The 144,179-nt window shown below is 43.7% G+C and overlaps 3 protein-coding genes across 9 annotated transcripts; 1 reads left to right on the top strand and 2 right to left on the bottom strand.

Annotated features, from left to right (window-relative positions):
• Positions 1-16,345: 16,345 nt before the first annotated feature.
• Positions 16,346-27,370, bottom strand: RNF185 (ring finger protein 185). Of its 3 annotated transcripts, XM_088477926.1 has the most exons (9): positions 27,193-27,370; positions 24,501-24,593; positions 23,670-23,714; positions 23,368-23,586; positions 22,257-22,275; positions 21,742-21,854; positions 21,568-21,622; positions 17,356-17,473; positions 16,346-17,207 (listed from the first exon to the last, which is right to left on the bottom strand). In XM_088477926.1, the coding sequence occupies exons 4-9, from the start codon at positions 23,535-23,537 to the stop codon at positions 17,110-17,112; spliced, it is 573 nt and encodes a 190-aa protein (XP_088334052.1). In that variant the 5' UTR covers positions 23,538-23,586; positions 23,670-23,714; positions 24,501-24,593; positions 27,193-27,370; the 3' UTR covers positions 16,346-17,109. The 3 variants fall into 3 exon arrangements, with proteins under 3 accessions (XP_088334052.1, XP_088334053.1, XP_088334051.1); XM_088477927.1 differs by lacking the exon at positions 24,501-24,593; XM_088477925.1 differs by lacking the exons at positions 23,670-23,714; positions 24,501-24,593 and having other exon boundaries at positions 27,193-27,369.
• On the top strand, positions 27,000-50,569 carry CUNH12orf43 (chromosome unknown C12orf43 homolog). Its single transcript, XM_088477924.1, has 6 exons — positions 27,000-27,438; positions 31,707-31,770; positions 31,849-31,947; positions 32,021-32,094; positions 34,320-34,410; positions 45,681-50,569. Exons 1-6 carry the CDS (start codon positions 27,333-27,335, stop codon positions 45,970-45,972), a joined length of 726 nt encoding a protein of 241 aa, XP_088334050.1. The 5' UTR covers positions 27,000-27,332; the 3' UTR covers positions 45,973-50,569.
• On the bottom strand, positions 46,316-69,591 carry HNF1A (HNF1 homeobox A). 5 transcript variants are annotated; one of them, XM_088477922.1, is made up of 10 exons: positions 69,251-69,591; positions 62,709-62,908; positions 62,401-62,587; positions 54,805-55,025; positions 54,426-54,737; positions 53,994-54,182; positions 53,800-53,921; positions 53,422-53,448; positions 52,866-52,980; positions 46,316-46,443 (listed from the first exon to the last, which is right to left on the bottom strand). In XM_088477922.1, the coding sequence occupies exons 1-10, from the start codon at positions 69,568-69,570 to the stop codon at positions 46,316-46,318; spliced, it is 1,821 nt and encodes a 606-aa protein (XP_088334048.1). In that variant the 5' UTR covers positions 69,571-69,591. The 5 variants fall into 5 exon arrangements, with proteins under 5 accessions (XP_088334048.1, XP_088334046.1, XP_088334047.1 ...); XM_088477920.1 differs by having other exon boundaries at positions 53,422-53,439; positions 53,767-53,921; XM_088477921.1 differs by lacking the exon at positions 53,422-53,448 and having other exon boundaries at positions 54,820-55,025.
• Positions 69,592-144,179: the final 74,588 nt, after the last annotated feature.

Raw genomic sequence — 144,179 nt, forward strand, 5'->3', positions numbered from 1 at the left:
CATCGTAGTTTAAGTAGCGGCTGCCCAGTGCCAGCACAAAGAGAAAGAATAAGGTGGGCGGCCGGTGTTCCGCCCTCAGGGCTGTTTCACTCTGTGCCATGGCACCGGCCGCACCACCCTAGCTACGGCCCTGAAAGGATGTTAAGCTGCATACACACGTAAGGATTTTCTGTCCAACCAGCCAACTAGTTGATTGGTTGGAAGAAAATCTGGTAATGTATGTGTAACCCCCCTTCAGTGTGCGGTGTGGTACATAGGTGCATTTGGAGTGATACACCTCCTATTGCCTCAGGCTAGCTCTCCAGGGTGTGGGCAATACCTGAGAAGGGGGTCCCTGCCCATGCAGGCTTTATAACAGTCACACATATAGATACAGGTATAGATAGACACATGCAGCAACAGTTCTATTGAATAACTTGGGCGCCAGACCTTCTCTTATAAAAATAAACCAATTTATTTCTCTCCTCCTGCACATGACTTTACAGGACAAGAATATGGTTACAGCAGCTTCTCCTCTCCCTCCAGTTCATATACTTGGCATGTCAGATGGTATATGACAATCTTATGGATATGGTTACATTACATCACCCTCTTCTTCACCAGCACAGTCTTTAAGCATAGTCACAATGAATGCTTTGCATTTTACCCACACAGGTCCACCTGGCCCTTTGCTGGCTGGTGCCTGTAGTTCTCCACTTCATATGTGCAGGTCCACCTAGCCCTTTGCTGGCTGGTGCCTGTAGTTCTCCACTTCATACGTGCAGGTCCACCTAGCCCTTTGCTGGCTGGTGCCTGTAGTTCTCCACTTCATACATGCAGGTCCACCTGGCCCTATGCTGGCTGGTGCCTGTAGTTCCACAGCTTCACACACATCTCACATAACTTCTTTTGCACTCTGCCTCTCCTTTGTCTCTTCTAAGACAATATACAGAGTGTCTCATACACAGTCTGCCTCTCTCTGCTCCCCTTCTCTATCACATGGGACAGCAATATACAGACTTTGCTATTGCAGCTATCAGACTCTCAGCTGCCGTCCATCCCTATCCTACAGGAATGGCTCCTATAGCCACACTGCTACCACAGTGACCCCCCCTTTAATGGCTGCTGGGTGGCTTTTATGCATAAGGGACTCCTCTGGTACCTTAACAGTAAAAGCTCCTGGGAAATTCCTCTTCCCCATCTCTTCAACAGATATACTTGCGTCTCTTACCCCTCTCATGGGTGCTGAACACTTCACTGGGCTGCTCACACTGCAACCTTCCAGCTCTTTCTCTGTGGTCTCTCACAGACTTTATCTCAGTGGTCTCACTCTAGACCTATTTCTCCTTTGGCGTTAGATGGGCATCGTGGCAGTCACCACGGCCCCGCCAATCTCCCCCTGCCAGGGGAGCACAAGGGCTACATTTCTGCTTCCAGCTCTGAAGCTTCCCAAAGATGTCTGCTCTCTCCCAAATTCTTCTTCTCAACTCCCTTTGTTCTCTCCCCCTCCTCCCTCTGCTCTGCCAGCTACACACCCAGTCTTCCCACCCCTGCGTGTCTATCTCTCCAGCCCCTCCTTTACCTGAAAACTGATCCGGGTCTCAGGCATGTAGTATCTACAACAGGAAGCAAGCTCTAACACTGAGAGGGGTGTATTTACAAATACCAACCCTTAGAGGGTGTTACATTTGGGAGTAACTGATGATCAGCAATTTGCTCCTAAATGCCTGAAAACAGATGAAAATGGTCGTCAGACAAGTTTGTTAAAAGTTTGATCTAAACAATTTGTTCACACAGTTTTTAGTCCATTTTCCGGCGCTTGGGAGCAAATTGCTGATTGTCATTTGCTTTAACCCCTTACCAGATTTTCATTCTAACCAATCAACTAGTTGGATGGTTGGATGTAAATTGGTGTAGTGTGTGGCCAGCTTTAGACTGTTTCCTTTTGCTTCATTAACAGTAACAATTATGATTGTAAGATCTTGTTACAGTGTTTTTTATTGTATCCAATCAAATATACTGTATCCTCCGAGTAGCTTAAAGGACACTTCAATGATCAGTAATCAGGCTATTACTCATAAATCCTAATAGGGAAGCAAATATCCTTAGCCAAGCAATAGGTTAGTCAAGCATAACCACTGTTAGCTGAAAATAAAACTTTAGAACTTTAATAAGCGAGCTGAGAGGTTAGTTGGTAGGCAAATAGCAGGGAGAGTTCAATTTAGACAGTTTATAGTAACATGCATGCATATATGGTATTTTAGGGAAAGGGGGCCAGGACTGCACACCCTAACTCTTTATAATGGGATGTGCTACCTAGCTGAGTCTTAATACTACAACATAGAAAAAAAGAGAGAGACCAGATGCACCATACAACCATTAATAAGTACACATAATATGCAAGGTTTTTGGTATAAAATTGTCCAAAATTATGAGCTTACCCACCAGCGTTAAGGTAACTTTATTGGGTAAGACCCTAACACTATGAGGGTTCATGTCTGGGGCATGGGGCACCCCCAAACCATCCCTGCCAAACCACTCCATGGCACCACACAAAATTAAATAAAAAACGTCAGTGAAATGTTAGGTAAGTGAAAGTGGCTGCTTAGTATTGAAAGTTTTAGAAAAATGAAAAATAAATGTGAAAATGTAACAAACAGAATGATATAAAGTGTTAAAAAAAATGAGCGTTATGGTAAGAACTTACCTTTATTAACTCTCTTTCTTTGAAGTCCATAGGGTCCACAGGGATACCTTGGGGGTGTAGATGAGGGAACTGAATTCCGGCACCACGCAGTTAAAATCTTTCAGCTCCCAGGATGCACTGGTCCACTCTCCCTACTATATGGCATTATTAACAGCACTGACTTGTGCTATTGTGTCACTGTGGTGGTGTCCATACACACGCTGTACCTGTCCTAGCACTCTAGCTAAAACTAAGTAACTGCTTTTTGTACTATAATGCAATTAATAGACATTATTTAGACTTGTGCTGACCAACTGTGCAGATCGTTCCCCGTGTGACCGGGGCGGGGGTTTCCTATGGTGCTCAGGTTTCCTCCCACAGACAACAGTCCAAAAAGATTGTGGTTGCTTGAATTTGATAAAAGTGAACCTCAGTATATGTTACCGAATGTACACAATGGGACAGTCATCCATTGTCACACACACAGAAGTCAGACATCGTCTCACACATTAGTTACCCTTTCTCTTTCACACACATACAGCTGTCACCCATTGTCCACACACACATACAGCTGTCACCCATTGTCCACACACACACACAGCAGTCACCCATTCTCACAGTAGTCACCCATTATCACTCACAGCAGTCACCCATTCTCTCTCTCACACACAGCAGTCACCCATTCTCTCACACACAGCAGTCACCCATTCTCACAGCAGTCACTCATTCTCTCTCACACACAGCAGTCACCCATTCTCTCTCTCACACACAGCAGTCACCCATTCTCTCTCTCACACACAGCAGTCACCCATTCTCACTCACAGCAGTCACTCATTCTCTCTCACACACAGCAGTCACTCATTCTCTCTCACACACAGCAGTCACCCATTCTCTCTCACACACAGCAGTCACCCATTCTCTCTCACACACAGCAGTCACCCATTCTCACTCACACACAGCAGTCACCCATTCTCACTCACACACAGCAGTCACCCATTCTCTCTCTCACACACAGCAGTCACCCATTCTCTCTCACACACACAGCAGTCACCCATTCTCTCTCACACACAGCAGTCACCCATTCTCACTCACAGCAGTCGCTCATTCTCTCTCACACACAGCAGTCACCCATTCTCTCTCACACACAGCAGTCACCCATTCTCACTCACACACAGCAGTCACCCAACAGAGAGGCTCACCTTAAATACCCCCATTGCAGATACACGCTCGGATCTCCCTGGCTCCGTCAGCGACACCAGCAGGACTTCCGGAAGTCATCCGGAAACACGTGTCCCCGGTGCCGCCTCAGTTGCCCTGGCAACCCAAAAGCGTCCTGCACCGACAGAATATCACATAAACAACAGTGCCCAACTTCATAAGTACATTAGGAATCTCAAACCAAAAAAGACATATAAATAGAAGCATAAATATACAGACAATAATCATCCAAATACACAGTAAGTAGGAAATATGCATTAAATAGTAATCAATCTGATAAATATCAAAAATATTTTTTTTAATGTAGCAATAATCCATAAGATTAGGTATCAAATTTATCAAAATAGCACATAACAATTATATACCTATCTGTAAGAAAATACTCAAGATACTAGCAAAAAACATTAAACTGTAAAGCTGCATACACACAACGATTTTTTTTAATGATTATCGTTAAACGATATCGTTTAACGATAATTGATGGCAAAAATCGTTCACTTTCTGAGTCAAATGAAGAACGATTATCGTTCATGCGCGTTCACGTTTGTAGTTTGTCGTTTGTAGTTTGTCGTTCAGTCAGACTTGTCAACTCAACGATTTTCATTAAGGGAATATGCAAAAATCGTTTGTAGTTCATAAAAATCGTTAGTAAATGAACAACTTTAGTAAACGATTTTAGTAAATTTTTTCAAGGTAAAAAATCGTTTACTCAAATCGTTCATTAAAAAAATCGTTGTGTGTGTATGCAGCTTATGTGATCATTAAGGCCTCTTGGTTTAACGGTGTCTAGATAGAATATCCATTTCGCTTCAGCCTGCAATAGCTTTCTATGTCTATCTCCACCACGAGGACTCTCTGGTATATGGTCTATGATCATATGCTTAAAGTTAGATAAATTATGTCTCTGCTCAACAAAGTGTCTTGCAATAGGTTGTTCAGAAGGTTTACCACCCAAAGCTGCCCTAATTGCGGACCTATGTAGTGCCATGCGCTCTCTAAAGGTGCGCATGGTCTTACCTACATAGCATAGCCCGCATGGGCATTTCTGTGTCCGACGAGTGCCGCTGTACGTGGATGGATGTTTGTATTTATTGGTCTGGCAGGCACCACGGTCTTAACAAGATTGAAGGGAGTGCCAATCGCACCAGATATCTATATTATATATATATATATATATATATATATATATACAGGGATACCCCTGTACTCCAGGGATCAGGCGGCACTCAGCGGACTTCCAAAAAAATAGCAAACAGATTTTATTCCATAAATAGACGTTTCAAGACCCACACGGTCTTTTCATCAGGATATACATTAAAAACACACACACACAACATGTAGCGACAGCTTGGCACTCCTCCTCTCATCTGGTAGTGGGTGCCCTCCGCAGATAATGACAAAGGTAGGCAACAGTGGCAGCAGCACTCCCCAATAAGGTACAGAAGACGGGTTACAAAGAACCTTCTTTACTTCAACGTTTCAATGAAATGATTTTCATCAGGATTTTCATCAGGAAGACAATACAATACACAAAACACTTACACAACAATATCACCGGTTTTGATTGTACCCCTATAACTCACTTGACAAAAAAGCCGGGCAATCATAAATGTTTAGGCTGTACTACATGTGGATTTTTGGAAACAGGAGATAGCTTTGTCCATCCACAAACAGGACATAGATTTAGGACTAACGCCGTACTGACAAGTAGCAGTCAGTTTGTGATTTATCTTATACGTTGCCCCTGTGGATTATTATACATAGGCAAGACTACGCGACAATTTCGCGAAAGAATGGCCCTACATAGGTCTGCCATTCGCTTGGCCCTCTCTGGTAAAGAGAATGAGCAAACGGTGGCCCGACATTTTCGGATGTATAGACCTAATCTATCCACCTTACGATATAAAATTATAGATCAGGTCCCTGATAGTCATAGAGGTGGTGATAGGGCTCGCAGGCTTTTACAGAGGGAGGCATTCTGGATTCACCGGCTTAACACTCTACAGCCGCATGGTTTGAACAAAACTTTGGGCCTGATTCAGACCCACTCGCAAGCGGCTGTCCGCTCGCAAGTGGGTCGATGTTGTGCACTGCGCATGCGCACGACGGCGGGAGCTCCGTCGTGCGCATGCGCCAGACGCGACGAGCGAAGGAAAGTCCTTCGCTCGTTGTGTCTGATCAAAGGGGGCGTGCTGTTGATGTTGATTGACAGCACGCCCCCTTTGGTGGGCGTGCCGGGGGCGTGCCTCCCTGACGGGGGCGTTCCCAAGGGAACGCCTACCGTCAGAAGCCGGCCCACTGACATCACTAGTGATGTCAGTGGGAGTGATTTTGGCTCTGATAGAGCCAAAATCACTCCGGGCCTTGCGGTTGAAAACCTCAACCGCAGGCTCCGGCTCGCAGTTGCGATGGTCGCGACCATCGCGGCCATCAAACTGCACGCTCGTATAGGCTGTGGGTGGTGACCCACAGCTATACGAGCGTCCAGGAGGACGCTCCAGAATTATGGAGGGCGGCCCTCATTCAGAGCGTGCGCTCTGCTCAGAGCGTACGGCTCTGAATGAGGGCCTTTGTCTCTATCTTGCTTTAATTAAGTTCAGATATTGCCCTGGATATTTAATATGATTATCCTTTTCATAATAATTGAGCACCATATAAGCAGTCATTGTTTCCTTTTTTTTTTTTTTTTAATTTTCTTGAATTTTAGTTACATGAAATCAGCCCGCTCAGTGACACTTGATTAGCATCTGTACTCTCTTTGATGCTTATTCTATACACTGCCGCTAGATCCGCTATATTATTGTTTTTACTGGTGATGGTGTGATCACGTCATTTGTATCCTTTGGTTACCATAGTGATTGGGACTCTGGACGTCGCGCCAGCTGCGTGGTGCTACGCGATGACATTAGACGCCCCCTCCCACGGATGAAATCAGTCGCACTCGTGGTGTTACTTACATGTTATTTAGGTAAGTGTTTTGTGTATTGTATTGTCTTCCTGATGAAAATCATTTCATTGATTGAAACGTAGAAGTAAAGAAGGTTCTTTGTAACCCGTCTTCTGTACCTTAATGGGGAGTGCCGCTGCCACTGTTGCCTACCTATATATACACACAAATAATGATAGATAGATGCTGTAGATAGATACTGTAGATAAATAGATATATAAACGGTTAGTGTACCCCATGTTATTTTTATACTATTCAACTATACAGTATAATGAAATCAAAATATTCAATATATAAAAAACAACACACACATAAAATAGATATTCTAAAATTGCCTTTTTCATTGTAGCCTTAGGTGACAGTTTATCTTGATGTTAACCAGCCCCCAGGCATAGAAGCTCCCTGGAGTAATCCATGATGAGCAGGCAGACACTGCCCACCGAGCCATGCTCCAGCCTTGACGCCCCTCTTCCTGGTGTGATCTGCCGCAGGGGGAGGGGCTGGGCGTCGGACGGCCACTCGCAACCTTCTGTAGCAGCTAAAAGAAATCCTGGCTGCAGCAGCACAGCACAGATGCTATGGGCCTAGTTTGACAGGGGGCCTGGAGTTGTAGCTCCATCCGCCCCATTGTTAATCCAGCCCTGGATATATCATCCTGTAGTGGATCAGAACGATGTATTGTACAAATCTTGCGGTGTGTACACCCGAACAATTGTTCATTGCATTGTCCCATCTACTGTTCTAGATAGCAGATGGGACGATGCAATATTGCACCACTGTATACATCGATCGTGTAGTGTGTACATCTTGCACAATGTATTGGTATATTGCGTAATTCTGTCACTTGCTACACACATCGTTTAATGTGTACCCAGGTTAACTCACCTGTGCATGATCACAGAAATCCACAAAACATGACCTGTTGGGGGTATTTGAGGACTGGAGTTTAGAATAATCATTCATCCCTGTGCATTGAAATTTTCGAATCCCCCCCCTCCATATTCGTGACTGGTTCCATAGAATTGACCAGCATATGGAAATGGAAGATATCTCACCATGATAGACAAGAGCTTGAAATTTGTGGTCATTTGATTTTACTGGTTAGTTACATAACCTCCACTTACCTTCTTTTTACCTTTTGTCTTGCCCTTTTTTTGTTTCTTCGTGTAGCCCTAATCACAGTGGCTTAAGAGAGGAGATGGCCCATGTGGAGTCTCCATGCCTGCGCCCTCCTTTATTGTAGGCGGCACGTGAGTAGCCTCTGGCACTCACATGCGCAGGTCTCTAGGAACATGGTGGTGTCTGCACCATGTTGCCTGTGATTTTTGTACTGCACGGGTGCAGATCTCCAGGAAAAATATCCCGGTGATTAGTACTGAGCCACCACGGGACTCCGGAGAGGAGACTATAATACATGGGTGCATGGTGTGTGGTGTGACTGCTAATGGACCTAGGTTCACCACACACCCGGCACCCATTAGATAATGCCACTGCCCAATAGGTTGCTTACATTATGGGCCTTATTCAGAGTCAGTTTGAAAAGCTATTTTAAGTTGTCATTTATCACATTGCACATATGCACAGTTTTGCAATCTGCATTTTTTTTCAGTCCTATATCCAACTAAGAGGCTGAGACCAAGGATGCAATGGGTGTGGAGTAGTGGACGTGCAGTTGCAGTGAAAGTATAATAAGTATGTAATGTGGATGTGCAACTAAAATGAGCTGCAAAAAAGCACAAATAGAGATCTCTGGATGGGTCAGTGTTAATAGCAATGACTGCGTACGATTGGTCGCAAATGGTGAAAACACACCTATATATTGCAAAACCTCTAAAACTAATGCAACAGTGTTTTACATTGCAATAAACCCTCATTATATACACAGAAAAATCCTTCACACTCAATAGTAGGACGCCTGCACATATCTTCTAAACTGTTGGCAAAAAATAAAAATCCTATTTGCATATGTTACAGTATCCATTGCACTTGGACATGTAATATTTGCTATATACGGCCATTAATTGTAATGTAATTGCATTGTGTACTTTGGAGATGCACACAGGAACACCACCACCAGTTACACTGCAGTCTCATCTCAGCCAGGTACTAACAAGGGGAGGGAGCCACAAACAAGGGGAAGGAGTTGCAGCTCAATATTTATGTATATGACTGCCTCTGAATCAGCCACAAAATTGCATATGGATTTGCGATCGCATATTACGAGTCTGTTTCAGACAGACTGAATAAATCTCTATATTACCAGTTTAATTGAGAACTAAATATGTTCTTTTCATTTCGCTATGTTAAACAGTGTCTGTGGCTTTGTAATCTGTATTACTTACAATACTGTATTGCACTGCTGCTACTTAATAAAAACAGATTATACAAAAAAATCAAGCAGTGTATCTGTCATGTTAATGCAAAGTTAAACAAAAAAAGAAACACAACATTTGAATGTGTAATTTGCACACATAACAATTTCCATATTCCCCATTTACAAAGTGTTATTTCATCACAATAAATGAAAGTCGGATGTGAGATTGCTTTCAGTTCAAAGCTTTATTTTGTCTGTATCTAAGGTTTTACACCAGAATATTTTGCTATACGATATCTATATTGAGGATTCACCATTTTTTTAATTATCATTCTTTCCAAGGTTTTGTAATCGTTATGGTTGCCTGCCATGAATTAAAAGTAAAATTATGTTTATTGGTAGTTTATTTTCCTTATATTAGTGTCTCATTTCCGCTTATCTATTTTATGTGTAAATGTGATGAACAGGAATAACCTTTCTGCACATTGTTGGAATACAAAATTGTTGTATACATAGATTAGGACTTTTAGAAATACCTTTCAGCCATGATTCTTGGCAGAGGCGGGCTGGGCCGGCGGGCAGGGTGCCATGTGGGCCGCGGGCAGTCTGTGTCTCTATGACACAGCTGCCTGCACCGCGCGTGTAGCGCTGACCGAATGGAGTTCGGTCAGCGCTACACAGTGACTGACAAACACACAGCCGCCGGCGCCTGCAGCAGTGTGTTTGTTTTAAGTATCAGCCAATGAGAGTCTGTGAGACTCACTGACTGCTGCTGCGCCCACTGCCGAAGCCGCTCCATCTTCCAGCTCCTGCAGTGGGTAATGGGAGAGACATCATGACGTCTCTCCCATAATGCAGAACGGGCCGCCCTGGGAGGACAGACTGAGGAGTGGCTGGCGCCGGCAGGAGCTGGGATTCAGGTGTTTTTTTTTTTTTTTTTTAATACACGTCTACTGGGGGGGGGGCACTACAAGGGGGGAGAACACTACTGGGGGCCCTACAAGAGGGGAGACTACTACTGGGGTCACTACAAGGAAGGGGGGGACTATTACTACTGGGGGCACTGCAAGGGGGAGACCACTACTGGGGAGTACAACTGGGGGCACTTTAAGGGGGGGGGGGACTACTACTACTGGGGGGAACTACAAGGGGGGGACTACTACTGGGGGCACTACAAGGGGGGGGGGGACTACTACTAGGGGCACTTCATAGGGGGGAGGGGACTACTACTAGGGGCACTTCATAGGGGGAGGGGACTTCCACTGGGGGCACTGCATAGGGGGACCACTGCTGGGGGCTCTATATAAAGGGCAATACTGGGGATACTGCATAGGGGGGAGACTACAACTGGGGCCACTATTTAAGGGGCACTGCATAAGGGTTACCACTAATGGGGGCACTGCATGGGGGGTGGACTGCTATTGGGGGCACTATATAAGGGGCTTACTACTGGGGGCACAAGGGGTACTGCACAGGGGGAACACTACTGGGGGCACAAGCGGCACTGCACAGGGGGGACCACTACTGGGGGCACTGTATAAGAGGCACTGCATAGGGGGGGGGATACTACTGGGGGCACTACTGGAGGCCTGCATAAGGGGGTCCTGTCCTGGGGCACAGCATATGGGCACCACTACAGGGGGCTGCCCCTAATCTTTATTTTTACTTTAAATTAATCCCATATGGACCTGCCTCCTCCCTGGAACCCTTGAGGGGGGGGGGGGCTCCGGGCACCCTGGCTACACGCTACTCCTCTGCCAGGGCCGCCTGCGTGCATTTGCCTCCCAGGCTAAAAGTTGCCAGCCAGCCCCTGATTCTTGGTGACCACTATAAGCATTTAGGTAAGTTTCTTTGAAGTTGCTATCAATTGCCCAGAATACTTTTTACACCAGTCATTCCATGCCAAGTGATCTAAATCAAGTATCCTTACCATTTACTTTTATACTCTATACACATTTCATACTGTAAGGGGTAAATTTACTAAAGTGAGAGTAACCAATCAGATTCTAGCTGTTATCTTCTAGAAGGTGTAGTTAAATGTTAAGTAAAATCTGATTGGTTGCTATGGGCAACATCTCCACTTCTAAAGACTGTCACTTTAGTAAATTCACCCCTAAGAGTCTCATTTTTTCTCGTGTTGTTTAGGTTTGAAAATGTCAAAAAGCCCCTCATTTGGCCCTTACATACAAATACCTAATTTTCTCAGGCCAGGACTGAAATATATAAATAAATAAAAATAAAAAAGATCAGAACACAACAGGAATTTGTGAGAACAATGTATAATTGGCTAGGGTTGACTGAATCTGACACAAAAAGACCTGGAAGGAACTCTCCCTCTGTAGATGAGACCCCTTAACTAGGGTAGTGCGACCAGTGCCATGGCACAGGGCACCGCAGGGCAGGGGGCGCTGTTTGGACCTGTCAATTTTCCTAATTGTTGTCATTCTCACTTGTAGCTTCCTCTTCTTTTATCCCCAGCATCTCCTGGCCTCCCCAATCTCTTACCTGGCCCTTCCCCATGGTACTCTGGACCTCATTCAGAGGCGGTCGCTCGGGAGCGATCGGTCGCTCCCAAAGTGATCGAGAATATGCAAAATGAGCGCTCAATCGCAACGCACATCGTAAGCGCGGAAACACCCACAACAATGAAAGCACACCTATCTCTGCGGCCTAATTCAGAGTCGGTCGCAGGCAGTAACCTACGTCAGCATGATTAACACCTGTTAGTGTTAATTGCGTACAGACATCGGTTGAGGCAGAAACCATCGCCTGCACTCTCAATGCTTAAGGTAGACCCTACGTAGTGCTAAGAGCTACTGCTCGTAGCACTACGAGCAGTAGCATCGTTATTGCAAAGAGATGATGTGTGTGATGACTTGCTCAGTAATATATGCACGCCCTTAAAACGCCCTTTTTAAAAGGTCAAAAACGCCTGCGTCCGCACCACCACACCCCCGTTCACAAGCACCTTCCCCTGTAACCACCCACAAACGGCACGAAATGTGAATCACAGCTACGACCTCGTAGTGACTAACGAGCAAGAGGATTGTGGTCGGAAAGACAGGCTTGCGCACGCGCACTGCCAGGTACACGCATGCGCAGTTGAAAGAAACATCGCTCACTATGACCAATCGCTCCGTGCGACCGCCTCTGAATGAGGTCCTCTATCTTTATGTCCCTATTTAAAAGATAGGGGGGGAGGAAGGGTCACCAATGCTTTCTCTGGCACAGTGCACCAAAAAGTCTAGTTACGGCTCTGCCATAGAGGTACTCTAGTCACGTCTTCCTCCCTGTAGATTATGAACAGTCCATATGCTTCATAACCCATTCATTGATGCAGTCAGTCACCAGGTACCCTCTCCAGCAATGTTTACAGTGGTATCCAGTACTTATAAATGACAGTGGATCCTTTCTCTCTGCTTTGGATACCTCCTCTCTCTATTTTTATTTACTTCAGATGATATTGATGCAGTTTACACACTGTTTTTACTGTTGGGCAGCACAGACGGTGTAATGGTTAGCATTACTGCCTCACAGCACGGAGGTCATGGGTTAGATTCCCACCACATCCCTACCTGTGCGGAGTTTGTATATTCTCCCTGTGCTTGCGTGGGTTTCCTCCGGGTACTCCGGTTTCCTCCCATACTCCAAAAATATACTGGTAGGTTAATTGGCTCCCAACACATTAACCCGTCTGTATGTGTGTGCGCATGTGATAGGGAATATAGAGTATAAGCTCCACTGGGGCAGGGACTGATGTGAATGGCCAAATATTCTCTGTAAAAGCACTGCGGAATATGAGTGCGCTATATAAATAACTGGTAATAAATAATAAAATAATAATCACTTGCATGACCTGGTCGCATCTGCAGGCTGGACTTTCCCTGTCATGGCCGCCTCTGATTCAACTGTATCAGATCCACCTGTCAGCAGCTGCCCCAGCAGCCGGCCTCTCAGTTGCAGCAGCAACCTCTCCTCAGCCCCCATCAGCTGGTCAGGCTTCAGAAGGGAGGCAATCCAAATAATTTACCAAAACTGTTTAACCCTTATTTGATATAATTGTATTAACACTTGTTAATACAATTATACTGAATTGGGTTTAAATAGCTTTTATTCACATAATATACTTTTTTTTTTTTTCATTTTTACAATATTATGAATTGGGTTTAAATAACTATTTACGTAATTTGATCATTTCTTTTTACAATTTTTGGGGACATGTTTGTAAAAAAATATTAGCCAATTAAGGGGCGAATTCAATTATTCTCGATGTTACCGCATGAGGAAAAGGGATGTAGCCTTGAGCTATTCAATTAGAAGTAATTTTCCTCACACGGTAAGCATGCTGCTAACACGTGTTAATCCATATATTCTGGTATAAGTACACGGAGCTTCAGGTTAACATGTTCGCGGCGGCCGTGATAAGGGCAGAAAGCCAGGATTTTTGTTCGAATCCGAGGAGGAGGTGAACAGAAATCTGCATTAAGTGCCATCTGTGGGCTGTAATTGAATAGCCCAGAGCATTGCATCGCAGCGAATCCTAACTTAGAAGATAATTGAATTTGGCCTTAAGTGGTTAACTTTCTATTACTGTAGGTGTGGAACTATACTGTTTCTTTATGCTACCTACCTAATATTTGCTCCTTACTTGCCCATTCCATTGTAACTTTATTATCTCAATAAAAAGAGACTGCATATAACAAAAAAACACAATTCCCCTTCTCTTGGTCCGGTAATAAATATAAACTCTTGTTGGCTGAATCTTGCCTTCCTCTGGGTCAGTGGAATTGGGTTCTGAAAAGAGTGCTAGGAACAGCTCAGGAAAATAAACATTGTAGATGGTTACTTCATTGCTGACCATGTCAGTCGCCTAATGCTGACTACACACTTAACCATGTGTACCTGGCTGATGTATCGTGCGGTGGGTTCTGGGGGGGTGCCAGCATTGGCAAGTGCATACACACTTGCAGATGCCAGGAGAGATGGCGCAACAGCGGGGGCCATGCTGCATTCGGCAGCATGACCCCCGCTGACGATATCGTCCATTGGACCTGTGATATTGCTGATGAAGTGTGGGTACACATTGCCCAATGTGGACGATATATCATCTGAATGACCAATCGGACAACATATCGTCTAGTGTGTACCCGGCTTTACAGTGGTGACAGACGTCTTTAATTCCTCATTTAAAGCATAACATCCTATTGCTGCAATATGAAATTGATTTCAATGAATAAAAACCACAGGAGCACTTTAACCACTCAAGACGGTTTTAACTGTTGACAATAGCATTTCAGACAAATGTGAAGGAGTAATAAAAAAACACCTCTCCCATCGCAATTATATTTGTGTTATTGTGTGACAAGGCCAATATAAGCAGTGAGATATAAAAGTGCTCTGTTTTCCAGCTTCTTTTGAAATTGCTACATTACGAATACTGTAGTTCTGAAATAGAGATGGACAGAGAGAGTATGAGCTTCATCTAAATGCTACACTGTGCATGTACCTGCAATAATACCTTTATAGTGGCAAATACTACAGATATGGTAGCTATGGTATTGATGGTCAGGGCTGTGAAGTATAGACACCTGAGGCTTCAGACTATACTTGGATTTAAAAAAAAACAAAAAAAAAAACACTGCCATATTACTATGCCATTTACAGAAATTCATTTGGATCCTCCTCATGAGGATTGTATGCCACTCTTGTCCCATGTGCCTTTAAAAATAGGCTTTGCTATACATGCTTGTGTGCCACGCACATAGATGTGCGCAGATGCCGGCACAGGGGGTGCCATATAGGCACTTCCCCCTCTGCCGGGTCATGGATGACTCTGACCCCCCTCCATCCCTCTGGGACATACACTACTTACCTGGGAGGCCAAGTAAGTAGTGCATGTCCCGATGGAGAGGGGGACGGGGTAGTCCATATTGAGTCAGGAGTCTACAGCCGGAGAATCAGTAATAACATCCAGCGAGGATTTTACCACACACTAACTGGTATGATTGAATGTGGGAAATTATGAAGCAAGCGGACTGAAGTGAGTCCCTGGTAGAAATAGAATGGTGGTTGTTCAGTTTATTGCAGCGGTCATGTGGTGTTTTTGCTTATATCACATGACCGGAGAGATCGGGAAATCAGTACTCCAGAGGGTAATAATAATTACTTCTATATTATATTACATTATATTATATATTAGATCTATTATATGGGTTCTAATTTCACCAAGGGAAAGAACCAAATGATCTACCTCCTTTGTTCAAATTTTCTAAGTGTTCAATCATGAGAGAAAAGTGAGAATCAACTTTCCCTCATGTGTGCTAATCAGCAGCCATACAGTATTGGCCACAGTATAAATATCTAGCTTTGGAACACCACAAATCACCTTTGATAAAGCTGTGGGGAACACAGCGAAACGCGTTAGTGGACTGCACCCCTGAATCCTACCATTTGACTGGGATATTGAAGGAACCGCTTAATACCTGAACCAGACCTCCAGATTGTTTTTCAACACGATTTATAAGTGCACTTACTCTCTGCCCACAAGATTGAAGGTGTCCACAACCAAAGGTTTGCTGACTTCAAAGGATCCTCTATTCACAGCTACATGCGCAATGCTATCCGCTAATATACAGGACCCTATGCTGGACGGACGGTAATTATAACCATCTCATGTTGGACATCCTTTCTAGAGGCTATATTTCCAATTGGAGATTACTATAGGAACAGGACATACTTCAACAGTCAATTATCCATTACACAGTGGACTGATCAGGGGTGATGATATTCATAACTTAACATATTTTAAACAGAGTTTGCTAGAAACATCTAGTATTTTATACTATACTTATGTATACTCTGTAATAAATAGATTTCATTTATTTTTACCAATTGTTATATATTAGCATCATCCTTTCCTCAAAATGGCTGTTATTTTGCATTATACAACTGATAGCATCAGGTTAAACCCAACATTTGTAACACAATTATGCAATGTTGTCCTACCACCCTCTCCTCCATGTTTTCTTGTCTTCAGTAGCATTAGCACCTTTATCTCAATGTGTTCCCCTATCCCTCTAAGCAAAAAGATTGTGCTTCCATTATATTGCTCACAATAGCAAGATCTAAGCACAATTTCTTCAAGAACAGCACATAAGATAAACAGAACAAACGAGAAAAATAAATGCAGGAAAGCAAAATATATCTTAAAATTAACTTTTAATCCCAGTGAATTATTAAAATCTCATAAAATTGAGGAATCAACCACCTTCAACTCCACCCCAAGTCCAAAAAACAAAGAATATATATACAGATTGCCTGGCATCCTCCGCCTGGTGCCCAGGAACAGGCCTTTGTGCATGTTGGAAAAAAATGAATTATCGCTGAATCTGGAGCTCTTCACACATGTTCTACTTACGTCTTTTCAGTCTCGTAGTGCCTCACAAACCCTGGACATTATGATTTCATTTCCTTTTTTTCCCCTACATACCACATTTTGCTACCACATGATGAACTGTACTTTTTTCACCTATTACAGCACCTATATGCCATTTGTTTTCGGTCCCTTAGGACTATTTTTTGGGGCAGGGTTTTCTTCTCCCAATTAATTGTTTTTGACAGATCTTATTCTGTTTTGCCTTACTCATGTATCCAGTACTTCCTTACACAGCTCCCCACCAAATGAAAGGATATGACATTTCTCTTCTGCAGTACATTCCTGTCTGTCTGTCCTATCTTGCACTGAAACTGCTCCTCCATAGCCATTAATACTATTGTGCTTCTCTTTCTCTTCTACAGTCATAAACCCTTGTTCTTCTAATCTAAAAGGGCAATGACTGGAAAGTAGCACTTGAGAGGCCAGGGACGGATAAGGGGTAAAGTCCAGAATAATATATTGCAGGGATTGGAGTATAATCCGCAAAGGTCGCCCAATCCTTAATGCCATCAGAGGGCACTTGAAGATTTTCAGGCAATCAGCAGCCAAAACATTATAACCAAGGCAACAAAGAGGAAAAGACGAGACAGGAATTGTTCATCCACATACTGAGGGGTTCCAGGGACAGCTGCAAAGCAAAAGTGGTGAGATTAGGAAAGACTGCATACAACAGTTATAGCCTTATGACGTGGAGGGGAAACTACTTCATCTATCAACATGAAATCAGGTAGATTACAGTCTACAGGGTGAAATAGAGAACATGTATTTTTAGATACCTGGTGGAGGGCGACCATCATTGATGTTAAATGCTGTGGCAAACATCCCAAAGGGAAATGCTCCAATTCCAAAAGACATCTGGAAGCCGCCATCTCCAAACCCAAACCCTTGGAAACCCTGCATAAAGTCATATACCCGTAAAAGACCAGAAGACATTAGATGATTTAAAAAGTATATAATCTCTCCTTAAATACAATTACTTAATGATCTGCCTAGTAACTTTAGTGTTAAGGGCACAGATTATTACTACCAACATGTAAGAAATAAATAAAGGCCAACAACATACATGCAGGTAAATTGGCTTTTGGGTGCACACAAAAATGAATGTGACTGATCACAAGTAATATGAGATTGATAAGCACCAATAAGACCATATGAGTTCGCTATAAGAGACTTTTTGAAGTATACTGCAGTGTATTTTATCATTTGTAAGTATTGTTATACATTTCTTGATTGATTTTCTGATAATAAAATGTAATAGAATTGTTTGACTAAATTGTAGCCTCCAGATTTAAAACAGTAATTTTTTTAAAGGCAAAACCAAGTTAGTTTGGTCTCTGAAATAAAGAACTAACTAAAACATATGCTTTAAATGTCGAGGCATTATTGCCGAAACCTCACTACTGCCCACAACTCGCAGGCTATTTGGCATCTGTCTTGCAGTGCGCACTCACATACATATACACCAGTGCCAAAAGTCATGGGATAGATGCCTAGTATCGTGTAAGACTCCCTATAGCCCGGCGAAGTGGAGCTACTCGATGTGGTATCGATTCCACAAGTGGATGGAAGACCTCTGGAGAGATGTTGACTCATGCCATCTGGAAAGCTTCCCACAGCTTCCTGATATTTGTAGGTGCAGGATCTTGGGTGTGAATGGACCTCTCCACCACGGCCCATAAATGTTTGATTAGGTTCATGTCAGGGGAACGTGGTGGCCAAACTATTTGTCGGAGCTCTCCAGAATGCTCCCTGAACCAAGTCTGGACAATGTGGGGCTGATGACACAGAGCATTATCCTGCTGGAATATTCCATTGTGTAGGGGGTACATGAAGTCCAAGAAGGGCTGCAAATGGTCATCAAGCAATGCAACGTAGCAGTTACCATTCAATGACGTGTTCAGGCGATGCAGCGGACCCAACCCATGCCACTTGAACACACCCCACACCATCATAGAGCCACCACCAGCCTACACGGTGCCTTGTTGACAACTGAGGTCCATGGCATCATGAGGTCTGTCCCACACCCAAACCCTACCATCAGCCAGAAACAACTGAAACTGTGTTGGATTTCACCACGCCACATGTTGCCAGTCCTCTATGGTCCAATTAGCGACGTCAAAACCCCAGGTGAGGCGCGGTGTCTAGTGTTGTAGTGTTAAGTAGGGCACTTGTGGGTCTTCTGCTCCCATATCCCATGGAATCTATAGGACGCAGCACTGACCTGCTGTATATGGTTCTGGTACCGCCTGCATTAAATGTGGATGTGATTTGAGCCAGTATCGCTTCTTTGAAACCATGAACAATTCTGGCCAGAAGCCATTGATCACGATCATTAAGCACCTGTAGTCGGCCACAGTTGGTGGCAATGCCTTCCATGAGGTATTCCTGGTACACCCGTGACACCATAGATTGAGGAATGCTGAATGTCCGCACAACTTCGCAATGGTAATTGATTGTCTACTGATATATGTCCTCAAGTGAACGCGGTCAATATTCCGACCACGGGGATTGCGGCAGTCAAAATAAAGGTGCCAGAATCCCGGCCCAAGCATCCCGAAGGTAAGTAGCGGGGTTAGGAGGGTTTGGGATAGTGGTTAGGCACTAAGGGTTGAGGTTTAGGGTGCGGGGAGGGGGAGCGTGGGGGGCCTGCTCTGAGGCAGAGGAGCGTGGGAGCCTGCTCTGAGGCAGAGGAGCGTGGGGGCCTGCTCTGAGGCAGAGGAGCGTGGGGGCCTGCTCTGAGGCAGAGGAGTGTGTGTGCGCTATGTGCACCTGTCTTGTGGCATAGGAGCGTGTGCGCTGTGTTTCTGTTCTGTGGCAGAGGAGCGTGTGCACTGTGTCTCTGTTCTGTGGCAGAGGAGCCAGTCTGGGTAACAGATGAGAAATATGTGTGTTTTACAGAGGTGCTCCACCTATGATCTGGTTGCCAGGCTGTGATGATTATTGGTTTGTCTGTGCCTAAACGAAAGTAGATAAATGTATGTCACATCAGTACTTAGCTGAGGGAACGGAGTGTGAGTTGCTCCTGTGCCTAAATAGATGCTGATGAGTGTGGATTTTGTCTGTGTTCACTATTTTGTTTTAGCTACTGTTCTCTGGGAGAGGAGCGTGGGGTGCTGCGCGCCTGCTCTGCAGCAGAGGAGCGCGTGCGCTGTGTGCACCTGTCTTGCGGCAGAGGAGCGCGTGCGCTGTGTGCACCTGTCTTGCGGCAGAGGAGCGCGGGGGCCTGCTCTGCGGCAGAGGAGCGCGGGGGCCTGCTCTGCGGCAGAGGAGCGCGGGGGCCTGCTCTGCGGCAGAGGAGCGCGGGGGCCTGCTCTGCGGCAGAGGAGCGCGGGGGCCTGCTCTGCGGCAGAGGAGCGCGGGGGCCTGCTCTGCGGCAGAGGAGCGCGGGGGCCTGCTCTGCGGCAGAGGAGCGCGGGGGCCTGCTCTGCGGCAGAGGAGCGCGGGGGCCTGCTCTGCGGCAGAGGAGCGCGGGGGCCTGCTCTGCGGCAGAGGAGTGTGTGCGCGCTATGTGCACCTGTCTTGTGGCATAGGAGCGTGTGCGCTGTGTTTCTGTTCTGTGGCAGAGGAGCGTGTGCGCTTGTCCTGTGGCAGAGGAGCGTGTGTGCTGTGTGCCTGTCCTGTTATAGAGGAGCGTGTGCGCTGTGTGCCTGTCCTGTGGCATAGGAGCGTGTGCGCGGTGTTCCTGTCCTGTTATAGAGGAGTATGTGCGCTGTGTGCCTGTCCTGTGGCAGAGGAGCGTGTGCGCTGTGTGCCTGTCCTGTGGCATAGGAGCGTATGCGCGGTGTGCCTGTCCTGTGGCAGAGGAGTGTTTGCGCGGTGTTCCTGTCCTGTTATAGAGGAGTGTGTGCGCTGTGTGCCTGTCCTGTGGCAGAGGAGTGTGTGCGCTGTGTGCCTGTGCTGTGGCAGAGGAGCGTGTGCGCGGTGTGCCTGTGCTGTGGCAGAGGAGCGCGTGCGCTGTGTGCCTGTCCTGTGGCAGAGGAGCATGTGTGCTGTGTGCCTGTCCTGTGGCAGAGGAGCGTGTGCACTGTGTGCCTGTCCTGTGGCAGAGGAGCATGTGTGCTGTGTGCCTGTCCTGTGGCAGAGGAGCGTGTGCGCTGTGTGCCTGTCCTGTGGCAGAGGAGCATGTGTGCTGTGTGCCTGTCCTGTGGCAGAGGAGCGTGTGCGCTGTGTGCCTGTCCTGTGGCAGAGGAGTGTGTGCGCTGTGTGCCTGTGCTGTGGCAGGGGAGCTGTTCACACACACATAAAAACATGTAGGATTGAAAGCCGTAAAACATGAATTTAAGTGGCATGTTCAGTGTTCTGATGCTATGTGGGGAGGCATAGGGGGATCTCAAAAGCATAAATTGTGATGAAACCCAGAAACAGTAAAGAAGGACCACAATTTTTTTTTAAATTGAGTGGTCCCTGGAAACCACATTTTTTCGCTTAGCATGATTACTGCTCAAGGTATGAGAGGATGCAGAGAAGTAATTTGTCACCATTCCCAAATGTCTTTCTATGCATGTATTCAAATAAATGACATAACACCCAAAGAAGGCCAAACTATGAAAATAATGGGAGCTATTTCTGCTTGGTTAAAATGAATTAAGGCAGAGCAAGTTGAAATAATGGGAGGTAGTTCCTGATCGTGGACTCGTGGTTTCACTAGGAATGAACTAGCAAACTAAATATGTGTATACATATTCTAACTATTGTCACTAGAAGACAGTAGAAAATCAAAGTACTGTAACTGTGACATACATAAATTAAAAGTATTAGAAACTGTAAGAGCAGGAAATGGCCAATTACAGATTTAAAAATATAAAATGTCAGGAAGCACCGTATGGCCCATTTCATCTTGTTATTGGTTCATTTGTTTTTCTCCTGGGAAGCTCGTTATGTTACAACCTAGAATCCCCAAGAGCCTATACAGAATTACAGATCAGAAGCAATCATTTCATCATGTGACACATATTGTACAACTCTTTACACAGTTCCCCTTCACTCACCCCTCTGTTCTCTGGTTCTGGTCTCTGTCCTTGAGGCCGTGGAGGAGTTTTCTCACTAAATGGAAAATGGTTGAATTAGATCAGAGAAATTGCAGCATGCGTTTATAATACCAGGACACTGTTTAAATAAAAAAAATAAAAAATCAGACAGAGACAAGCATATTTTACCCTTACCGAGGGTCTTCTTGCCCCGTACTCCCTCTTCCATACAAAGGTATTACTTTATCACGGCTGATTCCTGCTTTGCACACTGGACACACCTGACGATTAGGCCGTGTTTCTAACCACTGAAGAGGAAAAATATATAAAACCAATGAATACAGCTCCATCAATACTTAGATACCAGCTAGTAGAGAATATAGAAAACTTCAGTACAAATAGTACATTTAGCTCAATTCATACGTACACACACACACACATATATATATATTATATATATATATATACACATACACATACACACACCCACATATACATACACACACCCACACACAGATATTTATCTATATCTATCGATCTCTCTCTATATATTGTATACACACCCCCAACATAATTTCCAAGTATCCCATAAAAAAATTGAAAAAGGATAAACTAGGTTGCATCCATAACATTGGGGGAAACAAGAGAACAAATAACACCCAGATAAACAAAACAACTGCTGTGTATGTAAACACACTGATTGAGCTTACCTGATGCAAACATGGCCAGCTGGAGAGAGAAAATGAGAGATGTTATGTAAATGCTGAATTAAATGGGCAAAAATACAACATTTTTCACAGTACAGGTTGAGTCTCCCATAGCCAAAATGCTTGGGACCAGGGGTATTTTGGATAACGGAATATTCTGTATTTTGGAATAATTGCATATCATAATGAAATATCTTGGGATTGGGACCGCAATATACACAAAGAATGCATTTATGTGTTATATACACCTTATACACACACACAGACTGAAGGTAAATTTATACAATATTTTTAACAATTTGTGCCTAAGGTTTCATTATCTCAGTCATGCCAAAATTATTTGGTATTTCGGAATATGTGGATATGGAAGACTCAGCCTGTATTTCTTTTTTTCAGCTACACAGTGGACTGAAATACTGACAAACATTAATAAAATAAAAAAGGATTTGCACAAGGTATTTGTATTTTTAACCAAAAACACATGTTTATTTATCAATAACAGTTATGAGCTAGATGTAAGAATCCTAATATACAGTACATAAGACTACAGGTTTCTACACACGGTACGATTAAAATGGACGATAAGAACGATAACGATATCGATCATATCGTGCATGTTTCGGTGGCCAACGACCTGCGATGCGCGGGCACGTATGGACGATAACTATATCGACCGTGCATGCAGGCCAACCTGGTCGACATCGACCAGGTAACTATAAGGACCCGCAATTGTTGATCGTGGTTCGTTGGGGGTTCGTGGTGTGCTGGATGTTCGATATCGATCATCCAGCACACCTGGGAGATCGTACAACGATATCGTTGACGATCGTCCCGTGTGTATGCACAACAAAAGATGACCTATGAGATGGATGTTTACGTTGAAGTACAACTAAGTGAAGTAATCTATGAAGTGCAGTGGAACACTAGAAAATAAATGTTTACAGTTTACGTTACATGCATTCAGATGGAGTTATATTACCAATTTATTTAAAAAAAAAAAAAAAAGTCATTTATTTTGAAGAGGAAGAGATGGTTTTGATCTTCAATTTAGCACATTGGTCAAATATTACAGCTGGTATGTTAGGTTTACAAAATTCAGTTGTAATGTCCTTACCAAAAAAGGTGACCACACAAGCTAATCACTGCATCCTTGGCTGTATCCAAGCAAATGTTGCACTCAAATGTACTGTCCTGGCTGCTCCCCTCTCCATTACTACTTCCACTTGCTCCTCCAGGGCCTGAATTCTCTGCAGATGCAGAGGTAGTTGGACTTGCACTTGCCATCCTAGCCAGGACCCCACAGAAGGTAGACCAATAAGTCGAAACAATGAGCCTAACAGACAAAAGAGGAGGTAATGAAGCAAACCATGTAAGTAAACTAAAAAAGGCTAACTAAAAAAAGCTATGTAAACTTACCAAATTATAATCAATCTTTGATATGTTCCACTGTCAGGGAACTTGCTGCAAGGAGAGTCACAGTCACTTAGTGTCAGAGAAAGCGGAGGCTAAGCTGCAAGTGTGTGTTTTGCATTTTCACTCTGTTACATCATGTCCCCAAAGAATAAACTGATGACAGGAGAAAAAGCAGCATGGACTAGCGTACACAGAAGCACATTCAGAGGTGGACACTAAATAGATTCAGTCGCAACTTTGACCAATGTTTTTAGATCTACGTATAAGCAGGATACCGCACTGCGCAGACATGGTCCTGCATCGTTGGACACAGTGCGACTATAGACATTGGTTCATTGACAGTCTGTAGCCATTTGGGGGCAGTGAGGGGAAAGCCTTAAAAAAAGGAGATGTATCACCCCCATTTTTGAGGCGTTCCAAACCCAGCGACTGCGTCTTCTGGCGCAGATTTACTGGCCTCAGCAGCTTAGTAGTGGTGGACATTCTGAGTAACCCTAGGGCTACTCAGAGGTCTGATAGTCCACGCGATGTTGTCGATGGTGATCCAATGCTGAATCTTTGGACGCATGAGCAGGGGGTGAGCTTTTCATTACTAAAGACGGCACCTCTAGCATTTGCATGCCTTCTCAGATCTGCTGCTTCCAAAGACACAGCAGCGACACCACTTGTGTCCACCTCTGAATCAGGCCCACAGTGAAAGGAGCCCAAATGGGTCTGAAGAAGCAGGAAAAGAGAAATGGGAGGAGTGACGTAGAGCATAATTACACAACACAAGACTAGTCAGAGAAGTCAGAACAGACTGGCTGTCCCTGCTGTGCAGATAATCCCTCTCACCTGTCTGGTCTGCCCCTCTGTGTACACAGGTTACATTACTAATCCCCAATCCATAGGGAACACACTCACACCTGTCATGCAGTTTCAGAGATCCTATTAACACATAAATTAACAATATCAGTTAAACAAGTGAATTGCTGCATATACACCTCACTGCTCTGTAGATTACAAAATTAAACCAAGGAGCCTATATATCAAGCTAGTGTTTCATAAAATTATGCAGAAACTACAGTTTCAGGTTTTAAGGATATCGATGCTTGAGCACAGATTGTTAAAACAAACTAACTGAGGTAATAATTAAATCACCTGTACTCGAGCATGGCTATCCTTAAAACCTGGACTGTTAGTGTGCCTTGAGGACCGAGGTTGGGAAACCCTGATCTAAACAGTTTGATGAAGACCCACTCCAATTGAAATCTGTTATACTAGACCAGACCCAGTCACAGATGGATCCCTCTCTGGTAAATAGTGTGATCTGTAGACCATAGGCTACAATGGCTATTCTAGAGATTGCTAAATCTCACAAATAGCACCCCCCATAGAAACCAATGTGGGCTGTTTGTGCGATCAAAATCAGGGGACCGCAAGAGATTTCTGATATCTGCTGCAGTTCCCTCCTAAATACATCCAGAGTATAACTGAAATTTACAGATATCACCTGAAAACTGATATACCGCAAGTTTCCTTTGATAAATAGGCCCCTAAAACACAATAAAAAGACATGATCTCTTCTGGAGGAGGAAAACTATTTATATATAATAGCTTTTGCAATATGATCTGGGTGCGATATTAGTGCCCATGATTGCATTGCAAGAAGAGATAACAGCGCTGCGATGTACTAAGAGTAAATAGACAGCGTCAGCGATTTCTTTACTACTGTGCATGCACGGTCTACAGACGGCCAATGCTGGGGAGGAGGGGGTTTGTGGCTGCTGTCGGAAATAGAGTAATGGGTACGGGATGCCAGCGCTCGGGATCCCGGCCGGAGGTCAGAACCCCGACAGGGTTAGAATACGGACACTTGTCGGTCAGTATTCTAACCGAACTCTCTCCACAATGCCTTACCCTAACCTCCCCCCAGTGCCTAAACCTAACCTCCCCGCACCCTAACCAACCCCCCTTAGTGCCTAACACTCCCCCCAACCCCACTATTTACTTTCAGAATTAAGGCGGTCAGGGTGCCAGCCCCGGGGTTCTGACAAGTGTCGGGATTCTGGCGCCAGCATTCTGAGCGCCGAAATCCCCGCGGTCGGGATAATGACCTCATTCCCACAGCAGTTATTGGAAATATCTTCTGCGATCCCTCCATAGTACATCTGGGGGATACTAAATATTTGTGGGTATCCCCCAAAAATGGGTGTTTTCAGGGAATATGCCACAAACATTTAACGATAAATAGTTTTCATAAAAACTAATTGATCTGTACAGAAACACACATAAGATTAAAGTTTTTTCTTCTTCTTAAAGACAATTTATTTAAAAGTAAATAGCTCATCTTTGTGAAGGTGTTCAATGCCTTTAAGACACTAATGCCCACAAGCCAACATTGCTGCATGACTAGATAATACAGGCCACATAAGGCCCCCATTTACCTACGCGATGTCTAGATGGTCACACGATTTTCGACTCGACGTAACGTTCAGTCTTGTTGAAATCGTGCATTTTTTCATCCGATGCGCGCTCCCGTGGGTCCTTCAATCGTATCTTATGATCATATGTGCAGCACATATGTTCCATTGTATCGTGTTCAGAACGTGGCATTTTTTTTTTTTTTAAATGCGATCCATCGTGTGGCAATACAGTCATTTCAATGACTGTTTGTCCCTATTCCTTAATGAGTGCGTGAGGCACAGGATCGATCATACGACTGATCCTGTGCAAAGAAAAAAAACAAAAAAACGTGCTGACGGACTGCAGGGTAATCGGATGTAAAACGGATCGGAAGCTGATCATATAGGTGTATGGGCCCTATAAGAACCTTTTACCTTTACAATCTGGCTGAACCAATTTGCAATAAATGCCACTCAAAATTAAACCAACTTCAGTCCTAAGTAACCTGCCAGTCAGAGAAAGCAACTTCAGTCTCACATGCATATAGATCCGATTAAGCTGTTCTTTTGTTTAAATCTATGTACATATGTATAAAAGGGGCAGGTAGCTTTATCCTTATATGAGCACAATGTCTGTAGCTATTGAGAGTATGATGCCAGTCACTTTTATGCACCCTGTGGTTCTCCAGCTGGCAGCTGCTATGGCTCTACCAATCATCTCACAGACATGGCATAATGAGACTTGTAGTTCCACAAAAGATGAATTAGCCAAGGGCTGCTCCAGAATAAGGAGGAACACAGCTTCAGGGGTCCGTCATTAACTGCAGCAGCAAACACATAACATATCCTACTAAGGAGATTATTACTGAGCGCACTGATAATTATCATCCACCAGCAATGGACGCAACCAGCTGGGGAAACAAACCGCACAGGAACTCCAGTCCCAGGGTCACTGCTAGTGCAGTCACCTGTGTACAGCGGAGTCAGTCGCTCATACAGGTAACAGCTGTCACCAAAGCCCTGGCATAGGGGCGCCCTAAGACGCGGGCACAGCGGCAGCACCGGGCTGCAGGGATAGCAGGTTCATTCAGCTCGGTGAGACACAGAGACCACTGATACCGCAATGTAACAACTCCACTCACCTTCACTAAGACGGAATCCACCACCATCACACTGCTAGTCCTCCGCTCACTGTTGATGCCAGCCAGCCCTCACACGTCACTGCCGGCCCAGGAACTACAACACCACACCAGGAAAAGCAGGAGGCAACACGTCATGCAAGATGGCGGCGCCCAGGAGCACTCAACAAGTTAGCAGGGACTCTGAGGAGAGTAGCAGCGGGGAAGAGGAACTGGGACGTTTCCGGGAGGCAACCTGGAATCCGCCTGGTGAGTGCACAGATAGATTTAGCATTATGCTGATAAAATGCTGCTTTGCACAACAATCATGCCTCTGATGTATGGGGTTCTGGATTTGATCAATGTGTCTCATACCCGGTCCTCAGGACCTCTAACAGTCCATGTTTTCCAGGTCATCTGTGTGGATATGTAGAATGTGCCAGGAAATAATGCAGCAACATTTCAAATTGTAGGCATAGTGTCGCACTCGTGTCATTGTGACCTATCCCCCTGAATAGCGGAGGACAAAATTCTGCTCCCAGTTCTAAAACATTTAATACAAATATAATTTTATCATTCATGCCATGAAAAGTAAATATGCTGGATATGGATCTATTACCGATAATAACTGCTATATGTGCATCATTGTGCCCACCACATATTGCCCTCACCATCACAACCTTATGCCCACTATATAAAACCTTGTGTTGAGTCTAACATCATCACCTAATGCGGTCCTTTTGCTCTTCATATTCAGTATTTGGGCTCACTGCCACAACACACAGAACCATGGACCACATTGCCCATATTATTCCCTCTAGTAATATAGTGTTCTCCTGAGGGACTGTTTGATAGGCGCTCTGCCCGGCACTCAGGGCTGCAATCTTGCTTGGCTTCACAGTGGTATGTTCATCATGATGCTTTTATATAGCACTTAACCTAGTATATTCAGGAGATATTATTTGTGTTTGAATAGTTCTTTTTGCTTTTCCTGAGAAAAACTAGTATGCCTAATGCACGGCACACACTTTAACAACAGAGTGGTCTGCTGTCTGAGCGGACGATTTGTAAACTATACACACTTACCTATTGGCTGCTCAGTATGTCTGGCCTGACATCACAACTGAGCAGGCATCTAGATTTGCCCGCCCAGTTGTGATGTCAGTATCAGTGGTCCCTGCAGTCACTGGGCCTGATTCAGACCTGCTCGCGAGTGCACAGCGCTCGCAAGCAGGTCGATGGTCCCCCACTGTGCATGTGCACGCCGGCGCCGGCACCCACAGCTTAGCGAGCGGCCAGGAGGCCGGTTAAAAAACAAAATAATGCCGCCCTGATTCAGCGAGCGCTCTGAAAGAGCGTCCGGCTCTGAATCAGGCCCACTGTACGGGCGGTCGGCGGGTCTGGATTTGTACTACAGTACTAATCCAGACTAACAAGTTTTTTTAAGTTCAGCGGATCTGTCTGTATACATAGCCTTATAGTAGTATCATAGCACTAATGTGGGATATACATACTGTATATATTTTTATTTTCTATGGGCTCAATCCAATTAGCTGCGAAGAGTGCGAGTTGCCGTTGCCACGGCGTTAAAATGCTGGAAACAGCACCGCACCCTTCTCCGAACCTGAATTTGCACAGCTTTGCTCGGAGCCCTATAGGGCTGCGTGCACTTTTGTGCAAGTTCAGGCTGCCATAAAGAGGCTGAACTCGCAGAACTCCTTGGAAAAAAATTCTAACATCTTGTAATGAGGCAATCTTCCTCTGGAACCAGGCTGACAGTGCAGAAACCTGCACTCTCAGGGCCTAATTCAGACCCGCGAGCGCTCAGCTCGCAAGCGGGTCGATGGTATCCTAATGCGCATGCGCACGACGGAGGGAGCTCCATCGTGCGCCTGCGCGAGACCCGCATAGCGACAGCCAAGCTGTCGCTATGGGTCACGCACCAAGGGGGGCGTGCTGTCGATGGTGAGTGACAGCACGCCCCCTTTGGTGGGCGTGCCGGGGGCGTTGCTGCCCAGACGGGGGCGTTCCCATGGGAACGCCTACCGTCTGGGTCCGGCCCCACTGACATCACTAGTGATGTCAGTGGGAGTGCTTTTGGCTCTGATAGAGCCAAAAGCACTCCTGGGCTTGCGGCAGCGAGACCCTACCGCAGGGTCTCGTCGCAAGCACGACGGTCGCGATGGTCATGACCATCTTTATGGCCGCTCGCATAAGCTGTGCCCACAGCTATGCGAGCGGCCAGGAGGCCGCTCCATTTTTAGGTAGGAGGGCCCTGATTCAGTGCGAGCGCTCTGGTCAGATCGTCCGGCTCTGATTTAGGCCCACAATGTGGCCAGGCAGAGACCGCTGTCTAACCCCGCCTGAAGAAAAGCCAGTACCCTGGAAATCCTGAACACCATAGGATCGTACTTCTTATGGGAACACCATTGACCAAAAGAATGCCAAACTCTGTAATAGATGCGGACAGAGACATGCTTCCGTGCCCTAAGCATCATTTGAATTACAGTACTGGAAAAAACTTCTGCTCTTAGGATGGAAGATTCAAGAGCCACGCCGTCAAAGCCAGACGAGGCATGTCCGGATGCCGGCAGAGACCCTGCGTTAGCAGATCCTGCCATAGAGGAAGCGTATACGGACTGTCTACGGACAGATTCTGCATATCGGTGAACTAATGACGTCTGGGTCAAGCTGAAGCCACCAGTTCCGCCTTCCTGCTTGAATTTCCTGAGAACTCTTGGAAAAAGAGAAATCGGAGGAAAGAAATATGCCAGCTTGAAGTCCCATCCTACTGCCAGTGCATCCACGAAGGCTGCTGATGGGTCTCTGGACCTGGACCAGTACTTGGGGACCTTGTGGTTTTGATGTGACGCCATGAGCTCTATCTCTGGTAGACCCCATTTGTTTACCAGGAGCTGAAACACTCCCAGATGGAGAGACCACTCTTCGGCGTGTATGTCCTGGCGTCTTAGGAAGTCTTCTTCCCAATTGAGTACTCCCGATATGAATATTGCAGATATGGCCGGAAGATGACGTTCTGTCCAAATCAGAACCTTTGTCACCTCTTTTATGGGCGCGTAACTTCTTGTGCCTCCCCGATGATTGAGGTAGGCGACTGTAGTCGCATTGTCGGATTGAATCTGGACCGGCCTGCCCTGGAGCAGGTCCTGTGCCATCATAAGAGCCTTTTACACTGCTCGCAGTTCCAGAATGTTTATTGGCAGATGACTTTCCTGATTTGTCCATCTTCCCTGAAAGGTGTGATAATCTGTCACTGCCCCCCATCCGCGAAGACTGGCGTCTGTGGTGAGAAGCACCCAATTTGGAATCCAGAATGGTCGCCCTTTGTTCAGATGATCCTTTCTCAGCCACCACAGGAGAGAGTGACCAACCTCTGGAATGAGAATGATCCTCCTGTTTTCCTTTATGTTTAGACATGTTCATAAAGGTAATAAATGCAATGCTATGTGACAGCCTTCACAAAATCTCAAATGAATGTGAAGTACTCCAGAAAAACCTCCATCCCAAGAGGATGGAGAGAAAAAATAGTGATAATTATAATTGACATACAGATATAAAAGACTGTGTCAATGCTTGGAAACAGTCACATAAAATGCATATGTAATATAATTACAATGGACTCTAAATCAACTACACAAACACCAGGAATGGTAGGATATAGATAACCATGGGAGAGGTATACAAAACCTTTCATAGGGACTGCGTCTGGGTTGGGGGAGGAGCTGCCTGGGTAGCGCATACCTGCCCACAGTTGCGTTAACCAACCGGGTACGCTGGCCTCGTGGCAGCAGAAGCGCCTGCTGCCGATCCCTGGCGTCAGACGATAAGACCCCGGTGGTGTAGTGAGGTCGCGGACAATCCTGGGCCCTGACTGCAGCGGCTTCTGGTGCGTCTCTGACACAGAAGCATGGACTGCCGCACGTGATTCCCCGTAAGCGAGGAACCACCTTACCTGACATCTCCATGCGTCCGGTTGCAGTCCAGGTCGCAGCATTGCTGCTAGCAAGCTCAGTCACAATCCGCCGAAATCACCAGCCCAGTTACTAGTGTTTCAGCCTGGCGGAGGTAGATGGAGTCGCAGTATATGCGTCTTAATTCGGACGCTTAGTACTGCCATCCCAAAAACATTAAATAAAACATTTAAAATAAAAGCTTAGGACTGCCTGAGCAGTCCCCTGTTATAAAGGTGCGTCTTGATCCTGTCGCACCAAACAATCAACTGAAGGCCTATAGCTAGGGGCGGGGTTTATATGGAGGAGGACCCGAGGCATCCTGGGAGTTGAAGCTTTCACTGTTTGGTACATGGATCTCTCCAACCGTAATATCCCCATGGTATCCCTGTGGATCCCTATGGACCCTGAAGAAGAAAGTACTAATAATAATAATATTTCTATGTTTTAGCACATTTTATGTTCCTTTTTGTCTTAGCTGATGTTGAAATTTATGTCTGTTTTTATCACAAATAGCACTTTTTGACAGTCTGTCTCATGATTTAGGTAGTTTTGTATACATTGCAGGTATAGACAAATCTGTACAACGATGTCAGCAGAATCCTATCACTCCTGTTATGCCAAGTTTACGGTATGTATTGGTATTTAATCATAAGCAAGTAATGAATATTGCTGTGTTTGTTATCCTAAACATTTGATATGACTGCAGCGTTCGACCTGACTGCCATGAGCATGATGGAAATGAGCTGGAAACTACCCCTGAATTCCGCACACATGTGGCCAGGAAGCTTTCTGCGATACTGGATAGGTAAATAGAATGGACCTTGGAGTGTGTGCATATTTCCCCTTCTGTTTAATCTAATTTGCCTGTCTGTATTTAGATGTATTAAAGAAATCCCTGGAAGCGGTAAATTGAAGCAAGAGTTTAAGGCAACTTCCAACTCTGAGGATGAAGGTGACTATAGGCAGCAATGAGAATTACGTATTGGTTTTATCTGCATTAAAATGGATAAGCACATTTTATTGCACCACTCACTGAAAGGCATATTCTCATGTAGGCTGGGGTCAGCATGATCACTTTTACTGCTTGAGTGTCGGTTAAAATAAAAAGATTGAACAGAAGGAACAAAGCTGCACCAATGGGCAAAACAGCTGTTCCCACTTTGAAAACAATTATAAGGCAAAGGCCCTCATTCAGAGCCGGACGCTCTGAGCAGAGCGCACGCTCTGAATGAGGGCCGTCCTCCATAATTATGGAGCGTCCTCCTGGACGCTCGTATAGCTGTGGGTCACCACCCACAGCCTATACGAGCGTGCAGGTTGATGGCGCGATGGTCTTGACCATCGCGACCATCGCCACTGCGAGCCGGAGCCTGCAGTTGAGTTTCTCAACCGTAAGGCCCGGAGTGATTTTGGCTCTATCAGAGCCAAAATCACTCCCACTGACATCGCTAGTGATGTCAGTGGGCCGGCTTCTGACGGTAGGCATTCCCTTGGGAACGCCCCCGTCTGGGAGGCACGCCCCCGGCACACCCACCAAAGGGGGCGTGCTGTCAATCAACATCGACAGCACGCCCCCTTTGATCAGACACAACGAGCGAAGGAAAGTCCTACGCTCGTCGCGTCTGGCGCATGTGCACGACGGAGCTCCCTCCGTCGTGCGCATGCGCAGTGCACACCATCGACCCACTTGCGAGCGGACAGCCGCTTGCGAGTGGGTCTGAATCAGGCCCAAAGACAGGACCTTTTTTTACCATATGTGCTGCTGTGATCATGAACAATTAACAATACAAAAAAATATCTAAAATATTTACAAATCAAACAACACATGTAATGCATCAATAAATATATAAAAAGTGCAATAGCCATAGTCTAAATCACAAACCGAAGGGTGTGTACACATTTTATCGACAAGCAATCGGGACGATAGTCGGGACAAATTCCCTTTGTCCAGGACCATCCGTGATTGGGGGCGTGCTGTCAGTCAACATCGACGGCACGTCCCCTTTGGTGCGAGACCCGGAGCGATGGAAAGTCCTTCGCTCGCCAGGTCTCGCGCATGCGCACGACGGAGCTCCCTCCGTCGTGCTCATGCGCAGTGGGGAACATCGACCCACTTGCGAGCGTACTGCCGCTCGTGAGTGGGTCTGAATGACCCCCATAGTGCCTACTACTGTTTAAAATGATTGTTAACTATGAACCCATTTATCCTCCCACTTTAACATTAGTATAGACTATTTCCAGATTTTTTTTTTACTTTTTGTCGACGCACTTTTTGAGATAATCACAATCAAAAATTTCAGTTTGAATTTGGAAAAAGTTTTTCCCCACAAAGCCTATTGTGTTGTATATCATAGGAAATGGCATACAAAACACAGTAAAATGACACCACTCCCACCTCTAGCTTAATTAGGAGAGCTGCTGTGGCGATTTGAAAATCTGCTGGTTGTGCGTTTTGACCGATTTTTTTTTTTTAAACTTTACATTGTCATATTATGGAAACGGCATGATATATTCAATTAATATTTAGTGTATATATATATATATATATATATATATATATAATATTCCAGTATGCTGCACTCACATTTCAGAGTGTGTTGATCCGGTGTGCTCCAATATAGACTGCAAACTCCGAAATGCAAATAGTCAAAAAATGGGCACTCACCAATCAGTAGAACATCTCCAGTTTATTACTCACAAGTCACATAACATGAGTCATGTTATGTGACTTGTAAGTAATAAACTGGAGATTTTCTGCTGATTGGTGAGTGCCCATTTTTTGACTCTATATATATGTAAATATATTTTATAATATAAAATTTTAACAGCTGAGGACACATAGTAAAGATAATTATGGATTGTTTATAACACATCTATAGGGAGAGATAGTGTTAATGAAAGATTTGGTCTTTAGTAAGATGTTGCCCCTGGGAAAAGTGTATTTGCACTGTTAAAAATCCTGCGATCTAACAGCCAAATCCAGTAGCTCCTTTCCCTTGGACGTGATGATTTTTAGGAAGTGTGTTCTCATTAAGGCACTCTTGTAGGTTATGGTGCATATATGTTCCTTCTGCTCATGAGCAGATTCTGTGATCACCTCATGCTTGACCTTTGGAGTGCATCAGTCACACATTGTTTCTTTATTTTATTATCCTTTTTAATTACTTTTATTAAAAGGCTTTCGGTTGTTCCGGACATCTGTTCCTGGAGATTCTGCTACCAAGATATCGCCCTCCATTTCTAAGCGCAGGATGGCATCTTCTACAAGGTGTGGTGGTAAAGGTCTTTTTCAATTAACAGAATTATATAAATGATGAAAAATAAAGATTATAATCATATTGGGGTAAAGTTCGTGATAGTCTCTGATTCAGACAACTGACAGTCCCTTACTGTGAGGTTTATAATCATGTTGAAATTGAAATTTTTATATTAATTTTTTTTATTTTCAGTTTAGTGGTTCTTGCCGTTAAAGAAGGAAGTTGTTTTGGTATTACAATTGAATGAAACATTGCTTCATTAGAAGAATCAGGTTTATCAGCTTTATTACATAACACCAGTTTTATATGTAGTTATTTTGAACACCTTATTATCTTGCACTATAATGAAATCATGAGCTAATTATTATGAAATTATAATTAAAGGCTGCATAGTCTATTATATTTACAGTGTTTGAAGTGACTGACAATAAGTCATCATGCCCACTAATTATACAGTGATTTTATTGCAATCCCACTAAAAAAAATAGGATAGGCTAGAATATACCTTCGGCAGGTAAGAAGACCTGGTATATTTTTAACAATTTCATGTCCAGAACAATTTTTTTCATAAAAGCATTAATGAGAGCAGCCATTCTATTAATTGATCTGACTTGTGCATAGAAAAAATAAAAGGCTGTCTACAAACTGCAACAGTACAGTCTCTGTTTCCCCTTTCAGACATACCGAGATTCCTGGGAATTTGGCCTGCCTCGGCCAAATTCCCGGGATGTCGCGTATGTCTGAATGGTACCTACCCGGGAACACGTTCCCTGGTAGCCGACCCTCCAATCGACCAGGGAATTTTCCAGGACTTAAGTCCTGGGAAATTAACCTGCTTGTGTCTGAATGGGTCTACCCGGGAATTTACTCCCGGGCTTCACCAAACAGCTTGTGATTGGCTGGACACGGCTGCCTGTTGATGACATCATCAGCGGCAGCCGGAGAGCGGAGGACAGACGCCATACACGGTGGGTAGAAATCAGTTCTACAAGGCTGATTTTGGTGCTGGCAGGGGACAGCAGGATCTCACACTGTACTATTAAGAACAGTGTGAGCAGCTTCAGCCATGCCACAGTTGCTGTATAGCACATCAAATCCACCAGGCAAAGCAAGCTCTCCATGCTACACAGATGCTTGTAAATACAGCAATGCCTTATGGTTGCCCCTCCCAGTCCCTTTATACCAAGCCCCCACCTTTGCATGACCTCATTAATGTGTGCCAGCAAAGCGTCCACTTAAAATGATAAAACTGTGATTTTCTGTGTAAAACTCTGAAAAACCTGCTCATGTCTGAATGGTGCTACCCGGGAATTTCACGGGTAGAAGCTGTAGTGTGAAAGGGGGGGTCTCAGCCACATACCCGGGATTTTGCACAGGAGAAATCCCAGTTCTGAGCAGGAAATTTCCCGGGTCGTATGCAGGGCCGGCAACAGAAATCTTGGGGCCCGGTACACTTGCATCTCTGGGGCCCCCAACCCTCCCCCCTCCCATTGCCCCCTCCTTGATCCGTCCTCCAAACAAACATGCCGGGTCCACACACACGCACAATTACTGTATTACAGATCGAGAAATGCGCACACACACACATGCATACATACATATACACATATATACATACATATATGGTACCCCCACTTAAAAAAATAAAATAAAATAAAAAATATAGTACTGGCCTCCACAGGCGTGGGTATAATGTAATACACAGCCCTGTAATAGCAGGGCTGATGGACTTTAGGTGACCCCTCTCTCTCCCTGTGGCTTCTTAGCCTGCACATCACAGGAAGATTTCATAGCTGGCTTAAAATTGACCCTTTCGATTGGTTGCCCTGAGTTGTGGGGCAGAGAGCCCATACTAGGTTGATACTAGGGCCCCTGACTAATTATATAGGATAATATAAGAGGGCCCCGCTGACGGACTGCGGGGTGGTGTGCGTGTGCCTACGGAAGGAATTATTGTACCGCTGGAGCCTGGAAGGAGCAGGCCGTGCTGCTGGGCCCTGCATTGAGGAGAGCATTGGCGGGTGAAAATCCCTGCAGTGCCCATCGCAGCCTACACAGGGAGTCACTCACCTGGTCCCGGTACGGAGGCTACTGCTGCAGCTAGATCAAGTGTTTCTCACTTGTGAGTGCTGCTGACGGGACGCGGTGAGAGAAGAGGACCCGCCTACTGAAATGCAGCTGGGAACCACTGGGAGAGCCTGAGGACCCCGCAGAGGACCGTTGCGGTGCCTGCCAGAGGGAGGAGAAGAGTCCCGGGACCTGTGGATGCCGTCAACAGGTCTCCTGAAGAGGACGTCCCTTGCTATTCCCTGTGAAGAGGAGCCACGTCAGCCTGTGAGGAAGACCCCGCTACTGCCGCTGCTTGCTGCACTGCTGGACTTTAAGACCCGATGGAGGAGATGAAGCCGGCACCCGAGGACCCCGGAGGAAGAAGTCTGCGCCTAGGATTGACTGACTGAAATGTTTCAGTAGGTGCTCAAGCCCCGGTTTTTTTTTGTCCCAAATCCTCGGGGTCCCTCTGATCCATTGGGCCGATATGTGTGTCCCCTTTGTCCCCCCTCGCCGCCGGGCCTGGTCGTATGTCTGAAAGGGGTATAAGTCTCTGTTCTTGGTGAGTGCATAGGTCGATGGCTTCCACATATAGTTCCAGCTAAGGTGTGCAGCAGCATTTTTTTCCATATGCATGCAAGGGATGCGCATGCTGACCCATATTATACTGTAAGTCGGTTAAATATGATGTGTTTCTTCGCATTAAGTGTCACCGGGTCACAGTAAGAAGATGGTCTTTGCCACACACCTTTGGGTGTGCAAGCAGGGACAATGGATGGCTCCCATGGAAACGTTACTTGATATTTTTCTATATAGCAAGTACCTGGGCCAGAGACTGCTCTACTTTTCAAACCTGGAAAGTGTGCTGGAAGGCGCTATTGTGCGTTTGAGGTCATTTTGGGTCACGCCACAATGCTGACCGTCGGAAAGCTGAACCTTTGCTTTCTGTAGATGTTAATTGCCAAAATGAATTCTACAGCCGTAGAGGCTGAGGGCCTGATTCAGAGCCGGACGCTCTGACCAGAGCGCTCGCTCTGAATCGGGGCCCTCCTACATGAAAATGGAGCGGCCTTATGGACGCTCGCATAGCTGTGGGTTACCACCCACAGCTTATGCGAGCGTCCATGATGATGGTCGCGATGGTCAAGACCATCGCGACCATCGGGCTTGCGACGGAGACCCTGCGGTAGGGTCTCGCTGCCGCAAGCCCTGGAGTGATTTTGGCTCTATCAGAGCCAAAATCACTCCCACTGACATCACTAGTGATGTCAGTGGGGCCGGCTTCAGACAGTAGGCGTTCCCATGGGAACGCCTCCGTCTGGCAGCCACGCCCACCAAAGGGGGCGTGCTGTCAATCAACATTGACAGCACGCCCCCTTTGGTGCGAGACCCGGAGCGACGGAGAGCCCGTCGCTAGCCGGGTCTCGCGCATGCGCGCGACAGAGCTCCCTCCGTCGTGCGCATGCGCAGTGGGGCATCATCGACCCGCTTGCGAGCGTCCTGCGCTCGAGAGCGGGTCTGAATGACCCCCTGAGATCACTGAAGAGCAGCGTCCCTAGGATAATTTATCATTAGGGGTACATTGTTGGAAATAGTGAGTTACTGTACTTCTCTGAAAAACTAATAACTGTCTAAATCCTTACCTGGTGATTATGATTGGCCACTATGTGTATTCTGTGTCACTAAGGCCAAAGAAATCCCGACAGCCCCCTGGACGAATTAAATAATCCTGGCTATTAGCTTCAGTGCTGGATAAATTTATTGCTAAAGAGGACTCAAGGCCGGATTCAGATTTGGGAATAGAGTAAGATAGAGCAAGTTTTGTCCACCTGGAAAAATCATGTTGCAATGCAAGGGGTGCAAATATATAATTTTTTTTCATATGGGGTAAATACTGGCTGCTTTTGCATGTAACCCACAAATGCCAGACAGCCTTATATTTACACTGCAAGTTAGATGTCAGTTTGGACACACCCCTCCCAAATCTAATCTCTCTGCACATTTTACATCTGCAGCTTAACATGGTTTTACCAAGATGCACCGTTACTTGCTCTATTTTAAGGTGCGTACACACTAGACGACTCGCAAAATATGCAATATCAACAACGATTTCCCTTGAACTCCCCCGGCAACTCCCCTGCACTCCCAGACAATCGATATCTTGCAAAAACTGTCCAATCTGACAAATGATCTGACCAACTACCTTAATCTTGTTAACGAGATTGGCAGATCTTGCCTGCTGTAGGCAAGTTCTTAAGATGCGGTGTACGACCCACGGTGGACGCGCATCGTTATCGTGAGTAGACAATTTGGACATATTTTACATGATTTGTCGTTGCGATGTGTAGAAATCGTGCAAATCCTGTAAAATATCGTCTAGTATGTACGCACCTATAGTCTATTCCCACATCTGTATCAGGCTCTTTGTTATTATACAGGAGCAGAAGAGACTCAAATCTATAAGTGCATAGATGGAGCATACACGGCCTGGTTCCTCATCTGCCAGCAAGTCCCACATTCATAAAGCCATGGAGATAGAAGATAACTCGGTTTCAGCGTTTCTCCAGGATCCCCTTTATAAGGCTCGGCAGAGAAAAAAAGTGTAAAAAGAGTGTATATAGTGCACCAAGTTGTTACAGATCTCTTTTATAAAGAATGGGATCATGTATAAATGTCAATTTAGTCTTAAAAGATTTAACCGTATACAGTGCAACCGGAAAGTATTCACAGCGCTTCACTTTTTCCACATTTTGTTATGTTACAGCCTTATTCCAAAATGGAATACATTCATTTTTGTCCTCAAAATTCTACACACAATACCCCATAATGACGACGTGTAAAAAGTTTTTTTTTAGATTTTTGCAAATTTAATAATAATATAAAAAAACCCCCTAAGAAATCACATGTACATAAGTATTCACAACCTTTGCTCAATACTTTGTTGATGCACCTTTGGCAGCAATTACAGCCTCAAGTCTTTTTGAATATGATGCCACAAGCTTGGCACACCTATCTTTGGGCAGTTTTGCCCATTCCTCTTTGCAGCACCTCTCAAGCTCCATCAGGTTGGATGGGAAGCGTAAGTGCACAGCCATTTTCAGATCTCTCCAGAGATGTTCAATCAGATTCAAGTCTGGGCTCTGGCTGGGCCACTCAAGGACATTCAGAGTTGTCCTAAAGCCACTCCTTTGATATCTTGGCTGTGTGCTTAGGGTCGTTGTCCTGCTGAAAGATGAACCGTCGCCCCAGTCTGAGGTCAAGAGCACTCTGGAGCAGGTTTTCACCCCATTGCACCCTGTTTCCGAATTTTCTGTTTTCGGCGTTGTGATTTCCCAAAAGGTTTGTGCAAACACTTTTGAAAGTCAACTCCAACATTCCATTTCTTAACAATTCTCTGATCTAAGGGCCTGATTCAGAGTTGTACGCAATGCAGAACTTTTTGCCGTTGAGCAATTATCGGCCATCTGCGCATGCGTTTGAGTCATAGTGCGCATGCATCAAAGTCCATTACTGTTGTCACAAGCAGCAACTTTTTAATTGCAGAGTGATAGTTAAGGGCCTTTTGGGAAATGTAACGGGGTATGCCGCCATAAACGCAGGCATGTCATGACCGTTTTCGCTGCCTGTGTCTGCAATCCAAAACCCACAAAACATGGCTCCTGTGTCTCAGTTCAGGCAGCCATTCTGTGTGACCATAGAGTCACTCAGGAGGCCGATTGTCGAAGGATCTGCGCATGCGGCTGCGTATTATTACGGAGTTGCTTGGATTTGCAATGGCATTGTGAGCGTCTCAAAACAGATCCCGACGTCTCTTGCCTTAGCATATTTTTGCATATACTCTACAGTTTCGGCACTAGCACAAAACTCTTAATCGGGCCCGGAAGGCCTACAAAAATTCCTTCTTTAATTTTGACATCACTGATTGGGGGAAACTTATTTCTTCAGTATGTGAATCCAGTTCACCTTTTATCCAACGCTTTAACAAAGTTTTTCATGGATGTGCAATGGAGGAAGCAACACTTTTAACAGGGTCAGTCCTGTTAACATGGTGGTCTTGCTTGTCCATACTGTGCCACTCAGATAAAAAACAACAGTGCAATTATATTTAGACCTACACAGATATTCCACTAATATTTCTGATTCTGAACCTTTTCTAAAAGCAACTTTGTGTTATCCTACGACTCCATTTTTCAGCTTGTACAGTAGGTACACAAGAAAATGAATTTGCGTTATATATAGAAGGACCACTTTAAGCTGACTTTTGAGGAGTCAATGAACACCTCACTCGTCCACGTTGTGTTCATGACCAAGAGCTCCCATGACTGATTCAATTATCCTGCCAGCATTAACAATTCTGCCAATGTTTGTTTAACATAAAAAAAATACAATATTATACATTTTTTAAATTCAACATAAAAATTTAGTTAGAACACCAAACAAAACCCTTGGGACAAAATTGTTGTTGAATATTGTTATATGTCTGACATTTCTAACCTAAGTTCATTTAAAAATGCTTTAGTATTACAAACTAGGATTTTTGCCACCCGGGGCAAGGCAGTAATTTGGCACCCCCACTTCCATAACTATAGACTCTGGGCCTGATTCAGACCCGGTCGCAAGTGCTGAGCGCTCGCAACCGAGTCGATGGTGGCCCAGAGCGCATGCGCACGACGGAGCCGGCTCCGTCGTGCGCATATGCGAGACCCGGATAGCGACGGGCAATCCGTCGCTCCGGGTCTCGCACCAAAGGGGGCGTGCTGTCAATGTTGAGTGACAGCACGCCCCCTTTGGTGGGCGGGCCGGGGGTTGGCTGCCCAGATGGAGGCGTTCCATGAGAATGCCTACCGTCTGGGGGCAGCCCCACTGACATCACAAGTGATGTCAGTGGGAGAGCTTTCGGCTTTGTTAGAGCCGAAAGCGCTCTGGGGCTTGCGGCCACGAGACCTTACCACAAGGGTCTCGTTGCAAGCCCGATGGTCGCATTGCTGTGTCAACCCACAGCAATGCAAGCGGCCAGGAGGCCGCTCCATTAAAAAAAAAAAAAGACGCCCTGATTCAGAGCGAGCGCTCTGTCAGAGCGTCCGGCTCTGAATCAGGGCCTCTGTCCTTTCAGCAGTCTGTCTCTACAGCAGTCTGTGCTCCCTTTGCGTATCACTGCAGCAGCCTGTGTCTCCCTATACCTCTGCAGCAGCAGCCTGTGTTTGTCTTACCCCTCCTCCCACCACCACTTACCTAGCTCTTCTCCTTGCTCCTGCTTAAGGCCGCGGTGGTGGCAGGCTTATCACACACTGTTCTCCAGCACACGTGACGTCATGACGTATTGATTGTATTGCTTGTGTCTTGCACATGTTTGGCCTGATTCTGAGCTGCGCACAGTTACCCGATATTTTATATCTTTGCACGCTTCTGCATTGCGCATGTGTCCCGCTAGTTAGCGCTCAGAGGCATGGAACAGAATCGAAAGCACGGTCTGTGGAATTCAGTGGGCGTTCCTAGGAAGCGGCTAAGCAGATGCGGGCGTGTTGCTGTAAGCACAGCTGCTCACATTGGATGCCAGGGTCAGATGGAGAAACTGCATCTGCCATAGGGCTGGTGCAAGTTTCAATGGTGCGTCCAATGGTGCACTGATGATGCGTCTAAAGACGCGCTGAGCGTTAGCATAAAGACGCGGGTGCGTGTGACTTAGAACCAGCCCCATTGGGCATAAATTCTTTGAACCAGACGTCCATGCATATAAAGAATTCAAACAAATCACATGCAAAACATACTTATTTTACTGCCACACATATTCACTTTTGTAATTTAGTACAATTCATACATAAAATAGTTTGCGTTTAGTAACTTTAACAAGGGCTGTAAAGGCCATTTGTGAACCAAAAAAAATACAGGTCGCATTGCAATTGTCTGTTTGTCATTATTTGTCTAGGTTTACATTAACAAGGAAAGTGTATCGATTTGTGGTTTAAGGTGTCTGTGGGGTGCAGACGTGATTTATGGGTGAGAAAAGGGCACATTTACAGGGGCATTACCTGCCATTTTTTCCCCATAAAAGTAATAATCTTGGAAGGAATAGTTAGTCCAGATGTTCCCTCAATCTTAGGATTCATTTAAGACAAGAGACTCGACTCAGCAGAACTTGTTGAGAAATGTTACAAGTGAAGAAGGGGGTGCTCCTAATGCACTACTAATCAGCACTTTGAAGCAATGTTTTTATTATTTCCACAAAATAGATATAGTTGTTTTCAGAATAAACAAACACACTTATGTATAGAGGTACACCTGAGTGTATTTATACATGCACATATATGTACTAGTACACATTCATACACAAACATATATATGCTCCACTTGCAGTCTTTAAGGACTTAATGCCAGAGAGTCCAGGGTAAAACTAAAATGAACCAAGTAACCTACCGGTATTTATTTTAAACCACATCTTGCACAAATTTGTTGTGGTACTGCTCTTTTCATCACGATCCAAATACCCTGTGAAAAGAAAAAAGCTGCTACTCAGGGCATACCTGAGTTGTTCCCATCACAAACAAACAAGCCCGCAAGTATGAGAGCCTAACACCATTGTGCTGCAGTTAAGCCGATTTTCCATAGAGCGAGAACAGCGTGCAAGTTCCGGACTGCCGCTAGTTCTTCCACAGGCGCCGGCTCTCTCTTAAATCTTGTTGACAAATAACCACTAAAGGTGTGCACCTTGTCCAGGTTTGAAGACTGCTGTTATTCACCATCTACCGCCGCTTTAACGGCACACAGGAACAGTGCAGTGGCTGGTGAGCATTGGGTACAAGAACTCTTTCTGTATTAACGAACAGTTAATGATTTCCGTACTGGGTACATTGTAACAAACTTTCAAACAACCATATGTGGATATATTTGAGTCCGTTACTCGAATAAAAAACACTTTTTATTTTCTGAAAACATTTTTACTGATACCCGATTATTTATGAATTAATGCATACTATTACAGGAGTCCCCAATGTTCTTTTACCCTATATATAATTAGTCAAAAGGCTATCTTTTTACTAAGTATGTGGTTTTTTTTATACTGTACAAGTAATTATCAATATATATTTTTATCTGGTTCCTTACATATGTTATTTATGCTGCTACTTATTATTGTGAGTGTTTCTTTTGAATGTTTATATGTCTAGTAATACATTTTATGTTGAATATAGCCATTCCTCTATTTTGAGTTTTGTTATCTGATTCTCCTTTTTTTTATATGTTTCACTGATAGCAAGGAATGCCTAGAAAGTCTATGCAGAAGTACAGCCTTATTATTGGGATTGTACCTCTACATTACCTGATATCATGTAGCTCCAACAAGAAATATTGTAAACTTTGTGTCGCCTGCTCCTTTTGTGTTTACTCTTTCCACCATATACAATCCCAAAACAACTGTACACGTGTATTTAATGTTTTGTGTTCATAAAGTAATCCCGGTATCATTTGGGTTAAGTTGTGAACTGGTAAGCCATAGAATTGGTTAAGGATTCTTCAACAGTACAGATCGGTGATATGAGGATCTTATTAAAATGATGTAAGAAATTGTGGTGTAAAATAAATCTATATTTAAAAATAAGTTGAATACAGATGTGTCCTCATACCTTTATCCTTTATGCGCCTTTTTGGTGCAAGATGCCTGGTGAGACCAACTGATAGCGATTCCCAAGCTGCATACTTATTGCTCAATTTTGCTACTTTTGTGTTTTAGTATGTATATAGTGTACTGATACTTAGGGGTATATTTACGAAAGTGAGAGTTTTTAGAAGTGGAGATGTGGCCCATAGCAACTAATCAGATTCTACTTAACATTGAACTGGGACCTTATAGAAGATAATAGCTAGAATCAGATTGGTTGCTATGGGTAACATCTCCACTTCTAAAAACTCTCACTTTAGAAAACATTTAAAATCATTTATTTGTCACAAAGGAATTGATACAAAGTTGCAGAATAAGCGTAGCATGGAGGGGTCACTTGTATCGGACCTGTCTTTTTACCCTAGATTGTGTACTTTTTCCTTAGTTTTGCAATTTTTCCTCAATTTTGCATTTTCGCTCACTTACAGTGTACTAGGTACTTGGGATTAGTCTTTTGGCGCAGTTAAGTCACAAAGTCCGTAGTGCACTAAACCGCTATTTGGCGTGCTTTGGGGATAGGTGTACATGGATACATCTGTTTATGACCTTTTTTTATCAAGATTGTACTTCTAACGAATGTGTTCGTGTCTGAGTAGTATAGATGCCTTGCACAACTTGCTTTATCAATCAAATTATTATTTTGAGAATAACATAATACACATGTAATTTGGATTAGCCTATTGGAACCACAGTTTACATTCTATAAACATATAAGGGCTATAGAACAAGATGTATTATTCTGTTTATTGTTCGTTTTGTTATACTGTATAAAATGCAGGTGTGGATTAACAGATAGACACTGAAAAGGTAGACAATGTCTAGATAGGCACCAGATGTTAGACAGTCAAAAGGTCAACTGGGACAAAAGGTTGAAGCACTCAAGATCGATATGTAAGAAGGTCGACATGAAAATAGTCGACACATGATTTTTTATTTTATTTTTTATTTTTTTAGCCCTAATCTTCACCCTAACCCTCCCTCCTGGTGCCTAACCGTCGGGGTAGATGCCTGACCCTAACTGTCCCTTCTAGTGCCTAACCCTACCCTGCGGTATGTGGCTAACCATGACCCACCCTCCTGGTGCCTAACCGTCTGAGTAAGTGCCTAACCGTCCGGGTAAGTGCCTTCATGTTGACTATTTTCACGTCGACCTTTTGACCCTGTTGACCATTTGTACCTGTCGGCCTTCTTACATGTCTACCTTTAGTCTCTGTTGCCATTTTGTCCCAGTCGACCTATTGACTGTCTAACATCTGGTGTCTATCTAGACATTGTCGACCTTTTTGCTGTCTAGCTATAGTCCCGCAACCTTAAAGTGCAGCATACGATGTGTAACACTATATAAATAGTATCTTATATATACATTTTGTTTTTTTCTGAATTGAAATGACTTATGTCTGACACATATGCCAAGACCTGCAGTTTTATTTTTGAAAAGTATTCTCTAAAACTCTGGGAGATGAATGTCACCCAAGTTCATGTCTGATGGAATTGTGTTTAATCCACTCAATCTTCAATGGAAATACTTGGGGACAATGAATAAAGGGCTGATAACATTTCGTGTTTTATGTCTGGCAGTGAGGACAGTGAAGAGGAGAAGCAGCGGAGGTTCTGCGAAGCTGCTGTGTCAGGTTTAGATATTCTTAAACAGAGCACACTGCAACCAATCCCAGGGAAGAATATGGACACAGTCTGCAATAACCAACTTAAAAAGAAATGCAAAAAGAAGAAGAAAAAGAAGGGCAAAGGATTTGGTGATGAGATTAAATCAGATGAGCAGAACTCGACAACGGAGTCTGGGAAAAATGGGACTAAAAAGAAAAAAAGGAAGGTGATTTTGGAAAATCGTGATGAACTGGGTGACAGATAAGGGTGTCAAGGACAGCACCTCTCCCATCACTTGACCCATGCAGACAAAGGGTGCCTAATAAACCCAGAAAATAGAATTTTATATTGAGACATAATGATTAAAAGGGAAAAAGTCATTAATGGTATCAGCTGTTGCTGAAGTCTACTGCTTAGGTACGATGTGTCCATTTCACAAAGCAAGGTTCTTTCAGGCCAATATAAATATCTCCAGCTGAAGGTGATGGTATTCACATCCTCTACTCCTGCCACCTTTACCTAAACATGGCAACTGTTTGGTGCACATCCTTTAATCAATGTGAGTCCAAGGTATGCAAATGGCAGATACAGCCAATGCCGTAGTCCTTTCATTGTGAGGAAGATGTCATCTGCGTGGACATGTAAGTGTCTATGGTGTTGTGTGATGGGGACAGGAGATGACTGTGGCTCTCGGTGGTGCTGGGATTCTGGTAGTGGACCAAGCTGACCGAAGACACTGTACCAGAGAGAACATCACAAGATCAGAATGTTAATTAACCACTAGTCCAATTTATTGTTGATAACTGATATTCTCCAATTTCTAAATCGGTTGTGAGTGCTAAATAAAATCTGACAAAAAAGTTCCTTTTAAAAAAAATTAAATCCTGTATTTTATACTTTAATACTTTGATGTTCTAGCAGCATAATCACATCTTATGATACTGAGGGTTTACTAATGCTTTTAATGAAGCTACCTGTATCGCATGGTAAAACTAAACGTTTTTTTTCTGTTTATATTACAAGCTATGTTTTTGTTTAGGATCTCATTTCTCCATTAATATAGCTCCTTACACATCTGAGTTGTAATTGCATCATGTCACGTGGGCTAATCCAACTATGTGTTTCACCACCTGATACTGAGGCAGCATAGAAAAGTGTTGGCCAGCTCAGAGTAGCAAGGAGCTACTGGTGGTATATTATAAGGCATAGTTATTGCAGATTGAGAACAAGGGGGCCAAGGCAGAGTTGAACACAAGTCGCCCTCAGTTGACCTGCATTGTGTGCATGAAACTAAATTTGTATGCTCATCGGTATGCCAAATCATACACATCTCTGTGTCTGGCCTATCCACACGCTTGGGTCTTCATTCTCAGTAAACACTTCCACCAGCTCTATCCTCTGCAAACAATGTGTCTGAAAACTGTATTTATGCGCATGTACAAGTCTGCATAGACCATAATTCTCTCATCATGGCCTCACTGAACTTGGCTTATGTGAGAACACCTATCAAGGCCCAGTTCTGCCTACTCAGTCATAAGTGTTGGTTCCAATGCATGCGCAGTGTGAAAACCGCACAATTCACTCGGCAAGCGGATTTGTGTTGCACTCTGCATCAGCCCTATGGTATTCAGTATCTTATTAAAGTGATTTATTTCCAGTTACCTCATTGTCTAATGAAGCAAGAAGTAGATGGCACCATCCAATGATTGCACTACTAAGCACACCACCTCATGAGGCTGTCTATTACTCCATTAGAGACTTCAGTGAAGTCATAATAGTGACACAAAAACAAACACTGTGGAGGTGATTCAGAGGTGGACGCAGCTGCAGTAGTTGCTGCATCTTTATTTTAATGCTGTCACCGATTTGCGTTCAAAGGCGTTCCATCAGACATTGCACCTGTCTATGGTAGACACAGAATGTCCGACTGACCATGGCCACCAGTGTCTGTGCAACAGCATCTTTAGCTCACCGACACGCCCACGACTGCAATTTAGATCTGCGTCTCTATGCGGTAGCCATTGTGGCACATGTGCAGCGCGGCCCAGGTACATGCACTAAGGGAAACCATCGGACACTTGTGCCCAATGGTTTCCCTGCATCCACCTCTGGTTCAGCCACCTGTGTCTTCCAACTGTATGATAAAAAAATGGTTATTTAGTGGCAATATGCATGTCCTGATTGATCTACAGCAATTTTGTCAGGCCAGATATTACTAGAAAAGGTGTCCAATCACTATACTCGGTGCTTGTACATAATACTGATGCATTACCATGAAACTGTAATACTGGGGTTATTAAAAAAAATATATATATCAGTCTTCCTTAAAAATATTTCTAAATGTTAGCAGTTTTACACAAGCTTTCAGTTAGTGCTGGTAGACTTTTTGTAGTCTAGAGCTCTATCAGAGGTATTACATCCTCAGAAACGTTGTGATAGTTTAGACTGATATATCGGTACAGCAGTGTACCTCCACAGGGAGTGCTAACAGTGCATCTTTTTCAAGCCACCTCCTGGATCATGAGTGAAATAGTTACATCAGTGGATCTTTTAAAATGTCATTAATTAATACATCTGTGCTCCAGCAAGGAGATATGAGAAACTCTGTCACCCAGATGCTTAGATAGTACTCTGATATGATTATGTGGAACACAAATTGTAGAGTCAGGAAAAGTGTATCAACACTTGGTGGTAAACCATGTAATTTTCCCCAAGGAATCAGGGAGGGATCACATCCCCAAGCTGTGCAGTGTAAAGAAGGGACAGGTATGTCTGCATCCCTGCAAACTTAGGGTTCTTCTCATTTACTGCAGTAATGCAGGGGAGGCTGAAAGTTGGCCTGACCTCCCATCCAGAAAACAATTATACGATAAGCTGCCCAGTGGTTGTACTCACTTGGGGCCTAATTCAGAGTTGGACGCTATTGCGCCTCGGCTGTATGCCGCCGCCAATGGGCTTCCTACTGAGACACCCGCTGGCTGAAGCACATATTAAGATGCACCATCGGAGATTGCACCAGCCCTTTAACAGTTGCCATTTCTCCTTCTGAACATGGCCACCGGGATCAGTGCAACTGCATCTTTGAATGCAATTTCTGACCACAACACGCCTGCGTCTGGTTAGCCGCCCCCATGCTGCCCCTCAGAAATGCCCACCACAATTTCTGTCTGCATCTTAGTGTGGCAACCATCAAGACGCATGTGCAGACTGAAAACATTGGCCGCTTGCATCCGACAAAGACACTGCGTGCACCACAGAGTCAGGTCCTTAGTGGGAGAAAATAAGACAGACAACATGCACAATGCATAAGCCAAAGATTGAGAGTAAAATAGGCAAGAGGGTGCCTTGCACATGTTATGTGTGAAAAACAGGACCAATGTGTCCATAAGCTCTTCATCCTACAGCGGCCGATCACAAATTCCTGTCACTGTGACAGAGCGACTTTTGCACTCCGTTGGCATATCCAACTCAGGAAAGAATAAAATTTTTTCCTCTGCTATTCCCCTCACAAAACAACAGACCGTTATGTGATGTTCTTTGACAAGTTGACCTAGAATCTTTTTGGCAATGCTTTGTCTCACTCTGTGTTCAGCCTAAAAGTTGCAGAACTAGTTTGATGGTACAGAATAGCGGTTCTAGGCCTTTTCATTTGGCTTGGCATGGTGCTCCTCAAGTCTATGCTAAAGTTATGGCCTCCATCACAGTAGGCTTAGAACTTAAGATCATGATCATGCTGTATTTAGGCTACATACAGATAAATCTGGTTCAAGGATGTGCCAAGTCATTATTTCAAACTGACCATCTGGAGGCCCATGGTTGCATATCAAGAGTCCCAAGTTGTCTCAGCCATAACTCTCCATGGTGTTCCTAGATCTCCTCTTCCATGTGGTGGGACAGCAGGTGTTCCTTTTCCAGGACAGGATTCACTTGCCACCTTTCTTACCAAGTCACACTTGACTATTAGGTGCCACAAGAAGGTTGTGGGGATGATTATTGGCCTGGAGGCAGTTACATACACACTACACACAGTTCCACATACACCCCTTTCAGATCACCCTTTTGATACGGAACACTCAGTCAGCTCGCAAGTCTCATACATCTATTTTACAAAGTAGTTGCCTCGTTTGAGTGGTGGATTGATCAGTCCCATATATTGGTAATTAAATCCTTCTCATCTGATGTACTTTAGCCTTTAGGACAATTCTCATTCACTGTCACACACAAGGACTGTGGTCCACTCTTATAATAAATATCCTGCTGCTCCGGGCAATTTACCTAGAACCGGCCATCTCTAAATTATTTTTTCAGTGTCAGAATATGAGTACACAAAGATAGATGGCTTTTTGATCAGTCAAAACTTAGAACCAAGAGAGTAGTTACTTCACCCCCCAAGGTTTGTGGGATCTTTAACCAATGGGGAATTGCCAAGGAAAGACCTGCTGGTGTTGTACTGAATAACAGTCTCTCTCTAAAGAGATTCAAACACCAATTAGCGATTGTCCCAGGTGTTTATTTTATTTTTGTTTGTCACAGAATCTCTTTGAATAGATAGATTCCCTGTTTCAGGGCCCTTTCATTTGCTAAGAGTTGCAGAATATAGCATTAATGGTGTGGCCCATTTGTGTGGTGTTTGTATGTTCTCCCATTTTTGCGTGGGTTTCTTCAGTGTTCTCCAGTTTCCTCCCACACTCCAAAAACATACTGGTAGTTCAATTGGCTACTGTGTATTTGAGTCAATATTATATGCAATATAGATTGTAAGCTCCACTGGAGCAGGAACAAATGTGCATGACTGAAATAATCTCTGTAAAGTGCTGTGGAATAAGTGTTCGCCATAAGTAAATAAACTTCCTGTGTCTATCGCATGGTTTGATAGTCCTATCATTGGTGATGTAAGGAAAGGGGTTCCTGGTATGGCTATTTTGTGCACACCATCTGCTCATGTTAAGGCCCCCATACATCAGCAATCAGAAAACCACAATTGAACAATTTGAAGATTTATTGCCCGATTTTAGGAACTCCCAATCTAGCAATCTGCGCCCATAATGTGGACTACAGATATTTTTCAGTGATTTGCAGATCGATTGCAGCAAATACAGATCTGCCAATCTTGAAAGGCCCATCATTTTACTGGTAACGGTCTGCAATCATGTCCATACACTAGCAATCTACAGCCCCAATCCATCTGTGACATCCAACATGTTGGACAATCTGATTTAGCAATTCCAATCACTTTTTGGTTAAAATCTGCGATCTGTGAAGCCCATACATTGCAGATTTTTATACACAATCGATTGCAAATTGCAGAATTGCCACAATTGTTTGCTGCTGTATGGGGGCCTTAAGTCTGGTTAAGGTACAGCTGTCTGCTGTGTTCTTTCAACACTGGTTAAAGCTTCTTAGGGCTTGATTCTGAGGTGAGAATAAAGTAAGAAACTGTGCACCTTGGTAAAACCATGCTGCACTGCAGGTGGGGCAGATGTAAAATGTGCAGAGAGATTTAGATTTGGGAGGTGCGTGTCCAAACTGACATCTATATTGCAGTGTAAAAATAAAGCTGTCCAGCATCTGTGGCCTACATGCAAAAGCAGCCAGTATTTATCCTGCATGCAAACAAAATTCTGTATTGCATCCCTTGCATTGCTACATGGTTTGTCTCGTATTGCTCTTTCTTACTTTATTCCCAACTCAGAATCAGACCCTTAGAGATTAAGATGTCTTTTGCCAGAGTCACGGCTACGATAATATGCAAATGTTAGTTTCAACCTACCCCTGGTGTAGTAGCCTGAGTCAGAATGTGCAACAACTGTAATGTCTGCTTTCTTGACATGCCAACATCATGTGCACCATCGACACACCAGCCCTGTGGCAATGCGGTGTGCGTTCTCTGACACGTCCAAAACACTCCCATACCAGGCCCATGGGACTGACTCTTTTTGCATTTACTTTAGGCTACCTCCCAGTCAGCCACCAATAATGCCCATCACCATGCCCCCTTATATCTGATCGTGTCTATCCTGAACACAACAGCATCTGTGTGAGTGCGCCCTGTGTGATGCATGCTTCGTAGGGATTTTCTGAACACACTGTGCATGAGCAGTAGCAAATAATCGCTCACATGTGCGTTCCAGTTGCGTGCACCTGTGAATCAGGCCCTAACAGTGTTTTTATAGATGTTGAGGGCAAAAATGTGGACATTGTTTCATGCTCCTGTTTTTCTTTTGGACTTTAGTCTTGTTGTAAAGGTCCTGCAGAGGGCTTCCTATGCTCACCTATATTCTGTTCCCTTGTTTTTCTCATGGCTGTTGCTTCTCCTTGGTGCTTCTCTGAGCTTGCAGCTCTGTCTCAACAGCTCCATTATTTTATGTTTCATGATGTTAAAATGGTCCTTTGTACAGTCCCAGCTCTTCTGAAAAATGTGCTATCTGGTTCTCTTATGAACCAGGAGTTGGTGGTACTGTCCTTATGCTCATACTTTCAGCATCCCAAGGGTGTGGGACTCTGGATGTAGTGTGTCTGTTTGTCGCAGGAGCTGCACAACTTAAACTCCCTGTTTGTTCTCATTGTCAGCCAAAAGAAGGGAGATGGTGTCTCCTCTTAGTCCATCTTCTCCTTGATTTGAACAGCAATTTGGTGGGTTTATGTTCCTGTGCTCTCCTGATCATTCTGAGGCCAAGCTCTTCTCCTGTTGACTGTGGCTTGAGACATCCCACCATCTGTATTCCCCTACTGCAGAATGAGAAAAGGGTATTTTTGTACTTGCCATTAAATCCGTTTCTCCGAGTCTGTAGGTAGACATAGACCAAACCCACTCATGAAAACTCATTATTAGTTCTACTGTGCCCCTCTTAATGTTCTTGTCTCCTTGCTGAGCTAGGGCAAAACTAATGAGTAGCATTGGGTTATAGGAGAGAGGACACCATTTTCTTACAGCACCATGCTCCCTAGGGGTGGACTATAACCCACTGTCTCCGCCCCTACTGCTACCAAATAAATAAATGTAAATTAATAGAACCCCTTCCTTTTGTATTATTATTCTTTACATATCCTAATGCAAATGACTAGAACCACAAATGATCTGTTATCATGTGTTTTGAAGTGTGGCGTTACAGTAAGTGTACCGAAAGCTCTTTTTTTTTTTCCTGACATTACTCTTACCTGATGGACTAGAGGAAAGGCGGTGACTAGGTGCAAGATGCAAGATGTTGGAGTCCTGGCTCTGGAGTTGGGAACCCTGGGAATCACTCTGTGCACTAGAGTGTAGAGAATGGATCTGTTGGTAAAAAAAAAATACATTATCCTTGTTTTAGCCAATTAAATAGGATTGTACTGTTATGATGTTGCAGTGATTAGAAAATAAACAAGTATGAGTGAGTAGTGTGTAAATCCTGGTTATTATTGTTGAAGTAAAATATACTTTTTCCCAGTCTGTTCATGGCAAAGTAAATATATTTATTTAAAGAGACATCTCCACTTTTCCGCGCAGAGTTACGTGGATTAATTACACATGACAAATCAAGGAGAATTCTGATACCAGAAAACACTGGATTTTATACACATAATTACATAAAACAACAAACTCATTAACAGTGGGGTGATTACATGTACATGGCAATAATGGTTTTTCATTCAAGGATGTACAGAAAATGGGTTGTGACTATATACAATAATGCATGTAACGGGGTCGGCTTATTAGTAAATAAGTAAGCAAAACTGATGATGCATCTGTGTTCTCTGACATCTGATGCCCCGGTCAGAATGACTATTAGTAGATGAAATCTTCTCTTTAAGCAAATACAATTTTGATTTTGTCTCTTTTAAAGCAAATATGAATACAGGCTCGTGTGTCATTTAAGGTTGCAATTTACACTTTGTAGACAACAGTTTGACTCTCTATGGGGAAGATGTAACAAGCTTGGAGATTGATAATGTGGAGAAAGTGCCCAAACAAATAATAAGCTTCTAACTGTCATTTGTCTAGCATAGTCTATGAAATGACAGAAGCTGATTGGTTGCCATGGGCAATTTCTCTACTTTATCACTCTCCAAGACTTGATACATATCCCCCTGTATCTGGCTTATCTAATATTACCTGTTTGCTGGGAGTCAGACTAGTTAGCGTTCCAAGGTTAGATGTGTCTGTGATGACCATGGTCTGTGGGAAGAAACTAGCAGATGCATATTGGGCAACATCGGCTTTGTGGCTGTAGAGAGCTGCAGAAAAAGGATGTGTTGAGAGATCCTGGGTCAAAAACCAATCTACATGCACTTGACTAGTCCTCTTACCATGTGGAGACTGAAGCTGAGCCATTGTGGCCATGAAGGGGTTCTGTGTCATATGACCTTGGACTTGTTGTACTAATGGCTGCTGGTGTGAAGGGTGGATTTGCTGGGAGAACTGGACAGGCTGCAAGGTGGTGAGACTGCTGCCTACGCTGTTTATCACAGGAACATTCTGAGATTGTGATGTAAGACCTGAGACAGAAGGTGAGCACAGAGTTAATGTATTTTACTGCTTGCCGACAAAAAAACGAAACAGGTGTAACGGGAAAGAAAACCGCCAGTGATATAATTTACTATTTTAACAAGTGCTCAGGCCATGTTCACATACCTGGCCATATGTAACAAAGGATGCACCTTATCCAGATAATGGTGTACAGGCCGAAAATTTTGCTCATTCTTTAATTTTGAAGCTAAGATATGTTGAGTTTTTCTTACCTATGACTAATGTTGAGGGGCCAGAATTGCCGAATGCTGGTCCAAGTGTTGCATCTGTGCCAATTGTCATGACGCTGGGGAGTGAAGCCATGATGAGATTTTGTGTCTGGCTGAAAGTGTGCTGTCCATGGTCCAGGCTGTGCAAGGCAGTTAGTGTGCTGACCGGAGGGAGAGAGCCACCTGTTGTTTGAACTAACTTGCTATCGCTGCTCATAAGATTGTGGCTGTGCTCTAGGCCAGAAGGAGATAGACCACTCTGGCTGGTCACCATAGAGGACCCGCGCTCATTGATTGAGTCTTGTGCATATCGACCTGTTGAGAGATAAAAATAACTATATTTGACATAAATGCAAGATGATGCAAGGCTCATGTTAGAGGCACATACTCCACTTACTGGTTGTTTTGGATGTAGGAAGATCATGAGCTGGCAGGGCAGAAGTAGAACCTTGACCATTGTATGTGTCCATTGCGAGCTTGTGCCGAAATGCTTCCTCTTTGCGCCTGTTTGCAAACCAGTTATAGACTCGCACTTCTGTCACCAAATTAGAGCCCAGCCCCTGTGCTTGTGATGGAGACACCCCTCTTTGCAGACACTCTGCCCTTGAGGGTACAGAGAAGAGAGCTGATTAAATGGCATAACACCACCTCAGGAGATCACGCCTGTTTCATTGTCAGGATTTTTTATTTTTTTTTATTAAATATCTTTTTATTAATGATTATAAGCATGACATCACAGAGAAAAAGCAAAGCAGTAATAACGTTTTACAGTAAACTCAGAGGAACTGAGAGAAGCAATTCCCAATAAACAGATAACAGTAGCTGGTAAGGTATGTTTTTCGGATTGACTAAGCAATAAACTTTGAGTGTGCTTTGATGGGAGAGGGCAAAAAGTGGAAGGAAAGAAAAAGGAGAGAGGAAAATCAAGATGATTTATAGTCTCAGGATTGAGCAAGTGTTAGCTGGTGTGTAGGGGTGGCTGGCCTGAAAAGTATTCGGTTCATGGTGACCAAATTTTAGCCTTAATAATGTTTTTGTTATATTTACAACATCACACCGTGATTTTCAGATTTTTATCTGTCGGGCTTCCAGGTTCGGGATTTGAACCGGCGGCTTTTAAACCGCCGGTATTTCATACCCAACCCATTGTAAAGATATAAGTAAGTTGGGCAGCTGTGATACATGGTATGCAGTCGGGAAGCTGGCAGACCTAATCCCGACAGCCAGCTTCCCAACTGTCATATCCCGGCGAGGGTCTAAAGGCAGGCGTCGATATATCCCGACGCCTGTCATTAGACATACGCCGGGAGCCCGACGCCAGGCAACCCGGTCGAAGGGAGGCCGAGCGTGGATAACCGTGGGGGGGAGGGTTAGGTTTAAGGTTCGAGGGGGGAACTTAGGGTTAGGTACCCCCCGGGAGGTTAGGATTAGGCTAGGGAAAGGGGGGGTTAGCGTTAGGCACCCCCGGGGGGGACTTAGATTTAGGTGACGGGGAAAGGGGGCTTAGGTTTAGGCACTTAGAGGGGGGATTAGGGTTAGGCACTGGGGGGGAAGGTTAGGGTTAGGCACCCCTAAGGGAGGGTTAGGGGGTAGAAATAGGTTAGTATATACTTACCTTTGACGATCGGGATTTCCTCCTCTGCCGGGATGCCGCTGTCGGGATTCCAACCGCCACGCATGGGTCCGGCGGTAAATCATACCGATTCTGTGATACACACAGTGTTACCTAATATTGCAGAGAATGAATGCTCCAAGGATGCTGCCGATACACAAAGGAGGTATCTTTGCTCAAAAAGTAGATGGGTGATATCGCAACTAGTAGATTGGTGTTGTGTGCATTTTAGTGGGTGGACGGTGTAAACTGACTAGATATACTGGATATGAACCTATCACAAGGCAGATAAGTAATAACCATATAAATTTATTGCATGATGAATTAAAAAACACTACTATATCTAGTATAACAATAATTAATGTAAAATATATACTGTCAATAATGTACATAAATAATCAGTGGTAAATAAGCATTTACATTTGGTAAATATACAAGATAAAAAAAGATAAAAAATCGATATAAAAATAGAAAAGGAAAAAATAATAAAAAAATTTATACTATCGGGAGAAATCACCTGTCTAAGCACTTCTAAGTATCCTCTGGACACGGACCACTATACTACACCAACCTGCAGGTTAGGTTTTTGGAACACTGGGCCTGATTCAGACCCGCTCGCAAGCGCTTGAGCGCTCGCGAGCGGGTCGATGGTGTGCTCTGCGCACACGCAGCGGCCGCACTGCGCGTGCGCAAGACCCGGAGCAAGAGAGAAATTCTCTCGCTCCGTGGCTCACTACAAAAGGGGCGGCTGTCGCCCCGTTAGACTTCTTCCCATCAGGGATCCATTTTTTCCTTTTCCATTTTTATATCGATTTTTTTTTTTATATATATATATATATATATATAATCTTGTATATTTACCAAATGTGAATGCTTATTTGCCACTGATTATTTATGTACTTTATTGACAGTATATATTTTACATTCATTATTGTTGCACTAGATATAGTACTGTTTTTTAATTCATCGTGCAATAAATTTGTATGGTTATTACCTATCTGCCTTGTAATAGGTTCATATCCAGTATATCTAGTCAGTTTACACTACTAGATGCGCTATCACCCCTTCTCCTTTTTTGATTTATTTGTACCAGGTGACCACTGTTGTTCTGCTAGCAGCATCTAATCCACTTATTTCACACCTTATTTCCCACAAACAACCCATAGGTTCTCTGATTTACATCACACTATAGGTGGCCCTTATAGCGCAGTCTGTTTGTTTTTTTTTGTAGGTTACTTTGCTATAAATGTAGATCAAGTGTTTTATATCAGAATTACAAATACAGGCTATGGTTTTTAACGTATCTTAGCTACAATAGTATTGGCAAAATGGGCAGATATTACCAGGAGTGCAGAGGCCAGGGTCTGAGTCGTAGGGTGCAGATTTCTTGGCTTCGAAAACAGCTAGGAGCCGGTTAGGCTGAGTAAACTTCGGCCTGGCCAAAGCAGCAACCATCGCAATCGGTCGTGATGGTGGTCCAAAGCAGCATCTATGGACACTGCATTTGATGGAGGTATCTATTACCTACAGCCACCTCTTGCTGCATATGCATTTTAGTTGGACGGTATTGTACAGCCGCATTGCAATACCGTCCACATGTGAATCGGGCTCAGTGTACCAAGCACACAGGGTTACCACATTTCTTTTTTCAGATTCCCGGACAGGGGGTGTGGTCAGTGGGTGTGACCAAAACTATAGAAGGGTTACAATTAGTCTATATGTCAGAGAACCTCATGTACCTTATATTCTATCATACACCATATACATGCCACTTTATATGCCACCAGACCCACTCATATATTGGTTACATACCTTATGATACAAAGGGAGAAATGTCACAATACATAATGATGTCACTTGAGTGCTAGCTATAATAACGAGTGGCCAAATCATCATAGGTGATTCACTTTCCATATCATTTAATTTGATCATACCTCAATCACCAACATGTTTCAATTTGTATCTGCCCTACCTCAGATCCTACCCCAGGGAAGAGAGCAACCTGTTCAGATTGACACACAATTATTTGCCTGTCCTTCATAAACTGTCTATAACATTCTCATTCTGTGACGTGCATCCAAGCACACAGTGAATGTGCATAGCTATATACAATTACTCTAATTAAAACATCCAATCCTATACTCATTATAATAATCATTTCCATTGTCATTTCATTTCATCTACCTGCAAATGCTCAGAAATTGGACAAGTTTTACTGGATCTCTTAGGAGGCGGCACGGAGAATAGGAGGAGGGGTGAAGGAGGTGGCACTGTGAAAAAGCAGCAGAGAGTGCCAGATAAATGACAGCAGAGAGGGACCGCCAATTTTGTGAATTGCAGGCATTGCCCATCTGGGGTTGCTAAGCCTCCAGATTTTGTACAAACACCCAAATACAGTCAGGTGCATAAATATTGGAGGAAACAGCTTGTCTCATACGGCTGAGAAACGCGTTAAGACACATCCCTATTGTTCTGTATGCACCAGTGACGCGCTGTAAGAAAGATTTGCTTGCACCCACCAGCCTGCTATCTCATTCCCAAGGACCTGGGGATTCCCCGTTCAGAGTGACGTGCAGTCACGTGGTGCACCACGTGTCCGGACATCAGCGGTGCTGCCGGTCGCTCACTCCACTGGGAAGTGTGGCGTCTTGCTCCCGATCTAGGCTATACTAAGCCAGGAAGAGACTGAGAGACGGGTAAAGTGGAGAAGTGCCAGGGGCAGTCTGGAGACACGGTCAGCAAAGCTGTCCTCATTGCTATATCTACAGCGTGGTATGTGAGTACTCACACTACATTTACAGTTAATACCGTACACGGCCTGAGAACTCTGCTTTATTGAAGAACTTAGAAGGTTATTGAGCCTGGGATCATTGTATATTCATTTAGGAAATTGCCAGCTTTGTCCAAACAACGTGGCTATTCAGCAAATTGTTTCTAATGAACCTGTATTTATGACATCATCTGGGATTGCTGACTATAATTTATTCATTTATCTTTCTTTAAAATCTGAATGGATCTATGATGTATGACGCAATCATTGTTCTTGTTTTTCAGCCTAATGATGGCTTGCTTCACTGATAGTGACAGCTCTTTGGATCTCATATTGAGAGTCGACAGCAACTGATTCCAAATGCAAATGTCACGCCTAGAATCAACTCCAGACCTTTTACCTGCTTAATTGATAATGAAATAACGAAGGAATAGCCCACACCTGTCCATGAAATAGCTTTTGAGTTGATAGTCCCATTACTTTTGGCCCCTTAAAAAGTGGTAGAGAAAATATAGAAACCGTTGTAATTCCTACACCGTTCACCTGATTTGGATGTAATTACCCTCAAATTAAATCTGAAAGTCTGCAGTTAAAGCACATCTTGTTTGTTTCATTTCAAAGCCATTGTGGTGGTGAATAGAGGCCAAAATATGAAAATTCTGTCAATGTCCCAATACTTATGCACCTGACTGTATATAATAAGCTTTCATACCATAAAGAAACATGCTCACTACAGAATGCACACTAGGATCATTAGTTATTATGCAACATAATGCACAGTAGCAAAACATCCTGTTTTCATTTACTTTCAACTCACTAGTCACCCACTTTACCATCGTTGGCCTGCATCTGCTTATCCATCAGCAGATTGCAGCATGTCTCATTTGGGACTATAGCATGTCTCATAGTTTCATGACCCCAGAAGCTACGGACAGCAAGTACGTGAAGTGTAGATGCCAAGAGTAATGTAAGTGATATTGGACCAGGTATAATCGGGTATATCTGTGCAATGCATACCTGGAAAAAATTGAGGGTAAGAGAATGATAAAGTGGAGTAGTTGCCTAGAGCAACCAATCCGCTTTTTATTGTCTTTGCCAAGATAACTGACAGATGCTGATTGGTTGCTTTCAGCAACTTCTCTACTTAATCTCTCTCCAATGCTTGATACATCTCCCCCAGGGGTATATTTACTAAAGTGCGAGTTTATAGAAGTGGAGTTGTTGTCCCTAGTAACCAATCAGATTATACTTATCATTTATCTAGCACCTTCTAGAAGATAATAGCTAGAATATTTGTGCGCTATATAAATAACTGGTAATAAATAAAGAAATAGAAACTGGTTGCTATGGGCAACTACTCCACTTCTAAAAACCTGTACTTTAGTAAATATACCCCCCAGAATGAGAACCGGCCCACATTATCATTTCCTCCAACACTACACTTGTCATTTGGTATGAGGTTCTTTCAGTGATAGCTGGGATTCATTTTCACAAAACATAACATCATAAAATAAAACAAAACCACTCCACTCTGGTCTCATCTGAGGCCATTGAGACAGAAGTGTTGTGTTTCATTCGGATGCAGCTTAGCAAACCTACCATCCTGAAATGTTTTTCTTTCAGTGAGAGCAAGGGCTTTCTCCTGGCTAGTAGCACTTTGAGAAGTAGTTGATGGTTGATTATGCCTTTATATGCAAGCAAAAGATATGGATACACATGGCATCATGTGCAATATTACAGAAAATTGGGAGATTCCCTGTGTGTTCTATGACTACGTTGGGGTTCTCTGTGAAAAGTATAACTGGCAGTACTGGGGACATGCAGTCTGCACAGAATAGTTCCAGCACAATCCCGCGTTAGGGCCAGGTATTATCACTCCACAAATTAAGTCATTTTTTACTTCTATTATATGGCATGTTTTTTGTAATGCAACATCAATGTAAGCTAAGGGCTTGTATTTTATTTGTAAGCTAGGGCCTGATTCACTACCATACACAACTGCGTATACAATTGCGATTACGCACGCAGTTCAACTGCGATAGTATGCTAATTCATTGCGATCGCTATTCCCTTGCAGCAATACACAAGGACGCCCACTTTACTTACCACACACCTGTAATGGTTAGCAAGACTGCAAAACCATTGATACAATGGAGTACCATCGCAGCCTCACGCACACTTGCACAAGCCCTGACCTTACTCAGAAATTGCTAACAACCACGCACGGTATCAGGCCTTAGGCTGCGCAGACCATTCTAGTGGAAAATTTATGCACGCCCCTGCAATGATGTTCAAACGGACTGGCATGCCTGTGTTCGGCTGATCACCCCCCCCATCACCACCCACAAATGACACTTCCTGTCAATCACTCTGTGATGGGTCTACGTAGTCGCAATAGCTAGTTTGCGCACTGCGATGCATACACATGCGCAGAATGCAACAATCGGACGATTGCGTCAATAATCACAGTTGCGTACGGTAGTGAATCAGACCCCTAGTAATATAATTAGCTTCTGTTTATAGCTATAGACATAAACTAAAAATATGATGATTTATCCTCTAATAATAATGATCATCATCATGGCCATTATTATACCCAGCAAATAAGTTTTTGCTGGGTATAATAATGATCCCGATGATGATGGCCGTCTGCTGGTTAGGACAGTATCTGTCATTGTTTGGTATGTTGTGCTATGTTATGTGTACTTTGTAAATATATTTTATAGAAAAATAACAGAAACCAAACAAAGTGGAGGTTATAGCACACACAATAGATGAAAGTCTTATCTGAAAAGACAACAAGCACAATTGTGCTGCTTCAGCTGGACTGTTAGGCTAGGTACACATCAGAACAATGTATATCCAACGCCTAATGGAAGGATATATTGGGTGGCCATACACACTGCACGATCCGGTGTACGACCACGCGATATAACCTTCCATCCTGCATTCACCTGCATGCCGTCAGCATGGTTGGCTCATCTGTAGTGTAGCACATCAGATGGGACAGTGGGTGACATTGGAGGGGCAGATTGTCCCCCAACTCCCACTGCACATGAATGCATCATACGGGGCAGACCTTAGCAAATTATGATATAGTCGTTGCATAACACATTGTAGTGCATTTTGAAACATGCCTATACAGAGTATAGTAAAACCGCATGCACACTAGATGATTTTTCTGGACGATATAGTTCAGTGTGTATGCAGTGAACGACCAACGAAGTGCGCTCCCGCGGGTTGTTAATGATGTATTATGTTGTTCGTACATGCAGGCCAATCTGACGATAACGTCAAGAATTGCCTGTTCAGAGATGTGGCAGGATGACTTCACTGAAAGATATCTTTAAATATTTCTTTAAAGATATTTTTCAGTGTTCACACCCAAATCGTTTGTCCTGCACTACAGAAAGTTCAAGAGAAATCTTTCACCAATATCGTTCATACAGCACATCGTCTACTGTGTATGAGCCTTGAATCCAAACAGGAGTCCTATTGCTTACACTGCTGCAAATTTAGCATGCAAAATATTTGCCTTACGTCTCTTTTCATGTTCACCTAGTTCTATTATGCACTCATTTCTTGTTCCTCTTTACCTGTTGCATTCCTCAACAAGTGCCTCACGTTCCTCTTTGCTGGGATTCTTCTGTCGTTCATATGCCTGAAAGAGGATATGCTGTGAGGCCGGGCCCCACTTAAATCGATTCCTTCGCATTTTCTTATTTGGCACATCATCACAGGAGATGTCATCTGTTATCATGGTTTGTCCTGCATGGGTGAACTCTGAGAAAATAGACAAATACGAGATGCCATGCGTCTTAATGCCAGCTCTACTAGATGATATGTGCATATTGTTCCTCTTAGGAGAGCCCAAATTCTAGTTACTGTACTTGATTATACTTACGCTTGGCGATTTCTCGCTGTTTGCCCACATACCAAGTGTACAGGGCTGCCCGCTTCTGGGTTTTCATAGGTGTACCCTTGTTGAGGTGTTGGGATAGATGAGACTGGTTGAGCCCTGTAGTGTCCACCACTTCCCGCTGTGGGATATTGTGCTGCTGTAAGTAAGATTTCACCAGCTTGGCCACATGCCATGGGTCCTCCCTACAAGGTGAAAGCCATGCACATTAACAGACACACAGAAAGAGGTGTGCAACAATTGACTAGTGTTTTGACTATTTTGTTATTGTCTACAAAAAAGCTACTAGTAAATATATTTTATAAAAATGATTAAGTTCTACTTTTTCTGGTTTATGGTTATAGAATTCCGCACAGTCCAATATGTTAGAGATTTTGTGGCTCATCAGAGTACAGAACACCTTTTAATACTGGGAGGGAAAACACAGTGGGGCCAAAGGAAAGTCAAGTCAGCTGTAATTACACACGCATTGTGAGGCCGTTTCTGGACTGCACCTTGGTAAAACAATGCTGCACTGGAGCTCAAAACAGACAGCAAGTATATTAAAGTACACATATCTACAAAGATGATAAATGCAAACAGGTGGAATTGGCACAACCAAATACCCTGGCACGGAGTTTAAAGCCACACTGGAAAGATGTTGTTCTGTTTTTACCAAATCGGTATGATATATCGTCCAATGTGTATGCATGATATGTGTGCTCCCGTGGTCTCATGCAATGTGGTCAGGTTTGATGTGCTACATATCAAATCTGATGATCTTGCATGCGGTGCCATGCATGTTAATGAAGGACAGAATGAGTGATCTTTCTGTCGTTCATTACCTCTTTCAGATTTGTACCACGAATCTGATATGTCATCCCGTCAGCCAGGCACAAATCATCCTAGTGTGTTCTCAGCATAAGTCCACAACAGGCCTTCACCAAGAATCCCGGTAAGAGGATATGGACTTTACTCAGTGAGGGCCCAGGTTGCGGCTAAGTGTAGTTGTTTTCCAGAATGAAAGCAACAGAGAACTTCTCTGGTATGAGGACTCTGTCTGGTTTGAAATGCAGGAAAGTTATGTGCTGCTGTTGAGAAAACCGAACACCATAGTTGAAACAACACTGGAAGAAAACTATACTGGAGAGTCATCTGTTCTGGAGGTTACTGGTAACACCTGAGAGAGGTGTTATGTCATCTCTAGCCTGAGGCTGAGCCTATTAAGGATTCCAATTGGGAAGGTCATCAATTAGTGTCCTGCTGAGTGTTGGAGGCAGGCCAGTGGTATCCATGACTGCTGGTACTGACATTTGTCTTCTCTGCATGTAAAGAGAGCATTAAAAGTGGGGTCCTGGACTATATGTGTGATTCCATAATGTTTAAATCCTTCCTGGTATTTTCTGGAGCTTGTCTCCCCAGTACAAATATGACCTAATCTAAACTGACCGGATAAGGGGATTTGGTGTGTGCGTTTTCACAGAGTGAAATTTTTCCAATTTGTAAAGGGCTATAGGGTGACGCCTTCTATGTAAATAATAAACTTTGTTTTTCAGCAACAGCTGGAGGATCCCATTTATGGATGAAAGTACAGATAGGGTCAAATGTAATAGGGTGAGAGTTTAGAAAATGTGAGAGTTTAGCAGTAAACTCTCACCTATTTTAAACTCGGCCAATGTAATAGAGTCCGACATCATGCAAACTCGCATGGTTTTTAGACTCAAAAAATTCTCACGATTTAAACTCTCATCCAGATGTTTTCCCATTTTGAAAATAAAACTCAACCAATGTGAGAGGTTACTGCTAAACTCTCACATTTTCTAATCTCTCACCCTATTCTATTTGGCCCATAGTTTTCATATTTTATTTTCTTATATAATGAAATAAAAATTAATTTATTCTAGAATACATCAGTCTAATCAACAAACAATACTCTAACTTACAAATAAACATAATAGATTATATCAGTATTCACCCTATGGAGGAGATCTACTAAGCCTTGGACTGAGATAAAGTACCAACCATTGGTGGCTCCAGAGGTGGGGTTACGGCGCAGTCCAAAATTCAAATAAGGGAACCACACCAACTGTCACCCCAAGTGCTGCCAAACATCCCCAGGCTGGGACTCAGTGGCAGTTGGTGTGGCTCCCCTGTTTGAATTTTGGACTGCGCTGCAGCCCCACTTCTGAAGCCGCCACTGGTGCCAACCAATCAGCTCCTAACTGTCATGTTACAGGCTGTGTTTGAAAAATGGTAGTTAGGAGCTGACTGGTTGGTACTTTATCTCTCTCCACTTTATCACTCTGCAAGGCTTAGTATGTCTCCCCTTATGTGTAATACTTGGTAGAGCACCATTAGCTGTTACAGCTGTGAGTTTATTTAGGTAAATATCTGGACACTGCAATTTGCACTCATTCTTCTTTACAGCATTTAATGAGCCCCATCATTGGAGATGCAGCCCACTGGTGAACAGATTAAACAGATTCTCAATGGGATTGAGTTCTGGGCACTGACTGGGATTCTTGTATTTACATCACTCCTATGTGACTTTTGCTGTATTATTTGTGATTGTCCTTATGTAATATCAATCTCCCTTCTCATTCAGTTTTCCTCCAAGATGTCTATATCTTGCTGTATCAGTTTGACTCTCTGTTTTGGGGAGCAGGGACTGGAAAACTCGTCAACATCCCCATTATTCACAGTAACAATAGAGTTCTTAGGAAAATGCACAGTATTGAGCCTTGTGGCCTCAACACTAGACACTGTGGGACTGCTGCACAATAGTGTATCTTCTCATATACTGTATGCACAGCTGCACGTATCTCGGAATGCACATGCACCGGCTTTATTTCAAGTCATCATCACCATCTGCTGTATACTACAGTAGGTGCCAAAGATCTGCCTGTATACACTACATGCTGGTATGCCTGAGTGGGCCCTTACTGAACATGGCCTACGTTAGAACATATTTGTATGCGCTCATTTTCTGAGCATGCAGAGTGCATAATTCACACAGGTTACTCTATGGAAATGGCCACACGTTCAACTTGCATCAGTCCCTATGTTTGGTGCAAATAATACTAAGATGCCAGTTAGCTTTTGATATTCTTCCTGATAAGCATCTTTATCCCAACAGATACTGTTTTACAGAAATGAAATGCATTTTAAACAAATTCACAGACAAGCATATTCTCTTGGTTTATATATGATGGACATGGTAGAGCTCAGGCGGATTCTCTTTAATCTTCCATTTGAAATCCTTGTTTGGAATTGCACTAACCAACTGTGGCACAGTACACAGAATAAGAAGGAAAGTCTATTTTTGTTGTAATTCATTTAGGATTGGCATTACATATTATTTAGCATTGAACAGTATCCCCAAATAAATCCATTTTGTTTCCAAGTTGTTATAAATACGTTTATATCATACGTTTTATTATGTATATCATCCAGTACCTTATAATTTATGGTTTTACCAAGGTGTTCTATTTTAAATGCTCCCATATATGCCAGCTTTCAATTTATTTTCCCTCCAAATAAAATCTTTTACTCACAATCCTATATTTTTTTTTTTTATCATTCAAACCTACATTGCACCCAAATTAACATGATAAGTGTAAATAGGTTCCTAGTTGTCTTTAATCTCAATTTGGAAATAAAGTATGGAGTGGATTATAACCTAAGTACACTAAAGGGGACATGGGTGTTTCAGTGTTCATATCATATACTGTATTCTAAGAGAGGGGTTCCTCCTGGATAGAACAAATGTCCTCTACACCAGACCTCAATGATAAGAAAGGCTACTGCCCCTGTGTCACATAACTGAATTGACACTCTGGTGTAATTCATAGTAATCATTTACTAATTTACCCAGAAATCAATAGAACACTGGTCAATAGAACTGACTTTGAGATCTCATGGCTGTGGGGATATGCTGGTTAAATCCCAGGATTGTGGAGACAAAGGGGATGTTTAGAAGTACTTTACTTTTCTTTCTCTGTAAAATGGAAATGTTTAGTTCACAAGCTGACTGATTAGTAACTCAAGGAAATATTCTACCTTATTGCTTAAATTTGACCAAAGATGGGACAAGAATAACAATCACTTTTCACTGAAGAATAAACATTGATGCAAAACATTATTTTCTTGGCTTTATTTAGGTGTACAGATATCCAATTAAATAACATTAACAACCAAGCACAGACCCACTATCAATAACATGCCATAGTTTCAACCCTTAATGATAAATGTATATATGAAGACACATCTATTCATTGTGCAGAATAAATTGCAGCCAAAATAAATAATAGGTAACATTATACACTTGCATTGTATTAACGCAAATGGTATCATATCAACACTTATTGTGTTTGGCTTGTATTTGTGGTGGTGATACTGGGCAGGAGACACAGGTGAATGCCAGTACCATCAGAAAAGCTGTACAATTCTAATGCTCACATCTGTAACTGCTAGTGGGTACCTGGTCATTGGAAACAATGGCTTCATTACCATAGCCTTTACCATACTTTTACTAGCTTTAAAAAAAACCCTCACATCTCAGAACAGTAGCATAAAAAATCCAATTCTTAAACTCCTTTGTGTCATTTTCTACACATTCAGTGAGGTTTGTTTTTAAAGAAGTACAGAATAAGACACAAAGCAATATAAAAAGACAAGTTTAAACTATTACATGATACGTATTATTGCAGTCTTCTGTATTTTGTCCTGCAAGTGTATCTACAATCCATATTATGCACAAATACACACCTGTATACACACTGCCAACCCTCCCCCAACACCAAATGGTGATTCACTCAGCTACTGATACCAGCTTATCTGAGCACAAAGTCCAAGGTGTATGCAAACAATAACTGCTATGTATTGGGGATAGGTATATACACATCGACCAAGGGGCCACCTGTGCTCATGGGGGTCCATTGCAAACCTTGTAAGCAGTTTGTCCAATATTAAGATTAATGGTACACTTAGCCTACGTGTATACTATCAATCAATACTGCATGTGTGACTGTACACACCATCACTGAAATAAGTAAGCGCCTGCTGATAGAACCGATGGTCATGTTCTGGCGTGCTCTTGGGTGGGTGACACGTACCACCTACACTGCCCTTTACATCTACTTGTCTGTTCATTCACATTTCCCTCTGGGCACTGGTGATGCCACTCAGCCCCTTTTCCCATCCTTAGAGGTCATTTCTAAGGGCGTTTTCACCTCCCTTTTGTTCCATAAACAATAAGTAACCCAGTTAGTTAGTTATCAACTCAGAGGAAACAAGAGGCTGGTTGATAATTTATAGCACCTTAACCAATTTAAATGGAAAGTTCATATGAAGAGATTTGTATCTCAGTAGACCCAAAACGTACAGCCACGGTCTCTCACTGTTCATTCTGTGGCTGTTGGCAGAATGGGACTGGAGTACTTTGCTGCTAAGCTAACTAGAGAACAAAGGAAATACTGCAAATGGACCAGGAGTACAAGGATGACATGTATAGAGGTAAGCGTGGGCACCGCAGGATATACTGACTTGATATCCCTATTAGACATGGGAATTTCTTAAAGCAAAAGTCTCTCTATAACCTCTGACGTTTGCAAAACCTCAAGCTGCCAGCTACCAAATTAGGAGAGGGATTTAGTCAGACGTATCTGCCCAGCTGAATGTTTTGCCCTATACAGGCAGTCAAGCAGAACATTATTGTTTTGCAGTCTGCTGCAGCAGTATCGCTGTAATCTCAGTCCAAAGTAGCAGTAGAGTGGTTAATCATCAAAGTTAATCATCACAAAAGGTAGAGGCCATTTGGTTTATAAATGCACTGATTATGGAGGGCCTGGATAATTAGTAACCAGCTCAGGCCCCCTGAGCCCCATTAATTAAGAGAACCCACAGTACCCTGAGGAGATTCAGCGCAGGATCCACAGGACAATAAGGAGAGTAGGAGCCCAACTAGAGGGCGAGGAAGATCAGCGTCATTCAAAAGGAGAAAGAACATTCTACTGTGGAGCAAACCCACAGCGAAGAACACAACTTCGAACCTTGAAGAATGCACACAGATGGAACCACGGGACCCTAAAAAGATGAGTTGTGGTCTAACTTTTAGGAGCTACTACTTTTTTGCGCTACAGAGAAACTTGGATTATTTGCACCTTATGGAATGAGCAGGACCCACAGTCCTGCACCTTAGAGACTTGCAAAACTAAATGAGGAGAAAGGCAGTAATACCTGCTTCGCATTATGATGTGTTTTCCTGTGAACTTTATTGAGGATACAAATAAACGTCATTAAATATGTCTGCGACTGTACCCAGCACTAAAATTCTAACACTTTTCATCTGGACGAAGCGTAAGAAAGAATTTACATAACAGGTCCTGCATGAGTGGTGTTATCAGAAACCCTGATGATGAACGGTTAATAAGAAAAAGACAAAAGAGTAGAAAGTACATCGGTGGGCGAAACAGGGAAAAAGAAATGGTGACCAAAGTATGGAAAATAATACAAAGTGTAGGACAGAGTACAGTGTACATTGTTCTTACTGCAGCAGTCGTTCCACCACGGCCTTCTGATGAGCAGCCTCCTCCGGGCTCAGTCTCTCTAAATCCTTAATAATTGGTGGTGTGAAATCCCCCCCATCTTCAGAACTGTCATCTTCTGATAAGTGAGTTTCCCCAAGCCCATTGGGCAGGTGTACACAGTGATCCCCGTCTTCCAGGCTGCTCATGTCATCCAGGTGATCCCTGGGATATTGGTAATTGTCGCCATCGCTCAGTGCCTTAGTAAGAGTCTCCTTAGTGACACCTGACTCCAGCAAAGCCTTTAGTAGTTCCTGCTGCAAGTAACTAAGCTGAGACGCCATCCTCAGTGTTACCTGCTACCACCTCACCATCCTGCGGTTGTAATAGGGATCAGCAGGCGTGAGCCCATGCTCTACCCACCTTCTGTCTCCTCCTCCCCCCAAAATACTTGCTCTGCGGCCACAACCTGCAAGTGGTCACCCCCCGGACAGTCTTCACTGAGACATAGCAGATAAGGGACCCTTGTCTCTTTCTGTTTACATCAGAGCAGAGTAAATCCTCCAAGGTTCATATTTATCCCTGCGCTTCACAAGTTACTGAACTTTGGACCCCAACTCTGCACAAAGTGCAGGTGAGAGAGGGGGGAGAGCAAGGGAAGAGCAAGTAAGAGGAAATAAAGAAAGGAAAGAGGAGAGAGTAAAACAGGAGAGAATCAACAATGGGAAGAAAGAGATAGGAGAGTAAATATTACGGAGGTTACATGATAGTTAATACAAGGCAGAGGTGGGAGTGGCCGAGAATCATGAAATTATTTACTTGTGAAATTAGCAGACCACCCAAGCACCTGATGATAGCACCCAGCCCAACTGCACAGAAACAATTGGTTCAATGTAAAAGCTGTTAATAAAAGTGCCTTTTTTTTTAGAAATTTGATGTATGCTACAGAGTAATGTTATTAGACTACAGTGACAATATTGTACATTCTCACTCCCCACCTGCCTTCTTGTTCATTAACCACTCCATCTACTCTCATGCCTGTGTCATGTGTTACACTTGTTCTGTTGTCCCACTGACAGGTGCAGCAGAATTATGTGCTTCCTTACAGACAAACACTACTAATATAACAACAACAATATGTTGTTACAGGGTAGGGACATGAATAGTGGGATGGACCTATTAAAGTGTCAACAACAGTTAAAACAATATTTAATTCAAAATGGAGGTTATTTATTAACCATATATGACAATGTGCAGCAAAATAAACAAAATAAAAGAAAGCATCCAACTTTAACACAGGATAATAAATTGCAAAAATGGTCTGGTTGCTATTGATTACAGCATTTGTGCACTTTAGTAAATCAATCCCATTTTGTTTTTTTTAGGAGCAAAATAAGGGCACTTGTGATCTCTATCTAATATCTCTCCAGAGCGTGATCACTCTATATAGTAACAAAACTACTTTAATTTAAAAAATATTACAGCTGGTTCTGTCTGAGATTTGCATAAAGTACACTTTAAGGACAGACCATTATTTATGAAGGGATTCTAGTAGGTATTGTTACAAACTGCAAACGGCAGATTTCCCCAGCAGCACAGGGGTTAACACAATGCAGGAGTCTGAGGCCTCAGCATTTCACTGTTAGGCAGTTCCTGTTAGCAGTTTCACAGTCATTAAAATGCACCAGCAAGGTCAATAGTACTATAAACATGAGCTGCACATACCAAGTAAATAACTGCAGCTATATGTTAGAGCCTCTGTGCAATGTGCAAGCTTTGCTAGCCCTATGACATGAATGTATTATGATTGTTAACAAATGCCCCGGATTCCATAAAGGTCTGAAACCTAGAAAGAGAAGAATGAATAATTGCCTCTGCTCAGTGACTGTCATACACAGACATGGTCACTGCACTCCACACTCAAAGTGAGGAGTGCCAGTACATAGCGTTAAGGGGTAGGTGCCAAGGGCGGTGTGAGTAAAGAACGGGTTCAAAAAGTGATATAAACTAAATATAAATTATCAATCAGGCTTTTTATAATGAAGTAAATAGCAAAGTTGGTTACAGTTAATGTTCATTGAATGAGGGTTTTCTGCTAGACCCATATAGTACAACACCTCATGCCACTGACCCAATATTCATCTGTTAAGCTGGGCATTCACTATACAATTATATGTCAGATATCTGTCCAATCTGGCTGGTTGAAATTAAAATCTGGTAATGTATGGGAGCAAATAACAATCGTCCATTTGCTCACAAACACTGGAAAACAGAAAAAAATGGTAATTCCGACAAATTGGTTAAAACACACGAATTTAACCAATTTGAACAATTGTTTTTTGTCTGTTTTCCAGTGTTTAAAACCATATGATCAACTGTCATTTGCTCCCATACATTACCAGGTTTTCTTTCCAACCAGCCAGATTGGACAGATAATTGAATAGTGTATGCCCAACATTAAGGTGCCTATCCATTACCCGACTTTGTGAACAATCTGACCAAAACCAGGAGGTTTTGGTCGCATTGTTCACAAAGTCGGGTAATGGATAGCCGGCAAGGACCAACGATGCGCGTGCACGCTGGGTCCTTGCCGACCCCGATTATCTACTGAACATGCCCGTCAACCTGACGACGCTCGTCAGGTTCAGAGATAGGAGGTCGGTCTCCTGTACTGAATGACGTTCAGTGAACGCTGTTCAGTGCGGGCACCGCACCTCGGCGACCTGAAGGTCTGAACGCTAGACGTTCAGTCTGTTAGGTCGCCTAGTGGATAGGCCCCTTTAGACCAAAGCAACTGCCTTTATTTTCAGTTATATGTATAATGCTTTTATTATCTGTTGACATATCACCAAATCCAGGCCCCACACACGGACAGCGGATATACTATGGAATAAATATCCTGCAAACCTCACATGTCTCCCATCACCCTCCAAATCAATAAATGTGCCTTATAGAATTCACACTTGATCACAACTTATTATTTTACTTCTGAACATCTCTTTACAATAACTACTTTTACCAATTTCTACATTTACCTGAGACTGCTGGTTTATACGTTAACCAAACTCTCTAAATAGCCCTTCATGAAGTGGCTTCAGCTACCCGTCAGACTTCACGTAAACTGATATAACAGCCATGGCTTTCCACAGACACCTACAAAAACTGCCTCTTAAAGTAGAATGTCAGTGGCATAAATCTTAATTCAAATGACTTCCACACATACTGTAAAATAGGAATCCACCCATCTGTCATCCTAACCCTCTGTCCCATGCTCACTTTCTACCCCATCCGTGTCACCCCTGTCTGTTTGCCCATCCCCTCTAGAATGTAAGCTCTCACGCGCAGGGCCCTCTTTCCTCTTGTGCTTATCCTTTCTTTACTTATATTATCTGCTCTATACTCAAAAGCACCTAACCCGTGACTTTTGCCATCCTGCTTCTGTTGCAGCAGTGTTTATATACCATGTACTTGTATTGCATTGTCTTAAACTGTATGACACTGTTTTCTTGTTCTGCTCAACTGTCTATGTACTATGTCTATGTACTATGTTTGTGCACTATGTTTATGTACTATGTAAGGCGCTGCGGAACCCTTGTGGCGCCATATAAATAAAGGATAATAATAATAATAATAATAATAATAATAATAATAATAATAATAATAATAATAAAGCTTCCCCAAAAAGTGTTTGTTAAATAAATTTATAATAGAACCAACTTGGTATATTATTACTTGGTTTAGGGCTGTGTGGTGTTTTCTTTAGCTATGTATAGTAACTTGGGCTTTTATTCGAGTTTGTACATAATGGTTGGTTGGAGTAAGTGGCACATTAAAGGTATTATATTTTAATAACACCATACACCATTTTGGAGTATAGATGGGGCACATTTAAAATGTGTAAAGATATTTATGCTAGCTACACACTGTGCAATAATTGTGCAATAATCAGGCCAAACAGCAAATTCTTGGCCGATTATTGCACAGTATGCCAATAGCAGACAGAGCTGACTGTCATCCATAAACCTGATAGTTTGGCTCCTGACATCAGGAGTGCTGCACAACACTTGTTGGTCCTGATGAGCAGATGTCGTGCAGCAAATATAGTGTCTATAGCAGAGGCGTAACTAGGGTATTTGGAGCCCAGGGCAAATTTAAAAATTAAGCCCCCCCTATGTGATTAAAAAATGGGCGTGGTCACTTAAAATGGGCCGTGTCAAAATGACACACACACCTTTATCGTCACTCTGAACATATGCACCTTAACCCAGTAGTGCCCCTTATACAGTACCCCCAGTATGCAATGTCCCCAGTTGTGGTCCCTCTTATGCTGGTCCATAGTAGTGCCCTTTATACAGTACCCCCAGTAGTGGTCCCCCTTATGCAGACCTCCATTAGTTCCCCTTACACAGTACCCCCAGTAGTGGTCCCCCTTATGCAATGCCCCCCGTAGTGGTTCCCCTTATGCAGCCCCTCATTAGTTGCTCTTATGCAGTGTCCCCAGTAGTGGTCCCCCTTATGCAGTGCCCCATGTAGTGGTCCCCCCTATGAAGTGCCCCCAGTAGCAGTCCCCCCAATGCAGTGCCCCCAGTAGTGGTACCCCCTTATGCAGTGCTCTTTATATAGTGCCCCCCCAGTAGTAACCCCCCCTGTGTGATGTGTGTGTTAAACTACACAGTCAGAGCCCGCCTCCCACCCTCCTCCTGGCGCTACTGGGTAAGCGCTCAGGGAGAGGGCTCGGCTGTGCAGCACAGGACTGGCGCTGGGCGCAGGGAAGCCTAGCGCCGGTCCTGTGTAAATGTGTAGCGCTGACCGCACACACTGCAGTCGGCGCTACATTGCCTCACTGGGACGAGACAGACTGTGGCTGGCGCCGTCGCCTGTCCTACGGCTCCCAGGGCACGTGCCCACTCGCCCTGCCCTTGTTACACCACTGGTTTATAGACATCATCTGACAAACTGCATGTAAAAAACATCACCTCAATGATCTTTAGGGAAATTTATCGTTCTCATAATTGTGAAGTGAGTATACAGGAAATCCAATGTTCTCTGGATTGTATCAGCTGTCACAAGCAAAAAAAAATTGTGGATCATTCCACTGATCTATCTAGCTTTGGAGTTGGGAGGGGCATGTCCTAGCTGACCTCTAAATTGCAGTGTCAAAAGAAAGCTGCCCAATATATGTGAGCTGCATGCACAAGGAGGCAGTATTTACCCTATATGCAATGAACAAGTAAATATATTTGTAACACGGTTTGCCCAGGTGCAAAGTTACTGCTTTTTTAATGCTTTGCTCCTAATTACGAATCAGCCCCAATGTGTGAAACAGGAAATGTACAGTAACTAACAGCAAATTATCATTAACTTTGATTGCTCTATTATAGGTTACAGAATAAAATTCTATATGTTTTGCTATTGATTACTGCAGTTTAAAAAATATGAGATCTAGACATTATCTAGCCTAAGCTTTTAATTGTCGGATGGTGTCAAAATTACATAACATACACTGTATAGACAACCCTTTTTTTCTGAAAGCATTATAGGGGGGTGATTAATTATTAAGTAGGCAGCTGTGTGTTTAGGGCGCCCAATGGGCATGAAAGCCTCCAGCGCTGTCATTTCTGCTCGCACCCTCTGGAGGGTGCAAGCAAAAATGTGCGATAAACCTGTGGTCAAGTTGCCTAAAAAGCAGTTTGGTCGCCCTAACCAGGACTTTAGACGGGTTTAGCCATTTGGTTTAGCAGTTTTACACGGCTAAACCTGATCTAATAGGTCGCTATGACCGCAATAAATAATGGGCACCCAGAACAATTGAATTGCAACACTGGGCGCCCATTAATTATCGCCACCCACAAAACAATTGAATAGCCCCCAGTAGTTACTGCTCTTACAACAAAATGCAATAGAACCTTATAAAAGCTGGGTACACACCTTTGCTATCAGCTGAGTAGTGTCTATCTAGCTTGACCGCCTGTGACCCTGTACACACTGAAATAGCTCAGTGTGTACGTTCCTCTATGGGACCGGGAGGTCATCTAAAATATTAAACAGCACATAAGATGTGACCTCTCCATGCGACAATGCAAGAGCGTTTTAAGCAGTTTATCGGCCAACGTTCCTGCTTCGCTCCTGCATACACATCTATACAATCGTTGGGCCGATATGTACCCAACTTAACAGACACAAAATCAGATCTCTCCAACAGCACGTGCTGAACGTACTTTGGGCCTGATTCAGACCCACTCGCTAGAAAGCGTTCACACGCAGGCAGCCGATGTTTGCATTCTGCACATGCGTACGCGTCGCAGTGCGCGTGCGCGAACCAGTGCGAGCAATCGGGAGGCATTCGCTCGGCACGCATAGACTGCCCAGCTGAATGAGTGACAGGAGAAGCCGTTTGTGGGTGGTGACAGGGGCTGGCCGCTAGAAACGGGGGAGTGGTGATGCGAACACAAACGTGCCTGAGAATCTTAATGCCGTTTGCATAATTAAGAGGCAGCATCATAGTACACGTCACTTGGCTGAATTTTACACTGAAGTGCTTGCAGTAGGGTATGGTCAACCACAAGTGCTGCGTATGCATCCGATGGTACCGATGGTTGCATACACTTCTTGGAGATGACGTGCGCAAGAGCAGTCTTAAGCAAGCTGGTGGGTGTCTGCATAAACAAAGTGGTCGCACGCCAAGACATAGTGGGCGTGCTAATGCCTTGCCATGCGATCACCTGCCTTGCCTAATTTGCATACGCATCTAGCGAGCGGGCCTGAATCAGGTCCTTTGTACCCAAATTTCCCACTCTTGCAGTTGTCTAGGCTAAATTAATTGATGTTACAAAAGCCTCATCAATTAAAGGTTCACTTGTAAAAATTATATATTATCTTAAAAGGGAAATTTGGTAGCAGAGCATTTTGTACTAGATACAATAGATCATGTTGAACAATCTGTAAATATGAAATTTAAATGATAGGTTGTGATTTTTCTCTTTTAAAAAAGGGAAGCTAATTTGAAATGTGCCTCTAAAAGAATGGTAGTATTATATATTTGCTGCTTTTAGGGTTACTTCCTATATCTGTGTGGATTCTGCCTTTCCCATATGAAAACATAGTACATTTGCATTATACTGGAGATAGACAATCCTAAATTATGAATGACAAAATGAATAAACATTTCTTTACCTTTTCGCAGATTTGCTTTTTGAATGTTCGTTGCTGTTCATGATGAATGTCATTTGGAAATTGAGTAACCAACTGTTTGAATTCTCATACATATCACCATTGTTTATTTGTATGGTGCCACAAAATTATGCAGGGCCAAACAGTAAACATACAAATACATTATTATAAAGCATAATTATATGACGGGATGTAGTTGAGATCCTGGCAGTCGAGATGCCAGCGCTCAGAATGTCGACTCCGGAATCCCGGCACCAGCATCCTGACCACCGGCATCCTGACGGTAAGCATTGGGGTTAGGGGGTGGGTTGGAGTTAGGCCACGGGAAGGGGGGGAGGTTAAGTTTAGGCTGCAGGGGAGAATAGGTTTAGGTTGCGGGTAGGGAGGGTTAGGTTTAGGGGTAGGAGTAAGGTTAGGATACTTAGTATCCTAACCCTGACGTATTGCCGGTATCGGGTTTCTGACAGCCGGGATCTTGAGTGCCCAGCATCCCATACCCAACCTTTATATGACATGTGGTACACATAAAAGTGTGAGTTACACAGGCCAGTGACAAGTAGCACAAAACAAGTACAGATTCCATATGTGTTAGTTGAACATAGAGGAATAACATTAACAGAAAATACAATTAAGTTTGCCAAAAGAAGAGGGGAATTGCAGAAGTGGGGAAGGCCAAAAAGGGGGAGGTTGCAGTCGTCCAAATGGGAGATAATGAGCAAAATTATCATGGTTTTGGTTGTTGCTGAGAAAGGAGTGAATTTTGGCTATGCTACAAAGGAGGAAGTGGCAGACTGTGACAGGGATTGGATGTGTGATGTGAAGTGAAGCTGAGGGTGGAGTCAATGATGACATCAAGGCAGTTGGCTTGGGGACGTTAAAGTAAGATATTGTCAACTGTGATGGGGGAGGAGTAGTCACACTGAAAGGGGAAAAATAAAGAGCTCAGATTCCAAAATACTAAGTTCCAGATAGAATTGGGACTTTGAGGTGGCTGTGATAGAGAGGCAGTTACACAAGAGGGATCAGTAAGAAAATACCATTATATGCACAATTTTAAAATATCTGCTCATTTTTACGTCATAAAATTTTTTAACATTTTTTATATATTCTATATATTTTTTATAATATAATGTCATTTTGTGTATTGTGTATTTATAAGGAATCCAAAACCTTCTGATTTCCGGGTATTTGGAACGCTATAGACCACTATATTGCACCCCTTAAACAGAGGTCTGGAACGCATTTTTGGAATGCAGAATTTATGACTATTGATATACAAAGAGGCTTCAAAAGCTTGCTTTGGATTGTCGCTACTGACACACACTTCGGTAGGCGTGGTACTTCTATTTTGAGTCATTAATGTGACTCGTGATAATTGGTTTCATACACCACGTGGTATAACACGTGCCCATCCCTTCCCAGACTTCCGTGTATAATGCGCTCCACTGATTTAGAACTCATGTTTTGATCTACTTACCCGCATGATCCACTATGATTGGTTCTGACGATCACTGGGTTTGACATCTGTTTACTTCCGGACATAATGAGTTCCACGCGTTGGAACGCTATATAGAATTTATCTTTTACAACTACTGTTCCACTTTGGTCACAAGGTATTGGATTCCTTAATAAGGTAACCTATTATTATGTGGTGTTTGAATATGTCCATTCTATTTATATGTAACATGGATTACGATCAATTGAGACCCCCGCCCCTTTTTGGGAGGAGTGACATTTCAGGGGTATATAGAGCTGTTTGGTGTATCCTGTGCTACAACCTTGAGAAAGACTTATTGTTGAAACGCGTTTGTGGTAGCAGGATACAAGGGGACCTTGTGGATTTCTACAGCAATGACCCGTGGTGAAAAAGTCCGGACCTTTTATCCACTCAGGTCATTGTTTTTATTTCCATCTGTTTTAATTTCACTTGGTTACCAGTTTTTTTACTTGTATTGTATGAACCATTAAAAGTTTTTAAACTGACTTCTGATGGTTGGTTTCCACTTTATCCCATTCCATATCCATTTGTTTGGGATAAGAGGATAAGTTATCAACCATAATGTATAAAAGTATCGAAGCTCAAAGATACCTTTATTGGCTTATGAATTCATGATCAGTGTGAGTTGGAGTACGCCCACCTTTTTATACTACACCATATGCATGGGTGAACTTCGCTATTGGAATGCTGCACAGTGGTGACGAGGCCATCTGACTTAAAGATATCTTTATATGTGGAATTCATAGTATTTGAACGTGAGTGTGGTACGATCACCTTTCCTGTTCACATTCAGAGGAAGAAATTACCACTTATTTGTGTTATTTGAAAGACTTTTTTCGTCACGAACTACTACACTACCTTATTTTCTTCTTGTTTGTTCTCTTTTTTCCATTTTCGGCAAGATTCCATACAAGAAGAACTACAACTGCATCCATCACATTGAACATTTCCTTTGGGCAGTAAGACTATACTTATAGTATTGTATTGGTTTCTTTGCTGAATGATGTATGCGACTTTATAAGGAGTGCGCAGAGTTTTAGGGTTGCCCAATTTTTTTTGATCAGTAAGAAGAGGTGGGCTTGGGTGTCATCTGCAAAGAGGTGGTAGTGGAGACCAAAAGAGCAGTGGGACAGGACAGAGCCTTGAGAGACCCAGATAGAAAGAGCCAGAATAGCGGCACTGAAGGAGCAATCAAAGATGAAGGCGGTAAACCGGTGTTGAGTAGGAGACTGTTATGAACAGCTTCAAGAATGACAGAGAGGTCAAAGAGAATGGAAAGCAAACCCCTTATTATGTTAACAGTAGGACATTGGTTACTTGAGTGATGACACTTTCAGTGAAGTTAATAAGGCTGAAACCACACTTCAGAGTGTCATAGAGAGTGTGGACGGAGAGGAAGTGACAAGTCATTCAAGACATTTGGAAGTAAAGGTGAGCAGTAAAAAGAGGTAAAGAATGAAAAGGTGAGCTACAGTCAGGTGCATAAATATTGGGACATTGACAGAATTTTCATATTTTGGCCTCTATTCACCACCACAATGGCTTTGAAATGATACAAACATGATGTGCTTTAACTGCAGACTTTCAAATTTAATTTGAGAGTAATTACATCCAAATCAGATGAACGGTGTAGGAATTACAACGGTTTCTATAGGTGCCTCCCACTTTTTAAGGGGCCAAAAGTAATGGGACTATCAACTCAAAAGCTATTTCATGGACAGGTGTGGGCTATTCCCTCGTTATTTCATTATCAATTAAGCAGGTAAAAGGTCTGGAGTTTATTCTAGGTGTGACATTTGCATTTGGAATCAGTTGCTGTCGACTCTCAATATGAGATCCAAAGAGCTGTCACTATCAGTGAAGCAAGCCATCATTAGGCTGAAAAATCAAAACAAACCCATCAGAGAGATAGCAAAAACATTAGGTGTGGCCAAAGCAACTGTTTGGAACATTCTTAAAAAGAGAGAACGCACCGGAGAGCTCAGCAACACCAAAAGACGCGGAAGACCACGGAAAACAACTGTGGTGGATGACAGAAGAATTAGCTGGCCAAATCAAGAACACTCTCCAGGAGGTAGGTGTATATGTGTCAAAGTCAACAATCAAGAGAAGACTTCACAAGAGTGAATATAGAGGGTTCACCACAAGATGTAAACCATTGGTGAGCCACAAAAACAGGAAGACCAGATTAGAGTTTTCCAAACAACATCTAAAAAAGCCATTACAGTTCTGGAACAACATCCTATGGACAGATGAGACAAAGATCAACTTGTACCAGAGTGATGGGAAGAGAAGAGTATGGAAAAGGAAAGGAACTGCTCATGATCCAAAACATACCACCTCATCAGTGAAGCATGGTGGTGGCAGTGTCATGGCGTGGGCATGTATGGCTGCCAATGGAACTGGTTCTCTTGTATTTATTGATGTGACTGCTGACAAAATCAGCAGAATTAATTCTGAAGTGTTTCGGGCTTTATTATATGCTCATATTCAGTCAAATGCTTCAGAACTCATTGGACGGCGCTTCACAGTGCAGATGGACAATGACCCGAAGCATACTGCAAAAGCAACCAAAGAGTTTTTTAAGGCTAAAAAGTGGAATGTTATGCAATGGCCAAGTCAATCCCCTGACCTGAATCCGATTGAGCATGCATTTCACTTGATGAAGACAAAACTGAAGGGAAAATGCCCCAAGAACAAGCAGGAACTGAAGACATTTGCAGTAGAGGCCTGGCAGAGCATCACCAGGGATGAAACCCAGCGTCTAGTGATGTCTATGCATTCCAGACTTCAGGCTGTAATTGCCTGCAAAGGATTTGCAACAAAGTATTAAAAAGTGAAAGTTCGATTTAGGATTGTTTAGTTTGTCCCATTACTTTTGGCCCCTTAAAAAGTGGGAGGCACATATAGAAACCGTTGTAATAACTACACCGTTCACCTGATTTGGATGGAATTACCCTCAAATTAAATCTGAAAGTCTGCCGTTAAAGCTCATCTTGTTTGTTCCATTTCAAAGCCATTGTGGTGGTGAATAGAGGCCAAAGTATGAAAATTCTGTCAATGTCCCAATATTTATGCACCTGACTGTATATCCAAGCAAACATTAGGGGAAAGGAAGGAGTTATCATTAAGATATTTTATTTTTTTAAGACACCACAAAGTTCTGCAGCACCGTACAAAACAATATACATAGTAATAGTGTAAATTGACATACAAAAATAAAATTACAGACTAGGTAGGATGAAGACACCGGATTAGGGTTTGCTATCTTGAAGGGCAACCAAGGGTAAGTCACAGGGAGCAGAGGCAGTTCGGCAATCAAAGAACTACTGCCACTTAAATAAACAATTGTTTGTCTATTTATTTATAATTGAGAAAAAGAGTATTTTGTGTTGATCAGTAGTAAGAGGATCTGGTCAAAATCCAGACAGTTGGGATGCCTGCGCTAATGGTGCATACACACGGTTAGATAAAAAGAACGATATAAACTATAACGATTTAATTTATCGTTTGATCGTTTATATTGTTCTTTTTTTTAAACCCTCAAACGACCAAACGATGGTCGATGCACGGGCACGGATGGTCGATATCGACCATCACCCGTGCATGCAGGCCAACCTGGTTGATAACCAACAGGTTAGCCTGTTTGCTATAGGTACCCGCGATCGTCGATCACGGGTTGTTACGTCGTTTGGGGGTTGGTGCATGTTGCTGGATGTTCGATATTGAACATCCAGCACATGCAGGACGATCAGACAACGATATCTGCTCATTGTCTGATCGTCCCATGTGTAGGGACGATTAGAATGCCAACACCGGTCAGAATCCCGTAGTAAGAATACCCAAATACATTATATTTTCATTATATAAAAAGAATAAAATGCAAAAATCCCCAAAGGTGGTAGATACTTTTTCTAGCCACGGTACATGCCTACTTAATTTAATCATCTTCTAGAGTATTAATGAGAGTGTGAACTTCCCATGTACTTGCAAGAACATTAATATGACCTTTTAAAAGTAAATAGTCAATACATGGAATATCAAAGTTACATTACAAGAAGTCCCATAAACAGAGGAAGAGGTTCAGTATATATCTGTATATATGCACATTGCATTTAGACTTCAACACATGTCCTACCATTGACTTTTTGATATTTTTATTTTCAAAACGGCATATTTAAAAAATTCTTCCATATAGGAGGGGAATGAAAATTGGCACCAATGTGACATCACATTCCGTTGCCTGCACCTGTAAGGTTGGGGAGCTGCAATGGGTGTGATCCTATGGGAGGTGCCGCCGCCAAGGTACGTGAGCCGAAGCATGATGGGACTCTAAGCTCTGCAGCAGTTTTTGTGCTGCCTATACATCAAGAAGCCTGATCTTTACTGCGTGTGGAGTTGATAGAAGACAACCAACCTGATACACAAGTTCCGCTGTGAGAGTTTCCGCATCTGGTTTATCATATATCTATATAATAAGCGAGAAAGTGTGTGTGTGTGTCCTTTAGGCATAGCCAGAGTTTTGTACCTAGCTCCGCCAGTTTAGCATGGTGGTGTAGTTTGACCGGGATTAGGTTTTTGCCTAGGTTTGAACTTTGTCAGAGCCACACACTGTCACACAATCCTATAAAACCGAGACACTTTTAAATTACACAGGTTTTGGGGCTGAGGGGCTGGCTTCATATACACACTGTTACACTTTGGCAGGCTCATGAGAAGCTCAGCACCCGATACATTCAGACTGTGGCAGACAGCATTATCAATCCACAATATTTGATCCTGGCAAAGTTTAGCATATGGAGATTATAAACAGCAGGGGAGATTGATCGCAGCCAGGGCCAGCGCCACCATTAGGCAGCTTTAGGCAGCTTTAGTCAGCCTCCACTAGAGGGCGTCACTAAGTACTTTAAACTAAAAAACTTAAGTAATAAAGGATGTCTCTGAGACATCCTTCTTTGCATTGCGCTAGTGGCGGCGGCGGTTCTAGCCAGCCGCAGCCGCTGCTGTCACTCAGTTATCTCATCCCACACTTGCCTGACCTCACTGGCACTGCCAGCGCGAGGTCTCTGCCATGTCCACCCGGGCTGACAGCTCAGCACAGCAGCGCTGACGTGCTCTGTTTACATGTGTGAGTGCCCGCCCCCTGGCCTACTCTCTCCTTCCCTTATCTCCTCCTCTTCCTTTGCAGAAGATGAGGAGCTTGCTAGGGGTTGGGGCTGAGCTGAAATCACATGTTCTCCAGAAGGAATAGCTATTGGTAGATGGACAAATAGCTGAACAGGTTTACCCAGCCAGAGTGAGTTTCTCCCTTTTTTATGGCATCTGCTCTCTGGAATGTGACCTCTGATCTCAATTGTCAGTGAGTGTATTTTCTTTCAGCAGTGGTAATATTTATATACTTCTCTCACCAGTTTTAAATCAGTATGGTTCAGTGTTACACTGTATGTCTTGAACATTTGATAGCACTTCCATTATATTGACATTTACGTGATCATAAATTTGTGTTTATAGTGAGGGTGTGTGTTACAATAATTGTCCCTAACTTGCTATGTACTGTAAAATACCAGTCTTCTGCATATAACATGCATACTGTATCTTATTTCCTAGGTTCACCCACTAGTAATCTTCCTGCATGACATGCAGCTGTGTTGTCTGTAGTACTTCTGTTAACAAAGTAGCAGCAGGCTTCAGCAACTTGTGTTATTGTAGGGGATGTAGAAATAAAATTCCAGCATGCCCTGTCACTTGTCCAACAGATGAAGGAAGAGCCACTTACTGCCTAAGCTCAGGGCCGGATTGAGGGCCACATGGGCCTGGAGCTGAAAATGACCAAGGGCCTATTATGAGAAGCAGAGGAGGCGTGACCAGTGCTGCGTGGGTGTAGCCAGTGCCATGTGGGCGTGTACACCTCTATACTCTCAGCCCCAATGCCCCCCTAATTATGTAAAAGAAATAAAATGCTTCATTTTGTGAGGTAAATAGAAATACAGTTTTACTACTATATGATTTATGGCTGTCATGTTGTCATGACAATGGGCCTGTTTTTATGTGGAGGCCTGGAGCTGTAGCTCCATCCGCCCCATTGTTAATCTGGCCATGCCTAAGCTTAATGTATTGTTCTAATCCTGAGCAAATGTGAAGCATTGCTGTAGTGTGGAAAGATGGGGGGGATGTATTGTAGTAATGTGGAGGGGCTGAATAGATTGATGTAATCTGAAGAGGTATTGCTGATAAGTAGTATCTATCCCATTTTCGAACAGAGCCCCAACATTTAATAATATAGCCAAGGAGCAACTTAGCTTAAGAAACAAGCATGTAGTGCACTGTCTTGGAGTTATCCTAGACTCCTGCCTCTCCTTTAAACACATTCAGCACCTCACGCAGTCCTGCCGTTTCCACCTAAAAAATATCTCCAGGATTAGACCCTTCCTCACCCAGGATGCCACTAAAACCCTCATCCGCTCACTGGTCATCTCCAGATTGGACTACTGTAACCTTCTCCTAGCAGGCCTCCCAGTCTCTCACCTCTCTCCACTACAATCGGTTCTCAATGCTGCTGCTCGGCTCATCTTCCTCTCCAGACGTTCTACATCTGCTTCCCCTCTCCTTCAAGCCTTACACTGGCTCCCCTTCCCCTTCAGATGCCAATTCAAGGTTCTTACATTCGCCTGCAAAGCCCTCACCAAATCCTCTCCCACATACTTTTCTGACTTTCTCTCCCTTCACACTCCCACCTGCGCACTTTGCTCAACAAATGCATGGCGCCTCTCTTGCCAACTGAGGAATTGAACTGATTAGTTCCTCCCACTCCCGCATCCAAGATTTTGCCCGTGCTGCTCCCTACCTTTGGAATGCTCTCCCTCTCCCCATCAGACTCTCCACCTCTCTACAAACCTTCAAACGGGCTCTCAAGACCCAATACTTCATAAAGGCCTTCCAGCTCTCATCCTAACCCACCTCATGCTCTTTCCTCCCTATCTTCCCCTTCTGTGTCACGCCTGTCTGTCTGCCCCTCCCCTTTAGAATGTAAGCTCTCACGAGCAAGGACCTCTTCCCTCATGTGCCTCTCTTTACATTTTCTTCTACTCCTTACTCCCCATAAGGGCACCTAACATGTGACTGCCAATTCCCTGCTGCTTTTTGTGAGTGCTTTAATCGCTATTGCAGCAATGTATATAAATCATGTCCTTGTCCTGCACTGTAATGTACTGTAAGTTCTTGTTCACTTATTAGTTCTATGTGCTATGTAAGGCACTGCGGAACACTTGTGGCGCCATATAAATAAAGGATAATAATAATGTAGTGAAAGCTGTAAGAACACGTAGGGGAGAATGACTGCACATTCTTGATTGTGAACTTTATCTTGACTGCAAAAATGGTTGGGAGGAATGTTCTTGTATGACTCTGGGTTGTAATGGCATCTGAAGAGTGTTCGGTATCAGACACCAGGGCATTTGGACTGCAGTCTTGTGAGAGGCTGAAAACTTGTGTTACAGGGAATAGGGGCAGTAGGCTAAAATTTTGCCTAGAGCGCTGTGAAACCTTGCATCGGTCCTGCCCACTTCACAGTCCCCAAGGTGAAATTAGAGGGGCCAGATGATAAATCTGTGAATTTTCATGGTAGCTCTCTTCTTAAATAGGAAGAAGCAGCGATAACCTGTTCCTTCTTTAAAAAAAGGTATTCTTACTGCTTTATACATTGACTCCGTGGTTTGAATCTCCCTCCCTGGTCTCCTGATTTCACTGCAGAGTAGCACAAGATTAACTGAGAGTCATCAGTAAAAGTCTTTTGCGTATTTATTCACAACAATGACACTCAGCATAGCTGCTTTAACTTCTACTTGGAATTAAAATGGGGGTGTAGTTTTGCTAAAAGAGGGCCTGATTCAGAGCTGGACGCTCTGACCAGAGCGCTCGCTCTGAATCAGGGCCCTCCTACCTAAAAATGGAGCGGCCTCTTGGACGCTCGCATAGCTGTGGGTTACCACCCACAGCTTATGCGAGCGTCCATGATGATGGTCGCGATGGTCAAGACCATCGCGACCATCGGGCTTGCGACGAGACCCTGCGGTAGGGTCTCGTGGCCGCAAGCCCTGGAGTGATTTTGGCTCTATCAGAGCCAAAATCACTCCCACTGACATCACTAGTGATGTCAGTGGGGCCGGACCCAGACGGTAGGCGTTCCCATGGGAACGCCTCCATCTGGCAGCCATGCCCCCAGCACGCCCACCAAAGGGGGCGTGCTGTCAGTCACCATCGACAGCACGCCCCCTTTGGTGCGAGACCCGGAGCGACAGCTTGGCTGTCGCTATGCGGGTCTCGCGCATGCGCACGACGGAGCTCCCTCCGTCGTGCGCATGCGCATTGGGGCACCATCGACCTGCTTGCGAGCGTCCTACGCTCACAAGCGGGTCTGAATTAGGCCCAAAGGGCACAGCCTAAACTGGGACTTCAGCACAGTATTTGCACGGTATTTGCTAAAGAGTAAGTAGTAATTATGAGAAAAATAGTACAGACCTGACATAGAACAAGTGCTTGCTGTCATTCAGGTGACATTTATGAACTAGACAGGGCAGTTTTTGAAAATATAGGGCAATTTTTGGCCTATTAAGTTTCTGCTGCACAAATACATTTCTACAATAATGTCATAGATATGCATTGTACAGATTAGTGCTTTGTAGTCACTTTATTCCGTACATAAAATGTAGTTCTTATATTCCGTGATACAAATGTACATTGTTACTCTCCAAGCTTTATCATATCTGCTATTACACTATAACCAGAATTTCTCAGCATCTGTCCTCAAGAACCCCCAACAGGACGTGTTATGATGCTTTTCCTTTCAGGGAGCAGATGGGATAATTACTACTCAAGTGAGATAAAGTGATCAAATATGCCTGTCACAAGGGAATGGGGTCTTTGGTTTGTTTGTTTTTAAATTAACTGAATACTCGTAGAATCGAAATGTTAGAAAAATAAGCAAATCTCCTAATGCCTGGAGAGTGACGGTAAATGGGATATACTATATGTATATATCATATCTCTCAGCTGTCTGGGACAGACCCATATTTTGGGCACTGTCCCAACCTCTCACCCATGCCTCCCCTACCTGCATAGCCATAGAGAGACTGGTGGCAGTCCAGCAGCTCTAAAGTACTTAGTGGCCAATCAACCTTTTCGTACCGGGTCCCCCTTCCCAAATGTTGGAAGGTATGATGTATATACATGCACACATTTTATACACACACATATATATATATATATATATATATATATATATATATAAAGGTAATAATCAGAGGTACAATCACCAGTCTTCATACAGTAGTCGTTTATTGCATTACATCACATAGAGAATAATCAAATCCTCCACATTTATGTTTCGGTCCAATACATGGACCTTTGTCAAGATCTGGTGAGTGCACCCCTGGTTATTACCTTTCTTTATTTTTTTCTGGACTTATTGTGGTCCTTTATTAGGTAGCGACCCCAGCACTTTAATCTTTTTCTGTGTTAAACATGGATTACAGCTGCTTTGCTGAAAGTGAGATATTTATTTGTGTAAGCTGGCTTGTTATCTAAAAGCACCTACACGTGTACATAAACCTCCCACTATACAAATGGAGGAAGTTTTTCGCACTATAGTAAATTTGTTGGTCTCTCACCAAAAGACAGAGGAACACATGTTGCAGTCAGTGGGCACGATAAGTGCTGGGCATCTGAAGAAAATGTCTGCCTCAGATGACCCAGAGGCATATTTGCTGATATTTGAGAAGGTCCCACAGCATTTAAAGTGGCCAGCAGATACTTGGGCTAATCAAGCCGCACCTCGGTCACCAGGCCGCATCGTATCTACCGGTACTAGTAGCCGCACCACAGCTAACCAAGCCGCACCTCGTTTACCAGCCATATTGATTCTACCAGCTACTTGCTGCATCAATTCCTCAGGCTATACCAGCCACATTGATCCTACCAGCTATTTGCTGCATCAATTCCTCAGGCTATACCAGCCACATTGATCCTACCAGCTACTTGCTGCATCAATTCCTCAGGCTATACCAGCCACATTGATCCTACCAGCTACTTGCTGCATCAATTCCTCAGGCTATACCAGCCACATTGATCCTACCAGCTACATGCTGCATCAATTCCTCAGGCTATACCAGCCACATTAATTCTACCAGCTATTAGCTGCATCTCTTCCACAGGCTATACCACCCACATCTATACCACCAGTGCTACATTAGCCACATTTATACCACCAGTGCTACATTAGCCACATTTATACCACCAGTGCTACATTTGCCGCATCTATACCACCAGTGCTGTTCTAGACGCATCTCAGTTACCGGCTTTCTTTGGTGTCATATTTTACTCTGGTACTCCTAGGAGTTCTTCGTAAACCTCCACTACTCCGAGTTTAAGTCCAGGTGGCCGCCTAAGTACCGGTGAACGTTCCTAATTCTAAGGGAACAACGGGTGGCTGTTAGTGGCAGAAGATCTCATCTGTTGAGTTCTGGGGGTTTACGCAGGATATCCTGCTGTAATCGAAACACTGGTGAGGCTCAGAAAGCCTATGCTGATTTCTCCTCTGCTGAGCAGAACCCAGTGTCCGCAAGAAAAGAAGGATGGTTGCTTCTCTGCCAGAACATGTTCTGGGGGTATGAAGAAGACACACCTGGAAAGGTGGTTCGGAAGGCTGAAAGGTGTCGGCCGTCACCAAAGAATACGTGTGCTTCCCCAAGCTTGGAAAAGCAAAAAGGGAGAATGTGTGGTGAGAGGAGTTGTCTCTCACCTGAATTGCCCGCATTTCTTTTGGAATCAGCTCCCTCCAAGGGAGGCTGGAGTGAAACCTGTGCGTTCTGCATTAGCATCGGAGGTGTGGAATTCCAGGTTTTCACATTTACACAGACCCAGCTGGAGTAATCACTGGTGCACAGGAAGGGTTTAAAACTCCCACACACCTGATGCCGGACAAACTGGCCAGACGATAGGCCAGGGGTGGTGGTTAGCATTAGGGTGCCACATTAGCACAAGAAGCGCTGGGACATTTACTTTTATGTTTATTTGCTTATTTTCTGTTATGTGTCTGTGTGTACCAAGGCCTCTGCTTACGTATGCTAAGGTGCAGTGTCTGCTATCAGACACTGCTTTACCAAGTATCTGTCTGTCTGGAGTCCTCCTTTCAATACCCCGTGTTACAATATATATAAAGTCTCTAATGACCGGCACTCAGCTCTTGCAGATCACTGCTTGCTCGGTGCACTGACTCGTGGGATACAAATATTTCTAGAAAAAATGTCTGGCACTCTGGGACTATATCACATAGAATATATGTTCAGACTGACATCATTATAGGCTGTTCATCGTTTCGGAGCCTACCATGATGTCAGTCTGAACATTTATTCTATGTGATATAGTCACAGAGTGCCAGACTCTCTCTCTCTCTCTCTCTCTCTCTCTCTCTCTCTCCCTCTCTCTCTCTCTCTCTCTCTATCTCATAATGTACAAATGAGGGACGGCACTCAGGGACTTCCAAATGCAAAAAATACACTGTATTTACAAAAAAAACAGTTATATAAGTTTCATGTCAACGACTGTAGGATGTATTATTTTATCCCATTGCGTGTGGTCTTGACAAAGGTCCGTGTCCTGGAGTGCCGTCCCTCATTTGTACTATATATATATATATATATATATATATACACCGTAATGGCGGCACTCTGGTAATAAGTCATACGCCTGCAGGCAGAACTATAACAACGTTTCGATGTTTAATGCATCGTCTTCAGGTTACAAAATACAATACAAACAAACACTTACTTTATACCCCTCACCACACCACCTGAAAAGAACACGGCTTCCGGGTCCGGACATGTGTCGCTCTAACATGACATCATAGAAACGGCCCGTTGCCATAGTGATAAAAGTGAAACTAAGAACAAGGAAGAGAAGTGTGAGAGACAATATTCAATAAATATATCGGAAATTCATTGAAATCTAATCAGACTCGATTTATATAAATAACAATCCATAAACATATTGCTACAAATTAATAAATGTCTGGAAGGACTAGCAGCGCCCACTAACAACGTCACCATAGTGGCCCGTTGTCATGGAGATGACATGATATTTACCAAGCGAAGTGTGAGAGATAATATTCAATAAATATATTGGAAATTCACTGAAATCTAATCAGACTCAATTTATATAAATAACAATCCATAAACATATTGCTACAAATTAATAAATATCTGGAAGGACTAGCAGCGCCCACTGAGAACGTCACTATAGCGGCCCGTTGTCATGGAGATGACATGATATTTACCAAATAACATCCTGGAGAACAACATCAAATAAACATATAACACCAATGTGCATTATCATCTACCCTGGACAAAATATGCGATTCTATATGTATCCATATCTATACATTAATATTAGGACTCATAAAAAACAATGAAGCCCCAAACTGTCATTAAGCCCCTATGTTTATGGATTGTTATTTATATAAATCGAGTCTGATTAGATTTCAATGAATTTCCGATATATTTATTGAATATTGTCTCTCACACTTCTCTTCCTTGTTCTTAGTTTCACTTTTATCACTATGGCAACGGGCCGTTTCTATGATGTCATGTTAGAGCGACACATGTCCGGACCCGGAAGCCGTGTTCTTTTCACGTGGTGTGGTGAGGGGTATAAAGTAAGTGTTTGTTTGTATTGTATTTTGTAATCTGAAGACGATGCATTAAACATCGAAACGTTGTTATAGTTCTGCCTGCTGGTGTATGACTTATTACCGGAGTGCCACCATTACGGTGTATATATTGGAAGCACGGCTGGAGCTTTCTATGGAGGGCACCTGGGTCTGATGAATATTGTTTTGGGAGTGCCATCCGAACGGAGTTTATACAGTCAGGTGCATAAATATTGGGACATTGACAGAATTTTCATATTTTGGCCTCTATTCACCACCACAATGGCTTTGAAATGAAACAAACAAGATGTGCTTTAACTGCAGACTTTCAGATTTAATTTGAGGGTAATTACATCCAAATCAGGTGAACGGTGTAGGAATTACAACGGTTTCTATATGTGCCTTCCACTTTTTAAGGGGCCAAAAGTAATGGGACAAACTAAACAATCCTAAATCTAATGCTGGCCATACACTATACAATTATCGGGGCGATCCTGCCGATATCCGCGGATCGCCCTGATAATTGTACTGTGTGTGGGGGCGACCAAGAGCAAAATATCGATCGGTCCGGCATGCCGAATCGACCAGCATGTCGGACTGATGCGATATTTGCATGTTTGTAGTCGGCCGCATCGGGCAGTGTATGCGGTCACTGCCCGAGCGACCAACTTTTCCCCGTTCTCTGCCGGCGCATGGACTCACCTCCTACTGCAGAGCTGCGCGCTGAGCGGGAGGAACTTCCGGGTAGCCGCTATACACTTCCGGCGTGATAGGTTCATCTCTAGAGTAGGCAGTGAGGCAGGCTGATAATAAACGCTGTTCTCTAAATGGAAACAGCGCTAATAATAGGGATAAGTAGGGCTTGTAGCTGTAATATTAGTTCAGTAAATGTTGAGCATGCACATTTAATTATAATAATTAAATGTGCATGCTCAACATTTACTGAACTAATATTACAGCTACAAGCCCTACTTATCCCTATTATTAAAGCACATGGGGCCTAATTCAGAGCCGCTCGTAAGCGGCAGGACGCTCGTTCCGAGCGATGTTTGCACTTCTGCACATGCGTACGGTTTATAATACGCATGCGCGAACCAGTCAGTGCGGCCGAAAAACGTTTGTACGCTATATAGCGAGTGCCTGCTACTTTGAGTGACAGGATGAGGCGTATGTGGGTGGTAACAGGGGAAGGTGCTTGAAAACGGGGAGTGGAAATAAGAACGCAGGCGTGCTTAAAGGTCAAAACGGGCGTTTTATGGGTGTGCATAATTAAAACAGCAGCGTCATTGACCACGTCACTGGGTTATTTTATAGTCAGAACTGCTCGCAATATAGTGGTAGGAAAAACCAACCACAAGAATAGCGAGCAGTTCATACGCTGATCGATGTACTCGATTAATCTAATAAATAGCGGACATGACGTATGATGCGAGCGGCCAGGGGGCATATTTTTCAAATAAACGTCCGCAAGTTTTGTTCGCTCGTTCAGACATGGAGGCGTGAACAGACCGCAAAGAGCGAACGGTTCATTTGAATAGCCACCCCCTTTTTCTGAACGAGCGAGCGCTAATTGCATCCGGCTCTGAATCAGGCCCATAACCACTTCTTTTTTACACTAATAATAAAACTAATATTTGCACATTATGACTAAAGAAATTAGGTAATATAGCACAATGGGGTAGATGTACGAAGCCCAGAAGCGGTATCAGCGCACGTTATGTGCGCTGATACCGCTTCTCCCCGATATATGATCGGGGGTCTGGGCGGTAAATGACAGGGGCGCTATGCGCTCCTGTCATTATCGGCGCTGCTATCTTCAAGATAGCAGCGCCGATAGCCTGGGCTATGTATGAACGGTCAGATCGTCTGACCGTTCGGCCGGCTGTAGCTGTCGTTATCGACAGCTACAGCCTGGCGCTAGCCTATCCCCACAGCAGGGACAGCGCTGTCCCTGCTGCGGCGGCTACCGGCTCCAGGGCTCCACGCGAGGATCTCGCGATACTTGCGAGATCCCGCGCATGCTCACTGGAGCCGGCCAGTACAGAGACACAGTGCATCAGCACTAGGCTGATGCGCTGCTGTCTCTAGCGGGTAGCACCGGAGGGGGGAGTTAACGCTCCCCCTCTCCGGCCGATGAGATGTTTATACATCTCATCGGTAGTGCTTCCTGCTTCGCCTCAGTAAAGAGGCAAAGCAGGAAGAGTTATAGCGGCACGTTACATCTACCCCACTGTGCTTTATTATCTTATTTTTAATAATCAATGTGCAGAGTTTAGTGTTGTAACAAATAGTGCTAGAGATGTAAGAAGTGCTGAAGTGTGATCAGCGCACGTTATGTGCGCTGATACCGCTTCTCCCCGATGTATGCATCGCCGATCGGCAGGGGCATGTATGAACGGTCAGTTTGCCTGACCGTTCCTGTCGCTATCGGCTGCTATAGCCCGACGATGCCCTATCCCAACAGCAGGGACAGTGCTGTCCCTGCATGCGGGATCTCGCAATTCTTGAAAAATCCCACGCATGCACAGTGGTGCCGGCCAGGACGAGACACAGCACTAGGCTGATGCGCTATGTCCTCAGGCAGGGTTCGCCGGAGGGGGGAGTTAACGCTCCCCCGCTTTGGCAGATGAGATGTTCTTACATCTCATCGTTAGTGCTTCCTGCTTTACCTTGACAATGAGCTGAAGCAGGAAGCGATATAGCGGAACGTTAGGTGCCTTTAAGCTCCAGGTGGCTTTGAAAAGCTGACCGCATTTGAAGCCCCCATTCAAACATAAGGAGCCTTCAGCTGCTGACTTAAAACGAGGGTCCGCAGCAGATATCTGCTCCAGAGTCTTCAAACATTTGGGTTATACTTGTATTTGCGGGTATCCCCTGTTAAATTTAAGCTAATAGGTGGCAAATATTTAATGTAAAATAGGCCTTTCTTAACCATTTATCCAAATAAGGTCGTGATTCAATACGGATTGCAATTGCAACTGCTATCAGCTGATGTTGCATGTGTGCATGCGCGAGTTAGCATTGTGATGGCACTGCGATCACATACGCAGATACAAAGCCTTCGCAGATCAAGGGACGGGATGTCAGGGTTTGGGGGTGGTGACGGGGGAGTGGTTGAAGAAACGCAGGTGTGCCTATCCGTTTGTACGCTGTTACTTTTGCATGACTAAGTTACCCAACCACCATCAGCATACACAGCGTGTCTATTTGTTGTCTAGCTTAGCAATTTCAGAAACATGTCTGGCCTGCAGTAAATCTGCATGATGGGCCGATGTTACCGATGTATAGGAATTAGGAAGCTCTGTCAGGTTTTACGGATGTGAAATACGAGTAGTGGCCGTCTCTATGCTGGCTTTGCAATTGCACCCATTAGCATATTTTCCCAGCAGGACTGTGGGCCTGATTCAGAGTCCGACGCTATTTGCTCGCTTGTTCAGAAAAAGGGGCTGGCTATTTAAATTGAGCTCTCGCTCTTTGCGGTCTGACGCCTCTATGTCTGAGCGATCGAACGAAACATGCACTCGCTATTTTGTAAAGACAACCCATGGCCGCTCGCATCATACGTCATCTCCGCTATTTATTAGATTAATCGAGTACATCGAAAGGCGTATGAGCTGCTCGCAGTGCTTGTGGTAGCATTTTCCTACCGCAATCATGCGAGCAGTTCAGGCTAAGAGACAACCAAGTGACGTGGTCGATGACGCTGCTTTGTTAATTATGCACACCCTTAAAATGCCCGTTTTGACAGTTTGGCACGCCTGCATTCGGATCTCCACTCCCCGTTTTCAAGCACCTTCCCCTGTTACCACCCACAAACGCCCCAATCTTGTCACTCAAATTAGCAGGCATTCGCTATTTTGCGAGCACACGATTTCCAACCGCACTGACTGGTTGGCGCATGCGCATTACAACCCATATGCATGCGCAGATGTGCGAACATCGCTTGGAGCGAACGAGCGGCCGCTTGCGAGCGGCTCTGAATCAGGCCCTGTGTGCGTAATCTTAGCTGTGATCGCAATAGTGATCCGTAATGAATCAGGCCCTAAGTCTTACAATGCAGGCCCCATACTGCACATGTGCAGTAGGGGTTTGGTGCATTCACAATGTACCAAACATGGGATCATTGCTTTTAATTTAGTCTTCTTTCCGGACATCTAGACCCATATTATTTGTTAACCAATCATGGTTCCAATTACACTCTGTTAGAGCCGAAATCTCTCTGGGATTTGCGGCAACGAGACCCTACCACAAGGGTCTCGTCGCAAGCCCGATGGTTGCGATGGTCTTGACCATCGCGACCATCATCATGGCCGCTCGCTATAGCTGTGGGTGGTCACCCACAGCTATGCGAGCGGACAGGAGGCCGTTCTAATAAAAAAGAAAGACCGTCCCTGATTCAGAGCGAGCGCTCTGTCAGAGCAACCGGTTCTGAATCAGGGACAGAGTAATTAGGTTATGCAAACTATTTACAGTGCAAGTGTTGTACAACAGCTAAAAAAATGTATTTTTTTAACAGAGATCATGGCTACTGAAAATTCAAAAAAATTAATAACAGAATTTATAACTGTATATCGTGCACATCCATGCCTATGGAAGTGCAAGGACGACTGTTATATGAACCGGGAAAAAAGGGCATTGGCACATAATGCCCTCATTGAGGTTGCCAAGTCCAAAATACCTAATGCCAATCTGACATGGGTCAAAAACAAAATAGCTAATTTACGCACCGTGTTCAAGAAGGAACACAATAAATGGTTGGATTCACATAGATCTGGCGCATCCACTGACCAGATATACACACCACGGCTGTGGTATTATAACCTTTTGACATTCACTTTGGATCAAGAGCTGCCAAGGGAGTCATTTCATACCCTGGATGTAGAGGATGATGAAGCATCAGCGTCTCATTCCGCAGCGGCCACAGACAACATGGTAAGTGTACTCTAAATAATGTTGTTGTAGCAATGCTTTCCAAACTTTGGCCAATCATGGTACCCTAGAGTATCAGCTTTATATCCATGGGACCCCTGGGCTAAAATTATTGGATTGTTAAAAATTGCAAAAACTAAATGCAGTAAATTGTGGTTATATGTCAACCTTAGGTTCAGTTAGGTAGTCGTTGACAGGGCTGCACTTTATTTGTTCCACATGTTTTTCATTTGGCAGCTGTTGGTACTGGTTCTGCCTCTAACACTTTTTTTTTTATTTTTTATTTTTTTGGAACTTGACCATGAACCTAAGGCAACCTTGGAAGTGCCCTGAGGCACCCCAGGTTGCCACGCCGCCAAATTTGTGAAACAGTGTGTTACAGCCCAAGGTTACCTTATTGAGTTTATATGTGTCCCTTTCAAAACTAACTACAAACATTTCGAAAAACAGTTGAAGAAATGTGTTTAGGATTTTGGTAAAAAAATCTTTAAATATAAAATATATAAATATAAAAATATATACCTAAAAGAAAATTGATTTAACCACCACAATCTTTGTACATTTCCAACATTTATTACACAAAAAAAACAAACACATGCCACACTATTATTACAAAAACAGAAGACAGAATCATGAATGAAGTAATTTATTAACAAATGACCTAGCAGTTTAAAAATTACTTAATTAAAAAAAAAACACAACACACATGCGTAATGTCACCTTGCCCCTTAAACGCATCATTCAGAATTTACAGTACTTAAAAATCAATGCAAGATATTATTTTGTATCATTGGTGAGTCTGCGATGAAAGGCGGTCTGTTCAAAAACACCACCATCAGACACTCGCCCATTTTTACCAATATCCAGATGCAGAAATTGATAATTAGCATCTACAATAGGCATTAAAATCACACTAAAAAAACCTTTATAATTAAAATAATAGGAACCAGAGTTGGCAGGTGGGATAATTCTGACATGTTTCCCATCTATCGCTCCTCCACAATTTGGGAAATTCCAGCGTTCTTCAAATTTCTGACCAATATCCATCCAATCTTCTGGTGTAGATGGGAATTAGCAAAAAAAATAAAAATACTTTAATTAAAATCCAAAAGTGAAAATTAACATTATTTAACATTTTAACTTTTTACCACTCTCACATTCAGATGGAGGATTCTGCAGGTTTACACCAAAGCAACATTGATGAACCAAGTACAAGCACTAACACAGGGAATCAAGATACAAACCCAACCATTCAACCTACACAGACATCTCCAACTATTCCAAATGAACCAGCTAACACCAGCATCACCAGTTCACAAGGTCGCAGCAGCATCAGTTTCCAGAGAAGATTTCGGAAAAGAAATCATGATGGTGGACCAAGTGATCCTGTGGCGGAAAGTTTACTGGCCACCGCAAAGAATTTAATGGCAACAACCATGGATGAGTATGATGCTATTGGAGTGAATGTAGCTGCAAAACTCAAGAAAATTGATCCAAGCTACAGGGAGGATGTTGAACGTCTGATTTATGAAATCCTGTTTATGGGATGGCGTGGGGAAGTGGGTCGTCACACTATCATATGTCCTGATCCATCAAGACACCAACACCAGCCTCCACCACAGTATTTTAACCCTCAGCTGGACGGACACAGCTTCCAGGGTAACCATGTTTATAATCGATCATCTTCACTCGCATCTTATAGCCAAAGGCAGCAATATAGTGCTACCCCTTCCCCTTCAGAAAGTATTTCTCCTCAGCAATATGGCCATTATGCTGAATTATAATTTGGTTATCATAATAATATTACATTAAATTTTTTAGTTTTTAAAAGTTAAAATCACTATGTTCTTTTTACAAATAACTATCCCAACGACCAACCCTTCCCCTCAAACCACAATTGTTTAGGTTTTTTTTTTAACATGTATCCCATTAAAAAGTCTAAAATTAAACATTGTTATTTGTAAAATGTGGTTGGTGTTTGGACCACTATTTTTGAAAGGTTAATAAAATTTAAAAAGTGGTGTGAAAAAAACATCATTAAATAAAGTAAAATTGATGATTACAAATGACTTTAATCATTTTTGAAAACTATATTACCTTAAAATATTCCCCTTTAAGAACTTTGATTATTGCCAGACAGGTCTCAGGTATAATACGACCCAATAATTGTGCCGAAATTACAGTTGTAAATTTCAAATCTTCCAAAGATCTACCAGTTGCCAAGAAGCGCAACGTTGCCACTAGTCTTTGGTCGACGGGAATGGCTTTTCGACATAGTGTATCTTGTTTTTCTATTAATGGTGTAACAAGATGCAGCAACTCCATGAAACTTTGATCATTCATACGTAAGTAGTTACGATAATCATCAGGATTATTTTCACGTATTTCATGTAGAAGAGGCATGTGAGAGAAATGTTCTCTTCTAAGTAGCCATTCCTTCGTCCAGCAACTCCGTTTTTTCGGAATCTTCTTGCACTTCAAGCTTTTATAACGACAAATACAAGCGGCAGCAATGAGAGCAACTGCTTGATTGTGACATTTATCCATCTGATAAAAAAACACAGTAAAAAAATAACTTAATTAAAGGTGAAAAATACAATACTCCTACCCTCAACCCACCACTGGCATAAGTGTCTAAATCTTGTAGGTACTATCCATGAGTACAGTGTGAAATAATGGCTTCAAAATGCAGTAGGGCGAATTGTGATAAGTATATGTCCTGCCAACGTGGTATGGTGGTAGTTACCGGCACTTGGGGTTCTATTGCTTGTGGAGGAGAACAGGTAACCTAACAATGGGGGCCTAAAGGGATGTTATACTGTGAGGTACCACTACTGTATTTCTAATTTGTTACTTCTCAATTTTTTTTAAATTTTTTTTTAGGGTCTCCCGATTTTTTTTTTACATTTATTTTGGAACATTTCGTTTTAAGGGGACATTACCAAAAGTACAGGCTATTATTTATAAGCCGACACCCCCAAACCCCTATTCTGCATTTTTTTTCACTTGCTATAGTGCCTTGTAAAAATTACACCTGTTTTTTTAAAAATGACCCTTGACCCCATTTATGGAAGAAAACGGGAATTTACGGGAAATATGCCTGGGACCCCCCTACAGATGTCCAGACATGGGGATCACTATGCCTACCCCCGTTTTTGCCTGCAAAAGAAAGTTGTGTTTATAAATTTGCCAGGTGTTTTTTCCAGCCGCGGCTATTAGAAACCCCGACTTCCTTCAGTAGTTAAAAATGGGGGTACCCATAGTGATCCCCCATGTCTACACATCTTTAGGGGGGTCCCTAGAATATTTCCCGAAAATTCCCGTTGTAGTTGAACCTGTAAAAAAAAAAGCCAAACCAGCCCCAGGCTTGCCAGCCAGTGGTGGTTTCTAAAAATACGGGGAACAAAATGTGTAGGCTTCCACCGTATTTTATAAACTAACACCAGGCTGCAGGGACTAGTACCGGTTTTAAATATAGGGGGCAAAAAATGACGTGGGGTACCCCCTATATTTAAGACCAGCACCAGACCCAACTGACCGGGGTGTAATGCCACAGCCCAGAGACCCAATCACCGGGGCTCCAGGTCCAAAGCATTGTACCCCAAGTCGGTCAGCGCAAACCCGTGATCTCGGGGGAGTCGGGGACCCCCCAAAAAAGGGTCCCCCCTCTCCCGAGCACCACAGGCTAACGCTGAAGCCTGGGGCTCATCCCCATACCCCTGGAGCGGTGGGTATGGGGGTAATAGGGGGGCCAAATAATGTAACACTATTGTACTTTACAGTGGAACTACAAGTGCCAGCATGGCTGCCATTTTGCACTTGTGTAACTACAAGTACCAGCAGACATGCGGCACCTGTAATTTCATTGTAAAATAAATAGTTAAAAAAAGACAAAACACACACACTGTGACAGTATAACTTTATTACACACACCTACCTATTCACACATACTTACCTATACCAGATGTTCGGTCCCCTTCTCCATGAAGAATATCCAAAAAATATGGCCCTGCAAAGAAAGAATTCATACTCACCTACATCCAGCGCTGGTCTCCGCAGTAATCCATGGCAGTTTAAAAACAAAAAAAACAGTTACCCGATCCACGCAACACAGCTATCTGTATATGCAGATAGCTCCCGAATGGCAGCTATCGTGACTTCACGGAGCTGGCAGTCCCGAGAGCCAATCAGCGGCCACTCTGAGCCAATCAGCGGCCACTCTGACTGTAGAGCGGCCGCTGATTGGCTCCGGCTACTGACAGTTCCCACGTGGGCTGACTTGGGGTAAATACGTTGGCCGGTGAAATTTGAGGTACCTGAAAATGGGTGCTAGCATCTTTTAATGTTTGTAAAGTGATGTTTTAATAAAAGTTTAAAGCCACACCATAAAAGCAACCCCAACAACACTTGACCCCTTCTTAGTGCACCCCCAGAAGCTTTTTTTCACTAGTTTGGAATGGAACCACTAGAGAGAGGAGGGGTCTGGCATTGAGTCTGCACACAGGCCTCCACCTCTCTTAAAACGTCCCTGGTTATATGAAATATTAAATACTGAACTTATTTTTTATTTATTTATTTATATAGCGCACACATATTCCGCAGCGCTTTACAGAGAATATTTGGCCATTCACATCAGCCCCTGCCCCAGTGGAGCTTACAATCTATGTTCCCTATCACGTACACACATACACACTAGGGTTAATTTGTGTTGGGAGCCAATTAACCTAGCAGTATATATTTTTTGGAGTGTGGGAGGAAACCGGAGCACCCGGAGGAAACCCACGCAAGCACAGGGAGAATATACAAACTCCACACAGGTAGGGCCATGGTGGGAATTGAACCCATGACCTCAGTGCTGTGAGGCAGTAATGCTAACCATTACACCGTCTGTGCTGCCCACTGAACTTACATTGTGTGTGTGGTCATAAATAAGGTAAGTAAAAATATGTGTTGTGTTTGTGACATTACTAGTCTCTGGCTTGCCCTTACACGATACATTTTAAAAGGCTTTCTGGCACTTGTAGTGCCTACACTTTTAACATTGAAGTCCATTATCTCGGAGGAGGGAGGAAACACCTTAATCTTAGGTTAAATTTAATGTTCTCTGCTTGGAAAATGACACATGTCAGCAGCATGCTGACTCTCACCTTGTCCACGTCTGCAGAGCACTTCCTCTGTAGTCATTTGGAGTCCAGCCTACTATGCAAATTCTTTTGTCCCTCCCCTGTGAGGGAACAAAAATATGACAGAGCCTGGCAGATTTTTGTTTGGAAAAATCAGTTGGTTGTGTTCAAATATCTGTCAGTGTATGGGCAAGATATCTGTTGCTTTTAAATTGGTCTGTCGGTCAGACAGATATTTTTATCTGACAGTGTATGGCCAGCATAACTTTCACTTTTTAATACTTTGTTGCAAATCCTTTGCAGGCAATTACAGCCTGAAGTCTGGAATGCAGAGACATCACCAGACGCTGGGTTTCATCCCTGGTGATACTCTGCCAGGCCTCTACTGCAAATGTCTTCAGTTCCTGCTTGTTCTTGGGACATTTTCCCTTCAGTTTTGTCTTCATCAAGTGAAATGCATGCTCAATCGGATCAGGTCAGGGGATTGACTTGGCCATTGCATAACATTCCACTTTTTAGCTTTAAAAAACTCTTTGGTTGCTTTTGCAGTATGCTTCGGGTCATTGTCCATCTGCACTGTGAAGCGCCGTCCAATGAGTTCTGAAGCATTTGACTGAATATGAGCATATAATAATGCCCGAAACTCTTCAGAATTCATTCTGCTGCTTTTGTCAGCAGTCACATCATCAATAAATACAAGGGAACCAGTTCCAATGGCAGCCATACATGCCCACGCCATGATACTGCCACCACCATGCTTCACTGATGAGGTGGTATGTTTTGGATCATGAGCAGTTCCTTTTCTTCTCCATACTCTTCTCTTCTCATCACTCTGGTACAAGTTGATCTTTGTTTCATCTGTCCATAGGATGTTGTTCCAGAACTGTAATGGATTTTTTAGATGTTGTTTGGCAAACTCTAATCTGGTCTTCCTGCTTTTGTGGCTCACCAATGATTTACATCTTGTGGTGAACCCTCTATATTCACTCTTGTGAAGTATTCTCTTGTTTGTTGACTTTGACACATATACACCTACCTCCTGGAGAGTGTTCTTGATTTGGCCAACTGTTGTGAAGGGGTTTTTCTTCACCAGGGAAATAATTCTTCTGTCATCCACCACAGTTGTTTTCCGTGGTCTTCCGAGTCTTTTGGTGTTGCTGAGCTCTCTGATGCAGTCTTTCTTTTTAAGAATGTTCCAAACAGTTGATTTGGCCACACCTAATGTTTTTGCTATCTCTCTGATGGGTCTGTTTTGATTTTTCAGCCTAATGATGGCTTGCTTCACTGATAGTGACGGCTCTTTGAATCTCATATTGAGAGTCGACAGCAACTGATTCCAAATGCAAATGTCACACCTAGAATCAACTCCAGACCTTTTACCTGCTTAATTGATAATGAAATATCGAGGGAATAGCCCACACCTGTCCATGAAATAGCTTTTGAGTTGATAGTCCCATTACTTTTGGCCCCTTAAAAAGTGGGAGGCACATATAGAAACCGATGTAATTCCTACACTGTTCACCTGATTTGATGTAATTTACCCTCAAATTAAATCTGAAAGTCTGCAGTTAAAGCACTTCTTGTTTGTTTCATTTCAAAGCCATTGTGGTGGTGAATAGAGGCCAAAATATGAAAATTCTGTCAATGTCCCAATATTTATGCACCTGACTGTATGTATGTATGTATATATATATATATATATATATATATATATATATACACACACACACACACACACACACACATAGTCCAGGTCCCAGTTGCACACTTGTATGAAAATCCAGGAGTGCCTGGTACATAAAAGTGTTGTAGTTCAGCAAAAATAACCTGCACATCGGTTTATAAATGCAAAAACATATTTATAGCAGCAGCAACATCATCATAACGTGTATGCGAGCAATGTGTGTACGACCTATCAATTAATCAGGCATAACGATGTAATGAGATACTTAGCACACGCCAGGGTGGTCATATGAGTTGCCAGTCCGTCATCCTCAATGGACACACTCAGCCTCAGGTCCGACAGCTGTTTTAGCGTGACCCACACGCCTTCCTCAAGGACACAGTGACACAAATACCGAGCATTCCTTTATACCTAAACAAATCAAGCTAAACCCAACTCACCTGCGGGGGCTCATGTGCCCACCGCCAGCCACGGCGAAACTTTATGATGTTGCTACTGCTATAAATATGTTTTTCAATTTATAAACGGATGTGCTGGTTCTTTTTGCTGAACTATATATATGTATACATACACTACCGTTTAAAAGTTTGGGGTCACCCAGACAATTTCGTGTTTTACATGAAAACTGACTTTTATTTATCAAATGAGTTGCAAAATGAATAGAACATATAGTCAAGACATTGGCAAGGTTAGAAATAATGATTTTTATTTGAAATAGTAATTTTGTCCTTCAAACTTTGCTTTTGTCAAAGAATGCTCCTTTTGCAGCAATTACAGCATTGCAGACCTTTGTCATTCTAGGGGGTAAATTTACTAAAGTGAGAGTCTTTAGGAGTGAGTTTTAAAAGTGATGTTGCCCATAGCAACCAATCAGATTCTAGCTATTATCTTCTAGAAGGTGCTAGTTAAATGTTAAGTAGAATCTGATTGGTTGCTATGGGCAACATCACTTTTAAAACTCACTTCTAAAAACTCTCAATTTAGTAAATTTACCCCTAGCTGTTAATTTGTTGCGGTAATCTGAAGAAATTTCACCACACGCTTCCTAAAGCACCTCCCACAAGTTGGATTGGCTTGATGGGCACTTCTTGCGTACCATACGGTCAAGCTGCTCCCACAACAGCTCAATGTGGTTGAGATCTGGTGACTGCACTGGCCACTCCATTACAGACAGAATACCAGCTGCCTGCTTCTTCCCTAAATAGTTCTTGCATAATTTGGAGGTGTGCTTTGGGTCATTGTCCTGTTGGAGGAGGAAATTGGCTCCAATCAAGCGCTGTCCACAGGGTATGGCATGGCGTTGCAAAATGGAGTGATAGCCTTCCTTATTTGAAATCCCTTTTACCTTGTACAAATCTCCCACTTTACCAGCACCAAAGCAGCCCCAGACCATCACATTACCTCCACCATGTTTGACAGATGGCGTCAGGCACTCTTCCAGCATTTTTTCACTTGTTCTGCGTCTCACAAATGTTCTTCTGTGTGATCCAAACACCTCAAATTTCGATTAGTCTGTCCATAACACTTTTTTCCAATCCTCCTCTGTCCAATGTCTGTGTTCTTTTGCCCATATTAATCTTTTCCTTTTATTGGCCAGTCTCAGATATGCCTTTTTCTTTGCCAATCTGCCTAGAAGGCCAGCATCCCGGAGTCGCCTCTTCACTGTAGACGTTGCGGGTACCATTTAATGAAGCTGCCAGTTGAGGACTTGTAAGGCGTCTATTTCTCAAACTAGAGACTCTAATGTACTTGTCTTCTTGCACAGTTGTGCATCGGGGCCTCACACTTCTCTTTCTACTTTGGTTAGAGGCTGTTTGTGCTGTTTTCTGAAGGGAGTAGTACACACCATTGTAGGAAATGTTCAGTTTCTTGCCAAATTCTCGCATAGAATAGACTTCATTTCTAAGAACAAGAATAGACTGTCGAGTTTCACATGAAAGTTCTCTTTTTCTGGCCATTTGGAGAGTATAATCAAACCCACAAATGTGATGCTCCATATACTCATCTAGCTCAAAGGAAGGCCATTTTATAGCTTCTCTAACGAGCAAACCCATTTTCAGCTGTGCTAACATAATTGCACAAGGGTTTTCAAGGGTTTTCTAATCATCCATTAGTCTTCTAGCGCGCTTAGCAAACACAATGTACCATTAGAACACTGGAGTGTTGGTTGCTGGAAATGGGCCTCTATACACCTATGTAGATATTCCTTTAAAAACCTGACATTTGCAGTTAGTATAGTCATTTACCACATGAACAATTGATAGAGTGTATTTCTGATTCATTTAATGTTATCTTCATTGAAAAAAAACAGTGCTTTTCTGTCACAAATAAGGAAATTTTGAAGCGACCCCAAACTTTTGAACGGTAGTGTATATATATATATATATATATATATATATATATAAAGTGGTGAGAGGGGTTGTCTCTCACCTGAATTACACACATTCTGTTGGAATCAGCTCTCTCCAAGGGAGGCTGGAGTGAAACCTGTGCGTTCTGCATTAGCAGTGGGGGTGTGGAATTACAGGTTTTCACATTTACATTGACTCAGCTGGAATAATCACTGGAGCACAGGAAGGGTTTAAAACTCTCACACACCTGATGCTCCTTGCTCTTGATGCTGTACAAACTGGCCAGGCGATAGGCCGGGGGTGGTGGTTAGCGTTAGGATGCCAGGACCTGGAAGATCCACAGATATTGTAATTGCTGACTGCTAAGCACAAGGAGTGCTGGGACAATTTTCTCTTATGTGCCTATCTGTATCCAGGCCTATGCTCATGTATGCTAAGGTGAAGTGTCTGCTGCCATTAAAAGTCACTGCTTTACCTAGAACCTTCCTGTCTGGAGTCCTCATTTCTATACCCTATGTTAGAATATATGTATTATACTAACTTAAAGTTGCAATTTGATGCAGAATTTATAGTACCTGCTGCAGTAAAACATTTGGGGGTCTATGTACTAAGCAGTGATAAGTGACAGAGTGATAAGTCTGTGATAAGTGCCAGCCAATCAGCTCCCAACTGTAATTTTTCAAACACAGCCTGTGAGATTCACTCTGTCACTTATCACTGCTTAGTACATACATAGACCCCTTACTCTTTTAATTTCTGAAATAAATTCACTGATTTCTACCTGTTTTTAGGCTAGTTATAAGAATTAAAGCTGGGATACCCGTTGTTGCCCAGGTTGAAGACTGGACCCTGAATTCCACTGTAGCCTTCATTTTTTCACAGCATTCTTTTTTTTTTTTTATATTGTCCTCATTTATAACCTGGATATACAAATTAGGAGTAAATGACAGTGCAGGCAGGAAAATTCTCATACCATTTGGAATGAGGTATATCAGGAGTAGACTGACTTACAGAACAGAAATCAGTATAGCTCATACTTGCCAACTCTCCCTCATTGTCAGGGAGACTCCCTGAAATAGTAGCAATCTCCCTGTCTCCCTGAAGAGTCTAGCAATCTCCCTCATTTCATTCTTACCCCCATTATGAAGCTGTTATATAAAAAAAACAGAGATATATACATTCAAATGGGATCATTAGTGTCATTTCCTTGCATTGGTTATTATAAGGCACAATGATCCCTATGAATTTCTGAAAAGTATTAGTGTTTTCATCATCAAACAGATCTTGCTAACTGCTTTTGGGCTGGTTTACATTTGGATGTAAGTCATGTTTAGGACACGCCTCTCAGATTTATCAGTATAAACCCACTGTAACGCGCTCATTGGTGCTGCTTTCACAATCTCCCTGAAATGCTTTTTCAAAAGTAGGCAAGTATGGTATAGCTTCCAAAATCAAATCAATGCAGAACAGATTGGATGATTCAGCTGAGGACAGTTATGGTAATGCAGCAGGAGGCATTATACCTCCTGTATGCATTACTGATTAAAGCTGTGTCCAAAGATGCAGCATCGGATCATCTGCACTCCCTTCGGCCGGCTAAGTGACCATGGGGTCTTGCAAGCTGGCCGCAGCAGATGGGTAAAAGAGGCCAGGAATTCTCCGTCAGCCGATGGAGATGCTGGCCTCTCCATTCCCCCCCTCCATTCGCCATCCGCTCCCTGCCCACAAACACTGACTGATAGTCTGCTGCTGGACTGCGTGCGGGATCGCAGACCCGTACTGCACATACGCAGTACGGGTCAGACGCATGCACAGATTCCCGATAAATGGGAATCTGCCTGATCCCTGTCACTGCGACTGCAGCTGAATCACCCCCTGAGTTCTGCAGACAACCATTGAAGACCATGTCTAGCAGGGCTGTCATCAAGGGGTGGATGCTGGGTCTGAAGGGGACAGAAAGGGACCCGTCTGGCACTGTGTGGCTGAAGTGGGAGGACATGTACAAAGCTGGATAGGGATTGCTTGATCCCCGCCAAGTCATACTACCATGTGCATGTGTGGCCAGTCCGCATTTTACTTTGATCCTTCACCAGCAGTATTAGGTGAAAGACACAATGCTCTTGCAGAGGTGCTGGGTTTTCTCGGGGTTCAATAGCAACCCAACATTGGTATATTGCTGCAATAAGCAGCAATACATATTGCTAGTACCAGACAAGTATACCCCCAAGTAATCAGATATGCAGCAGATGATATCATGACTTGTGAGAGATAAAGTACTAACCAATCAGATTCTAACTTACATTTTTTAGGCTGTGTTTGAAAAATGACAGTTAGGAGCTCATTGGTTGGTACTTTATCTCGCACAATTTTATCTCTCTCCAAGCTTTGATAAATACCCCCCTTGATTATACCCCTCCTACTATTTTACATTGTTTGCATGTTTGTGTATCATTGTAATTTTCCTGTTCTGCTCTGTGGACACTTGGTGGCGCCATATATATAAAACATAATAATAACCAGGCTGGTGCCAGGTGTTACTTTACCATGCACACATCAGTGCTGCACAGTAGGGATTGCCTCTGCTCCACCTCCAGAGCTAGGAGTCAGGCTCAGCTCCAACACTTGCAGCAGAGTTGGTCAGTTTTTTTTTTTTTTAAACTATGCTTCAGTCTAGAGCTGCCCGGAAATCATAGAGATGGACATGACTGTGGATCGTGGTGTTGTACCTCCTGTGACTGCTCTGCTTTTGCCAACTCAACATATTAAAATGGGGTGTAAAATTAAACTAATATTTATATCCCATTAACATTGGTATACTACATTTATTTAACAAAATAGAATTCATTGGGCTTGATTCAATTGAACGCAAATTAAATACTGCCGGGAAGGAGCTCACAGATCTATTAAATTCAGCGCGCTGTTAAGGATTTCTTCTCGCATCCCTCAAGGGTTGCGAGGAGAAATCCGACAAAAGTACAGGCGCGATGCTATTTTCTGCTCTTAGCGCCGCGGAAACAGCATCGCACAGTGAAGTTTAGTCGGAGAATGCCCGTTCTCGTGACTAAACACCCTGTTTAAGGTGCCAGGGGCGCGAGAATGGCCATTCTCCGACCTAACAGCACGCTGAATTGAAAAGTTCTGGGAGCTCCCTCTCGGCGCTATTTAATTCGCGTTCAATTGAATGGAGCCCATTGACAGCTTTGAAACTGGCGCTTGTGAAAGTACAGGGCTAGTGGAGCAAATGTTGAGATCTACCTGGGAGCAATGGTAACACTACTATACCCCTATAGCATTAGCAACACACTTGCTTCCACATAGAGCGATATCCAGTTAGACCCGAACATTGTTTGGGCGCTAATTGATCCCCACGATCAGCGAAAATTGGGTATTTTTCGCCAATTACGGGGAGTGGAGATCCGATCGCAGGCGTGCTTAAAGGTAAAAATGGGCGTTTTATGGGTGTACATAATTAAAACAGCAGCGTCATTGACCACGTCACTGGGTTATTTTTTAGCCAGAACTGCTCGCAAAATTATGGTAGCAAAAACCAACCACTAGAATAGCGAGCAGCTCATACCCTGTTCGATGTACTCGATTAATCTAATAAATAGCGGACATGACGTAGGATGCGAGCGGCCAGGGGGCGTAGTTTCCCAAAAAACGACCGCAAGTTTTGTTCGCTTATTCAGACCTAGAGGCGTGAACAGACCGCAAACAGCGAACGGTTCATTTGAATAGCCACCCCTATTTTCTGGACGAGCAAGCGCAAATAGTGACCGGCTCTGAATCAGGCCCTATTTCTCAAGTCCCTTTTACCAAAATATCACGAGGAAGCAGCAGTTTCCGTGTGACTTAGCTATCAGGGGGTATTTATCAAAGCTGGGAGAGAGATAAAATTGTACGAGATAAAGTACTAACCAATCAGCTTCCAATTTACATTTTGCAGGCTGTGTTTATAAAATGATAGGAGCTGATTGGTTTGTAATTTTTTTTTTTACAAATTTATCTATTTCCCAGCTTTGATAAATACCCCCTTTGTATGAAAACCTTACTCTTCTGAGGGAGCTGCCAATGTTGCTACAGGATCGAGGACCCGGGACTCCGACCTGGGTGGGCCCCTTCCACACATAGGGGCATATTCAATTAGATGCGAAAAGTCCCATACTTTTTCGCATACCGAACTTTTCGCCGACATCACTGGTTTTCCATGTGAAAAAGTATCGCTCGCGTCCCAGCTTATCCCCATATCCCCGTATTCAATTAGAAATCGGTGAAAACGGCACCCGGCGAAATGTAAACAGGCGAAAAGTGCTGTCAGATTTGGGGAAATCAGCCCGACACCCCCCAAAAGATGCACTAACATTGGGGATCATGGTAGATGCCCCCGAATAGCCCTGCTGAAGCTATTTGGGGTACTTAAATGCTCTTATTAGCTGCTAAATAGCATATTTGCAGAAGTGGTGAAGAATGGCATTTAGAAGTTTTTTTTGGTGAAAATAACTAGTCCCAGCAAAATGGGTGCAACAATGGTTAAAAATCTCAAAAGTTAGGTTTTAAATAACGTAAAAAATGCACCTTCAGCAAGCACCTTCAATAAAAAAACACCTCCCCCAAACTTGCAGACCCCCCAAAGTCTATTTCACTAGTTTTTAAGGTTGCACCCCAACTTTGAACTTTTTCGTCCTCTTTTTCAAAGTAAATTTTTGGGGTCTTTTAATTTTTTTAGGATTTTTTTGACGCAGTTTACCTTTGGGGCTCTGTCCTAAGGGTGCAGGGTGGTTTCCCCACCTTTGCACCCCAAAACCGCAATTCTGCACTTTTTTACGACGGCTATTCATAGGCGAAACTTTTCCGCTGAGTACACTGCATTGCGTTTTCGCACCAATGAAAAGTCGCCACAATTGAATACGGGGACAAGTTTCTGCTGGTGAAATGACGTCACCGGCAAAACTTTTTAGCAGAAAACGGCTTTTCACTGCTAATTGAATACGGCCCATAGTCTAGACTCAGGGAGGTGAGCATGCATCGGCAAAAACCCAGGTATTTAGGCTATATGTGAAAGGGAATCAGTATGTTTGACCACCGGACGTGAGCCCGCCGGTTCAAATCCTGACGCCGGCAGCCCGATGGAGGAGATCCCAACAGCGGAGGTAAGTTTACTATTCCTAACCCTCTCCCCCCTAACCCACCTTTAGGGGGGCCTAACTGTAACCTCCGCCCTTAGTGCCTAACCTCCCCCCTGTTAATGCCTAATCCTATTCCCCCACTTCCCCTCACCCTAAACCTAACCCACCTAGGGGATGCCTAACCCTAACCTCCCCCCTTAGTGCCTAATCCTAACCCCCCCTTCCCCTAGCCTTACCCTAACCCTCCCCGGGGGGGTGCCTAGCCCAAAGTCCCCCTGGGGGGTCCCTAAACCTAACCCCCACATCCCCGGCTACGTGGATACTTACCCCCGGCGATGGACGATCGGTCCGGCATCCTGTCGGAGTTCCGGCATCGAGATTAACGTAGGCGTCGGTATTTCAACGCCTATGTTAGATCCCTTGCTGGGATTACACTGTTGGTATTGAGACCATGCCATGCGTACGCCGGTCTCATAACTACATACCGTGTGAAAGGGGTATAACAAGCTTATTGGGACAGGTAAAATATTGCTTGGACCTAGCTTATTAATGACAATTTTCTGCACCTGCTTCTATTGTACCTATTTTTTTTTTATATATAAACAGTTTATTGAGGCATATCAAAAATTACACAGGACAGTAAAAATTATAAATATGTAAACCTGGATGAAACGTCACTGGGTGGATGTATAAAAATATATCACTAACGGTAAGCCCAATAGTATATCAATTATAAAACTTGTGACTAAATCCAGACAAGGAGCGCTATATCAACAATTTATTACATGAGCATAAAAAGACAAGGAATAAATAAAAATATAAATCACACACAATACAAAGTAAAATACATATAAGCTGGTTCCGTTTTTGTTTTGCAAAGGTCAAAATAGATACACCCCTGCAGAAGGTATATCTGGTAACCTATATTCAGTGTAACACTATTTCGATATGGTTCCACAATAAACATCAGCCTCCAGATACATAATAGATACAGATCACCAGTTGTATCAATCCTCCTTTTGCACACATATATATGCAGGTTTTTATACAGTCCTTGCTCCACGTGACAAACTGTGGTCACAGCTCGTGTTAAATACGGAGTCACAAACTGATGCAGTTTCACTTGGAATAAATTCTCAGTGCTGATGTGCCAATCGATAGCAGGTAAATAAAACACTTGTATAGTGAATTGTTTAAAAGTCAAATAAGACACGAGTTCACTCGTGAGGACTCGCAGTCCTCATGGCAGCAATACTTGTCCATATACACAGTGGGGAGAGGATAATAGACACTACTTGGTGTAAATAAGTCTCAATGATACATTACCGCCGGCTGGCTTATGGTAGTGGATATACTGATCCGTCAATCACATGAAGAGGTCCCGAACCTTGCACCCACAGATGTTCTAGCTCTAGCGGCTAGTGTGTATGAACTCCCGGAGTTTGGCTGAACCATTCATCAATCTCGAGCCCGCTCGTTCTTCCAGGTAATAATGAACCAGCTGATGGTGAATAAGGAATCCCTTACGCGTTTCTCCGCTACAGGCACCCTCTGACGAAACCGCAATGACTTGTAGCGGAGAAACGCTACAAGTGTTGACCATCGGAACCTGTCGACCTTCTGCAATGTTGAGTGCAGTATCAGAAAAGTTAGTGAATTGCTAGCACTATCACTTCACGAATGTGGTATGTTAGGTCGACACTGCTAATGACAATATGCATCAAGTCGACATGAGAATGTCGAAATGACAACACACTTAGCTTGTCGACATTCATCAGGTCTACATGAATAACATGTCGACATGATAGAATGTCGATCTAGAGTCTTTGATGGCCCAATGATCACTTACCTGGTCCTGGCGGTAGCAGCGTATCCAGCATCATCTTCCGGGGTCCCAGCAGTCATGTGACCAGCACTTCCGGTGGAGACGTCTAACATAATATTTTACCCCTATCTCTAACCCTAGTGCCTAACTCTATCCCCCTTGCAGACTGACCCTAATCTCCCCCCTGCAGCCTAACCCTAACCATCGGCATTCTGATATTGCCAACATTTCACATGACAACATTTCAGATGTCGACACTGTAAACATGTCGACATGATAGCTGCCAACATATGAAATAATGCCAACATTATGAATATCAACAAGGTAACATTCGGGGGGCATGGCTTGCTGGCTGAAAGGAGCAGACATGCTTCCTTGCAGCTCCTCAGACTACCCTTAAAACCCCCTGATTCGGCTGGACCCCACCGCTTCTATTGATCCTCTCTGCCCAGTCTGACCACCTGCAGCCCTGCTAAACGTCTGCCCAGACCTTGGAGGTGTTCTGCGGCCCCGGAGCAGCCAAGGAATACACCACTTCCAGAGGCCCTGGCCTCAAGTGTGGAGCTCCGCGGACCAGAGCAGTCGCGTCTGCCGCTGGACGGAGCCGCGGCCCCTCTGCACCCTCCGGACCCTCGCAGACAGCTGGGACCCAAGGTGAGACCACTCACACCCCCAGGGGGCCCCCAAACATACCCGCAAACGGACCCGCGAATCGCGGGTGGCCGCCATCTTACCTGGCTCTGTGACACCCACTGCAGCTGCCTTCCTTCCCAGTGCTGACAGGGGACCCAGAAGCCATACAGGAGCACCTATATAACCACTAACCCTGTGTAAGGCCAGCTCATACTGCAGAACACACTGACCTTCTCCTACCTGTACTGGCTGCCCCCTCCTGCTGGATTGGGTTCTCCACTGACGAGCTACACTCTCTCCACCTGCTGTCACCGGGACTCTGTAGCTGCTCACATAGAGGTCTATATAAACTACCAGCAATTGGGCTCCTTGAAGCCCCTACGAATCTTCCTGCATTGGACGAGCTTGATATACAGTTTACACCCTGCCTTGACAGCTACAGCGACAACATGTGCTAACTGAAACCTCACCCCCTCCCACCCCTAATTAGTACATGTGGAGTTTGTTACATCCTTTTACCCCCTTTTATACACCCACATTCATAATGCCTAGAACGAAGAAACCCCCTGCAGGAGACCTTACGCCATACCTCACGAAACCTAAATCCCTGCCTGATGCTAAAGATATTGCACCAGAATCGGCTCCTGACCACTCTAACTCAGAATCGGAAGAAGATGACCTCTCTCCCATTACTCGCAAGGAACTTTCTTATACTGTTCAAAGAACTCAAAAATGTGAAAAGTCTGTTCAGGCTCTTCATACCATCCAAGCAGAAATTTCTGCCATTGGTTCCAGAAAAGACCAACTAGAACGTAGAGTTGAGGAGGTGGTTACATTCCAGCAATCTTACGACGCCGACCTCACATAGCTACGCCAAAATGTTGCTCAGCTTCAAGACGGCCAAGAAGACCAAGATAACAAGGCCCGACGTAACAACATCCGCATCAGAGGTATTCCTGAAGACGTCGACCTCCCCCACCTTGGGCTCTATGCCTGTTCATGCAACTCTCTCCCTCTACTCTGGAAGAACACCTGCTCCTAGACCAAGCCCATCGTGCGTTGAAACCGTGCTCTCAATCTTCTTCTCAACCTCGAGATGTTATTCTACGGATGCATTACTTCACAGCCAAGGAGACTATAATGAGATAAGCTCGCAAGCTCCCTTCGGTCTCCTTTAGGGATGCTACTCTCCAGATCTATCAGGATGTTTCCCCTTTGACTCTTGCTAAATGCAGGGACTTTAAGCCTCTTAACACCCTGCTTCACCACCATAACATAAGATACCGTTGGGGTTACTCCTTTCGCTTTCTAATATGGCACCAGAATCAACTACATATGGCTTGGTCTCTCCTTGAAGCTCAACCTCTTCTTTCAACTCTGGGCATGTCCGAAGAACTTGTCCCTACATCTTCCGCCCCCTCCCCAAAATGTCTCGACAACCGACTCGGCGCCCCCCTCCCCCGCCTCCATCTGAATGGTCTACTGTTCCTACATCTTCCAAGTCTTCCACCCTGATCCCTGAAACCTGAGACCCTCCAAAAGGTTTATTGTTGCATTATTTTTGTGATCTCATGGTGGGGCCCCTCCATCGGTGAGGACGTCCCCCACTTTGAATATTTTATATTATAGTCTCACTATTTGTACCTAGAATTCATCTAACCTATTTTTTTATATTTTTACAGAAGTTTATGCAATTATGTCTTGATGAAGCTCGGATTATAATATATATCTATACATGCTTATATCTAATCTGGTCGCTCATTACAGTCTTATTGAGACTCTGTTGAATTGTTTATATGTATTAGCCCATGTATATACAAATTCTGTTTATTAGTTAGTATCTTTATAGTCTCCGGGATAATTTATTCCTCAATTTATTGCCATTCCTTGTTTATTTTTTTTTTCTGTTTCTGTTTCTCTTTCTATTGTATTTCCCTTTCCCATTTATATGTCCCCCTCCTTATATTGTTTTCCATTTTTTTGCACAATATTGGCTCACCTGTACTTTCTCCTACTTTTTTTTTTTGTCCCTTTTACTTTCTTTCCCTATACTCCACCTGTACAACATTGCATTGTTTTCTTCCTGTTTATTTATGTATTTACTACTTTTAGGGCTTGTGGGAGAGCCCTATATATATATATATATACTTTTTTTTTCTCTCTGTTCTCTTTGACATTACTATGGAGATGCGGCCCACATCTGCCGCGCCCCCGCAGGGTCTTGTACCCATCTGCTGACCTATGTGGTTTATTAGTGCATAGTTTCCTTCCCGTCTGTCAACACCCATGGCCTTGGACCCTTGTGCCATTTGGCCGACCTACCTTCCTTTTCCCTCACTGGTTTCCCTTCCTTCTCCAACAGGACAATCCCCTCCTTCCTATATGACTGATGACGTGTCACTTTTGTTTACCTCCCCATCTTCAAATGTCTTCTTTTCTAGCTTTCCTCTCAACCATCGCGCATGGGTCTTATGGTACTTTCCTTCAATGTGAAGGGCTTCAATAGCCCCCAAAAACATAGCAAGCTCTTTACCACTCTTAATTTATATAAAGGAGATTGTGTTTCTCCAAGAAACCCACTTTTTGCTAAATCTCCATGCAGAACTTTGCTCTAAATCCTATCCCACCACATTTCAGGGCTGTGACTCTAGGCAGAAAAAGCGAGGAGTTGCTATCCTTTTTGCCCGCCACCTCACCTTTGATATGATCGACTCTTATGAAGATAAAGAGGGCCGCTTCCTTATTCTTGTGGGAACTCTTAACAATACTCTCTGTGCCATTGTTAATATATATGCCCCTAACCAAGCCCAGCCAGCTTTTTTCACCAGACTAGATACCCTCCTCTCTCATAAACGGCAGGGCTCCCTTATTGTATCTGGTGATTTTAATGCAGTTTTGAACCCCTCCCTAGATAGATCTACCTCGGGGGCCACCAACTCCAACAGGACAGACCTCCGTAACTCCAATGCGCTGCTTGATATCATGAAGTCCCAGCTTCTCTATGATTCCTGGCGGGTTTGAGAGCCTCTTACTCGAGACTACACCGTTTTCTCCCCTGTGCACAACTCCTATTCCCGTATAGACATGATCCTGCTCTGCCACGACCTAGCCCTATGACTTGTGGATGTTTATGTCCATCCTCTGATATGGTCTGATCACGCTCTTGTTTCAGCTGACCTCTGACCTTGTATCACCGAACGTCCTCATCCAACAACATGGCGTTTAAATTACACTATCCTTCATTCTCACGATACGATCACCCGTCTCAATACCCTTATTACGGATTATTTGCAATTAAATGCACTCCAAGACACTTCTCCCTCCACTCTCTGGATGGCCCATAAAGCTATCCTACGGGGACATCTGATTAGTATAGCTTCCAAAGCTAAAAAAGATTTCCTAACCCGTACTAACTCCCTCTCCATCCACCTCCAACAACTAGAGTCACAACATAAACAGTCCCCTAGCCCTTCCCTTCAACAAGAACTTCTTGCTATCCAACACTCCCTTGTTCTCCTTTTTTCCCAACACACAGCTAAATGTCTAAAATGGTTGCACCAAACCTTTTATGAAAAAGGAAATAAAGCTGATAAAATGTTGGCATCCAGGCTCCGTATGACACGAACCCATAGAAATATCCTCATGTTTAAAAATTCCAATAATCACCTTCTTCATGACCCGGCAGCTATTCATTCTGAATTTCAGAGCTTCTACAGTAATTTGTACAACCTACACTCTGCCTCATCCCCTACTTCTGTCCCACCCACTGAAATGGCAATTCAAGAATTTCTTTCAGCTGCCAATCTTCCTCAGCTGTCTCACGAAGCACTCCGAGGTTTGGGTAAGGATATCTCAGAAGAGGAAATCATAATGTGCATTAAACAACAAAAGTCTGACAGGTCCCCTGGGCCTGACGGCTTTATAGCTGCATACTATAACAAATTTGTGGGACATTTGGTTCCCCACCTGCACTTCAATTTTAATATCGTTGTACAGGGGGGCTCCTTTTCTATGGATATGCTCGAAGCCAGAATTGTTGTGGTGCCTAAAGAGGGTAAGGACCCGCATAATTGTACTAGTTATAAGCCTATTTCCCTCCTCAACCTAGATATTAAAATATATGCTAAAATTCTAGCCAATAGACTTAACCAGGTCCTTCCCTCCTTGGTCCATTGTGATCAAGTTGGTTTCGTGCCGGGTCGTCAGGCTCGGGATAATACCTGTAGGACCATAGATTTAATACATATCATAAATTCTAGAAGATCCCCAGCTGCTGTCCTTTCTCTTGATGCTGAACAAGCACTCGATAGGCTCTCCTGGACCTTTATGTCCCAAACCCTACGATCATTTGGGATATCAGGAGACTTCCTGACTGGTGTCATGGCCCTCTACTCCACCCCCTCTGCTACTGTTTCCATCAACGGAATCCCCTCCAACCATTTCCTTATCTCAAATGGCACCAGGCAGGGCTGCCCTCTGTCCCCTTTGATCTTCGCCCTAGTAATAGAACCTCTGGCCTCCCTCATCCAACTAAATCCTAACATTCATGGAGTGCAGGTTGGGAACTCATCTCCCAAAATCGCCCTCTTTGCCGACGACATTCTACTTACTCTTACCCATCCCCGGATATCTTTACCCAACCTTTACAAGTTATTACACCATTATGGTCAATTTTTAAAAATCTGAAGCCATGCCCCTCCATATCCCCCACCAGGATGCTGAGGCCCTTAAATCCTCATACAGTTTTAAGTGGCAACATAGGAATATTAAATATCTTGGGTCTTCCCGACATCCCGTTATGATCTTCTATATCAGGAAAATTTTCCCCAGCTTTTTACAAAATTACAAACGGATCTGAGTTCTTGGAAACGGCTTATACTCTGGCTGGGCAGGATGGGCAGGATCATCACAGTGAAAATGAATATTCTCCCTAAATGGCTCTACCTTTTCCAAACCCTTCCAGTGGTGGTTCCCCTTACTCTCCTTCAAAACCTTCAGAAATCTGTCAACCGTTTTATATGGAGTGGTAAACTCCCTCGGCTATCTTCGTCCAACTTTAAAAAACCTATTTCCAAAGGAGGTAGAGGGCTCCCAGATTTTAAACTGTACTATCTAGCTTCACACTTTTCCCAAATAGTTTCCTCTTACTCCCCCCATGGAATGTCCTCCTGGCTTAATATTGAATCTAGCTATATCAATTCCCCAGACATATCTTCCCTATGGTGCCTACAAAAGAAACACCGCCCTCCTCCCTCTAACCTTCCTCCAACACTCAAATTCCTCCTACACATATGGGTCTTATACTCACTTAAATTTGATATTACCACTCCTATATCTCCTCTTACCCCCATATGGTGTAACCCCAATTTCCCCCCAGGTTTGCATACAACCCGCATGAAGTCGTGGACAACAGCGTCCCTTAAATTTCCAGTTGATTTTAGTTCACAAGGGCTCTGGTTCTCTCTCTCAGACAACTACAATGTCCAACTCAATCCCTAAATCCCTTTGAATATTTGCAAATACGACATTTTTTAGGCTCCCTACCACAGACCCTAGTTCTCTGCTACCTCACTCCTTTTGAACGACTCTGTAAACATTGCCCTATGTCCAAAGGGATGATCTCTCAAATATATGGCATCCTCATTGATGCTGCTCTGCCTACTAATAATTCCCATGAATCCTCCTGGGAGATAGAGCTTGGACCTCCACCTGACGAAGAGGCTTGGGCCGACATGAGACTGGCAATTGCTGAAAGCTCTATCGCTACCCGCCTCAAAGAAACCTCTTACAAATTATATTACCGTTGGTACAATAACCCAGCACGGCTCTCCCATATGTTTGCTTCTGCTTCACCCCTCTGCTGGAGAAACTGCGTCCTCCGAGGTACCCTAACCCATATTTGGTGGACTTGCCCGGCTCTTGAGCCCTTTTGGACCTCAGTTCATGCTCTTCTGAATACTATCCTTGGAGACCCGATTCCAAAAGACCCATGGACCTTCCTCTTAAGTTACGCCTCTCCTGATCTCAGCACCCGCTCTGTTAAATTGTTGTCCCACATCTTAGTTGCTGCTAGAAGCTTGATTGCTCGTAACTGGAAAAACCCTCTTCCATCAACCCTCTCTTCCCTAAAAATCACAAATCCGACATATAGCGGAAATGGAAAACATAACCTACTATCTTCATGATAGAGTCCATATGTTTTCTCAGGTCTGGGCTCTGTGGCTCTCATATGATAGCACTTTCCCCCCAATCCGATCTCTCTATGCACACCTTCCTAACTATTCTCCTCTCCTGTTATCCAAATGGCACGTTTTTTTCTTTCTACCTTATAATACTTTTTGCCCAGCAATTGGCATTTCCTATGATATTTTGTTTCTCTTGATAGTCCTGTTCCCATCCCCCCATTACCCTCCCACCCCTTCTACTGACCCCCCCATATGCTTATTGTTATTTTATTGAAAAAATGGCTCATGTATATTGTTCACTATATCTGTGTTTTCTATGTTACTCCTCTATGAGTTTTTAAAATAAAGAATTAAAAAAAAAAAAAAAAAACAAGGTAACAGTCAACCATGTGACCAGTTTCCCAATTCAGTGTGAAGATATTCACTGGGACAGCATCTTGTGGAGAAAAACATTGCTTATTGCTGCACTAAAGGGGACCGCCTCCCTACCTGCGGCTGCCGCTGCATGTGTATTGGCTGTTGGCTGATCGCCCGTACACACTTGCCGATGGACAGATATATCTGTCCATCGGCAAGTGCAGCACAGCCGATGCGATATGTCTGCGAACAACGTTGTTCGCAGACATATCGCTGGTACACACTGGCCGATGGGCATCAGATATATTGGCCTATCAATTGATCGGCCAATATATCTGTCAGTGTGTACCCAGCTTTAATCATATTTGCCTCAAGTATGATTAAAGCCTTGAGACTCCCTGAAATAGTAGCAATCTCCCTGTCTCCCTGAAGAGTCTACCAATTGCACCTTACACCCATAATGAAGCTGTTATATAAAAATAAAAAAAAATAGAGATTTATACATTCAAATGGGATCATTAGTATCGTTTCCCTGCATTGGTTCTAAGGCACAATGATCCCTATGGCTACATACATTTTCTGAAGAGCATCAGTGTGTTTTCATGAACAAGTAGATTTTACAAACTGCTTTAGGGCTCATTTACATTTGGATGATAGTCAATTTTATGGCACGCCTCTCAGATGTAGCAGTACAGTCCACTTTACCACCGTGTTCATAGGTGCTGCTTTCACAATCTCCCTGACATGCTTTTTCAAAAGTAGGCAAGTATGGCCTTTCTGCTTTCCTAACCCTCCCGTCCTCTTTCCTGGACAATAATATCTGGGGTCTGTTTATATAAATGCTTTCATATTGTGTAGCACTATTTTGAAATATGTGTGTTATGTATTACCTCAGCTATTTGTTGTTAAAACAGCACACAAAAAAAGTTTTATTTATTTTCTTGACTCTTTTCCTGTGAAATGTTCATTGATAAAAGCAACTCGTCTGGGTCTAGTTAAGCAATTCAAGCGTCAAGAAATTGATACTAAAATGCCTCATGAGTGCTTTACCCAAAAAGTACCTGAGCACCTCCTTGACATGTCCCAAACCTTTACTTATGGTGGATTTTGCAAACTGGTGGCAGCTGGGCAACTGTTCAAGTTCATCTTCGAAGTTAACTGCAATGGTGAGCTCTATGAGAGTTTTGTTGCTGAACATCACCCAGTGAGGAAGCTACACTTTACACAGGACCTCTCTAGGGGCCATTGCTGTGCGTACCTGCAATGTGAACCTAAAAAAGTGTGCACCACACCTCACGCCTCTTACAGGCATCACCTCTTCCGTCCCCAAGAACGCTCCTGACAAATGTTGTGCCAGATACACCCATGCTAATAGGCGGAAGCAACTTCAGGATGCGGCGAGGACTTATGCGCAGATTAATCCTAAGGTGCACTGTGCTGTAAACTAAGCATATATGTTAAGATGGTATGAAGGAAATGAAATATCTAAGGTCTACCCAGGTGAAAACGGGTACATCAGCTAGTCATTTACATGGCCCAATGAAGCTTCCAAACTGTGTTCTGCACCATATGGACAAACAGCCACACACTATGGCCAGTTTAGTCACAGTTATCATAATCTACCTATTTGGCCCAATCAGAAACCTGAGCACACGGAGGAAACCCTCATGTACAGAGTGAGTAAACAAACTGCATTCTGGTCACTAAAATCCCTGCTCATTACATAAAAGGAGTAAACAAAAAACATCCACAGTTTTCAAATAAACTTTAAATAAGAATCCCATTAACCCGTATTCATTACTTTTATTAAATAGAAAATAAAAAGCTTTTATTCCTATTTCTTGATCCATGGCAAATGGATACCTATTAAAAAAATTAACCACAAACTTGGTACCAACAACTGAAACATAATGATGAAAACCTTGAGAGTCCTTGAGATCCTGCTTTATTAACAACCAATCACTATCAGCCAGATTGGGGAAGCACTTTAAATGGCTCATGGTTTGCTTTGGTCATGGATAGTGGTGATTATTCAAGGTTTTTGTTTTTCTTATCTACCATTTACACTACAAGCGATAACATATCCAGAAAAGAGAATTTTTATTTTATATTTCAATAAATGTGTTATACATCAGTTTTGGGAGTTTTTTCTCTAATTCTGTTTTGGTGTGATAGACCACGGTTTTGGGGAACTTGCTCATTGTACACTTAAAACAAACCTGCCTCAAGCATGACTTTGCGGCAAACTGTATGGTTCCATTAATACGACATGGTTTGAAAAATAATAAGCACTTAAAACAAACTTGCCTCAAGCATGACTTTGCGGCAACATGTATGGTAACATTAATATGACAAGGTTTGAAAACAATAAGCTACTGTAGTATTTACTTATGCTTCATCTCCCAGTTGGAAGTGCTCTCCCTGTATATGTATACATTTTGTCCTCAAGTTATCAAGTTGAAGAACACAGTGGCCAAAGCGGTCAAGTCTATTGTTTTAATGACACTTTGAATATTATTCTTCAGTTCATCCAAAGTGTGGGGATTAATGTTGTAAACTACCCCCTTCAAATAGCCCCACAGGAAAAAAAACACATGTAGATAAATCAGGGGAACGTAGGTGCCACAAATTTTTATCGACAATCTGTTCCTCAGTGATAGCCTTATGAACAACATACGCCAGCTAATTATGAGATTTGTGACAGGTTGTTCCATCCTACTGGAGGAAGCATTTCCCCCGATGGGATATAGTTATGTGACCGGTGACTGCAAGGCTGCTAGTCACAATCCCGACAGCATAACGCCAGCTAGGGATTTATGATAGGCGTCAACATAACTAAACTTGACCTGACATCCCAGAGAGCGTCAGGATAGTACTTTGTGTGTTCAGGATAGCGGTGTCATTGTGGGATAGCTGATAGAGGTGTGAGTTGAAGGAGAGCTAATGACTTACAGCTGTAAATTAATCTTTAAAGGAACCGCAGAGACTGAGGCATATATTTACTAAGTGGCAGGGGCATATCTACCCATTGGCCAGGATGGCACTTGCCAGGGGCGCCAGCCAAGGAGGGGGCGTCGCCCCGGTGGTGCCACCCGTGGCCAGTGGGTAGTGAACTTGCCTAAATCGAGTCCAGTGACAATCGAGTCCAGTGAGGAGAGTGACGCGTCCCCTGCGGCCAATCCCGGGCTCCTGATCACATGACTCATGTCTCCGTGGCCTGGCCAGGGATGAATATTTAAAGTGGAGGTGGAGCCAGCCATCTTCAGCACCTTACCTTGATACCCGGCTCTGTAGGGACAAGCAGCCCCGGCACCCAATAGGAAGACAGCCAAGACGCAGGAAGATGTCTCCGGCATGATAGCGGCCCAGGCGGCGGCACCCGACGGGAGGATAGCCCCCGGCACCCGGCAGGATGACCGCCTGAATGGAAGGATGGCCCCAGCACCTGGCAAGAGGAACTGTGCAGGATTGTTCAAGTACAGTAAATATAATCACCGGGTGGGGGTTGGTTTGGTGCTGCTGGTTAATGGGTGGCTGTGCTGTGGCAGGTTGGGGGGGCTGAGCATAACTTTCTGCTGTTGCTGGCACTGAAGAGTGGCAGGCAGGCAGCCAAAAGGGGGTACATTTAGCAAATGATGTAGGGGGGTAAGGGTCAGCTGCTGCGACTACTACTTTAGGCTACCTTTCTACATACCCTGATCCCCTCCCTACCCCCAGCATTGTCTGCCTCTAACACCTCCTTGCCCCCCGGTATTGCATCGGCTATCTACCCTGACCCCCTCCTCCCCCCAGCACTGTCTGCCCCAACCCCTCCTTGCCCCCTAGCACTGCACCAGTTTCTATCTACCCTTACCCCCTCCTTGTCCCTAGCACTGTCTGCCCCAACCCCTCCTTGCCCTCCAGTACTGCACCAGCTGCTATCTACTTTTACTCCCTTCCTACCCCCAGAACTGCCTACCTCTAACCCTCCTCCTTGCCCCAAGTACTGCCGCAGCTGCTATCTACCCTTGCCCCCTTCCATCCTACAAAACTAACTGCCCATAGACCCTCCTTGCTCCCCAGTGGTGTTGTAACTTCTGTATGCTGTACCCTGTCCCTTCCCCCAGCACTGTTTGTCCTTACTCCCCTATACTCCCAGCTCTACCCCAACTTCTACGTATCTTTACCCCCAAGCTTTACCCCATCTGCTGCTTGCTCTTAACCACTTAACTGACTAATTATTTTTCCAAAAACCGCTCCAAAATTGTCGGTTTCTTTTATGATTGAATTAGGTCACGAACATAATTTTAAACTTATCCATCACTATTTTATTTGAAAAAAATAGTTTTTTAAAACACAGTATACCATAAAAATAGCAATTTTTATATTATACTGTGGTGATGGCCATTGACAACTGTACCATCGATGGTTCAACCATCATTAGAAGCCATCAATTGTTTTGCGATTGGTCGAGTAGATCTGTGTACACCACAACTGCCGATGTTTCATAAACATCGATTGAGGTTTGCCATCGATGGTGCAACATTGATGGCCACCAGCAATGGCAAACCACTTGTTTACAGTCAGACCATCGATGGTTTGCAAACCATCGATGGGCAGTTGCCATCCCTAATCAGAGGCTCTGCGATATCCATCGATCGATATATATATATATATCGATCGAACATTATATACATATATATATATATATATATATATATTTACACATATATATATATATACACATATATATATATATATATATATATATATATATACATACGTGTATATATATATATATATATACACACATACGTATATATATATATATATATATATATATATACATATATACATACGTGTGTATATATATATATATACACACATATATACACATATATATATATACACATACGTATATACATACATATATATATATACACATATATACATACGTGTGTATATATATATATATACATATATATATACATATGTATATATACATATATATATATATATATACACATATATACATACGTATATATATATATATACATATATATATACATACATATATACATACGTATATATACACACACATATATATACATACATACGTATATATATATACATACACATATATATATACACGTGTGTATATATATATATATATATATACACATACATACATATATATTTATATTTATACATAATATATATATATATATATATACATATATATTTTATGATTGTTCATTTATTTATTGCCCGATCACCGTGGCCAGCAGTGATCGGGCACATGGGGACGGGGAGGCGGAGCTGAGGCCGGAAGAGAGTGGGCAGCAGCCGCGGCTACCAGAGCCGCTGCTGCTGCGCTCCTACACAGTGATCACTAGGTGATCGCTGTAAGTGCCGGAGCCGCAGCGGGAGCGTCTCCCACTGGCGGCCCGGATACAGAGCAGCGGCGGCGGCTACCAGAGCTCCTTCACACACACAGTGATCACTATGTGATCACTGTAGTTCCGGAGCCGCAGCGGGAGGGTGTCCCGCTGGCGGCCCGGATAGATAGCAGCAGCGGCGGCTACCAGAGCCGCCGCTACTGCTTTTTACTGAAGGGGGTGGAGATGGCTGCCCGATCACTGCTGGCCACAGTGATCGGGTCACAGCAGCAGCACTGCTGCTTCTATGGGAGGGGGGCTGCCGGCGGTGCCCGATCACTGTGGCCAGCAGTGATCGGGACACGCTGGAGAGGCAGCCATTCTTGCTGAGGGACCAGAAGGTCCCTCTGATGTAGGCGGCTGCAGGAAGATTAGCTTCCCACAGCCGCCTAGTGGGCATTTCTGACTGGTCGTATCAGATACGACCATGTCAGGGAAAGCCCAGCCTGGTGCGGTCGTATCTGATACGACCATGCCAGGCAAGTGGTTAATCCCCTATACCCAAACTGCTACCTGCCCCCAGCACTGTCCAAGCTGCTGCTTGCCCTCACCCTCATAATATCTAATGGGACCCAGAAGCTGTGAAATATGACCCCAATTATTTAAAGCGAGGGGTCCCTGGGACTCACAATTTTTTTTTGCTCTGTGCGATCACTGGCACAGGTAGTGTTGACTTCCTCCTATGTCACTGTGGGAAGGTGGGGTGACTATTCATGGTGCATCTGGCTCAGAAATAGTCAAAATACAGCAGTTTCTTTCTGGCCTGACTGTGATAACTTACAGCCCTTGCAGCTGAGAGCGGAACACTGATTGCTCTGAGGTGGCAGGGCCAAGACTCGGCAGCAGCAGCATTCCTCCAGCACTTAGGAGAGTCAGATAGCCAGGATCTGAATCCCCCCACGCTATTTAAGATGGAAGGACCTTGATCCTGCTAAGCTGGAGAGGGTTAATGGAGTATAATAAGATGGGTGGAAAGAGACCAGGTAGTCTGTCAGGGGAGAGCTCAGCTGTAATCTAAACTGCTGCAGTGACAGGGGCAAGATCTACAGCGCTTTCATAGGGAACATGCACTTATATGTGGGAAAATGTGTGTTTCTGTGTATATGTGTGTATACATAACATATGTGACAAAATGTGATTAAGGGGACTACTATGTGGCGTAACGTGAATAAGGTTGCATTACTATGTGGTGTAATGCATAGTTGCCTACTTTTGAAAAACACTTTCAGGGAGATTGTAGATGGTAGAAGAATGCGCCGCGAGCAGTGCGACGTTGAGGGGGCATGGACCACTCAGCCCAAGGGGCGTGTCTAGCTCCACCTAGATGCCCTACACACATTCACATTACTAGATGCCCTACACACAAACACATTCACATTACTAGATGCCCTACACACACATTCACATTACTAGATGCCCTACACACACATTCACATTACTAGATGCTCTACACACACAAAAAAAATCACATTACTAGATGTCTGCTGTCACACTTTCCTAAGCCACAGAACACATCTCTGGTAGAAATAAACTAGTTAGGAAACAGCCAGAGAGATCCGACTTATAACACAGAGACATCTGGGGAGCCGAACTTTCCTTCATCAGCTGCTGGTGGACTACAGCTCTCAGCATGCCCAGCCACCACCTGGGAGTTGTAGTGTAGCAGCATATAATCATTTATGTACTTATAAACTACAGTAATGTAACACATCTAACCTACAAGTAGGGACTATAGGTGTCGTCAATACACTATATCACCCTGAATGTCTGGCACTGCTGTTACATGTAAAAAAAAAATTCTAAAAAAATTTGTACATGTCCTGCACAGTGGAGGTAAATTATAAATCCCATGCTGGGAGAGTGGTGAGAGAGGGAGAGGGTCCTACCTTACATGTAAGGAGAGGGTGGAGGTTCAGGACAGAAGTTGCTGGGAGCTGAGAGGATTGAGCTGCTGGCTGTAAGCAGTCTGCCTCACTCTCCCTCCTATGTACTGTATACTCCATTATATATATATATATATATATATATATATAAAATCTTGTCACAGGCATTAACTGCATTCTAAACGGGCACAAAATGGATGGCTGTCAGTGAGTGCCCTTTTCGGAGTACTGTTAATGTCTGTGACACTCAGCACCACTAGCCACTATTCACTTCCCTTTAATAATCTTCTCCTTACATTGAGCCAGGCCACCGTGGGAGGAGAAAAGGACACGGCTGCTGCTGGACACCTGCGCCGTTGATCAGAGAACCGCAGGCGCAGGTCCGCTGTTTACCGATGCAGGATCACTGCCCGACAATCTCACTATTGTCTATCCGGCCACCACTTCCTACAACCCCACGGTGTCCGGTCATGAGGTCCTGTGCAGGCCCCGCCCCCGGCATTCCAGGACTCGCACATGCGCGATCCAAAGTTAAAAAAATAATAAAAAAATCCGGGAGTTTATGTATACTTTGCGGGGGAGCGGGAGGCTTCATTAAAAATCTGAGCTTCCCGCTAAAATCGTGAGGGTAGGCAAGTATGATGTAACGTGAATAAGGTTGCATTACTATGTGGTGTCATATGAATTGGTACTAACTTGTGGCCATGCCCCGTCCCCATAAGACCACACAGCTTTATTTTTGCAGTGTGACTTCAGCGCACAACATTTCTATTTAGAAAATGTGGAAGGGGGGAAGGGGGGGGGGGTGACAGTCCCTTACTTTGCATGGGGTGCTCGGACTCACAGATACACCCCTGCTAAGCGGCGACTGTTCAAAGTGGTTCTTGTTGCTGCATTAAAATATGAAATGCAGAACCAGGAGTGTTTAATATTATTTCCCTTTTACATCCCACGTCCAGAACAGTCGAGAAACGGCAACTTGGAAAAGTTCAAGCTTAATGAATATATACTCTAACTGTGTTTGCAGGAATGCTGCAACCAATAGTACGCCAAACCCCAAACCACTAAATTGATGTATTTTACCTTCATTTCCATGCATAAAAATGATCATTTCATGCATGCAATTGTCCTTTAAGATAAATATTTGCCAACTGTGGAGTCAGTAAATGTCTGCTTTTTGCTGTCCAATAGCCATGTAGTACAGAACAAGGTATCTGAGATATAAAACAATGGAAGTCTTTTAATCAAGGTACTGTGGGAGAGGTTCATAGCTTGTAATGTGTCACCCCTGGGTGTGTTCACCTTCTACTGAATCATGTTTTTATCACTGTTGCTGCTCTTATTGGGTTCTATTTATTAACATTATTTTTACTAAAATAAAGTGAAAAAGGGTGTTTTCACACCCTTTTCACATTATTTTAGTTTCACCTGTAGTTATTACAGGGCAATTGGAGTAGAATTAGTAAAATTCTACTCCAACCCCTAGTATCACTTATTTTTAGTAAAGCAGATCGCATTTCCCATAATTGTAATGGGAAATGTGATCCGACCAGAGTTACTAAAAATAAATTGTAAAAATATACCGTGGGAAGCCCTGTGATAATAACACCACCTGTAGGTGGCGTTATCCAGGGTCTCCCCCGGTTACCGGGCTCCCACTCTGCTCTGACGGGGAGAGCAGAGGCGGGAGCCGGTACCAGTAATCAGCTATGTGGTCTAAACAGACCGCAAGCTGATTGCTGTAAAAAAAAGAAAAAAAAAATGTAAACATTTTTTTTTTTACTTACCTGAATCCAGGGACCGGTGATCGGGCCTCCGGTGATGGCTCCTCTCCGGTCAGCTGGTCTCCCATAGTGCACTGCGGCCCGGTCATCAGGTTGATCGGGTCCCAGTGCAGTATGGGAGATCACCTGATCGGGAAGCCCGGAGAAGATCACCAGAGGCCAGGAGGATGCAGGTAAGTGTAATGAAGGGAGGGGGAGGTCGCGGGGGGGGTCACGGGGGTCCGCTATCGCATCGTAAATCCCTGTGATATTGCCTGAATTCGCAATGCGAATTCACTCGGTAATATCACACTACAATCCGCATTCAATATGCGGATTGTAGTAAATAGAGCCCATTGTGTGATACCATCAAAGGAGAAATAAGAAAGTCTAAAATTATGTGCAAGATGTTCAATAAAGCATTATATCATATGGTTTCTTTGAGATTGCCTGATAATGGTACAAGGTTGAGTCTCCCATATCCAAAATGCTTGGGACCAGGGGTAATTTGGATAACAGAATATTCCGTATTTTGGAATAATTGCATACCATAATGAAATATCTTGGGAATAGGACCCAAATATACACACAGAATGCATTTATGTTTCATATACACCTTATACACATAGCCTGCAGGTCATTTTACTCTATATTTTTAATAAATTGTGCCTTAGACAAAGTTTGTGTACATTGAACCATCAAAAATCAAAAGGTTTCATTATCTGAGTCATGACAAAATAATTCCGTATTTCTGAATATTTGGATATGGGAGACTCAACCTGTATCTTTGATATCTATATTGCACTATGAATAACAACTGCAATGCTATATGTCTATTAACAAAAAGTTATTAATGAAGATAGTAAAATATGCATACAAAAAAAAATCTGTAAAAGATAGGCTTATCTGATAGTCGCTTATGGAAGCTCAATCGCAAACCAAGAAAATGGACTAGCAGTTAACGGTATTCAATAGTAGTGTCCAAGCAAACACCTCAATGCGTTTCATCCATTAGGACTTCACATGAGGATACACAAAGGTTAATGCAACAGAGAAAGAAAGTAACATGTAAATGGAAATTACACTAGGTTAGGGTCGCAGGCAAAGGTTCAGTCCAGATGGCAGTAAGGCAAAGTCAGGGTCAAAGGCAGAAGTCAGAAACCAGACAGCAGACAAAATACAGATGAACACAAAGGCAGCAGCACAGAAATGCTACTACCAGTAAGATAGTTAACAGGTTGCAATTTAAAGCAGCTAGTACCAATGACAATCAGGTATAGGACCAGCCCCGGAGTACGTGAATAGCATGTAATCTCAATTCAGACCATAGAATAAAAAAACAGATTCCCATAAAACCAGCACTCACAATGAGCGCAATGCTCTATGAGCCTGATTCCGAGATGGACGGAATATACTGGCAGGAAAACGAGGCAATTTGGAGGCCCCTGTACAATCTGGCTCTATTTTACCTAAGTTGCCCCCCCTCCAGTGTGTACTCCGAAAGAGTTTTTAGTGCAGCCGGGAACCGTGTCAGCGAAAGGCGTAGGAGGTTGCTTCCACAAAATGTGGAGATGATGTTTGTAAAAATTAATTATGAATTCTTCCAGGGAGACCAGCCTCCAGAAAGTACAGAGGGACCTGTGGTGGTGGATTCCAGCGGGGACGAATTAATACTCTGTGAGGATGAGGATGTACATAACACAGGAGAGGGTGAGGAATCGGTGGATTAGGACGACATCTTGCCTCCGTAGAGCCAGTTTGTTCAGGGACAGATTAATTGCCAGCTTGTTTTGTGGGGGCCCAAACGAACCAATCATTTCAGCCACAGTCGTGTGGCAGACCCTGGCGCTGAAATGATTGGTTTGTTAAAGTGTGCATGTCCTGTTTATACAACATATCCAAGGACAATTCCATCTAGCACCTCTTTTTTTTCTTTGCATTATGTACTGTTTGGGGCCTAGTTTTTCAAACTGCCATCCTGTCTGCCACTGCAGTGTCACTCCTAGATGGGCCATGTGTTTGTGCCACCCACTTGTGTCGCATAGCATAGTCATCCAGCTAATACATTGCCGTAACTGCAATAACAATTCTAAAAAACACTGGAAGCTATTAGTTTCATTTAGCCCCCTTGGGGTTAAGCAAAGTATTAGCTACATGTCCTTTCAATCGGTTTTTATTTGACTTTGTGCTATATCATCTAATGAATATATGCTCTTACTGTGCTATATTTATATTGTCACGGCCAGGGTATTTCAGCATGGCGCTAGGCGGGTGTTACCTGTGAGGTCGTTGTGGCGCGGGCTGTCTGGTGGCGGAGCTGGTGTCTGGTGGGGGGCTTTGGCTGCGCGCGTTGTTGTGCGGCCCTGTTGTCACTCTGCGCTGGTGAGGCCTGGCGGCGTCTCCTTTCCGTTTGGCATGGGCGCCGCCATCTTGCCTTCTGGCCATGTGATGAGGCTGGCCAATCCTGGTGAGTCACATGTTCCCTCCGGCCAGTAACATCACGGCATGGGGTATTTAGGAAGGGTCAGTGCCTTCCTTCTTTGCCAGTGCAACGTGTATCTCAGCCTAGCTGAGAGGGAGTTCTCTGTGCTTTCCTGTTCCTGTGAATTCGCTGTCTGCCAGTCTGCCTGTCAGCTCCTAGTTCCCACTGTACTACCCCACTACCTCCATCACCCTTGCCCATACCTGAGTGCCTGAGCCTGCTGACATCCTGCGCTTCAGTTCACTATCTGCAAACCTGGCTTGATTATTTTCAGTTCACTACCTGCAAACCTGGCTTGATTATTTTCATTTTCACTACCTGCACACCTGGACAGCTCTAATTGTTTCTACCTGGACATTAACCCTTTTGCTCCCACCACAGAACTCTTGTGCACATTTATATTTTCCTGGACTTTTATTTACTGCCACATTATATGTCTACTCAAGCACTTATTAAAAATCCTAGTTTTATTTTCAAATCTGCTTCTGTGATCGCTCCTGCTACCACCCCGGGTCCACAAGCAACCCAGAACATAACAGTTTGCACTGGCCCCATGGAGCCGGCCACGGATCAGGAGTCAGGAGTGGATTTGTTCAGGTGCATTTCTGGTCGTTTCGAAAATCTGGAAAACATGCAGCATCAGATGGCTAAATTTCTGCAAGAGATGTCCAAGCGACAGGATAGTTTGCAAACTTCCTTTTCTACCCCTGAAGTACCAGCATCTACATCCGCATCAGCGTCTGGGAATACAGGAGGCAGATCATCTCCCCGCTTACGTCTTCCTTTACCAAATAAATTTGACGGCAATCCTAAACTCTGCCGAGGTTTCCTAAATCAGTGTGACATACATTTTACCCTGCAGCCTGACAACTTTCTAACTGCAAGAACTAAAGTGGCTTATATAGTCTCTCTGTTATCCGGCCAGGCCTTGGAATGGGCTTCCCCACTCTGGGAGCGCTCAGATCCACTGCTGGATAATTACGCAGGCTTTGTGTCATCCTTCAGGAGGATTTTCGATGAACCTGGGCGTACTGTATCAGCATCATCAAACATCATGACACTGAGACAAGGGGTCCATCCTGTCAGTCAATATGCCATGCAATTTAAAATTTTAGCATCAGAGCTCAACTGGAATGAGGAAGCCCTCACCTCGACCTTCTGGCATGGGTTGTCAGACCGACTAAAGGATGATCTAATCACTCGAGAGCTTCCTACTAATCTGAACGACATGATTTCGTTGTGTATCAAAGTTGGCCTATGCTTCAGGGAACGTCAGGCTGAAAAAAACTGAACTGACCGGCAAAGGTCATTTACCCCCTCCATTTCTACCCGTCCCATTCCTTCCCCTACTGAAGAGGAGCAGGTGAATCATACACACCTCTCTAAAGAAGAACGTCAGAGGAGAATGCAAAAGAACCTCTGTCTGTACTGCGGAGAGTCTGGTCACCTGCTGATCTCCTGCCCCCGTAAACCGGGAAATGCCAAATCCTAACTGACCCTGGAGACATCAAGTTAGGAGTTATGAACCTGTCTCCAAAAATTAAAGATTTCACGATTACCCTAGCCTTGGATCTTAAACCCAAACCTGTCTTTGCTACTGCTCTACTCGACTCGGGAGCAGCCGGAAATTTCATAACGTCTAGTTTCATAGATAAATTTCAGATTCCTTGTTTGTCTCTCAACCATGCCATCTCTCTGACCTCTATAGACGGACGCCCTCTAATTAACGGGATAGTCACCAAAGAGACTCAACCAGTATTGGTCCGAATTGGGGCACTTCATTCTGAGTCCTTAAAATTCCTGGTGATATCAGAGGCCTCTCAAGAAATTGTTCTTGGTCTACCCTGGTTACGTCAACATAATCCCTGGATTGATTGGAGTTCTATGCAGATTCTGTCATGGGGTATGGACTGTCAGAAATCCTGTCTTCCAAAATTCGACCTGTGAGAAAGACAGTTCCATTAGTTTCTTCTGCCATTCCCAAGGAATATCAGATGTTCGCCGACGTTTTCTCTGAACAACAAGCAAATATCTTACCCTCTCATAGGGAATGGGACTGTCCAATTGAATTGATACCTGATAAGATACCACCTCATGGTCGTACCTATCCGCTGTCCTTGCCTGAGACTCAAGCCATGACCGAATACATCCGGGACAACCTGGCAAAGGGGTTCATTCGCCCCTCTACTTCACCTTCCGGAGCTGGGTTTTTCTTCGTTGGCAAGAAGGACGGTGGTCTAAGACCATGTATCGATTATCGAGGCCTTAATGACATTACTGTAAAGAATCGATACCCTCTTCCCCTGATTACTGAGTTGTTTGATAGGGTCAAGGGCTCTGTCATTTTTTCGAAATTAGATCTAAGAGGGGCTTACAACCTCATTCGTATCCGAGCTGGCGATGAATGAAAGACCGCTTTTAATACCAGAGATGGACATTTCGAGTATTTAGTAATGCCTTTTGGATTTTGTAACGCCCCTGCTGTCTTTCAAAGTTTCGTTAATGAGATTTTCCGGGATCTGTTATATGTTTCGGTTGTTGTCTATCTGGCTGACATACTGATTTTTTTCACCCTCTGTGGCTAAACATCAAGAACATGTTAAAGAAGTTTTGACCCGTTTGAGAGAAAACCACCTTTACTGCAAACTGGAGAAGTGCGTCTTTGGAGTGCCCAGTGTACCTTTTCTCGGCTATGTAATATCTGGCTCCAGTTTAGAAATGGACCCCAAGAAGGTACAGGCAATTCTGGATTGGACCCGACCTCAGACACTGAAGGCCATCCAGAGATTGTTGGGCATCGCAAATTATTATAGACGCTTCATTAAGGGATTTTCTACACTGCTGGCTCCCATTACAGCCTTGACCCGCAAAGGTGCTAATCCTGCCCAATGGTCACCTGAGGCAGAGTCTGCCTTTCATCTTCTAAAACAGGCCTTTATCTCAGCACCAGTTCTTCGACAACCCGATCTGGACAGGCCTTTTTTGTTGGAAGTAGACGCATCATCTGAAGCTGTGGGAGCAGTCTTGTCTCAACGTTATGAGGACAACCGAGTCCATCCGTGTGGGTTCTTTTCTAAAAAATTCTCTCCTGCCGAAAGGAACTACGCCATAGGTGAGCAAGAACTACTAGCTGTAAAATTGGCTTTGAAGGAATGGAGATATTTGCTAGAAGGCGCCAAGTTTCCATTTACAGTATTTACGGACCATAGAAATCTCCTATTTCTCAAAAACCTCCAATGTGTGAGTCCTCGTTTGGCCCGCTGGGCAATATTCTTTGCCAGGTTTCAGTTCACCCTGACCTTTCGGTCTGGAGCACTTAATCAGAAGGCTGATGCCCTATCGAGATCTCTCCTCTGTGATGATCAATCTGAAAATCAAAGCAATACCCCTGTCTTGGAATCAAGAGTTTTTGCCGCATTACAACTTCAGCCTCCTACGGGAAAATCATTTGTGGCCCCGGAATTAAGGAAGAAGCTTCTCACCTGGGCACATTCCTCTCGCTTCGCAGGGTACTCAGGCACTTGGAAGACCTTGGAGTTCCTGAAAAGACACTATTGGTGGCCTTCTATGAAGGCAGATATAATGGAGTTTATCTCTTCCTGCTCCTCCTGTGCCCAGCATAAATCATCACGACAAGCTCCAGCTGGGGAATTGCTTCCATTACCTACTCCATCACGTCCATGGACGCATCTCTCCATGGATTTTGTCACAGACCTGCCAGTCTCTCAAGGTTTCAACACTATCTGGGTTGTAATAGACCGATTTTCTAAGATGGTCCACTATATACCGTTGAAGAAGTTACCTTCTGCCCCTGACCTGGCACAGTTGTTTGTCCAACACATATTTCGTCTACATGGCCTTCCTGCTGAAATTGTCTCTGACCGTGGTGTGCAGTTTACTGCAAAATTCTGGAGGGCTTTGTGTTCTGTTCTTCAAGTGAAGTTAAACTTTTCCATGGCCTACCATCCGCAAAGCAACGGCTCCACCGGGAGAGTTAATCAAGATCTAGAGACTTTCTTAAGAATTTTTATGTCATCTTCCCAGGACAATTGGGCTGCCTTGCTGCCGTGGGCTGAGTTTGCACATAATGCTTCCTACCACTCGTCAACTAACCAAACGCCATTTCAGGTTGTATATGGCCTTCATCCTCGTGTTCCCGAATTCCGAAGCCTGCCTGTTTTCGATGTTCCGGCCGTGGAGGACACGGTGCAGAATTTTGCTGCCATCTGGACTCAAGTACGGTCTGATTTGTTGAAGGCATCCTCTCGCTATAAGACCCAGGCCGATAAGAAGCATAGAATAGTTCCACGCATGCAAGTAGGAAACCAGGTCTGGTTGTCTACTCGGAACCTTCGTCTAAGAGTTCTGTCTATGAAATTCGCACCCCGCTTCATCGGTCCCTTCACCATAACAGAAGTCATTAATCCAGTGGCCTACCGTTTACAGTTACCCCCATACCTAAAAATTCCCAATTTCTTCCATGTTTCCTTATTAAAGCCCCTAGTCCTGAATAAGTTCCATAATGTTCTACCTGCTTCTCCTCGAGTCCAAACGGAGAGAGGAGTTGAGTTTGAAGTCGCCCAGATCTTGGACTCTCGTCTGCGCAGAGGTCATCTTCAGTATTTGTTGGACTGGAAAGGTTACGGTCCAGAGGAACGTTGCTGGACCGATGCTCGTGATGTCCATGCTCCCACGCTCATCAGGAAATTCCATTCTGCCCATCCGGAGAAGCCTGGTGAGTGTCCTGAGGCCACCCCAAAAGGGGGGGGTACTATCACGGCCAGGGTATTTCAGCATGGCGCTAGGCGGGTGTTACCTGTGAGGTCGTTGTGGCGCGGGCTGTCTGGTGGCGGAGCTGGTGTCTGGCGGGGGGCTTTGGCTGTGCGCGTTGTTGTGCGGTTCTGTTGTCACTCTGCGCTGGTGAGGACTGGCGGCGTCTCCGTTCCGTATGGCATGGGCGCCGCCATCTTGCCTTCTGGCCATGTGATGAGGCTGGCCAATCCTGGTGAGTCACATGTTCCCTCCGGCCAGTAACAGCACAGCATGGGGTATTTAGGAAGGGTCAGTGCCTTCCTTCTTTGCCAGTGCAACGTGTATCTCAGCCTAGCTGAGAGGGAGTTCTCTGTGCTTTCCTGTTCCTGTGAATTCGCTGTCTGCCAGTCTGCCTGTCAGCTCCTAGTTCCCACTGGACTACCCCGCTACCTCCATCACCCTTGCCCATACCTGAGTGCCTGAGCCTGCTGACATCCTGCGCTTCAGTTCACTATCTGCAAACCTGGCTCGATTATTTTCAGTTCACTACCTGCAAACCTGGCTTGATTATTTTCAGTTTCACTACCTGCACATCTGGACAGCTCTAATTGTTTCTACCTGGACATGAACCCTTTTGCTCCCACCACAGAACTCTTGTGCACATTTATATTTTCCTGGACTTTTATTTACTGCCACATTATATGTCTACTCAAGCACTTATTAAAAATCCTAGTTTTATTTTCAAATCTGCTTCTGTGATCGCTCCTGCTACCACCCCGGGTCCACAAGCAACCCAGAACATAACATATATATCTTATGACACTATGGTTGCTGTGAGTTAAATCATCATTGTTGTGTATATTCATTGTATTATGAACATGTGTTTATAGCTGTTGTCCTGGTGATGGGCGCACTTTGTGGTGATGTCATTACTACGTGCCTCTCCGGCATGTCTCTAGCCTAACGATACTGGATCAGAACCTCTACATACCCCTGCCTGTTCATTCTAAAACCCTTCCTATAAACCTCTAAAGATGACGCTAATTTGCGTACGCAGTCATACCATAAATAAAGACTTAGATGTGGAATCTGTGGTTCCAAAGCGCAAGTGTTATTCAGGTAAAAGTTCAGACAGTGACACGCAATTGATCAAGACACAATTTAGGCGCAAAAGGAAAATTATACAGACCCAAGTACAGTATACATACGCAGGCGCTTCGGACCCGGAGATAGGCATCAGCAAGAGACCCCTAGTCATACAGCGTTCAGCACGAAGACTGAGAACCAGCATACACACATATTTATACCCCCCCAGAATAAACAGGACAATAGGGAAGTTTATTGCTGGTGTCATTGGTTCCCAGGGGAGAAGCATCTGTTACAGCACATTTAACAGGCTAGTTCAAATAGACTCTCCCTGCCTCTAACAGCTGGGCATCTTCCTCTTCACGCCCCCTGCAACATCCTAACAGTTGTTCCTAAAATATACATTTTGTTGCTTGTAGGCTCTGCGATCCATAACTCGAGAATGCATGATGCGATCTCCCCACCGATAACACCGGAATACTGTAAAAAGAGTACGCATCAGTACAACTCCAAACACGACTTGTTTAGCATGTATAATACCTTAGTTATCAAATATCTTTATTTCTCAGCATTTAAACTAACTGAACCAACTTAAATCATACACTTTAAAGCGTATTGAACCTTATGTGTGAATATGTAATGTGTGGGTATTCAGGGTTATGATATAAGGACGCTAGTTAACTTGGGGCAGATGCGTGCGCATAAAGCTAATAAAACAGCAGTTTCATACAAAGTCCTATGCATTCGCTAATATGCGACTAGTTAACAGCGCAATTGTGTGTATTAATGTGTGTATGAGAAATGGTGAAAGATGCAAATGTATGGTGCTATTAGTATTATCGCCACATGTACTAAAATGCGAGTTTATCTAAAATGGCGCTTAGGCGGCCATTCGCAAAATGGCGTCTTGCGATCTCATTTTCAAGATGGCGTCTTGCAGCCAGTCGCAAGATGGCGTCACTGCGATTACATTTTAAACTGAACTTGTCTCAGCCAATTATTCAGCTTCGACAATCCACCCTTTGATAGCAAACAACATGCTATCACAATCTGCTATTAGAATTTAATTTAGGCTTACATTTACATATTATTTGTTGTTATTATGGGATGGCAAAAGGTGGTTCTTTATCCATCAATAATGTGTCTCTGTGTGGGGACATAAAACTACTATTATACGCACACCGCGGATCTTGGAATATCACGTGAAAGGTGTGGGAATGCACCAGTCTTATAATAGCAGTCTTGAAGGGGAATTGAGACTTTACATTATCTGAGGTGTTCTATGAATAACATTTGAATAATACATTATATGCAAGTCTAAATATAATACATCAAACGATTGTATTTCCTAGTTCAGGGTTGTAATGCAGTTCTATATTTACCTCAGTATACATATTGTCATTACTAACCACCATCATAGTTTCATTCTTTCGTTTCACTCTGTTTTTACATTTTCCATACTTCAACACAATAGGAACACACCGGACGCATATGCCAATTATTATGATGACAATCAGTATAAGGATCAAGAATTTGCCTATGCTGGCGATCACTTCCTGGACCCATTCCCCTAGACCTGAGAACCATTTCACTGGGTTCAGCCATGACACCCATCCTTCTATCTTTTCCCCTACTTCAGCCACTGAAGCATTATGGTTCTTGCGAAATTCCCACTTTAGCTGCAGAATTTCATCCATCTTCCGGTCTATCACCTCCTTAGGTTCGCTGGTATAATTGGTGACATAGGTGCAACATTTTACTCCAAATTTGGTGGCCAATGTTACGCAATACCCTCCAGTAACAGCAGTTAAATAATTCAGCACTAGCCTGTGTTGCACCAGTTCTTTCTTGTACGCTTGCAATTCTCTCCCTGTATACCTGAATGTGTCATCGTACATCTCGGTGATATTTTCTATTAATTTAGCAAGTTCCTGGATATATCTAAAATTTAATGTACCCCGAGCAATCCTGGTGGGGTCCATTGCGACCAGAACTTGAAAGCCAGTTGTCTCACTGATTAACTGAGTGGCTTTATGTATATCACTAGGTATCATATTTCTTTTGCCTCTGTGTTCATATTGTGTGTGAAGTTATGGTGACGGTGTGTTTTTATGTATACCCAGCATTTCAACATGTCTTTCAACTTCTGGGACTACTCTTCCCAGGTAACACAAACCTTCGGAACTCGGGGAGATCAATTTATACGCTTTTCTTCCACAGATGAAACATACATTATCAGGGAGAACATAAGGAATGGTATGCATCATTATCATTAAGCACATTTCCCTTGCAAACAATCCTATTTCTGGTTCTTCTATCTGGTACATGCAAGTTTCTGGCTGTATTATTTTGGCACAATAACCATTTGGCACCTTACCAATAATTTCTTTGGTGGAACTCAATGTATACCGATACCTAAAATGTTTGCCAACAGACTTAATGGAGCGCAGCAGATCACGGTTTATGGACTCATTATCAGCTCTTTGTGAGAAGGTCATCGTCTGATTATTCCCCGTCACTTCCCAACTCCCGGGTTTATTGGGGTTGGTTATGTTTAAGCACAAAAGTGATCTATCTACTTGGATTTGATAGAGTTTGAAATGAGGTGGTTTGGATGAGAGGAATTTTCCATCCAATGTTTTCCCTTTTTGCAATTCTAAAATTTCCGTGATATTCAGCGGAAATGGCACCAACCCTACGTTATGCTGTCCCTGGGGCACATGTGAACACACCCAGCAATCAGTTTGATTTAACACTTTGCCTACCATGCTATGATAATCCTCTAGAGGATACCCACCCCAGTACGGATTATATTTAGGTTGGCACCGTTGGATACAGTTCTCATCAACTAGGGACCCACAAAGCTCACAAATACAGGAATCTTCAGACGATAACCCTCCACACCTTCCCCGAGTATCCGGAATGACAGCTCTTTTAACAATAACAGTACTAAGATTGGAAAGACACTTCCCTGATTGGCATTGCACTCCTCCTGATTCCACTCCATCAGCACTGCCATCAGCTCCCGTTTCCTCAATCGGTTCCCCATCACAGACACTAGATATCCCCGGACTGACCAGGATGGTGAACACTCTAAAAGAGAATATGAAAATGAACACAGCAGGCCCGTCCATTGTCACAACAAGACCTGCAAATTTCTCTCAGTTCAGGTATCTTACTACGACCTTTTCAATCCTCCCAGAACAAGCTCGCGAGCGACAGGTCCACGCTATCAGCTTTGTCTCCGAATTGTTTCTCCACCGGTTGATTGACTTTTTTGGAGTGAGTGAAATGGACCCAGGTATCTCTCTCGGCCATCTTCAAAGATGTAGTACTCGTCAGCAGCACCTGGTACGGACCTTCCCACCGATCAGTCAAACAACCCGAACGCAAGAAATTTCTGATCATTACATATTCTCCTGGTTCAACATCATGACAGTTCGTTTCAGGCATATCATTAGACTACAATTTCAGATTCTGCTGCTGTTGCTTTAACTGCTTACTCATTAATATAAGATACTTCACAGTTACCTCGTTGTTACCCTTTAGATCTTCCTGTGGACTTATAATCAAATGAGGTTGTCTACCGAACAATATTTCAAATGGGGACAGATTCAGAGGAGGTCTAGGAGTGGTCCTTATGCTATGTAGGACCAAAGGTAACGCTTCTGGCCATCCTAGTCCAGTCTCTGCCATGATTTTACTTAGCTTATTTTTAATAGTCCCATTCATCCTCTCTACCTTGGCACTGGCTTGCGGTCGGTAGGGGGTGTGAAGTCGGCTATTAATACCCATCAGCTTACACATATTTTGAAAAACATCACCTGTGAAATGGGTACCCCTATCACTCTCGATGATTTTAGGGATACCATACCTGCATACAAATTCCTGAACTATTTTCTTGGCAGTAAACGCAGCAGTATTAGTGGCTGCTGGGTAAGCCTCAATCCAGTTAGAAAATACGTCTGTGCACACTAATACATACTTAAGGTTCCTGCAGGGTGGTAATTGGATGAAATCAATTTGTATCACCTGGAAAGGTCCATCAGTCGGTGGAATGTGGGACGGTTCGGTAGGGATCACTTTCCCTATGTTCTTTCTCAAGCAGGTCAGACAGGACATTGCTATCTTCTCTGCTTGTGAAGAAAAACCTGGTGCGCACCAGTATGCCCTCACCAACTTGCACATACCCTGTTTATCCAGATGAGTCAAGCCGTGTGCTGCCTCAGCCAGGCTGGGGTAATATGCCTTGGGGGCTACTGGCTTACCATGTCCGTCCCTCCAGAGCCCAGAGGACTCTTACCCACATCCCTTGGACTTCCAAATGGATTTTTCCTGAATTGAACACAAATTTTGCATCTCAATTAATTTCAGCATATCAATAGTTTGAAATTACATAATTGTTTCAGTTGGAGGAAACATTTTTAACCCTGCTGCCCATTTTTCAGCTTCATCAGCTCTGTTGTTGCCCAGTGACACCGGGTCATCCTCACAAGTGTGGGCTTTGCATTTAATTACTGCCACTGCTTTGGGCACTTGGATTGCTTCTAAAAGATGTTTTATGTGTCGGGAATGTGCAACTGGTGTGCCTGCTGCTGTCATAAAATTTCTCAGACACCATAGAGCCCCAAAATCATGCACCACCCCGAACGCATACCTCAAGTCAGTGAAAAGGTTAGCAGATTTGCCTGCTGCCAGTTCACACGCTCTAGTTAGTGCTACTAACTCTGCCACCTGGGCTGAGTGAGGAGGACCGAGAGGCTTAGCTTCTATGATGTCTGTGTCATTTACAACAGCATAACCTGTACATAATTCACCTGTGTCTGTTTGTGTATGACAACTCTCATCTGTATAAAAAGTCACATCCACATTCTCTAAAGGTGTGTCATGTATGTCAGGTCTAGCAGTAAAGGTCTGATTCAGATATGTCATACAATCGTGCGTATCATTATGCCTGCTGAACTCACCTCCCGCCAGCAACTCCTCTCCTTCCCTTTGTACATCATGTTGTACATATGGTAGGTATGTTGCTGGATTCAGCGTACTGCAACGTTTAACAGTAATATTTGCAGGAATGATTAGAGCTAGTTCCCATTTTGTGAACCTAGCCGAGGAGACGTTTCTCGTTTGAGCTGAGTTCAACAGAGCAGATACAGCATAGGGAGTGTAGACAATCATATCATGGCCCAATACTACGTCCTCACTTTTACTCACCAATAAAGCGGTAGCTGCTACACTTCTCAAACAGGTGGGGAGTGATCTTGCTACCGTGTCCAATTGGGCACTGTAGTATGCTACGGGCCTACTGGCATCACCATGTTTTTGTGTAAGGACACCTGCAGCACAACCATCGGCTTCCGTACAATACAAATCAAAAGGTTTTTCATAATCAGGTATTCCCAATGCAGGAGCTCTTGTCAGACTATCCTTAAGATTAAGGAAAGCCTGTTCTGATTCCTCTGTGTGTATGACACGATCGGGCTTTGAGGAAAAGACTAATTCCTGTAAAGGTAAGGCCAAAATAGAAAAACCTGGTATCCACATTCTACAGTATCCACACATTCCCAAGAAGGTACGAATTTGCTGTTGATTCTGCGGCAGTGTCATGTTTTGTATGGCCTGGATTCTATCTGTTGTAAGGTGTCGTAACCCCTGGGTTAGGCAGTGTCCCAAATATTTTACTCTGGATTGGCACTGCTGTAGTTTGTCCTTAGCCACCTTGTGTCCTGTTTGTGAGAGATGAAGTAACAAAAGTTTAGTATCATTCAAACATGACATAAATGAGTCAAAACATAGCAATAAATCGTCCACATATTGAATTAGAACAGATCCATTGGCAGGTTGAAAATATTGTAAACAGTTGTGCAATGCCTGGGAGAAGATACTGGGCTGTCTATGAAACCTTGGGGTAATCGTGTCCATGTGTATTGTAAACCTCTGTATGTAAAGGCGAATAGATACTGACAGTCAGGATGGAGAGGCACAGAGAAGAAAGCTGAACAGAGGTCAATGACAGTGAAATGGGTTGCATTTGGTGGGATTTGCATCAAAATGACAGCTGGATTCGGCACTACGGGGAATTGGCTCTCTATTACCTTATTAACACCTCTAAGGTCTTGTACCAGCCCCCTCCCACCACTCTTCTTCACTGGAAAGATGGGACTGTTGGCTACACTAGCTGTACGAACTAAAATTCCCTGTTGCAATAATCGCTCAATTATTGGAAAAACCCCTAATTCTACCTCCTGCTTTAGTGGGTACTGGGGAATTTTTGGAGCTTGCCTTCCGCTTTTTAAATTTACCATTACTGGGCTTACGCTTGCCATTAATCCAGTGTCCTGTCCATCTTTAGTCCAAAGGGATTCTGGAATTAGGGACAACATTTCATCTACCTGTGATGGAGTTTCATTTAAAACTGTAGAGTGATACATTATCCTTTGAGGAGTGTCTAACATATCCCGCACCTTGTATACCATTCTCTCTGGGATATCTAAAAATACACCATCAGGGGTGCAATATATAACACATCCCATCTTACATAACAAGTCTCTGCCCAGTAGGTTAGTAGGAGCCGCAGCAGCCAGGAGAAAAGAATGCCTGGTATGCAACGGCCCAATAGTAACCTCTGTGGACTTTGTTAAAGGATAATGTTCCACTTTACCTGTTACACCCATTGTTGGTACTGTCTCGTTGGTCACCTACAAATTAACGGGAGATTTTATCACCGACCTGATCGCCCCTGTGTCTACAAGAAAAGGATATTCAGTACCAGCTACATCAACCATCATGACCGGTTCTTCCCTAGTAACCTGACCATCTGTAGACTACAGGTATGACCTGACCCCTAGCGTTGGCTACCATTCTCCAATAAAGCATTTACGGCTACAATTGGAGCTGGTGCCTGCTGAACATTTGCTGGCCTCTGTGCATATCCCTTATGGGGATATCTAGGTCTTCCCTGAAGTGTCCTGTTTGTTTACAGTTAAAACAGGTTCGTGTTTCGGGTGAAGACATGTGGTGTTGTGAGGTTTGCGCAGAGGGTAAAGGTGGTGGATATGGGTAAGGATAGGGAGGGTAAGGGTATTGTGGGGGATAAGAAGTTGGTGGATAGCCTGGGACCTGTGGTTGCATCGGGTTAGTGGGATAGAGTTGTGTTTGTTGTTGAGAGCACATACTTGTTCAGAAGTGAGTGTGTGTGCAAGTGCAAGTGTGTCTGTTGGCTGTGATGTTACCGTCATTCCCTCCAGAGCTTGTATACTGACAGACATTAGTTTTTCGCTCTGGGCTTCTCTCTTTTTGGAGATGTTTTTATCATGTTCAATGGCGGTTTCTATGAGGGTATCTATTGTAAGTCCCTGCAAGCCAGGCTGTGAGGTCTGAACTCGAGTTTTTAAACTCTCTTTCAGACCGTCCACAAGTACCGTAACTATCATTCCCCTGTGGTGAGTGCTATCTTTAATATCTTCTATACCAGTGTACTGGGTGATAGCCTGCAGAGCCCGATCGCAGTAATCTTCTGCAGTCTCACTCTCTTTCTGTTTAATGGTGAAAATTTTGCTCCATTTAACTACTACTGGAAAATATATACCCAATTGAGTTACAATGCGGGAAATGTTACCTTGGTTTACTTGGTCTGTTAAGGGAACATCACCATCCAATACACAATCCGTGATAAATTTTGTCACGTCGGTATTGCGTGGCGGACACGCCCTTAACACCACACGCCAATCTTTATTAGTGGGCTCATGTGAACTACCCAAATTTCTCAAAAATCTTTTGACATTTGGCTAATTCCTTTTTGGGATCGGGGAAATCATTTATGATGGAATTTAGTTGTGCTCTTGTCCAAGGACAATGCATTACTACTTCCCTCGTGGGCACTATACCGTTCTCGTCTGCATTTCCATTTGGAACAGTTATTGTCCGAATGGGATGCAGACCGGTAGCACTGCTACCTTTGACCTGATTACCTGGCTGGGGGTTTAGTAT

This window comes from Taudactylus pleione, unplaced genomic scaffold, assembly GCF_031769625.1.
Source record: "Taudactylus pleione unplaced genomic scaffold, aTauple2 ptg000205l, whole genome shotgun sequence".
NCBI lineage: Eukaryota > Metazoa > Chordata > Amphibia > Anura > Myobatrachidae > Taudactylus > Taudactylus pleione.

Coding starts and splice junctions, on each gene's coding strand:
- RNF185 (XM_088477927.1), bottom strand. CDS start 23,537: ATGGCAAGTGCAAGTCCAACTACCTCTGCATCTGCAGAGAATTCAGGC. Junction 21,623..21,741: donor ACGGGGCAAGAAGACCCTCG/GTAAGGGTAAAA, acceptor TTTTCCATTTAG/TGAGAAAACTCCTCCACGGC. Junction 17,208..17,355: donor TGATGGTCGCCCTCCACCAG/GTATCTAAAAAT, acceptor TTTGCTTTGCAG/CTGTCCCTGGAACCCCTCAG.
- CUNH12orf43 (XM_088477924.1), top strand. CDS start 27,333: ATGGCGGCGCCCAGGAGCACTCAACAAGTTAGCAGGGACTCTGAGGAG. Junction 31,948..32,020: donor CTTTCTGCGATACTGGATAG/GTAAATAGAATG, acceptor GTCTGTATTTAG/ATGTATTAAAGAAATCCCTG. Junction 34,411..45,680: donor AGGATGGCATCTTCTACAAG/GTGTGGTGGTAA, acceptor TATGTCTGGCAG/TGAGGACAGTGAAGAGGAGA.
- HNF1A (XM_088477920.1), bottom strand. CDS start 69,570: ATGGCGTCTCAGCTTAGTTACTTGCAGCAGGAACTACTAAAGGCTTTG. Junction 62,909..69,250: donor GTGGTGGAACGACTGCTGCA/GTAAGAACAATG, acceptor TTCACCTTGTAG/GGAGGACCCATGGCATGTGG. Junction 62,588..62,708: donor ACAGCGAGAAATCGCCAAGC/GTAAGTATAATC, acceptor CTATTTTCTCAG/AGTTCACCCATGCAGGACAA.